The 107,814-nt window shown below is 37.3% G+C and overlaps 15 protein-coding genes, 2 non-coding genes and 3 pseudogenes across 26 annotated transcripts; 7 read left to right on the forward strand and 13 right to left on the reverse strand.

Moving 5' to 3' along the window:
• Nucleotides 1-3,499: 3,499 nt before the first annotated feature.
• Nucleotides 3,500-8,564, forward strand: LOC121744198 (aminotransferase ALD1, chloroplastic-like). The gene is made up of 10 exons (XM_042137672.1): nt 3,500-5,758; nt 5,851-5,876; nt 5,956-6,029; nt 6,256-6,372; nt 6,769-6,831; nt 7,037-7,141; nt 7,245-7,295; nt 7,443-7,763; nt 7,841-8,047; nt 8,114-8,564. Exons 1-10 carry the CDS (start codon nt 5,697-5,699, stop codon nt 8,405-8,407), a joined length of 1,320 nt encoding a protein of 439 aa, XP_041993606.1. The 5' UTR covers nt 3,500-5,696; the 3' UTR covers nt 8,408-8,564.
• LOC121744197 (F-box/kelch-repeat protein At1g22040-like) lies at nt 8,513-11,279 on the reverse strand. Of its 2 annotated transcripts, none has more exons than XM_042137670.1 (2): nt 11,125-11,279; nt 8,513-10,287 (listed from the first exon to the last, which is right to left on the reverse strand). In XM_042137670.1, exon 2 carries the CDS (start codon nt 10,202-10,204, stop codon nt 8,768-8,770), a length of 1,437 nt encoding a protein of 478 aa, XP_041993604.1. In that variant the 5' UTR covers nt 10,205-10,287; nt 11,125-11,279; the 3' UTR covers nt 8,513-8,767. The 2 variants fall into 2 exon arrangements, with proteins under 2 accessions (XP_041993604.1, XP_041993605.1); XM_042137671.1 differs by having other exon boundaries at nt 8,513-10,295; nt 11,125-11,250.
• A 786-nt stretch (nt 11,280-12,065) lies between these two features.
• On the reverse strand, nt 12,066-12,137 carry TRNAE-UUC. Its single transcript has one exon. It is a non-coding gene; the product is annotated as a tRNA-Glu (tRNA).
• A 2,500-nt stretch (nt 12,138-14,637) lies between these two features.
• LOC121743198 (sulfate transporter 1.3-like) lies at nt 14,638-17,614 on the reverse strand. Its single transcript, XM_042136431.1, has 9 exons — nt 17,293-17,614; nt 17,007-17,214; nt 16,746-16,926; nt 16,471-16,536; nt 16,142-16,372; nt 15,468-16,072; nt 15,208-15,281; nt 15,047-15,123; nt 14,638-14,978 (listed from the first exon to the last, which is right to left on the reverse strand). The coding sequence occupies exons 1-9, from the start codon at nt 17,396-17,398 to the stop codon at nt 14,841-14,843; spliced, it is 1,686 nt and encodes a 561-aa protein (XP_041992365.1). The 5' UTR covers nt 17,399-17,614; the 3' UTR covers nt 14,638-14,840.
• Nucleotides 17,615-23,902: 6,288 nt separating this feature from the next.
• On the forward strand, nt 23,903-28,703 carry LOC121743731 (sulfate transporter 1.3-like). Of its 2 annotated transcripts, XM_042137084.1 has the most exons (11): nt 23,903-24,190; nt 24,297-24,366; nt 25,529-25,889; nt 25,968-26,175; nt 26,295-26,475; nt 26,839-26,904; nt 26,986-27,216; nt 27,404-28,008; nt 28,143-28,216; nt 28,304-28,380; nt 28,468-28,703. In XM_042137084.1, exons 3-11 carry the CDS (start codon nt 25,529-25,531, stop codon nt 28,603-28,605), a joined length of 1,941 nt encoding a protein of 646 aa, XP_041993018.1. In that variant the 5' UTR covers nt 23,903-24,190; nt 24,297-24,366; the 3' UTR covers nt 28,606-28,703. The 2 variants fall into 2 exon arrangements, with proteins under 2 accessions (XP_041993018.1, XP_041993017.1); XM_042137083.1 differs by lacking the exon at nt 24,297-24,366.
• A 1,890-nt stretch (nt 28,704-30,593) lies between these two features.
• On the forward strand, nt 30,594-33,515 carry LOC121743201 (annotated as a pseudogene).
• A 1,373-nt stretch (nt 33,516-34,888) lies between these two features.
• Nucleotides 34,889-36,354, reverse strand: LOC121743055 (non-specific lipid transfer protein GPI-anchored 31). Its single transcript, XM_042136234.1, has 3 exons — nt 35,918-36,354; nt 35,605-35,631; nt 34,889-35,273 (listed from the first exon to the last, which is right to left on the reverse strand). The coding sequence occupies exons 1-3, from the start codon at nt 36,249-36,251 to the stop codon at nt 35,098-35,100; spliced, it is 537 nt and encodes a 178-aa protein (XP_041992168.1). The 5' UTR covers nt 36,252-36,354; the 3' UTR covers nt 34,889-35,097.
• Nucleotides 36,355-39,588: 3,234 nt separating this feature from the next.
• LOC121744260 (3-hydroxyacyl-[acyl-carrier-protein] dehydratase FabZ-like) lies at nt 39,589-43,099 on the reverse strand. The gene is made up of 4 exons (XM_042137738.1): nt 42,717-43,099; nt 42,575-42,635; nt 42,321-42,465; nt 39,589-40,050 (listed from the first exon to the last, which is right to left on the reverse strand). Exons 1-4 carry the CDS (start codon nt 42,910-42,912, stop codon nt 39,799-39,801), a joined length of 654 nt encoding a protein of 217 aa, XP_041993672.1. The 5' UTR covers nt 42,913-43,099; the 3' UTR covers nt 39,589-39,798.
• A 2,962-nt stretch (nt 43,100-46,061) lies between these two features.
• On the forward strand, nt 46,062-49,042 carry LOC121743703 (probable leucine-rich repeat receptor-like protein kinase At1g68400). Its single transcript, XM_042137038.1, has 2 exons — nt 46,062-48,164; nt 48,294-49,042. The coding sequence occupies exons 1-2, from the start codon at nt 46,925-46,927 to the stop codon at nt 48,959-48,961; spliced, it is 1,908 nt and encodes a 635-aa protein (XP_041992972.1). The 5' UTR covers nt 46,062-46,924; the 3' UTR covers nt 48,962-49,042.
• Nucleotides 49,043-49,222: 180 nt separating this feature from the next.
• Nucleotides 49,223-49,294, reverse strand: TRNAE-UUC. Its single transcript has one exon. It is a non-coding gene; the product is annotated as a tRNA-Glu (tRNA).
• Nucleotides 49,295-57,702: 8,408 nt separating this feature from the next.
• LOC121745011 (protein LNK1-like) lies at nt 57,703-61,570 on the reverse strand. Of its 4 annotated transcripts, none has more exons than XM_042138750.1 (9): nt 61,424-61,570; nt 60,720-60,815; nt 60,039-60,607; nt 59,646-59,964; nt 59,465-59,539; nt 58,610-59,272; nt 58,350-58,498; nt 58,128-58,266; nt 57,703-58,040 (listed from the first exon to the last, which is right to left on the reverse strand). In XM_042138750.1, the coding sequence occupies exons 2-9, from the start codon at nt 60,741-60,743 to the stop codon at nt 57,957-57,959; spliced, it is 2,022 nt and encodes a 673-aa protein (XP_041994684.1). In that variant the 5' UTR covers nt 60,744-60,815; nt 61,424-61,570; the 3' UTR covers nt 57,703-57,956. The 4 variants fall into 4 exon arrangements, with proteins under 4 accessions (XP_041994684.1, XP_041994685.1, XP_041994683.1 ...); XM_042138751.1 differs by having other exon boundaries at nt 60,720-60,809; nt 61,424-61,556; XM_042138749.1 differs by having other exon boundaries at nt 60,720-61,556.
• A 5,936-nt stretch (nt 61,571-67,506) lies between these two features.
• LOC121746293 lies at nt 67,507-67,616 on the reverse strand (annotated as a pseudogene).
• Nucleotides 67,617-68,658: 1,042 nt separating this feature from the next.
• On the reverse strand, nt 68,659-72,144 carry LOC121743366 (putative pumilio homolog 8, chloroplastic). 2 transcript variants are annotated; one of them, XM_042136660.1, is made up of 6 exons: nt 71,894-72,144; nt 70,431-71,680; nt 70,197-70,359; nt 69,644-69,807; nt 69,186-69,441; nt 68,659-69,109 (listed from the first exon to the last, which is right to left on the reverse strand). In XM_042136660.1, exons 2-6 carry the CDS (start codon nt 71,675-71,677, stop codon nt 69,002-69,004), a joined length of 1,938 nt encoding a protein of 645 aa, XP_041992594.1. In that variant the 5' UTR covers nt 71,678-71,680; nt 71,894-72,144; the 3' UTR covers nt 68,659-69,001. The 2 variants fall into 2 exon arrangements, with proteins under 2 accessions (XP_041992594.1, XP_041992593.1); XM_042136659.1 differs by having other exon boundaries at nt 70,431-72,144.
• Nucleotides 72,145-76,581: 4,437 nt separating this feature from the next.
• On the forward strand, nt 76,582-78,948 carry LOC121743133. 3 transcript variants are annotated; one of them, XM_042136329.1, is made up of 4 exons: nt 76,582-76,776; nt 77,574-77,730; nt 78,303-78,446; nt 78,796-78,948. In XM_042136329.1, the coding sequence occupies exons 1-3, from the start codon at nt 76,597-76,599 to the stop codon at nt 78,434-78,436; spliced, it is 471 nt and encodes a 156-aa protein (XP_041992263.1). In that variant the 5' UTR covers nt 76,582-76,596; the 3' UTR covers nt 78,437-78,446; nt 78,796-78,948. The 3 variants fall into 3 exon arrangements, with proteins under 3 accessions (XP_041992263.1, XP_041992264.1, XP_041992262.1); XM_042136330.1 differs by having other exon boundaries at nt 78,806-78,948; XM_042136328.1 differs by lacking the exon at nt 78,796-78,948 and having other exon boundaries at nt 78,303-78,571.
• A 620-nt stretch (nt 78,949-79,568) lies between these two features.
• Nucleotides 79,569-82,254, reverse strand: LOC121743132 (ubiquinol oxidase, mitochondrial-like). The gene is made up of 4 exons (XM_042136326.1): nt 81,742-82,254; nt 81,022-81,150; nt 79,861-80,349; nt 79,569-79,774 (listed from the first exon to the last, which is right to left on the reverse strand). Exons 1-4 carry the CDS (start codon nt 82,063-82,065, stop codon nt 79,715-79,717), a joined length of 1,002 nt encoding a protein of 333 aa, XP_041992260.1. The 5' UTR covers nt 82,066-82,254; the 3' UTR covers nt 79,569-79,714.
• A 3,443-nt stretch (nt 82,255-85,697) lies between these two features.
• On the forward strand, nt 85,698-93,236 carry LOC121744335 (calmodulin-binding transcription activator 2-like). 2 transcript variants are annotated; one of them, XM_042137850.1, is made up of 13 exons: nt 85,698-85,902; nt 86,575-86,694; nt 87,085-87,200; nt 87,444-87,532; nt 88,438-88,480; nt 88,637-88,778; nt 88,861-88,962; nt 89,121-89,216; nt 89,312-89,820; nt 90,434-91,122; nt 91,580-92,150; nt 92,442-92,765; nt 92,959-93,236. In XM_042137850.1, the coding sequence occupies exons 1-13, from the start codon at nt 85,863-85,865 to the stop codon at nt 93,070-93,072; spliced, it is 2,955 nt and encodes a 984-aa protein (XP_041993784.1). In that variant the 5' UTR covers nt 85,698-85,862; the 3' UTR covers nt 93,073-93,236. The 2 variants fall into 2 exon arrangements, with proteins under 2 accessions (XP_041993784.1, XP_041993785.1); XM_042137851.1 differs by having other exon boundaries at nt 85,700-85,928.
• A 3,171-nt stretch (nt 93,237-96,407) lies between these two features.
• On the forward strand, nt 96,408-99,288 carry LOC121744338 (probable protein phosphatase 2C 9). The gene is made up of 6 exons (XM_042137855.1): nt 96,408-96,588; nt 96,726-96,800; nt 97,276-97,515; nt 98,098-98,374; nt 98,525-98,679; nt 98,777-99,288. The coding sequence occupies exons 2-6, from the start codon at nt 96,774-96,776 to the stop codon at nt 98,909-98,911; spliced, it is 834 nt and encodes a 277-aa protein (XP_041993789.1). The 5' UTR covers nt 96,408-96,588; nt 96,726-96,773; the 3' UTR covers nt 98,912-99,288.
• LOC121744337 (metacaspase-1-like) lies at nt 99,245-101,006 on the reverse strand. The gene is made up of 5 exons (XM_042137854.1): nt 100,663-101,006; nt 100,188-100,512; nt 99,914-100,031; nt 99,523-99,723; nt 99,245-99,460 (listed from the first exon to the last, which is right to left on the reverse strand). Exons 1-5 carry the CDS (start codon nt 101,003-101,005, stop codon nt 99,404-99,406), a joined length of 1,044 nt encoding a protein of 347 aa, XP_041993788.1. The 5' UTR covers nt 101,006; the 3' UTR covers nt 99,245-99,403.
• An 841-nt stretch (nt 101,007-101,847) lies between these two features.
• LOC121744336 (lysine-specific histone demethylase 1 homolog 1-like) lies at nt 101,848-104,587 on the reverse strand. Its single transcript, XM_042137852.1, has one exon. The coding sequence runs from the start codon at nt 104,506-104,508 to the stop codon at nt 102,037-102,039; it is 2,472 nt and encodes an 823-aa protein (XP_041993786.1). The 5' UTR covers nt 104,509-104,587; the 3' UTR covers nt 101,848-102,036.
• A 238-nt stretch (nt 104,588-104,825) lies between these two features.
• LOC121743994 lies at nt 104,826-106,501 on the reverse strand (annotated as a pseudogene).
• Between the last annotated feature and the right edge of the window lie 1,313 nt (nt 106,502-107,814).

Genomic DNA, 107,814 nt, shown 5'->3' on the forward strand with positions numbered 1-107,814 from the left:
ACATATAGTTGGAAAAAGACCCAATAAAACTAGGGATAATATTCCCCAAAGATTATTTGCATGCAGATTAATGCTCTAATATCACACATGCTACTACATAGTTATAGTCCACTTAGGATCAATTATTTTAAAAATAATTATGTAGAAATCATGGTGTATAATATGCCCGGTCACTGGATTTTGACCAAATAATAAAAATGACGAGACATTTAATTTTGTGAAATTAAATGATATAGCGTCGATCTACATTTTACGTAGATAAATGTAATATATTCACTTTCTCAAATCCGATTTCCGGTGAGTGAGAAATAGTGGATTAAAGTTGGGCATAATTAGCTTTTAATTAAAGCTTGAAGTTTGAGCTTAAGGAATAATTAACTAGTGTTAATGATCCCACATAGGAGAAGTGACACATCTTTTAATGTGTTTAAATTAAGTGACTTTATGTTACTTAGGTCATCCACAACGCTGTTCCTATACCGTTCCTAAACCGTTCCTTAAACTACTATTTGCGGGCCCCACTGTACTTTTTTACTCCATTCCTTAACTAAGGAACAGAACCTGCAACCCTCCGTTCCTTAACCGTTCCTTAACCGTTCCTTAAATTACTATTCATTCAATTTCATTTTTTATTTTTATTTCCAACTCAATTCAATTAAAACAAACACACTTTAATAAAATTAAAATAACATTACAACTTAAAATTCAAAAAAATAGAAAAAGACATAATTAAAATCCTAAAAAAATAAAAATTGACATAATTTAAAATACAATTTTATAGAGACAACCAAGAATAAGTTTGTCCCACATCGAAAGTGGAACATAAAACATTCAAGGATGTCTCTATAAAATAGAGACAACCAAGAATGAGTTTGTCCCACATCGAAAGTGGAACATAAAACATTCAAGGTTGTCTCTATAAAATAGAGATAACCAAGAATGAGTTTGTCCCACATCGAAAGTGGAACATGAAACATTCAAGGATGTCTCTATAAAAGAGAGACAACCAAGAAAGAGTTTTTCCCACATCGAAAGTGGAACATAAAACATTCAAGGATGTCTCTATAAAATAGAGATAATCAAGAATGAGTTTGTCCCACATCGAAAGTGGAACATAAAATATTCAAGGATGTCTCTATAAAATAGAGACAACCAAGATGAGTTTGTCCCACATCGAAAGTGAAACAAAAAACATTCAAGGATGTCTCTATAAAATAGAGATAACCAAGAATGAGTTTGTCCCACATCGAAAGTGGAACATGAAACATTCAAGGATGTCTCTATAAAAGAGAGACAACCAAGAATGAGTTTTTCCCACATCGAAAGTGGAACATAAAACATTCAAGAATGTCTCTATAAAATAGAGATAATCAAGAATGAGTTTGTCCCACATCGAAAGTGGAACATATAATATTCAAGGATGTCTCTATAAAATAGAGACAACCAAGATGAGTTTGTCCCACATCGAAAGTGAAACAAAAAACATTCAAGGATGTCTCTATAAAATAGAGATAACCAAGAATGAGTTTGTCCCACATCGAAAGTGGAACATGAAACATTCAAGGATGTCTCTATAAAAGAGAGACAACCAAGAATGAGTTTTTCCCACATTGAAAGTGGAACATAAAACATTCAAAGATGTCTCTATAAAATAGAGATAATCAAGAATGAGTTTTGTCCCACATCGAAAGTGGAACATAAAATATTCAAGGATGTCTCTATAAAATAGAGACAACCAAGATGAGTTTGTCCCACATCGAAAGTGAAACAAAAAACATTCAAGGATGTCTCTATAAAATAGAGATAACCAAGAATGAGTTTGTCCCACATCGAAAGTGGAACATGAAACATTCAAGGATGTCTCTATAAAAGAGAGACAACCAAGAATGAGTTTTTCCCACATTGAAAGTGGAACATAAAACATTCAAAGATGTCTCTATAAAATAGAGATAATCAAGAATGAGTTTTGTCCCACATCGAAAGTGGAACATAAAATATTCAAGGATGTCTCTATAAAATAGAGACAACCAAGATGAGTTTGTCCCACATCGAAAGTGGAACAAAAAACATTCAAGGATGTCTCTATAAAAGAGAGACAACCAAGAATGGGTTTCATAAATTCGCAAGCCCATCAAATATATATGGGCTAATACGAATTTCTAGTATTCATTTATTTGTAAAAATTGTTTTTAAATATAAAAAACAATTTTTATAAATAAAAATATTTTTTTTATTAAATTCGATTTTTTTTTAAAAAAAAATCGAATTATTGCGTCACCGTGACGACGCCCACTCGCGGGGCAGCGAGTGGGCGTCACGCGTCGAATGGGAGGCCGCCACGTCGCCTCGGCGCGTGGCGGAACGTGTCGTGCCGCGTCTCGCGGGAACGGCACCCGGCACGGCACCTGCACGGAATGGCGACGACACGGGCGGCTGCAACGCGTGCCGCCGCGGTTCCGTTCCTCCGGAACGAAATAAGGCACCGCAACGGCACGCGTTGCGGATGCTCTTAATAATTATAGTGGACCAAGTTGGGTGAAAGAGCCCACACGCGCGCTAACGCGCGAGCCGCCGCCGCCGCCAGCCCGAGCCCTTGCTCGCGGCCACGGATCTGGATCTTGGCAATTGGTCTTTGGGTCTGGGTCTGGACCCATAGTAATTTTTTTAGACCACCGCTGAGTCAGCAATCCAAGTGGCTTGACACCTCGTCAAGTGTGGCACAGTCAGAGCTGCCACGTGAGAAATCCACACGCTCCACACGGGAAAGGCACACTCCTGCCACATGCTTGTAACCGCCGACGGTTACGAATCTGCCATGATGAGCCTTCATGGCTTGGTTGACCCTGCATGGTGGCTTGGTCTATAAATAGGCTAGTCATTCCACTGCATTTCACACACTGAAAATCACAAGCATACTTCCTCTCTCTGCATAGTTTTCGAAGCTCTGCCCTCTTCCTCTTCCAGTTCGCCGGAGCTCGTTCCAACTGCGGTGTTGCAACGAACGAGACGTAGTCATTTCATCTTTGGGGACGACACGCCAAAACCGAGAACACTACCGGGGCGTATCTCGTCTTGCGGAAAGAGGCCTTCCTCGACTCAGCTAAGTTCTTCCTTACAGTTTCGAATTCCCATTGTAATTTTCATTTCAGTTTTTTTCTTTTCTCTTCTCTCGGGTTGTATTACGCCCGGTTAGTGTTGTTTTTTATAGCTATATCTCCAACAAATTAAATATATATACTAATATCATCATTTCATTTCATTTCCCAACAAAGATATATTGATCAATGGCTATCTAAAATATGGAGTAGTACTCTTTCACCATTGAAAATCTTTAAAACATTGCTTTTTGCAACATGTTCAGTTTATCCATAATGGAGATACTAAACAAGCTTTATACTATTACTAAATAATTTCAATTTCTGCACATTCAGCCAGCTTCTTTAACATATAAATATTCAAAGCATGGGCTCTTTGCACTTAGAGGAAATGGCACATGAAAGTTAATTATGTACGTAAAAATTACTAATAAAATTATCAACTGAAGTCTGTCACTCTCTCTGTTTACTTCCAAATCAGGGAAAATCTGCAGATTTGCCTAAATTTTCAAAATTTCTTCATTTTTTAATCGCAAGCGTTTCACCAAAATTTACACAACTGAATTAGGGCATTCTCCCGCAGTCAATTTCAAAGGTAAGAGGTTAAATCCTCGTCATTACTAACCATTGCCTTTGAATACATTTTCAACTGTTGTAAATGCAAGCATTTTGTCCTTTTGATGATTTTTTCCGCAGATTGAACGGCAAACTCAGTCTTTTTGTATGAATTTAATTGTTTGGTCAAGACTGAAAGTCCAATTCTGAGAATTTTATATGGGCATGTGTAATTAAGTAGCAATGTGAGCCCATTTGTTCATGAACATCAACGTTAAACCTTTGTTTATTTCGTGTGGGGAATTAGTTGAATAACTAGAACTGGAAAAAGAAAAGTCTATGCTTTGCACACTGCCACTACGTTTTGGTCTACAAAGAATAAACTTCCTATTTTCCAAAATGTCAATTCCACCTTAGAAGGCATAAGTTGCTGTAGTTGTCATGTCATGGGATTGCAGATGTGTAAAATGACTCTTGCTAGCAGCCTTGCTACTACTTTTCTTTGTGGATTTTGCCAAAATGATTCATCTACATTTGATTAGTTGTCACTTTTTAGGGCTTCTTGTATAGGACACTCTCGATTCGACCCGTCTTAGTCAATATTCAAGAAAGTAGATGTATTAGTTCTTAGATTATAAATTTTGAAGAGGTCTCCTTGTCAAGAGTGGAAAATGTTAGGTTTTGTATTGCATTGTGACCTTGTCTAAGCTGTTGGTCATACGGTCTTAGTAAGCGTAGAGCTGGTGGTGAACACGGATGAAACTTATATGAAGTTTGATGTGAAATTCCTGAGCATAAAAATAATTAGTAATGAATGCTAGTATACAGTTTTTGCAGTTGTAGCACATAATAGTTTATTAATGAAAAACTAGGTATGGTTGGTTTCTGTAATTGGATGAAAAAGTCATTCTCGACTATATGCTGATTCAGACCGATCATTAACTGTGCCCAACCTGCTAGTGATGAAACTCTAAGCCGCCGAAAAGGAATCTCAATAATTATTGAAATTGCTGTCTACTTTTCTCTTCAATGCATGGAGAGTAATAAGAGTAGGTCTGGTTGTATTCCCTTGCTGTGTGAATGAAAGACGTGGAAAATTTTCTTGATCTTTCTAAATGAATACAAGTTTTTCCTTTGCTTTTGTGGCAAATGGATTTAGATTAGTGGCAATATTTGGCTTTCCTGCCTAAAAGGATCCCTCTGGAGAGAGACTTTCAGACAGGGGCTCTATTTAGGATATGAGGGCTAGAGATGGGTCAGGGCTAACGGTGTAGGCTTGGACATCTTGTTTATCTCATTACAGTATTACACTGATTAACCTATTATATAATATTGAACTTTGTAACCAGTGTTTTATTTGAATGAGAATTGCTGATTTAATATCTCTTTGACATTGTGAACCCTCAATGTTTCATATATCTATTTGCGAAGGCAAGAAGCGGTCTCATATCCATGTTAAGTTGAGCTTTGCAGTAATCTAAATGTTCTTGAAAATAATAAAAGATCTTCCCTATTGAGTATCTGGTCAGGAAGTTTTTCCTTGTGGAGACAAAGAATAAGGGAAAATGGAGAATTGTTGAAGCATCAAAGGCATGCAACATTAACTGTATCTTCACTTTCCATGCCTGTATCTAGTCTACGAAACAATGAACTTTGGCAAGAATACTAAAGGCTTTTTAAAAGGTTACATCTGTCTTAGTCTACCTTTTGTAAATTACATGGATACAACAATCCAACAACTACTATGAAGAAAAGAGACCATCGACTATGAGGGTTGGGTGAGCCCTTGGATTCACACAAGTGTGCATCTACCGTGGATTTTGACATATGGTGTCAACATTAGTTTTCACACATGTACATACCAAAGAAGCAATAAATAACAGTTGTTTATGGGCAAACCTGCTTTGACATCATGCTGGATGCAAGTTGACAGTGACTCAAGCAAGCTCTTTATTGTTATTTGTATGAGTATAAATATCCCGTGCTCCTCTAGCTCAATGTGCTTACTTTGACATTACATCCCAGAGTGCGGATAAAATCTAAAACATGTATTCGAGTTTTGCTTTTAGTTTCATGCCTTACAAAACCATTTTATCTCCTAGAGCTAGGTAATGTATTTGATTGAGCTTACTTACCATTAATGATTGAGTCTTATGATTGCTTCCATAATAATGAATTATCCCATCTGTTTTTATTGCAGCATCACAACACAAGATAATAAAAATGGTATGTGATTGCATCTTTGTTAGTTAAACACAAAATATTCAAGAGTGTAGTTGCTGAGAATTTAACATTATCTATGCAGCTAAAGATTATCGTACAAAAGTTTCTCGTAATCCGAAATTGGAGAAGCTTCAGTATAACTATCTATTCCCTGAGGTTTGTAGTTTGAATCTTTTGGTGCACACCAGCTTTACTCCTTTCCGTCTTTCTAATGGTGATAATTAGTTTATCCATCTTTAGACGTGACCAAAAGCATGCTATTTCAGTAGAATTAACAGTAAAAAGTCATCCTATAGTTCTTTAATTTTTTCTAGCTGATCATGTTGTATTGCACTATCAACTTTCTGCCATTATCAACCTTAAATCTTTCCGCAACTGCCAGATATCTGAGAGGGAAGCTCAACATGCTAAGAAGTATCCTAATGCAAAAATCATCAGCCTTGGGATTGGTGACACTACCGAGCCATTACCAGATGTTGTAGCTTCGAGCATGGCTAATGTAAGTTAAATAAATTCTTAACCCTCAAAGATCGCCGTGTTTTTGCTGCACTCGTGGAATCTTATGAACCTTTCTAATTTGAAATGCTGAGTTATAATTTGAAATGCTGAGTTAAGAAATTATGTTGCATTTCATTTCCAATAATACAAATATTCTGAAACTGAGAACTCAATTTTCCCTCAGTTTGAAGTTTCTTCAAGTTGGGTGTTGTCTGATTTTTTACATGTTCAATGTTCATCATGCTTGTTCTCCTTAACACTAATCAAGTCAGTCAATCTAAGCAGTTACTTTTGGATCTGTTCACCAAAATTTTCCTTTGTCAACAAATTATAATGAAGTTTCATTTATATCATCTGTAGTTAGTCTATTTATTCCTAAACTTTTTTATGTTTTTAGTATGCATACAGCCTTTCAACACGTACAGGTTACAGAGGTTATGGAGCTGAGCAAGGGAGCAAGGTAATTTTTTTTTCACTCTTGCTAATTAGTACTTGCATCTTCTGATGAAATTTTCCTTTGGTAATATTTATGATACCTCAACCAGATCTATGCATCTTTTTATGCTTATAAACTGCTTATCATTAAGAGCTGTTATCTTCATACTTCAGACAAGTCATATGAAGTTCATTTTCTCCCAGAGAACTCAAAGTCTAGTAAATTGCAGGATCTAAGAAAAGCCATAGCAGAGACATTTTACAAAGACATGGGTATACAAGGTGCTGAAGTATTTGTATCCGATGGTGCACAATGTGATATTTCTCGCCTGCAGGTACCAGCCGAATGCATATGCTATTCTGTTCTTGTGAAAGCGACACTTATTGGTCTCAAGTCTTGGCTAAAATGTCACCCCCATTTCTTGTGTTTGCTCACAGATGCTCTTTGGATCAAACATGTCTATTGCCGTTCAAGATCCAATTTTTCCGGTAATACCCTGATTCATCATTTGTTGATTATTGGTTGAGTTTGTTTTTCCAAATTCTTTATCATTAAGTCAACACGGATGAATTTATGATTTGAATCCAACCTTATTTTGCAACAAATGTGTTTTCTTATAACATGAGTGGATGCAGGCGTATATAGATTCAAGCGTCATAATTGGGCAGACGGGCGAAGTTGAGCAAGGATCAGGAAGGTATCAGAATATTGAGTACATGAGATGTGATCCCCACAACAATTTCTTCCCCGGCCTCTCAAAAACTGCGCGAACAGACATCATCTTCTTCTGCTCCCCAAACAACCCTACAGGCCATGCAGCATCGTGGGAGCAGCTAGAACAGCTCGTTAAATTAGCTCAAGAAAATGGATCGATCATTGTATACGATTCAGCTTATGCTGTTTATATCACAGACGGCAGTCCTCGTTCAATCTACGAAATTCCTGGAGCCAAAAAGGTAAATCAGTTTTGCTCAAAACACCCATTCCCTACATAACTTAAGTCTGATTAAAATCTGAATGCTTATGTGACTAGGTGGCCATAGAAGTTTCATCATTCTCCAAGATAGCCGGATTCACAGGTGTTCGTCTTGGCTGGACCGTCGTGCCTAAGGAGCTGCTATATTCCAACGGTTTCCCTGTCATCAACGACTTCAATCGTATCATCTGCACATGCTTCAACGGAGCTTCGAGGATAGCTCAGGCTGGTGGCCTAGCTAGCTTATCCAGTGAAGGATTCAAGGTGAGTTTCCGACCACCAAGAGTCATTCTGTCGGAACAACTCCTAAACCCTCATATCTCCTTTCAGGCTGTTATGTCGCTGGTGGACTACTACAAGTCAAATGCAGAGATACTGCTGGAGACGTTCGAATCACTCGGACTCAAGGCGTACGGAGGCGTAAATGCGCCGTATCTTTGGGTGCACTTCCCTGGCTCAAATTCATGGGACGTGTTCAACGAAATTCTTGAGAAAACGCACATTATAACAGTTCCTGGGAGTGGATTTGGTCCAGCAGGGAAGGAGTATATCAGGGTCACTGCTTTTGGTCACAGAGAGAACATTCTCGAAGCTGCAGACAGGCTGAGGAGCCTTCTTCTCTAGCGCACACACCCAAAATAGAACATCAATAAAGCACTGCTTTTGTATTTCTTATCTTTTGCATTCACTATGTAACACAATATTGGAATAAGGGACTGGAAATACGGATGCAATGTATAACAGTTGTCTCAATAAAAATAGAATCTTGATGTTCTTGGAATATTACATCTAAGTTCAAGATTGAACTTATCAACATCAATCAATACAAAAGATATAATAATAACGTTGGACACCACTCAAAAGGATATATGCTTTCACTATGCTAAGGAGATTGATATTCAAGTAGTACAAAATAGTATACTTAACTAACTCTTTATAGCAGATTATGAAAACCGATTCACCATTAAACACTAGTAGAGCTAGCTAGACATCAAGGATCTGGCAGCTAACCAGCTCTGTAGTTCCGGCACTCCTCGAAGCGATCACTCGCCAGAGATTCTCCGATGAGGCCGACACCGTCTCAGAAAATGCTCGTAAGGACTCGCCTAAAGAAGCTGATGACAATGGAGGCGCAGGTGCAGAAGGAAATATATTCCTCCTATCGGCTTGCATAACTAAGATGTTATTGCTTGTATCTTTGGTGATCACATGCAGCTTTCCCAGAAAACCAGCAAGCAGATACGGAGATTCAGAATCAGTGAGGTCATGAATCGGTATATCGCCTTCAATTACTTTCCAGGCATCATCTTGTTGATCATACACTTTGATCCTAGCGCTATCTCGGGAGCTCGATGGATCCAACGCGTATAATTCCTCGTCAACAATGACACTCAATTTGGTTCCTGCCTGCCTCGCAGGCCAGCCCTCTCCCATGCCCATGGGCATCTCAGTCCATGAATTTGTCTCTGGGTCGTATACCTCACCTCCGACATCAACAAAGAACGGCCAGCAGTATAAGCTTTGAGGAACATATATTTTCCCTCTGTATGGTGTCATTCCAGTCGCGATGGGCTTGAGCAGATCAGCGAGGAAGGCTGTTGGTAGCACCTGGGCCTTTGAAAACGGCATGCTAGGTATCTCGGACCATGTCCCTGAACAAGGATCAAATACCTCAGCAGATTGAAGGGGAGATAGTGCAACACGACCACGAGTCACACCTCCAACAACGTAAAGCTTGTTGTTCAAAACACCCGTCTTGCAGTAAGCTCTACCAATGGTCATGGGAGTCACTTCGCTCCAAGCATTTACAATTGGATTGTAACGCCAGACATTGTTCATGACCAAAGCTCGGGAGAATCCACCCAAGACGTAGAGACAGTCATCAACAGCTCCTATGGCACATCCACAAAACGGAATCTGGTCCAATGAGCGTTTCCTGCCAAGCAAGCCTCTAATAGAATCTGCAATAACACTCGAACCAACCATGTTCCACAGCCGGAAGCCAGAAAGACCCCATCTCATTCCTTCATCAGCAATGACATTTGGCATCAGGGGCAGCCTTTGCCATATCTGGGACACCGGATCTAGGGCATGCCAGATAAGCTTATTTCCATCAGTCTTGGTCAAAACATAGAGCCACTCCTCCGTTGTGCCGAGTTCTTTTCTCAATTTATAAATTTCCCCACTTGTTACAGTTGCTTTCCAGCTTCTTGAAACAAGCTTTGCATTGAAATGAGAAATTCTAGGGAGTCTAGCAAGAATCTGAATTGATATCTCATCCGGAAGGCTGGGAATTAGTCGGGGATTGTCGTCCCATAAGAAAGAGGAAGTCCTTTGTCTCTTACATGCCTCACTCTGCGATCCTTCAATACTCTCGCTGTGGGCCAGTTTATGACCATTTGAACTCAATCTAGCTCCCATAGAACTCCTTCACCTCTGGCTTAAAAACAAAGGGTTGCTTCAATCTACTTACACTGCTATCTTTTCTGCCGATAATCCATTTTCTTGATAACTCAACACAACCACCAGAAAACAATAGTTAGAAGATAGATGGAGTAAAACGTGAAGAATAACAGCAGAAACAAAACAGTAACACTTGATCAACCCTAAATGTGTTTTGATGAAGTGGGACTCAAAATTCTGGCTAGATTTCCAACATTTTCATCATATCAGATAAAGTCAGATACCAATATAAAGAACACTCACAATATAAACCATGATCATAATTCGCATCTGGCTAATGCCAGTGAGATACTAGAACCAGTAGAAAGATAAGAAAAAATAAATCCATGTTGCTTGTTTCAATTTTTCCCACTGTAAAATAGATTCAGTCAACCAGATATCATAGACTTCAAAATTCAACATCCAACTTTGATGAGAAAAACACTCGAAAGTAAAACTCAAAAAAAGATCAAAATCCAAACAAATCATCACACGCACCAACACACTCACTATTTCATGTTTAGCAGTCAAACTATTTTAAATTGCCAAAGAAATAAACATTCAGATTGCACCTGAATTGTTCGTCTTCAGGAAAGAGATAAATCATAACCCTACTAACAATGATATCTTTATAGTACTATTATTTTAATTAATGTAGCACTGTTCCAAAAATCAAGCATTTGCTTTCTCAGGTAGATTGTACAATTCTTCTGGCCCTAAACTCTGAGAAATCAAGCAGAATCCAGACAGTATTTTTCGATTCAAGACTGCTCACGAACTGAAAACAGGATCACGCAAGCAAGAAAACAATAATTGAATCAAATTGCAACCACAAACAGCAAGAAACTAAATGAAATATAATAGTAAACAAAAGCGATCTAGATAACAGGAACAATTACCGGTGTAAGGATTATGCAATTGAAGAATCTGAACGTGGCTGTGCGATTATCAGAGGAATTGGGAATTTAGCGAAGGATCCTCAATTTCCACTGCTTTTTGAGACTGCTCTTTTTTTAAAATATAAATATAAATGATTATCTATTTATTTATTGCTCTTTTAATATTATAAATGAGAAAATGTTATTCTTCTTTTTAAATAGAGAAAACTATTCATTTTGCCCCAATAAGAGAGGAAGAATCTTTTATAGTAACGTGTCCAATTTCTCAAAAAATATTTTTAAAAATATGACTAGAACAGGTATGAAATAAATCAGGTGGAACTTAAATTATTACTCCCTCCGTCCCAAATATTTCTTTTTAAGATGTCTGAATTAAGTTGAGTCATTTTTTTTAATAAAAAAACATTCAATTACTCTCATCTACTTTATTATTCTCTTTATATTTCCTACTTTATTCACTTTTATTTTTTTAACACAATTTGTGATCCTCATATCCAAAAGTTTTGACTCAACTTAGTTGAGACCTTTATCACGTATGCTATATGAAATCATGAATAACTAATATGAGTAAAATACAAAACTCAGATTCATATAAGTTCTGGGAAGTGAATCTAAATTGAATGAAAATAATATTGTCAAAATGAACCATTGAAATTAAAGTAAACTTTCTACTCTTTTTCTCTCCTTTATTTGAATTATAGGTGTAGTGTTTAATCAAGTTTAGATGTAAAATAACTATTAGATAAACTCATCATAATTAGATTACAAACTGAAATGTAGTGTAAATGACTACAAATATGTTGCCTTCTAGAGTATTTGTCTAAATTATTTTGATAGCAAAGACTTACTAAATCGATATAACTAATTCTTGAGATAATCATTTGTTCCGGGTAAAGTCGCCGCCCACGCTCCAGAATTAAAACAAAAGGTAAAAAAAAAGGTTCCGTTGCCGGGAATCGAACCCGGGTCTCCTGGGTGAAAGCCAGATATCCTAACCGCTGGACGACAACGGATTTGTTGTTCAATTTAACCAATATTTGGTTTTTATATGAATATTTTGGTAACATTCATACAAAATAATAATAAGTTAATTATAATATCATTTTCAAACAAGATGAGATGTTCAAGTGTATGTATGTTAGCCTAGTGGTAGAGTTGTTAATGTCTGAGGTGAAAATTTTTATATTTAATTCTATCGTGATGTGATCTTTAAATTTATGTTTATTCATTAAAAAAAAGCTAAGCATAACTCGTAATTTAAGTAATCCTAAGTCAATTTAGTTATATGGGCTTCATTTTTTAAGATGCAATTGAACTGCCAGTTTCAACACATTTTCACTGAAGTTATTAGTTTGCTATTCCAGTTAACTTAGGATCTGTGTGTTGTGACTTTGATAAGAAATAATGATGAATTGATGCTGTAAGCACTATGTGAGTATGAATATTGGTAATTGAAAATCAATTAGGATGATGTGATGGCTTCTAAGGCCACCCGCAACGCGTTACGTGGTGGCCCGTATTTCGTTCCTCCGTAACGGAACGGTGGGCGGACGCGTTGCAGCATCTCGTATTGTCACCATCCCGCCGGATCGCTCGTCCCTCCGAGACCCGTTGCGAGACGTCTCGCCACGCGCTCCCGCGACGTGGCGAGCTCCCAGGCCATGCGTGACGCCCACTCGCCGCCCGCGAGTGGGATTCGTCACGCTGACGCAATAAATCAATTTTTTAAATTTGAATTAAAATAAAAAAATTAAAAATTGGCAAACGGTAATATTACCGTTTTATAGCCGTTTTCCTTTTTTTATTATTATTTTTAATCTATAAATACTCCTAATTCATCATCATTTCACACACAACTACACATCTATTCTTCCCAAATCATCTCCATTTCATCTCCAATTTTCATCTCAAATCATCTCTCTTTTATTCTTCCCCCAAATTTAATCGATCTCATGGATCCGTATGAGCAAATGAGTCGAATAATGGAAGAATCACTTGAAGAAGATCGACGCCGCTAGGCGGAGGAAGCCGCGTTGCCCCAAAGACGCTCCCGGACTTACATCCATCGTAACCGGGAGGAAGCCGCCGCAAGGTTAGTCCGCGACTACTTCTGCGATAACCCGGTGTGGGGAGATACCTACTTCCGTCGCCGTTTCCGCATGTGGCGACCGCTATTTCTCCACATCGCAAATATATTGGCGGCCCGGGAAGAGTTCTTCCAAGAAAGGTTCGACGCCGTCGGCCGTCCCAGCCACACGACGCTGCAGAAATGTACTGAAGCAATCTGTTAGCTTGCGACTGGACAAACAGCGGATGTGTTCGACGAATACCTCCACATTGGAGACAGCACTGGGAGAATGTGCTTGCTCCAATTCAGCAAAGGCGTCCGGGCAGCCTTCACCGACGAATTTCTCCCGAAGCCAAGCACGGCAGATTGTCTGTTCCTGTTCCGCCTTCACGAAGAAGTGCACGGATTTGCCGGGATGCTTGGCAGCGTCGATTGCATGCACTGGCAATGGAAGAATTGCCCGGTGGCGTGGAGGGGGTCGTACACGAGCGGCCAAAAGGCACCCACCCCACCGTTATACTCAAGGCCGTCGCCGACTACCGGCTATGGATCTGGCATGCGTACTTCGGGGTCCCCGGCTCGAACAACGATATAAACGTGCTCCACCAATCCGACCTATTCTCCGAAGTTTTGGATGGTAAAGCGTTGGCTATCAACTTCACCGCTAACAACCGGCGCTATAAAATGGGGTACTATCTTGCCGACGGCATCTACCCGAAGTGGCCAACCTTCGTGAAGACGTGCACTAGGCCTGTGAACGCAAAGCATGCGTTTTTTTGCGCAGAAGCAGGAGGCTGCTCGGAAGGATGTGGAGCGGGCGTTCGGGGTTCTCCAAGCTCTCTTCAACATTATCAAAGTACCGGCTCGTACGTGATTCATGGAGAGCATGGTTGACATCATGTATACGTGCATAATCTTGCACAACATGATTGTCCAAGACGAAGGACCCGAGGCGGGAAATTGGTTCGATTCTGAAGCCCCCGGAAGCTCAACCGCAAGTAGTCCGTCTCGAAGTGGAGTGCATCCGTCTATACAAGAACGGTTGTCTATTCGGACAAGGACACATGACTCTACCGCCCACGCCCAACTCCAAGATGATCTAATGGAGCACATTTGGGCAAACATTGGCGGAGGAAATTAAATTATGTATTTTTAATTTTTTTAGGATTTTTAATTATGTTTTTTTTTAAATTTTTTTCGAATTTTGTGTTGTAATGTTATTTTATTTTTAATGAAGTGTTTTTTTATTAATTGAATATGTTGGAAAAAAAATAAAAAAATGAAATTGAATGAATAGTAATTTAAGGGACGGATAAGTGATGGAGGGTTGCAGGTTCCGTCCCTTAGTTAAGAGATGGAGTAAAAAAGTATAGTGGAACCCATGAATAATAATTTAAGGGACGGATAAGTGACAGCGTTGTGGATGACCTAACGTGAATTAAGTATAAGTGAGTCCCAAATCTTTCATCTCAATTTTGGCTAACAAATTCGCAATAGTTGACTAAGACTGACTCATATGACTAACAAAACAATCTATGCATTAGTGCCAAAACAAACAACTCAACTACAATTAAAAAAATGGAACAATAATAAAAATCTTCAACAAATTGCATCCGCCTCTTTTACATTCTGACATGATATCTTTCTCTCAAGGCTCCATATTGCGAACCAGAGTTGAGACAGCATCCCCCGTGGTGAGGAAGATCCTCTCGTCTCCGACCACCTCAGCAAAGTCGGAGGCGTGCAGCTTGTCCAGCACGGCCTGCCCCGGATTTGCCAACACAAGCTGCAACAACCAAACATATAGTAGTATTAAATTGGTTACTAATCTTTATTAAAATATGACTAACTCACCTCAATATCTCTCTTTTTCAGAGCCTTGTGAAGATCTTCCATGGAATGAATCCCACTCGTGTCTATATCTGACACAGCTGAAAAGTGAAAACAACAACAAGAATCTCTTAACTAAGATACAGTAATTTAGAGTTATTGTATGATATTTATATGATGCTTACGTGACATATCAATGATCAGGTGATGGATCTTCTGCTTTTCCATTTCTTCCTCATCCTCCAGAATCCTCAATATCCTATAAAATAATCACATCTTCTGTCACCATCTCTACTAACAAAGTATACATGGTATGGTATTGTTTGTGTGTGAGTTGGTCTAGCGGTAAAGTTCACCATAGCGCGACATTTAAATTTATATTCATTTGCTTATCTAAAAAAATGTACTCCATACAGAGTAGCGCTACAACCGAGCTAGTACTTACCTCTCCCGAACGTAATTGGAGTTGGAGAAGTAGATGGCAGAGTCGACACGGACAATAAGAAGACCAGAAATCTTAGTAGCCTCCGGATACTGCTGGATGTTCCGGTAAACAGAAGTTCTTGGCACTCTCCCGAGAAGAGCAATACGCGGGCGGGTGACTTGGAGAAGGATTTTAGCCAAGGAAATGGCGACCGCGATGAGAAGGCCCATCTCGACACCTATGAAAACAACTCCAAAGAAAGCTCCCATGCAGGCAACGAAGTCGAACTTGTCGATCTTCCATATTAGGATCATGGCCTCGTAGTCCAAGAGGCCGACCACGGCCGATATAATGATGGAGGCCAAGATAGCATTTGGTGTGTACTTGAACAGAGGAGTGATCAAGAACAGAGTCAGCAGCACCACACATGACATCACTATGTTCGACATGGCGGTCTTGCATCCGGCCATGTAGTTCACAGCTGACCGCGAGAACGACCCTGTCGCCACATAGCAAGATGTCATCGATCCAACGATGTTCATCGTCCCTAACGCCACCATTTCTTTGTTCCCGTCCAAGTGGTAGTCCTTCATGGCTGCGAATGTCCTCCCGATCGCCACAGCTTCCTGTTTGCATCAACCAAATTCGATTAGCTTGTGGTGATGGTGGTGAGATTGAGATTTATGTGTGCTTACGGTTAGTGCGACAAGGCCGGTGATGGCGCCAATCTTGAAGCCTTTGGCAAGGTAGGCTCCGGAGAAGAATATTCTATTGAGGGAGGGAGGGTTGATGCCCTTCTCGATGTGTCGTACGATTTCGACTCCTTTGTCTTCCGCGTGAGTGATGAACACGAAGAAGGTGGAGAGGACGACGGAGATCAAAGGAGCTATCGCCGGAACCCAAAAAAGATTCTTCTTTTTCTTCCCCTGGACCATACCAACAATTGATCATTAGACTTGAATAAAATGAAACTACGTACTTAAATAGGAGTAGTATATATATATAGATACATGTTGGTTCTTACAATAAACTTGGCAGTGAGTAGAAAGGCCAAGAATGAAACTCCTATCACAATGGTCTGCCAGTTCCACTGGAATCAACCAAACACACATTAATTATATTCATAAGTAATTAGTGTGTGAATCAATTTAAAACTAGCTGGTAGTACATCTTTCCTACAAACTAAAATCTGGAACATTGGATTTAGAGTTGAAGTCAATAGAAAATGCCAAATTTGAAAATCCAATGTTCCGTCCAGATTTGAGTTTGTAGTTTGCGATATGAATATATGATGATTACCCCATGACTAGCGTTAGTCCAAACGGAACGCATGACAGAAACAATATCGGTTTCCTGGGTGAAGCGGGTTGTCTTTATCCCGAGAAAACCCTTGAGCTGTTGTAGGCCGATAGTGACGGCCGCTCCCCCCATGAACCCCACTATCGCGGCATGCGACAGAAAATCGATCAAGAATCCCAACCTACATTCAAACAAACTCTATCAGCGTCACCATAAGGGTCTATCTCACCCAAATGTCACCATTTTTATCATATTTTTTACCTGAAGAAGCCAAGAACAAACTGAGTGACACCAGCGAAGAAGGTGGCGGTGAAGGCAAGGCGCTCGTAGTCAGCCTTATGCAACTTGGGATCAATCTCCGCTCGAAGCAGACTCCCGAGCAGGAGAGACACCACCGCCACCGGCCCAATGGCAATGTCCCTCGAGCTCCCCATCATGGCGTAGATCAATGGGGGAACAAAGCTGCTGTCTGCGTATATGAAAACAAAACCAATCAACACTTGCATATTATATTAACATTTTAAAAAATAAAATGAAATCGACTTACACAAGCCATACTGAGGATCAAGAGTGGCCAGCTTGGCGTATCCAATATCCTGAGGGATGCAGAGGCTGGCAATAGTGAGGCCGGCGATGACATCTCCTTTCAACATAAGAAAGTTGTAGCGGCGTGCCCACTCGAGAATGGGGAAAGCGGCTTGGAAGCCGAGCAAGAGCTTCTTGGACTTGCGCTGGTCCTTGAATGGCCGAAAAGGGTCATCATGGAAGAATGTCTCTTTGAAGGTGTGCCTTATCTCGTCGACCAACCGCTGCTTCGGCGGCCTCCCCACCTTATGCACGTAACGGGAAGAGCCCCCTCTCGCGATTTCTGCCGATTCATCTCCAATGCGACTCATCCTGCACTCACAAATTTCAGAAAAACTAAATAAATATATTCCATATATATATATATACAAACGACCAATCCAAAACCTGAGAGGAGAGGCGGATTAATTTCCGTCCGGATTCAACGAACGGGAAAGCGTTGAAAAAATGAGGGAAAGTTTGAGTTATGAAGGTGGCGTGTGTTCACAATTGTAGAGTCAAGAAATGGTCAACTAAGTCAATGATGGAATCAATGAAGAAAACATGTCAGCGCGCTGTATGTAGACACACTATTGGGATATGAAGCGAAGACAGACAGAAACAGTCAAAGTCAAACAGACTATATATATATAGCGGCATTAATGCAATATGAATTTTGAAAACTTACTACTGTATTGTATTTTTCTCAAGTTTATTTGGTTAAAACTTTAAAGTCATACTATTTTTGTCCATTTAATGGAAAATTTTAAGGGAAGACAGACAGAAACAGAGTATATATAGCTGCATTAATGCAATATGAATTTTTAAAACTTATTCGAATTTTCTCAATTTTATTTTAAAATAGTAATGGTTAAACTTTAAAGTCATATTTTTGTCCGTTTAAGGGAAAATTTTAAAGGGAAGACAGACAGAAACAGAGTATATATATAGGCTATAGCTGCATTAATCCAATATGAATTTTCAATTTTTATTTTATTTTCTCAATTTTTATTTGAAAATAGTAATGGTTTTAAACTTTAAAGTCATAGACTCATACATTTCTCCATTTAAGGGAAACTTTTAATAAATGGAAAAGGTGGTTACATTTGCGTGTTTTACCTCAATTAGGTAAAAAAATATTGAGTGATTAAGATTTTTGAAAGTTGAGAACGCACATTGATGGCAAAATTAGATACGGAGTATTTTGTTTAACAGCAATTAATGGGAGGGTAGTGATTTAGAGACATAATGTCTCCATGCCATAATACCCTTATGGCATTTTGACATAGATATATTTTTTATTATGACTACTTTACCCAATATCATGTTAAATAGATACAAATCTAATTAAGGAATATTAAATCAAATTAAATATCTTTATCTAAATGCATATTTATTGATTTGATTAGAGATAAACTACAATCATGCTCGAAACTTTTTATATGTTTACACGTCATTTTTTTCATATTAATTTTATACTATTTTATTTATTTAAAAATCATGAATTTAGATTATAAATTAGTTATAATTAACAAAATACATACTAAATTATTATTTAATAATAAAATAATTTGATAGCTTCATTTATTATTATTTTTTCAAATAAATTTTTATATAATCAGTTGATAATTTAATTATGAGTTATTTTCTTTTTTATGTTATACTTTCATAGCCGGTTTTATTATTTTTTTTGTTAAATTTCTTATTCAAATTTGAATTGTATGATTAAATAATAGTAGTAGTTATTATGATGAATCATTTATTTGCGTTATCTTTTGTATTTTTGTATTAATTTTCTTAACTTTTATCACATGTAATATTTGTTTTCGACTCTATAAAATTATGCTTAGAAAGTTAACTTTATAACGTTCAAAAATAAAAAATTATTGTATTTTTTAATACGAAAATAATTGGATGAATCAACTTTTCTCATTTTAGATTATTTAATATATCGTACATCAACTAATTATATTAAGAATTAAGAAAATGAAGAATCATAAGCTCCATTAATAATATCTTTTTTTAGTTAGTAATTTTAAACTAAAATTTATAAAACTAATTTGTAAAGAAATCCAATATTTTTTATTTGGTAGTAAAATTGTACTACTCTATATTTTAAAATTTTCTTTAAATAAATGCAATAAAAGGGGAATAGATAAAAAAATATTATCCAGACATATTATAAAATCGTATATATGATTCACGTGTTTATTAAATGCATGCATAATATATGCATAATCTACATTTATATCCTTAAATAGGTTATAGGTGTAATAAATAAACAAATTAATATAGGGGTAGTAAAGTAAACACATAAAATAAAATTTTAATTAAAAATACCACATAATATATAATTACCATTTTAACCTCATTATGTTTTAGACATTATGTCTCCAAAACATTATTCTTAATGGGAATTTCCGCTTTGTAAGATTATTGAACAAGTATCCACCGTTTGAGAATACCCCAAAATTAGTGTAGATGTGTCTCTTTTTCTTGGTCAGTGTTTTTAATGTACAATTAATATACAAATAAAGAATGATAATAGTATATATGAACACTTATTGACATCTAAAGTAATTGCAGTTGTGTTTGTTTTTATGACAAATAAGTTATGCAACGAACCCTAAAGTTTCGTTAATGGTACAATAAAATACTACAAAGATGTTATACAATATAGGTTCGTCAAATTAGCACGCCTCAATGGTGAAAATTGAATATTTAAAATAACGAGAAACTATAAAAATTCAATAATTATTGAGATTAAATTAGTTAGAAATTCAGGAGATTATATAACACTATGTTTTTGAATTATTAAAGTATTTGCTTGATTTAGTTAAATTATTTTATTAGATAATGTAATTAGATATTAAGAAAATAATTAATTTATTCGGTTAAAATATTGGGTCGAAATATAGCTATGCATAGTACTAAGTACTACTTTAAGTTATACAGTGGGCTTTTCAACACATTTGGGCCCAAAATTCGTTGTAACAATTAAAACTTACCAACCCACAAATGAAACTCTTTATCATGCATACAAATGAAGAAGCCCATTAACATTTTAGATTTTGTACTATTATTTTGTTGGAATATAATTATCAATTTACGACAAATATAGTTATCAATTTAGGAATATAAATTTGGAATCAAATACAGCTTCCCAATTTACATCGTTTCAACTTCCCTTTATCACACCAATGTTAGTCAAGATTTACTCGAACCCACTTTGATTCTAAATACATGAATTTAGACATTCATCACTAGATAAGTACATGGAGTCGTTGTCTAGAGCCTTTGTCCTAGCGGCAAGGAGTTTAGACATTATTGTACGAGGTGCCGAGTTCTAGCTCTCTTGACATTAATTGTAATTTCCTTCTTTCTATCGGAGTTTATTTGTAATTTCCTCCTTTCTATAGGAGTTTAAAATATTAATATTAATATTAGTAGACATCACAAAATATGGAGTATTAATTTATGATATATAGTTCTTATATTGAATTAATTACTGATATTTATGGATCAATGAACTGATATTGAGTTACAAACATATATATTTTCTGACCCCAATTGATATTAATATTTTAACGAATTGATAGTTCTATATTCTGACTTTAAGAAAAGATCTGAAATGAACGTCTCCCCAATATATAAAATAATCATTTATGATAATTGCAAAACTTCTTGTACTAGCTTTCATGTTGACTACTCTATAGTCCACGTGATGAAACTATCCTAAGATGCTTATTTTCTTTTGGATTTCTGCCTTTTTTTTTTCCTGCCCAACCCATTCACTTTAATTTAGTCAACTTGATGTGAAATACAATTTATCATAAATTTGTAGTCCATTCTATATATTCTAATCACAAAAAATTTTTCAACAAATACGGTTATGGGCTTAAACACATTTAAATTTGGCTTGATGCTTTAATTTTCAAAAAGTTGGAAAAAGGTTGGAACTTTGCCCTTTCGCGAGCACTTTTTACTTTTGTCAACTACACTATAATAATAGCTTATGTATTTTGATTTGTGTGTGTTTCATAAATTGTCATGATTTATTGAAAAATTGACCACATTTATATGAAGTCGTAGATAAATAAAGTTATGTGGACTTCCCATCACATATGATGTATACATCTGGACCCAATGGAATCACAAACAAAAATTTTCAACATTGAAAATAAAAGGAAATTAAGTAGGGTATTGTGACTTATTTCTGGGGTAGGTTCTGGAAGAATAAAAAAGACTTGGTTAATAATTTGGGCAAACGAGTCAAATCTATTCAAGTTGAAATTTCAAAAAGTGCCTTTTATATAGTTCTGGTCCAATACAGCTGCAAGATTGCTTGGATTATTCGGAAATTTCAAGCATTAAAAATTTGATTGTATGATTCTGATGCCGAATTTTGGAAGTGTTTTCACTCTGTTAATAAATTCGGTATATATTGTATCAGATTCCTATATTTGATGAACTAAGAATTTTTCAATTATAATTCCAATTAACAAGCTTGAGTGTGATGAAATCGATAATCATGTAAATAATAATAATGGCATTATGGAGATGGCCAAAACATATTACTAACAACGGGTCAAAATTTTAAAATAAAAACAATTGAACAAGAGATAAATATATAACTACTAATCATGAACAATAGTAAAACCAATTGAGTCCACATCAATTTTTCATCCCACGGTCCCACCTATATATAGACATAGTGGCCAAAAAATTTTGAACACACATAGTGTACGTAACGTGGCTATAACTTAAAGGGACCTTATTTAATCAAGACACTTTTTCATACAGTTTTTATGCAGGCCATTATGAAAGGAAATCATAAAATAAATGTTGAATTATTATAAATGAGACGAATGTATATGTGTGGCTACTTATAAGAATGTTAGCTCAATCTGAATCCGATTGGCTGGCCCGATTAACATGATAAGTTTATAGAACTATGACTGAAAATTATAACTTGGTTCCAGATTGGGTTAAGCGAGTCCATCCAGCAGGGTGGCCCGTTGGGCTGCAAAAACGTTATGTTTTTACTTGTTTTACATTTTCTTATCGCATGAGTATGGTGTTTTTTTTCTTATATCCTTTTCATTTTTTATTTGTAATTTTTGTTAAATATATATAATGTCAATAATGTGGATGTGTTTTTATGTATTAAGTATATATTATAAAAATTGAATTTATAATATTAAAAAAAAGTCTAAGATCATTTCAATTAATAATTCTTAGCTTCTATTAATTCATTGGGCTAGACAAAAATCAGAACGTTAATTAGGATTAGTGTTGAAAATTTCAACTCGATAAAATTGCAACTTGATTAGCTTCCATTCAAGTAGCGCCAACATAAAATCCGATAGACCAGTTCGATTGACATCCGTAGCTACCTATAAAAAAGACAAACTTGTTGCGTCCATTTAACAATGTCACAATAGGTACATCTAATGTGACATTTTTTAGTGTCTTAATAAGCATGCGGATTGTGACACTTCAAAGTGTTATATTTATTGCGACATTTAAACTCATGTCCTAACAAGTAGTAAGTGTTTTACCTAAAAATTGTCATAAATATGTGCGTCATTTGATACATCCTCTATTTATTAGTACTACTATTCTAATTGTTATTAATCTTCATTGTGTTGATTTGTATGTGGATAAAAATGATGTGATTTGAACCCTTATCACTTCTATTTGTAGCGTTTTGTCTTGTATTGTAGAATAATTATTATTAGTAACAAAATTTTCCAAGGGATGCGGCAAAATTAGGCAGAGACAAAAATATGACTCCAAAACATTGTTTTCAACAATACGAGATGATGGGGTACGGACTAAACAAGCCCAACAGCAGTGACGGCCCATCAGCCCAAAGCCCAAGGAAGAGTATGAGTTCGGCATTACCAAAGAGTTCGGCCTCAGCCTACAGCTCGGTAAAAGCCAACCAATCAAGCTCTGCTCTCAAGTCGGCACCAAGCTCTCAGATCGGCAACCAAAGCAGTTCGGTCTCAGTAAGAGTTCGGCCTCAGCCTCGGCAAAAGCCAACCAATCAAGCTCTGCTCTTAGGTCGGCATCAAGCTCTACTCTCAGATCGGCAACCAAAGCAGTTCGGTCTCAGTTTTCGACCGAACAAGGAGTTAGTGGACCCATGCAGGATTTCCACGACTTCCAACATACCCACTACCACGTGGTGTCAACTCAGGCCACGATCGTAGGCCATAACCTACACGACATCCACGACTTAGTGGTGATGCAAGCCACGATCTTAGTTCATTGTATAAATAGAACTTAGATCAGATAGAAAAAGGTTAGAAGCTCTCTAGAGATAAAAGACCATATAGCAAATAGCAAGTTTGTATTTGTAAGCTGTAGAAAACAGATCAAGCAATACAACTCTGCCCTCTTTTCTTCCCGTGGACGTAGATTTACCTCAGTAAATCGAACCACGTAAATTCTCTGTGTCGTGATCTGTATTTTCCTGCATTTACTAACATCAGAAATTCGCGGAATCATCACTAGAGAATATAAAAAAAATACATATAGCATTAAATGCAGCGAAGAAAATGAAGCTCTTATATATACCCATCTTCTTCATCTCTCTCCACAACTAATATCCCCTTCTCTCTCTGTGAAGTGAGAACATCCCCACACTGTATGTCTACATTCGAAAAGTGACGTGTTTTGTTTTCTTCATCAATCAATTTGGTTCATCTCCACCATCGAGTTGACCTTCTCCACACTCTACAACCGTGAACACAGGCGACGCTCATAACTCTGATTTCCAGATTAAACTATTATTAATATATTATTATATCTGTGATTGTTTTCAACGCTTTCCCGTTCATTGAATCTGGACGGAATTCCGCCTCTCCTCTCAGGTTTTTTTCTCCCTCTCTCTCGTCCGTTATTCAATATGTGTGTGTGTATATATATGTATGTATATTATTCTATAAATTTTTCTCAACTTGTTTTTGATTCTTGAAGACGTGATGAGGATGTGTTGTAATGCAATTTGACAACTGCTGCCTTAAGTCACATCAACTCAAAATTTAAGGTCATATTTATGTTTTGAATTTTTCCTACATGCTTCCATAAAAATTCACCCATACATATTTTTACAGTAAATTAGTAATACTACTAGAATAAGTTTGTTGACCAATGTGTCGTAACGTAATTTTGGTGACTCCACAGTTATTGTTTTATTTTTGAATATGTGATGTCATTTAGTTTATCAATTAGAGTTCAATAATTCCATTTGAGTTTATAGTTACTATTTTCTTGTGGTTAATCTCCATTTAATGTACTATTTCGATTGAATATGAGGAACAGAATTAGTATTAGGTATTGTATATAATTTTCTGAATTATTACTACAGTAATACATAACCTATTGTTATACTCCTATGAAACTAAAAACTCTAATACAACAGTACAATCATTTTTATATATGATCAGCACTTGCTTACCTCAGAACTTTTTTAAAATAAGCAAATAACAGAATTTTAGCTTGTTAACTTTCCTCTTTATTATACATGCAGAGATTTAAAAGTTAGTACTCTTATATGTTGTGTGTAAGAGAGAGTTGGCGTAGCGATAAAATGATTAATGTTCAAAGTCAAAGGTCTTGAATTCGAGCCCACAATAATAAGCCTTTTAAATTTTTGTATATTCATTATTTACATATAAAAATAGGAAGTACTTAGTATATTTTCCTTATTGATGTTATTTTCCTTTTAAAGCTACTCTTACGATCTTATCATAGTATTATAGTATTAAATAATCCTATAAAATAGTTGACTAATTCTGTAAATGAATATTAAGTATATGGATGACGTATAGTCACCACATTAATATATTCATTTCTACTTAAAAGAAATTAATGAAAAAGACTGGCTTGATTATTGAGGATTAAATCCCCGTTGGATAAACTGTGCGCGGAAAAGCGTGTGCAACTATCTTCTAACGCTTTTAATTCAGCTGAATAGAGGCCATTTTTAGAGTAGGATTCACCAAATAGATTAATGAGCAAGCCATTATCATCTTTCAAAGTCAACTGAATTAATTTGATAAAAAAAATTCCTCAGCTTATCTAGTTCTTGAATAACACATCCTCCAACTTGAATCATTGCCGATTAAAAAATTATGTTATAATCCTATTGCTGATTAGTATAAAACCATGTATCCTCGTATCAATTTTCTCACTGTGGATGTTTCAAGATGAGTCGCATCGGAGATGAATCAGCCGACATTGCGAGCGCCGCCTCCTCCCGGCGCCACGAGCGTTACGTGCACAAGGTGGGGAAGCCGCCGAAGCAGCGGTTGGTAGACGAGATAAGCCACACCTTCAAGGAGACATTCTTCCACGACGACCCTCTCCGCCCTTTCAAGGACCAGCCCAAGTCCAAGAAGCTCGTTCTCGGAGCCCAGGCCGTTTTCCCCATTATCGAATGGGGCCGTCGCTACAAGCTCCACATGCTTAAAGGAGATATCATTGCCGGCCTCACGATTGCTAGCCTCTGCATCCCTCAGGATATCGGTTACGCCAAGCTGGCCAATTTGGATCCTCAGTATGGATTGTGTAAGTTAAATTCATTTACTATAAATACTACTATATTGGAATGTGAATAAGCAAGTGTTGATTGGTTTTGTTATGCAGATAGCAGCTTTGTTCCGCCGTTGATTTACGCCATGATGGGGAGCTCGAGGGATATAGCCATTGGGCCGGTGGCGGTGGTGTCTCTGCTGCTGGGGAGTATGATTCAAGCGGAGATCGACCCCAAGCTGCATAAGGCTGACTACGAGCGCCTTGCCTTCACCGCTACCTTTTTCGCTGGAATCACTCAGTTTGTTCTTGGTTTCTTCAGGTACCTGAGTAGTTTGATAAGAAAGATGAGACAATGAAAAATATGATCAAAACATACATTTTAGGTCAGACATACCCATAGTCACGTAGATGATGATGACGGTGTTTGTTTGAATGAAGGTTGGGATTCTTGATCGACTTTCTGTCGCATGCTGCGATAGTGGGGTTTATGGGGGGCGCGGCCATTACCATCAGCCTTCAACAGCTCAAGGGTTTGCTTGGTATAAAGACCCCTCGCTTCACCAAGAAAACCGACATTGTTTCTGTCATGCGCTCCGTCTGGACTAATGCAAATCATGGGGTAATCATATACTCCCTCTGTCCACTATTTAAATAACTATTTTGCCCATTTTGGGTAATCATATAACCATTTACTTTATTCAACTTTTAGTACGCACACCTCACATTCCACCATCTTTTTACATTCACAATTAATCCATTATAAAACTAATACTTTAAATTGGTCTCACTTTCTCTATTTACTTTTCTTCACAAAGTCAAGCAATTTCTTAAAACCCGTGTCGAGTCAAAATGGCTCTTTAAATGCTATATATATGTGTGTGAACTTATTTTTGACAGCACAAAATATATCATTTGTTGTGTGTGTATGCATGTTTATATCTTCCTCTAATTACTAATGAATGTAATTTGTGTTTGATTCCAGTGGAACTGGCAGACCATTGTGATAGGGGTTTCATTCTTGGCCTTTCTACTCACTGCCAAGTTTATTGTAAGAACCAACCACTTCCTTCAATCTCACTGTCTTTGTTGTCATCATCGTCATCGCTGTAATGAATTGTTTGTTTATCAGGGGAAGAAGAAGAGGAAACTCTTCTGGGTTCCGGCGATAGCTCCCTTGATCTCAGTCGTCCTCTCCACCTTCTTCGTATTCATCACTCATGCAGAAGATGACGGAGTAGAAATTGTACGACACATCGAGAAAGGCATCAACCCTCCCTCCCTCCAACGAATCTTCTTCTCCGGAACCTACCTTGCGAAAGGATTCAAGATTGGTGCCGTCGCCGGCCTTGTCGCACTAACCGTAAGCAAACATAAATCTCACACCAATTGAAACTAAAAATAAAAATATTACCACTATAACTATCCCGTATTAGTGTAAAGAGAATCAGAGATAACTGAAACAACTATATAAGTCTCGTGGGCCTCTCCTATCACCAATTGACTTTAGGATGGATTTCTAGCTAATTGGATTCGATTACTGCAAACAGGAAGCTGTGGCGATCGGGAGGACATTCGCAGCCATGAAGGACTACCACTTGGACGGCAACAAGGAAATGGTGGCGTTAGGGACGATGAACATTGTCGGATCAATGACATCTTGCTATGTGGCGACAGGGTCGTTTTCGCGGTCGGCTGTGAACTACATGGCCGGATGCAAGACCGCCATGTCGAACATAGTGATGTCTTGTGTGGTGCTGCTGACTTTGTTCCTGATCACCCCTCTGTTCAAGTACACCCCAAATGCCATCTTGGCCTCCATCATTATATCGGCCGTGGTCGGCCTCTTGGACTACGAGGCCATGATTCTAATATGGAAGATCGACAAGTTTGACTTCGTTGCCTGCATGGGAGCTTTCTTTGGGGTGGTCTTCATTGGTGTTGAGATGGGACTTCTCATCGCGGTCGCCATTTCCTTGGCTAAAATCCTTCTCCAAGTCACCCGCCCGCGTATTGCTCTTCTAGGGAATGTCCCCAGAACTTCAGTTTACCGGAACATCCAGCAGTATCCGGAGGCTACTAAGATTTCTGGTGTTGTTATTGTCCGTGTTGACTCCGCCATCTACTTCTCCAACTCCAATTACGTTAGGGAAAGGTAACTATCTCAGTTGTAGCAATACTCTGTATACTTTATTTTGGCCTCAGAAATTACCACTCACACACAAACAATACCATACCATGTATACTTTGTTAGTAGAGATGATGACAGAAGATGTGATTATTTTATAGGATATTGAGGATTCTGGAGGATGAGGAGGAAATGGAAAAGCAGAAGATCCATCACTTGATCATCGATATGTCGCGTAAGAATCATATAAACATTACTATCACACAATAACACTCCAAATTAATGTACCTTATTTACGAGATATTTTTGTCGTTGTTTTCAGCTGTGACAGATATAGACACAAGTGGGATTCATTCCATGGAAGATCTTCACAAGGCTCTGAAAAAGAGAGATATTGGGGTGAGTTAGTCATATTTTTGTGACATGTCAATTCCTAATAAAGATGAGTAACTAATTTAATTAGAACTCTATGTTCGGTTGTTGCAGCTTGTGTTGACGAATCCGGGGCAAGCCGTGTTGGACAAGCTGCACGCCTCCGACTTTGCTGAGGTGGTCGGAGACGAGAGGATTTTCCTTACAGTGGCGGATGCTATCTCCACTTTGGTTCCCAAAATGCAGCCTTGAGAGATCACATTTGAGGTGTGTGTGTTTGTGTTAATTTGACGAGTGTATGTATACACATCTTTGTTGTGTTTCATGATGATTGTGAGTTTGTAACAAAAGCATTTTTTTCTCTATTTGTTCATATTGTTGGTCCCGTGATATTATACCATTAACCATAACTCAACTATGGTGGAAGATGCACAATAATCCTAATATGTACACACATTTTCACACCCACAAATTCATACCCACATAATTCACACACTGAATACACAGTGCAAACATTATTATAAGTCTATTAAAGGATTAATTATTGTTATTATCGTAATTAGTAAATCTTCACATCACCTTTATTGTTCCTTTCCCCATAAATCTTCTTCTACAAAAAACTCAAGCTTCGCTATACGGAATACAAACAAATTCAATTTCCAATCCCTATAAATTCAGTTATTATACGCAATAAAACCAAAGCACAAATCAATCAAAATCTTGTAATTAATCCAAATAGTTTTCGATAAAATTCTTAATCAATTTTGACTTGAATTCATATCTCATTCAAATACTCCCCATTACACAAGTAATTTCAACTAAGCAATTTAACAAGATATAGCAATTCCCCAAAATTTTAGTCTAGCCAAACAGTAAGCGAAATAAAATAAATTAAAGATTGGAAAAATATCTGTACTTTCCTTTTATTCACATAGGTGAGAGAATTGCTTCGATTGAACCCTTAATTTCGAGTTTATCAGATGCTAGAGACGAAGATACAACTGAATTTCTAAAAAATATAGTTTCAATAATTCACGAATTTTCATAATTTCTCTTTATTTAAAATTTCAAAATTTTGGGGCAATACTGTTGAGTCTTGTGAGAGGATCCCCATTGAGGCATGTGTTAATTTCAGGAGTATCTATCTATTCCTTGTATTTCATGATTCTATTTCTTCATATTGTTATTGTACGTACCATTAACGAAATTTTACTTAATTGGGTTCGTAGCATAACTTAGAAAACACCGACCAAGAAAAATGGAACAAAGAGACACATCTACACTAATTTTTGGTATTGAAAAGATAGGTACTAATACCCCCTACAGATCGGTCAACAATAAATAGTCTCACTCCATTGCCATTAAGAGCCTCCTCAGTTCACAATTTTAATCCATTAAAACTTCTGGTTTACTTTTGTTATACTAAATTGTATGTAGACTCAGCTTTCCACTAATGCATTTCACTCACATTCTATTACAAAATTAATATATAAAAATATGTCTCACATTTCACTATCTTTTCTCACTCACTTTTCACTAATTTCATAAAACCCGTGCCGAACTCAAATGAGACTCCTAATGACGGACGAAGGAAATACTAGTGTCTCATACTATTTGACCGGTGCAAATTTTTAAAAATTATTTGACTTTGTAAAATGAAATTGAAGACTAAAGTTAACAGGATGCGGATCCTATAATAAGTTGGTGAAATATAAAGTTCACTTAATATAGTAAGTAAGAATGAAATGAGACATTTATGGTACCAATTAAAAAAAATATGAGACATTTAATGTGGACCAAACAAAAATATGACTCCAAAATATTATTTTCAATTATACTATTACTTGAGAAAATTTAGAAAAAAAGGTAGTGTAAAAAATCACATTGCATTAAATGCAGCGAAGCTGTTATACATTGTATACTCTCTTTGTTACTGTGCATCTTCTATTGATATTGATATCCCCATACACATACAGTGTGTCTACATTCAGCGCGCTGACATTGACTTAATTAGTTGACCTTTTGTTGACTCTACAACCGTGAAAACAGGCGACCTCCATAACTCAGATTTTCCCTCTACGTTCATTGAATCCGGACGGAAATTAAGCCGCCTCTCCTCTCCCCTCCTCTCAGGTTTTGGATTGGTCGTTTGTATATATATATATATGGAATATATTTATTTAGTTTTTCTGAAATTTGTGAGTGCAGGATGAGTCGCATTGGAGATGAATCGGCAGAAATCGCGAGAGGGGGCTCTTCCCGTTACGTGCATAAGGTGGGGAGGCCGCCGAAGCAGCGGTTGGTCGACGAGATAAGGCACACCTTCAAAGAGACATTCTTCCATGATGACCCTTTTCGGCCATTCAAGGACCAGCGCAAGTCCAAGAAGCTCTTGCTCGGCTTCCAAGCCGCTTTCCCCATTCTCGAGTGGGCCCGCCGCTACAACTTTCAAATGTTGAAAGGAGATGTCATCGCCGGCCTCACTATTGCCAGCCTCTGCATCCCTCAGGATATTGGATACGCCAAGCTGGCCACTCTTGATCCTCAGTATGGCTTGTGTAAGTCGATTTCATTTAGTACTAGTATCATTTTATTTTTTTAATGTGAATATGCATTTATTTTGATGCTTTGATATGCAGACAGCAGCTTTGTTCCCCCATTGATCTACGCCATGATGGGGAGCTCGAGGGACATTGCCATTGGGCCGGTGGCTGTGGTGTCTCTCCTGCTCGGGAGTCTGCTTCGAGCGGAGATTGATCCCAAGTTGCATAAGGCTGACTACGAGCGCCTTGCCTTCACCGCCACCTTCTTCGCTGGTGTCACTCAGTTTGTACTCGGCTTCTTCAGGTAAAAAATATGATAAAAACATGGTAACATTTGGGTCAGATAGACCCTTATGGTGACGCTGATAGAGTTTGTTTGAATGTAGGTTGGGATTCTTGATCGATTTTCTGTCGCATGCCGCGATAGTGGGGTTCATGGGGGGAGCGGCCGTCACTATCGGCCTACAACAGCTCAAGGGTTTTCTCGGTATAAAGACAGCCCGCTTCACCCAAGAAACCGATATTGTTTCTGTCATGCGTTCCGTTTGGACTAACGCTAGTCATGGGGTAATCATCATATATTCATATCGCAAACTACAAACTCAAATCTGGACGGACCATTGGATTTTCAAATTTGGCCTTTTTTACTGACTTCAAGTCTAAATCCAATGTTCCAGATTTTAGTTTGTAGGAAAAATGTACTACTAGCTAGTTTTATATTGATTACATCTCTATCTCTATGTATGCAAGTACTATATATATCTTTGAATCACACACTAATTACTTATGAATATAATTAATGTGTATTTGGTTGATTCCAGTGGAACTGGCAGACCATTGTGATAGGAGTTTCATTCTTGGCCTTTCTACTCACTGCCAAGTTTATTGTAAGAACCAACAACAAGTATATATATACTACTCATATTTAAGTAGTTTCACTTTATTCAAGTCTAATGATCAATTGTTGGTATGGTCCAGGGGAAGAAAAGAAGAATCTTTTTTGGGTTCCGGCGATAGCTCCTTTGATCTCCGTCGTCCTCTCCACCTTCTTCGTGTTCATCACTCACGCTGAAGACAAAGGAGTCGAAATCGTACGACACATCGAGAAGGGCATCAACCCTCCCTCCCTCAATAGAATATTCTTCTCCGGAGCCTACCTTGCCAAAGGCTTCAAGATTGGCGCCATCACCGGCCTTGTCGCACTAACTGTAAGCAAACCTAAATCTCAATCTCACCACCACCACACCACAAGCTAATCGAATTTGGTTGATGCAAACAGGAAGCTGTGGCGATCGGGAGGACATTCGTGGCCATGAAGGACTACCACTTGGATGGGAACAAGGAAATGGTGGCGTTAGGGACGATGAACATCGTTGGATAGATGACATCTTGCTATGTGGCGACAGGGTCGTTCTCGCGGTCAGCTGTGAACTACATGGCCGGATGCAAGACCGCCATGTCGAACATAGTGATGTCATGTGTGGTGCTGCTGACTCTGTTCTTGATCACTCCTCTGTTCAAGTACACACCAAATGCTATCTTGGCCTCCATCATTATATCGGCCGTGGTTGGCCTCTTGGACTACGAGGCCATGCTCCTCATATGGAAGATCGACAAGTTCGACTTCGTTGCCTGCATGGGAGCTTTCTTTGGAGTTGTTTTCATAGGTGTCGAGATGGGCCTTCTCATCGCGGTCGCCATTTCCTTGGCTAAAATCCTTCTCCAAGTCACCCGCCCGCGTATTGCTCTTCTCGGGAGAGTGCCAAGAACTTCTGTTTACCGGAATATCCAACAGTATCCGGAGGCTACTAAGATGTCCGGTCTTGTTATTGTCCGTGTCGACTCTGCCATCTACTTCTCCAACTCCAATTACGTTCGGGAAAGGTAAGTACTAGCTCAATTGTGTAGCTCAGTTGTGTATATTTTATTAGTGGAGATGGTGACAGAAGATGTGATTTTTTTTTACAGGATATTGAGGATTCTGGAGGATGAGGAGGAAATGGAAAAGCAGAAGATACAACACTTGATCATTGATATGTCACGTAAGAATCATATAAACATTACTATCACACAATAACACTCCAAATTAATGTACCTTATTTACGAGATATTTTTGTCGTTGTTTTCAGCTGTGACAGATATAGACACAAGTGGGATTCATTCCATGGAAGATCTTCACAAGGCTCTGAAAAAGAGAGATATTGAGGTGAGTTAGTCATATTTTTGTGACATGCCAATTCCTAATAAAGATGAGTAACTAATTTAATAGTATTATGTGTTTGGTTGTTGTAGCTTGTGTTGGCGAATCCGGGGCAGGCGGTGTTGGACAAGCTGCACGCCTCCGACTTTGCTGAGGTGGTCGGAGACGAGAGGATCTTCCTCACAGTGGCGGATGCTATCGCTACTTTGGTTCCCAAAATGCAGCCTTGAGAGAGATCAGATCACATTTGAGGTGTGTGTGTGTGTGTGTGCTGATTTGACGAGTGTATGTGTACACATCTTTGTTGTATTTCATGATTGTGAGTTTGTTACGAAAGTATTTTTTTTCCATATATTTGTTCTCACATTGTTGGTCCCGTGATATTATACCATTAACCAAAACTCCACTTGTTTTCTCTATTTGTTCACATTGTTCAATTAACTAATACACACACTACATACACACACATGTAAAAATCTAATGGTATTACAGAATCTAAAATGTTGGGGGATATAGCTAAAATGTTGTATCCACAACGTATGTTTTCATTATGTTTGCACTTAAAAATTGAAATCTATTGGTCTATAAATCTAGTCATTCAAAGTTTCTATTTTTAATTTATCACTCCTCGAAATTTTTTATTTAGCCAAGCATTAAGCGAAATAAAATAAATTCAACAATGTTCAAGATGAGAAATATATTAGTACTTCCATTTATTCACCAAGGTGAGGAATTCCTTCAATTTAACCATTAATTTCGACATTATCAGATGCTAGATACAGATACAGTACTAAATTATTACCTTAATGTGTATACCCAACCAACTTTGTTCTGTTTCATGATTGTGAGTTTGTAACAATAGTGTTTATTCTCTCTAGTTGTTCATATTGTTGGTTCCGTTATATTGTACCATTAACAAAAGGTTACTTGGATTCTTTGCATGACTTTAAACTTGTAAACCTTATAAAAAATTATAATGATTTGATCTTTTTTTTTGTCATAAAAAAAAACACATTTGCAACGTCACTTTAGATTTGTTTTGCCTCAACTAAGTAGTCTTTTCAACGAGCAACAAGCGTTTGTTTAGATAATATTTTTGTAAATCAATTGTACATTAAAAAAACGCATACAATGAAAACATTAAAAAACACAGACAATGAAAAAAGGGACAATGAGGCAGTCTACACTAATTTTGGGCTATTGAAATAGATGGATACTGAATACCCTATTGTAATTTGTAAGAAAGGGGAAACATTTCTGCTGCCTGATGCCTGTAATGCTACAAAAGGGGAAATTTTTCATTTAATGTTGCTAAATAAAATATTTAAATTTAACATCAATTTGCAATGCTCAATTTTCAAAATCTTAATCAGTTGTTGGTAGTTAATATTAACCAATTTAGGTATAGAAGATGCACCGTACGTCTGAATTCTGAAATATGATACGCTACAGAATCATTTAATAGTGTTTGAATGTGACACGCTTTTAATATCTGAATGTGAGCCCACAATATTGGTTTTGGGCTATTTGAAAAAAGGATAGTAAAATTTTTACTAAGCATGTATTCTAATTTTTTGTTGGCACATCAAATATGTTTATTTAATTTCACCATCAATGATGTTCTCAATTTTCATCATTTTGGATGATTCCACAACCCACGGCAAATTCACGGGCTCATCATATTTTGCAAAGACAACCCAGTCAACCACGCAGCAATTATTAAAATTATGTGATGATAAAAAGAAATATTAAAACATGAAGCTATGTAGTAGTAAAATAAATAATCATCAGATTGAAGAAGCAAATGGATAAATAAATCATCATAGCATAATGCTAAATGGAAGTAGAAATTTGATACAAAGTCGCAAGAATTCGATCTCAATGTCATGGATACTAGTAAGAAATTCGGTAGAGATGAAATAAATAAACCTATATACCGAAATCTAAAGAACTAACACCATCCTTCTCAGCACAAAAAGTTAACCCCATCCGGCCTTGCTCTTAGAAGAGAGCAAACGACACGGCGGCTAAGACGAGCAGGGAGACAGAGGCCGCGAGTGGGGAAGCGGCCGAGTGAGTAGAGGCCGGTGCCGGGGCAGGAGAACCTTCACTAGCTCCAATGCTGCTGCGAGGGGTCTCGGCTACATTGCTCGGGGGAGCGGCCGATGGAGCCAGAACTGCACCACAACATTAGGCATTACATATGTTAGATTAAATGACAATATAACATCAAACTCAGAAACTGGTGAATCGAAAACCCCCACAATAAAATTTATGATGAGCAATAAACAATGGCCTAATTTAGGGAGTGGCATGATAAAAGACAAAAACACTGCACGAAATCACCTAAAATTAAGGAGCATGCTTCATTAAAATATTTGTAAAGCTTTATTTTACCAAGAATTGATAATTAATTAGATTTTGTTGGTGGGGGTTCAGCATTAAATTATGTGAGATTTAATATGATCTAATTTACAAGGGAAATAAATTAGTGAAGAGCGAAGTTACCTGGGGCAGAACCGGAGCCGATGCTTACTGTAAAAGAAGAGAGGGCAAGAGAAGATGATTAGCATTAAAGAAGTAAGAATCTGCAAAATAATTGAACAAAAAAAATAGTGCAATACAGAATAAAGAGTAAAGTATATTTTATGATTTTTTTTAGTTGAAAGTAAAATTTTAGCAGGATATGGACCGATTTCATCGGATTTCAAAGGATCTAAACATATCAAATAAACCTAGAACCGATTCGATTTTACGATCGAATCAAATCTGGCGGATTCGAAAAAAATCAACGGAAAATAGGAAGTGATCGGAATCTTACGGCCGCAGTTAGAGACGGAGGGGGCGGAGACGTGGCAGGCGGCGGGGAGGGTCAAGGCTTTGGAGATGTTGAGCGTAACCCCCAACTGCGCGCTGTTGCGGAAGGCCTCGCAGAGGCACTCGGCGTCGGTTTTCAATACCGTTTTCAGCCCCGAGCAGCACGTTCCCTCCGGCTTCTTCGCGGTGCTCCCCGCCGTCACGAACGTCAGGCAGTCCGCCATGTTCAGCACCAGGCTCGAGCAGTCCACCGCCGGCGCCGGCGCAGATTTCGCCGCGGAGCATGCCGCCGCTAGGAGGACGAAGACGGTTAAGGTTGCTGCCAATGTCGACCTCATCGCTGCCGTTTTGTATGCGTGATTTCGCTGATTTGCTGCTCTGTTGATTGTGGTTAGAGAGAGAGAGAGAGTTGGGGGAGACTGTGAGAAAGAGAGAGAGTGTGAATGTGAAATAATTCTGCGGGAGAGGGGTTTATATAGCAAGGGGGGGTGGGTGGGGGAGATGGAGGGGTGGGACACGTGGTGGCTTGTTACAGAGATGATATCTGTGTTTTATAAAGAGACGTTGGTTTTTAAATTTTGAAATGGGATTGAGAGATTAGGACTAATCATTACTATTATTCGATTTCGGGTTGTTTCATGTTATATATTTTCTTTATATGATAAAATAACAAAATACATCATTTTTCTTAATATTTTCTCTTGTATTTTACCTCTTTTAGACTCATGCTATTTGCACCATCTATTTGAATGCGATTAGAGGGAAAATAAAATATAAAAAGGAATAATTTTTTTGTCGGAAAAGAAAATGATACATGTAATTTAGGACAACTCAAAATAAAATTGGGTGCAAATAGAATTTAAGAAATAAAAAGTTTTCTTAAATTTCATGTAGGAAGGAAACGACTAAATTAATATGAGTCGTGCTATTTTTTCTCTGATCCGAAGTCAATTGATTTGTATTATTGTATAGTTCTTACTCCTAAATTAAATGAGTTTTTCTTCTTTTAGCAAAAATAATTTCTTAATTTCTTTAATTATATATTTTATTTTATTTTCTATTTTATTCATTCTCGATTGATATACTAGATTCACTTTTTATAATTATGGAGTAGAAAATAAATGGAGTGACTCAATTAATTTAGGATGGATCAAGGATGGAATAATTAATACAGATATTAGTGCTAGTAATGATTTTTTTTCCCACTAAAAAATCAATATTCTGCCCCCTTTTTTAAAAAATAAAATCTCCTTTTGAGTTGGATGATTATTCAACGATTTCCACCAATAGGTATTGATTTATATTCCAAATGTAGATGACACTAACATCAAGTCAAGATGTCTTTAGATTTTCAATCATGATTATTTCAACAATTTATATCCAATATATATTGATTAAAATTGCAAATATAAGATACACTAATCGCAAGTTATATCAAAATTTCTTTAGATTTTCTAAATCTTTTATACATATCGAACTACGCCATCCATATTGTTTTAAGCTACTTATATTTAAAAATAGTTACTATGATACAAAAATATCAAAAGAGGATAATTATATAGGAGAGCACTAGTTTCCTTTCATCCTTAGAGTCACAACATCATTCCAACCATATATTGTCGATAATTATATAGGAGAGCACTAGTTTCCTTTCATCCTTAGAGTCACAACATCATTCCAACCATATACTGTCATGTGGCAAGTAGATGCAACATAATAACATAATTAAGTAAGAAAGGATGACACAAAAAAATTACCTCAGATTGCATAAAAGACAGTTTATGTTGCATTAAATGCACTTTATTTTGCATTTTAGACTAAAATGCAAAATAAAGTGCATTTAATGCAACATAAATTGTCTTTTATACAATCTGATCATCTAAGTCATCCACTAAGTTTTTTGCTTAATAATGTTGTTTTATTGCTTATAAGTGTCACATGGCAGCATGTGGTTGGAAGGATATTGTGAACTTAAAATGCGATATTTTTGAAGTGTATCCCTAATTATATATCTATTGCTATTGTTAAAGGAGTTTTTGTCCCATAAATACCGGTTATGTTTATTACCCGCTTTAAAATGATATTAAATGCGGAGTATAGAAAGGGCTAGAAATAGAAAATAATTGTCAAAATAAAAAATAAAAATGATGTCTGCCCTACTATAACAAAAATCTACTTTAATAAATAATAGAGTGGAGTACTATTTTTTTGTGTAGATTCCTACAAATCGGTTATTTTTAATTTTTAAATATCAAAGCATATGAGTGTGCTGATTTTCATTCTCTTATAGAAGTAAATAAACCAATCATTCAAATTAATGCAATTCTTTTTCTTTCAAATTAATGCAATTCAAGAAGGTAATTAATACACCAATAAAAGAATCACAAGAAAACCATGTTCTTATTAATATTGCAATCATTTTCTTATCTTTTTTTTTTATAGGAGAACTATTTTAGATATAATATGATTTAAGAAATGGAACCGTATCTATCAACACAATAATCATTTTCTTATCTTTTTTTATAGGAGCATTTTGAAAATAAGTTCGTGTTCGATTATCCGAGTATTTAAAGAGTTAACTACATATTTTTGTCCGAATACGAAACGAATTTTAGTTTATAATATAAACTTTAATTTATTTTTATATTACTAGAATTTTGATAAATTATCTAATTGCCCCAAAATCATTCAAAACGTAGAAAGTATAGTGAAAACTAGTGCAAGAATGCCATCTTTCAAATGTGAATCACACCAATTGTTCGATGATGATAGGTCACACTTATCGTTAGAAATTTCCTTTTTTGCTTATGCTTTGGATTTGGGCAGATTTATTATCGTTTAAAATCTAATTTTTGTATATAAAAAAACTAACACTATTACCTCATTACAATCACACAATTTGTCAAAAATCGACCTATAAAATATTACAGTAATTGAAATCAAGTTTATAGTAATATAAAACTTGTTAAAATTTCTATCAATAAATTATAACCGACGCCGATAATCACACTCACTCCATACCTCTGGATTCAAAGCGGAAAATATTTGATAATTACGCTTATACTCAAGTTGACTCGATATCTTGACAATTATACAATCAAGTATTCAGAAAATCGGGGATGGTTATTCAATAAATTCAATTAATCAAACCGAATTGATCAATTAATTGAACCAAAGTGTTGTTCGGTTAACCAAGTAACCATAGATTGAGTAGATAATTCTTTTTTTTTAAAAAAAGAATATGATTACAACATGCATATATATAAGTAGCCTAGCAAAGCCCCTTTTAAGTAAAGCTAATGTATAATGTGTGTAAAGATTCGACAAAGGGTGGTGTTAATGATTTGAGAAAGTGGGATTTAATCAACTCAGCTTAAAAGCGTATAAAAGGAATTCCAAAAACACAGAAAAAAAAAAAAAAAAACTCAGCTTAAAAGCGTGAGTTTGGTCAAGGGCCCTCCAAACCACGCTTTGCTACTCAACTTTCGGTGGCAACACACTTTTTTCACATTTGGTCAACTTATTAAAGAAATACACTACTACTTGAAACTTTAAATACAATTGGAATAAATTCATTATGTGGTTGGACACAAGGGTTCTATTCCCATTATATTTCCATATATAATTCTTTGTATATACTACTCAAATTCATGATATGTATTTTACATCTCAAAATATTAAATTTAAAAAGTATGCACCTATCTAGTTTTATTCAATCACCAGTGTAAGTAAACATTGAAACTCAGATTAACATGAACATTAATGTTATCCCATCTAAACCTCATAAAAATGGAGAAGAAGTTCCATGATTGGCCAGAAAAGTAAGAAATACTAATAAAGTTGCAAAGAGATGAGAACACAGCATTTGCTGTTGTGGGAGATTGATTAGTCACTCCCCATAGCCATCAAGAACTCGCCCTCACAGACCACTTCGCCACCTACGTATGCTTTCCCTTCCATCTTTGCTATCCCAAATCGCTTCTGCAGCTTCACGAGGTTCATTCTCATGACTAGCGTGTCTCCTGCAATCACCGGCTTCCTGAATCTTACTTTGTCGACTCCAGCAAAGAAGAATTTGTCGCGTGACCCTCCCACTTCTGGTTGTAGCATCACTAGCCCACCTACCTGAGCCATTGCCTGAATCCACCAGTTAACATATACCCGTCACGTCTTGTACACAAAATAAGCATTGAATGGAAACTGAATCTACTTGCTAAAGCCAACATTTTAGTTAATCTCAAGAAACAAACCATTTTCTATAGTAAACAGACAGGAACTGCAGAAATTATCATTTGCCATTATACTGGCAGAAAAAAGTTGTGTTTGGAAACCACTTTAAGGTACATTTCTGCCAACACTCACCAAAGAAAATGGAACTTTTTTGTAATTTAGTTGCATTGTGTTCATCAATCTTTCATAACTTCAGTTCTAAATTTAATAGGTATTTGAAGGAAAGGAAAATGTTAATCACAATCTTAACTTCATTTCAAATTTAATACTTAGTACAGTACTAAACTTTCTATAGTTTGACTGGTTTGATTTCATTTGTAAAAGATCAAGCTTTTTTCAATGTCAATCACAATTTTTGACAAAAATTTGTTCATAAAACTCATTATGTTCAAGCAAATACATTATAATTAGAATACAATACGACAAAAACCCAATTTCGGAATAGTTCAACTCATAGCACCGAACACAAACATGTGTAGTAGTCTTTCCTCCATTCTAGTTCTTACAAGATAACATAACATTACCAACTACACCCTACGCATAAACTGGGAAGCTCATGTAACTTGGAGGGTAATTATGTGCAGTTGACGGTGCAAGTAGCAGTTTTGGTTGTTGATAACCAGGGAGATACAGAGACCATTGGTGTAATTAGTCTTGGATGAACTAAACTCATTTATTAAAAACATATAGTAAAACGTGAGCGGGAAGATGTATCTTTTAAACTTTTGGGAAAAGTGGATAAGGATGGGGTGCCCCTATTGACAAGATGATAACCAATAAGTCTACAAAGAAACTACTCAAGACGATCAGGCGTTGAAACTCATTCCTAGAGGCAAATTTGATAAAAAAAACTGTTGATTGTCAGCAATAAGAATGGTCATAGGGAAGTGATACCGAAAATAAGAGAAGATTGGTCAACAGAGAAACTAAGAGGAGAGGATAGTCAATAAAAATATGTTCCGTTCTTTTGTGGTTACTTGCTTCCTATATCTTCACCATTAGTCATGACCATTGCCAAGGAAGAAAGAACAAGGCAAGACATGCCACACCCTCATGTAAAACTTGAGGTTTGTAACATTATTACAGCATGTTGAAGAGATAAATTACTTGATACCCACACTTCAGGTTTTACTATCCCAATAAGAGGTATGTGCTCCACCTCCGTGATACTATGAGACCTCACAACACCAAGCATATATTTGTGAAATAGCTGCAGCACAAGTCTAAAGATGCCACAGAGGCTAACAGGACATGCATTTCTCAGTAATATATGAACATAAGGAAATGGATCATAGAACTTAAAGACCTTATTTACAACTCAGAGAATCTTTGATGAACTCGCAAGAAGTCTAATGTCATCTACCTAAATCATAAACTGAAGCAAGTCAATAACAATTATACAGAATTGCTACTGGACACATAGTGATTGACCAATTAATTGCCTAATCAGAAGTCACTTATCTAGTAGTAACTACAGATTGCAGAGAGAGAGGGAGAGACCTAACCTACATTTCTTCTTAGCGGTTAGACTAGTCAGATCACCCTTGCAGGGGCAAGTATCATGCTGACCATTTTAGAGTCACTACAACTGAACTCCGACCATTCTTCTCAAACCACTAAAAAGTAAAAACTTTTAAACTTGTAGCTTTTAGTTTTCCATCTGGTAACTTTCAAGATTCCTAAATAGATTGTACAGTAGCAATGATCTATTACTACATTTTTTTTCATGTAACATGACAAATATATATCAACTGTGACAGATGTATCAGTACTAGCAGATTCGATTGCATAAGGATATTCCTTTAACTGGTATTGGTGGAAAAAAAACTATTGTTATGCACATCAGCACATCTCAAAAGTTGAAATCAAGTCATTCAATTTATCATTTAATTCTCTAAACTCTTCAGCATTAACAGCAAATCAATAATCCAGTCAACAACCAACCACCTACTACTATATCATTTAAAACACTCTTTAAATAGTATGACTCCTATGTCACGAAAAATTGATGTTAGCATCATCAAATCATAATCTTGCAGGTATTCAAAACATTCTATAAAATCGCAATTTTCCCAACCAATACCAATAAAATGGAGCAGAATTCCAAGCAAGACAATAACGCTTCGATCAAACGACAACAAATTAGCAGGGAATGCAATAACAAACCAATGACACACCTCAACCATGAGCACACCAGGCATAATTGGCCTCTCAGGAAAATGGCCAGGAAAGAAATTATCATTTATCGTCACATTCTTGATGCCCACAGCCGACACCCCAGGATTGTATTCAATCACTCTATCCACAAGCAAAAATGGGAACCTATAAAAAAAACAGATTAACGAGTGAAATGCCTTAAAACAAGTAACAAGCATTGCAAAACAGATCGACTGAGTAAAATGTCTTAGAAATCGAAGACAATTTCACAAACCGGTGAGGCAGAATTTCGCGAATCTGATTGATATCCATCACCGTCGGAAACGCGGGGTACTCTGTAGAGTGAGGGAGAGAGGCGAGTGAGATGCAAATAAGCAATTAATTAAATGGGTATCCAAGCAATAGAGATTCCGTACTGAGCTCGATAGGGGTATCCGATGAATCGGGGGTGGAAGTGCAGCTGACGACAGAACTCCGGCGGATCTTCGTAATGTCGGATTTAAGTTGAACAAAAGGGTGCTTGAATGGAAGCGTGGCCCCGCAAATGGTGTTGCTGGAAATTGAAGAGGTCTGAACGGAGAACAGAGATTGAGAGAAAACGGTGGACGCCATTGCTGAAGGATTGAGGTTGTGAGATGTGAAATAAAAGGGTGTTTGGGGGCGAGAAAACTGAGGTGGAAGGGAGGGGAGAGTGGGTAGTTGAATTGCTCTGTTTGCGTTTTTTGTTTTCTGGCGATTTGCAGGTAGGATTTTGGGGGAATACTATTACTATTATCAGAGAGAGTGATGAAAACAATGTGAGATTTTAGACTCATGTATATAGTATAGTACTACTACTCCACTATACATCTACCTGAGTAAAATACATGTGTTGTTATTTGAAGATAATAAATTAATAATTACTCCCACCATTCCAAGAAAAGCCAGTTGCTTTTTTTACGCTCTAGTTTTAGAAAAATAATATTATAAAATAGTTAAAATGGAAAAAAAATTATGCTCCACATTATTTTTTTCAAATTGAATGTGAAATAAAATGTCTTCCTTATCTGGAGACGAAGGGAAGGGAGTATATGGAAAATTTCAAATAAAAAATGGCAAACTTTAAAATTTTCCTTTTTAGAATACTACTACTAGTAAATAAAAGAGAAAAAAAGAAGTTATGAAAAATACTTATACTCCATAAAATAGTTTTGATAGTGAACAATATTATAGATACTAGTATAGATGAGACTAGTTATAATACATGTAATTTGTAAATACAAGAGATAAAGAGAAAATATATGAAAATAATAGAATAAAATGGTGGGATGTATTGTACTTATAAGTTGTTAATAAATAGATGTATAAATGGAATAAATGGAGATAATTTTTTCATGAATAGATGGAAACTAGATTTTTTTGAGAGGTTGAAATAGAAATATTTTTTTCTAAAAGGATGAAGCAAATTAAAATAAACAAATAGCTGAATATATATTAATATAAAAAATTTTATACAAGTATCACCAAATTAAATAATTGTTTAACTGAGGTTGTTCAATGTCACAAGAAATTCAAAGTATGATATTAGATGAATAAAAAAAAGTTTAGAAAATAGTAGAAATTTGCTTTTGAGGTATTACTATTCCTAAGAACATTTCATCACGTCATCTCTTTGCACATCAATTATGCATTTTATGAATCATTTTAATTTTTAATACTCGTCCTATCTTTTTTCATCTATTACGCATCTTAGAGCATCTCCAATGGTAATAGGTCAGCCATAGGTTAGCCACAAACTCCTCCTGCCACATCATCATGACTAAAACTCCTTCTGCCACATCATCAGGACAAGCAACTGGATAATCAATAGGCTAGCCATAATAAAAAAAATTATAAAAAACAAATAATTAACAATCACACAAAATACGGAATTAAATTTACGACACAGATACAGGAAAATTCAATAATAATATTTAAATTAAAAAAAGTACATTAATTAAAAAAAATCTAACGACGTGCAGTCCTCCGCGCCCACAACTCTTCAATTAAATCCTTTTGGAGTCGAATATGATCATTCACTTGGCGCATGTCGGCATGTGCCTTGAGGTGGCCGACTTCATCGTGAGGTACCCCCTTCGTACGTTGGGGGCGGCCACGACGTGGCTTGGGCCGGCCTCATTAGCATCGTCATTGGCCCAACTAGTCAGTTGTACACCTTCATCTTCGACAATCATGTTGTCCATGATAATACAAGCGTACATTATATTAGCAATACAGTCGACATGCCACAAACGCGTTGGACCCCTAATTGCCGCCCATCGAGACTGGAGCACACCAAATGCGCGCTCCACGTCCTTGCACGCCGACTCCTGCCGTTCCGCAAGTAGGATTTCCTCTCATCTGATGCGCATCTGATCGTCTTCACAAAGACGGGCCACCTAGGGTATATCCCATCCGCCAAGTAGTAGTCCATATCATGTTGGTTCCCGTTGGCGATAAAAACGGATGGCCGAACCGACGCCCTAGCACTGCTCGTTGAAAAGGGGCGACGAGTTGAGGACGTTGAGGTCGTTGTTCGACCCGGCTACCCCAAAATATGCATGCCAAATCTACAGCCGGTAATCAGCTACGGCCTCGAAAATCATCGTGAGATTCTTTCCCTTGTAGCCGGTCGTGTAGAACCCTTTTCAGGCAGCGAGACAATTCTTCCACTCCCAATGCATACAATCTATGCTCCCCAACATCCCGGGGAACCCATGCTTCTCCCCGTGCATCTGCATCAAATCCTAGCACTCTTCAGGGGTAGGGCTTCGAAGATACTGATCACGGAATATTTCAATGACGCCCTGACAGAAATACTTTAGACAATCCAGGGCAGTCGTCTCACCGATGTGGAGGTACTCGTCCCACATGTCTGCCGCGCCTCCGTAGGCCAACTGGCTGATTGTCGCAGTGCACTTTTGTATAGGTGTGTGGCCGGGTCTGCCAGCTTCATCGTACCTGAACCGGAAATACAAATATCGACGCTCCAAAGCATCAACGATACGCATAAACACTGCCCTACGCATCCTAAAACGCCGCCTGAAAAGAGGCGCCCCAAACCGCGGCTCCTCCGCAAAGTACAGCTACGTGATCCCGATCAATCACTGCTCGTCGGTGGACAACGTGTGGAGGTCGAGGTACCGCCGGCTGCAAGGCCCTTTGTATCAACCGGTTTATCTCGCGGGATGTATAGGCCTCCAACTCTTCGTTCATTTACCGTTCGTACTCCTCAGCATCCCCACCACTACCACCACTACTACCACCCGTGTTACTCATTTCACGTTGTTGCTCTTGTACAGAAATTAAGATGGAGAGAAAACTCGTTAAAACAAGTGGTGCGAATGAAAATGACGTGCAAATCGCGTATATATAGTGTTTAAAAAAAATTGAGCTGACCGATCGCTCGCCGATCAGGAGTCTTCAATGGCTGTCAGCCGACCGGCGAGCGGATTGGCCAGCGCCCAAGAATCGGCGTCCGCTCGCCGATTTTTTCACCGATTTGGCGCTAGCCGACTCTAATGGTTCGGCGAGCGGACCGGCTAGCGCCGGAAATCGACTAGTCGGTCCGCTAGCCGCCATTGGAGATGCTCTTAACACTCAGAAACAGGGCTATTGAAACGGGTAGAAAAAATGTCACCCCACTCAACCACCTGTACGGGTACAGTTGATGCCCAATGTGGGACTAATATATACTCCCTAAAGTGTAATGTATAATTCAAAGATTAAGGACTAATATTTTCTGATAAAATTTGAAATATCAACTTTATATCTTCAAGCCCACAATGCCGATGCTCTGAATACGGTTAAATTGTGAGACAAATATTTGTACGGGTGATTAAAAGTTCACTTATTTGGAACCCTCTAATGGTCTAAGACTCTTAAGTCTAAGACCATCATCCATCCCATTAAAAGTATTACAAGTAGTACTATAAATCAATTATTTCTTGATTCTATTGAAAAGAAGATAATGGAATTAGGTTAGGGTAGTTGATAAGAAGAGAGTCTAGTGTAGGATGGCTTATTTGATTAAACATGCTATCACTGTATGACATATTGTTAATAGAAATCCACAATTAAGCCTAATGTATGTCACCACTCACTCTATTAAGCATTTTGTCCCTAAACTAACCTAATTAATCTATTGTATATGAGATCAGACAATAGCTTCAAAGGAAAATTTTAATTTCCTACCTTTATGGGCCAACGGTGAAATCAATCTACGTAATTGATTGAAACTAATGTAATGAGCAAAACCCCCCAATTGATGTATTTTAATCATCCTAAGTCACCACACTATTTGCAATACTATAGGCAACTAAACTGACCAAATTAATCTGTTGTCTGTCTCCATAATTTTATTACAACCATTTTATAGGATATGCTTTCCAACAGCTGCCTTCCAGCACAAAACAACTGGGTGACATTAGCTAAACTGCTCACAACAAATGGACACACTTCATTGTGTTCTCAGCTCACTACCAAAATTTTCTTGTTTCCTCCTACAAATTACAAGCCCAACTGATAGCTGTCCCATACAACACAACTTATATCACTTCCAATACTTTCAAAAACCTCAATAGTTCATTCCTATTCAAACTACACAATGCCCTCCTCTAATTTCACCAACTTGTTCATACTCACTGCAGCTCTTCTTATCCTACACAATCCAGCCGCTGCTGTGGATGATGGGAGCGGCTTCCTCGGATACGAGAGGGATGCCCTCTTGCACCTCAAGTCGGGGCTCAACAGCCCGTTTCTCGACAGAAATTGGACAGGCATCATGTGCTACATGGACAATACCCCCTACTGGTATGGCATCCAATGCCATAAAGGTCGAGTCACCGGCCTAATCTTGGACAGCATTGGCCTAACTGGAGATGTCAAGGTAGATGCACTTTCCAATCTCACCGAGCTACAAACGCTTAGCTTCAAGAACAACTCCTTCACTGGAAGAATGATGGAGTTCACACTAAATCAGAAGCTAAGGAATATAGACCTATCAAGAAACGGATTCTATGGTGAGATCCCACCATCTCTCTTAAACCTCGATTCCCTCGAATCCCTACAGATTCAAGACAACAGATTGACTGGTCTCATCCCAGGATTCAACCAGTCGGGATTAACAAGATTCAACGTCTCTAACAATAGGCTTTCCGGTGAAATCCCACAAACCAAAACTCTGCAAGCAGTTGGGCTTTCTTCCTATCAAGGCAATGCAAACTTGTGTGGCCCTCCAACTCCAACACTCTGCAGAGTTAAATGGCAGAGTGTATCTGAGGCAAGTAGTGATCAAAGTTCGGGGGGACAAAGCCATGGCCATGGCCTTTTCGTGGCTGTTTTGGTGGTGGTTGATGTGCTGTTGGTGGTGATCATCCTCTTGCTCTTGTTCACGTACTACAAGAAATACAATAAGCTGAGGAAGGAGATGAAGGCGAAGGCTATCCCGGTTAAAGACGAAGAGCGCAACAGCACGATTATGGAGAGAGCAACAGAGAGGAGGATATCGGTGGGGGAAGGGGGGGATCTGGTGTTTGTGGAGAGTGATCATGGAACGACGACGTTTGATCTGGATGGTCTGTTTAGAGCATCGGCAGAAGGGTTGGGGAAGGGCAATTTCGGAAACTGCTACAAGGCTATGATGGAGGTCGGGCCGGCTGTGGTGGTGAAGCGTTTGAGGGATCTGAAACCGTTAAACAAAGATGAGTTTACGAGACAGATCACAGCCATAGCTGATCAGAAACACCCTAATTTGTTGCCTCTTTTGGCCTACTTCTACTCCAAGGAGGAGAAGCTCTTCGTTTACAAATTTGCAGCTAATGGAAATCTGTTCAATCGAATCCACGGTAATACTACTAAATTATCAATCAATCAGTTAATATCTCTCTTAATTAGACCTAGAAAGATAGAACAACACAGATCTGCGAATTGAAAATTGATTGTGAAAATTTACCCTAATTGGAGCGATTTCACAGGAGGAAGAGGAACAAGGGAGCGAATCCCCTTCCGGTGGAGCTCGCGGCTGGCTGCGGCGCGCGGCGTGGCGCGAGCCCTAAATTACCTACACGGAAACACCAGATCTCACACCGCCGTCCCCCACGGCAACCTGAAATCGACGAACGTCCTGATCGACGAGAGCGACGAGATCCTGGTGGCGGACTACGGCCTCACGTCGCTGATCGCGCTCCGGATCGCGGCGCAGCGGATGGTGGCGTACAAATGCCCCGAATACCTATCGCAGAAGAGCGTGTCGAAGAAGTCGGACGTGTGGAGCTACGGGTGCCTGGTGCTGGAGCTCCTGACGGGGAGAGTGCCAGCGCACTCGGCGGCTGAGGGGGTGGTCGGGGTGGACCTGTGCGGCTGGGTGCACCGTGCGGTGAGGGAGGAGTGGACGGGGGAGGTATTCGACGAGGAGATGGCGGTGCAGAGGGGGGCTAACAGGGGGATGCTGAAGCTGATGCAGATCGCGCTGAAATGCTGCGATCGGTCGCCGGAGAAGAGGCCGGAGATGGGGGAGGTGGCGGCGGAGGTGGAGGAGATCAAGGCCGGCGGCGAATCGGAGGAGGATGATTTCTCGTATTCGTCGTACGATCGATCGGTGACGGTGACGGATGATTCATTGTCTGCAACTACGTCGGTGTGATTGGAGATTGCATGCATTTCTTCATCCCAATTCACGTCTATTAACGAAATACAAAGACAGTTTTAGTTGAGAAAAAATTAAAATTCAAAATTTTCCAACTGTCAGAGGCAGAGCCACATGACACTCTCATTACCGTTTTTTTTAAAACTTTGTCCAACTATTATTCGGTATTTAATTGTTGGAGTTGATAATTGATTTAAGATATTTTTATGACAATTAAAGAAATTTATTTTATTTGGGAAAACAAAAAGTAAAAAAATATTCCGTTGCCGGGAATCGAACCCGGGTCTCCTGGGTGAAAGCCAGATATCCTAACCGCTGGACGACAACGGATTATGTGTTAGATTCTGACAAATTATTTAATAGTAATATATTTGATGAACTACTACTACTAAAAACTGAATTTTGAAAGTCGGCTTCTTATGAGTTGTGAAACCCTAGCTTCATCCTTCAAACATGGCGCCGGATCTTCTGCCTCCATAGCCGGAAAAATCTTATCCCAGAAAACGGAGACCGAAGTTGCATCTCACTATCACCGGCACTCAATCGTCACGGCATTTAGCAAGTCATACAATCGTCGACAATTACAGACCGATTACAGGTAAAATCGAAAATAAGCTTCTCAATTTTGACTAAATAAACACAATTTCAGATTCCTATACGATTCTCACAAGTTTTACATCTTTTTTTTTAAAGGATCGGCGGTGTAATGGTCGGTTTTCCACCATTCCATATGGTGGAAAACCGACTACCACAAAAACGCTATCGGAAGAGGCGAAATCAGAAAATTTTGAGGATATTTTGCTCTGACAGTTCTCCCATATATTGACATTCTGCTGTGCCAATTCTTCCCGTGACATTCCGTTATGACATTATGTGGTGACAATCCTTTGTTTTGTTGTACAGCGGCAGTCCTCCCAGACCCGAGAAGCCTTACATTGGTTAGGAGTTTGAAATATTAGACGAAGGAATTTCCTTTTACGAAGCGTATGCCAGCGACTGCCGTTTTGATACTCGTAGATTTGGACACAAATTCTCAGATGGTGTCAAAACTTGAAAGACTATTGTATGCAACAGGCAAGGTGAAAAGTGGGCTGTTGACGAAGAGGGTAGTGCAACCAAACGTAGACGCCATTCTAGCAGATGTGATTGCAGTGCCAAACTTACGTTGAAGTATTCAACCGATTCCGACAGTCCTTGATATGTTGTCAGCAGCTTTTTAGAACAACACAATCACGAGATGGTCGATAAAAAGCATGTCCGATGCATGAAATCCAACCGTAACCTTGGGGATATTCATTATAAATTCATGCAGGACTGCGCAAATGCCAACATTGGACCTACAATGACTTTCAATTTGTTGAAGGAGTTCATGGGTGGCTATGATTATGTAGGTTGCACCGTTACTGACATACGAAATGGCACTCACGACATATTGCAAGAAATGAAAGGCGTTGATGTCCAAATGATTTTAAATTAAATGGAGGAGAAGAAGAGTACATGTGATGGTTTCCATTACAAGTTTCAGCAAGGTATTGATGGAAAGTTACTTAGTCTTTTTTGGTGTGATGTTGTGTCGCGAAAGAACTGCAAGATGTTATGTGACATTGTATCCTTTGATACTACGTACTTAACAAACAGGTAATCACACGTGTATCTTGTGTCTGACATGTTCTATATTTTTATATTATGCTGACATTTCAGATTCTGTGTAGAATTCTTGGTGACATTTTGCTCACACTCGTTTCTTGCTATACTCGTTGAATAGGTATTGCATGGTGTTTGGGTCATTCACTGGAAAAGACAACCACGAATGTCCTGTTACGTTTGGTGCCGGCTTCGTGTCAAATGAGGGCGCTAACTCATTCTCTTGGTTGCTCAGTGAGTTTGTCGAATGTATGGATCTCGCGCCAAAGTTGATAATAACTGACCAGGATAGGGGGATGAAACTTGCTATAGAACGTCAGCTAACTAGTACTAGGCATCGTTGATAAATGTGGCACATTATATAATTGTCATATTATTTCAAAAAAAATACCATATGGCACAATACAAATTAAACACCAGTGAAGTACGTAATTAACAAAATCGGAAATGAAGTAAAAATTAAGTGCTTAAGTATCATCCATTCAATATAGTACTAACAAATCAAAGCTCAAGGAGTTTAGAAAACTCAAATCAAACAGATCACAAACAACAATACTAGTTTCATCAACCCTGCAACAAATGAACCAGTTTAAGTTTTCGACATATCTCCAATCAAATACTATATAGTACTAACAAATCAAAACGTAAAGAGTTTAGAAAACTCGAATCAAACAGATCACAAACAACAGTACTAGTTTCATCAACCCAGCAACAAACGAACCAGTTTAGGGTTTCGACATATCTCCAATCAAATACTCCCTCCGTCCCGGTCTAAGTTTCTATTTTGGCACAAGAATTTAGGTAGTGGGGTTTAGTGAATTAAACTATTAATAATAAAGTAAGAGAGAGAGTAAAGTAAGAAAGAGAAAGAGAGAAGATAAAGTAAGAAAGAGAAAGAGAGAATAAAGTAAGAGAGATGATAAAGTAGGAGAAGTAAGAGAATAAAGTAGGAGAGAGGAGTGAGGTGATTGTTGCCAAAAAAGGAAACGTCTCACTTAGGTTGGGACGTACCAAAAAGTAATACGTCTCACTTAGGCTGGGACGGAGGGAGTACTATCTAGTACTGACAAATCAAAGCGTAAGGAGTTTGGAAAACTCAAATCAAACAGATCACAAACAGCAGTACTAGTTTCATCAACCCAGCAACAAACGAACCGTTTAGGGTTTCGACATATCTCCAATTAAATATCGTGCTTCTTACCGATGTTATGGTTTTTGCTGGGTGACCTTTTCACCATTGGTTTGTTCTTATCCTTTGCCATATGATGTGCGTAACGAGAATAGTCATCCTCAGACCTTTTGTGAAAACCGAAGGAAGCAGCGGCATCGGCGGAGAACTGAAAAAACGAAATAGAAAATGAGCATCCAATGCTTGTTAAACTCGATACAAATACACTTACACCTACCGTCAGATCGTCTCCGTCGTCATCGTCATCGGACATGACTGGTGGCTCGTCCTCTTTGATTTCATAAGCTACAATGAGAGAGAGAACGAGACAATTTGATGTTAAAAAAAAGTTAAAATATAAGAATCGTCATGCGATAAAAGCATAAAACGACGTCGTTTTGTGCCCAGTCAGAAATTTTGCCAAGTCACGCCTCCGGCATGCCACGTGGGATAAGTTCTTAACGGAAATATGTCATCGGATCGGGTAGTTTGGGAAATTTGCATGATCCGATAAAGCTCGTGACTTTAGGCACAACTTTTATAGTTTGTAGAAAAAACCAAACTTTCCCCAAAGTTTGTAACTTTTTAAGCAATTTACTCATTTTTAAATAAAAAGTATATATTGGAAAGTTATTGAAAAAAGTTCATTGAATGTAATGTATCTAGTATTTTTAGTCATGTAGTTCACTACTAGTACGTTATTTACATAATAATACTTCTTCCCTCTCTCACTAAGTGAGACATTTCTTTTCGGCATTAAATTTATAAAAAGGGGATTTTCTTAGGCATTGCAGGCAGGTTAATTGCTGAAGAAATTGCATGTGTATTAGTGACAATTCCAGGATTAGACAACGATTAATCTTTATCACAGAAAATTGAAGTTGCACAATAAACACAATTGATTTCCTTGCTGGAAGCTACCCCATCCGATCTCTTTTGAGCCCTAACAAGAAAATGATTCTGTTTAAGATAAGAACTATGAATATAAATGATCCATAAATTTCTAACGTCGAGAAAGGGAAGTATCTGGAGGAACCTTTGAGTGTGTGCTAATAGAGCACGAGACTCTAGACTCAAAAAACACTGTATAAATCCCGTGTCGGAATAGAAATGCTCCACTTAAAATGGGACGAAGAGAGTAATTGGCTACTGGTATATTAGCAAATGGATCCCATACATACATATATCCATTAAGAAGAGATTTTTAGATAAAGTTTGACATGCTCAACTGCAGCGCGCCTCCCACGTTATTGGAACGAGAAATGATTTAGAGACATAATGACAATGCCATAATGATGTTAAAATAGTAATTATGCATTATATTATTATTTGTATTTAAAATAGTAATAATGTTACAACTCAGATCATAGAACCATATGTTGTTAAAATTTTAAAGCTATTTTAATATTTTCTTCCTAACTCTTTAAATATAGATAATATTAGTAAAAATGGGTTTATGATTATTTATATTCTTAAATTTAAATCTCAATTAGTTGATAGTATATGATACAATAAAATATTTTAAAATGTGAGTAGTAGTCTCATCCAATTATTTTCATAGTATTAAACAATTCCTAAAATTATGGAATATGATCTTATTTTTCGGAAACAAAGTAATACGTATATATCTTGATATATTGATGATGGGAACAAAATAGTGCATATTTCATGGTATTATTAATGTTAGGTAAAATAGTCTCAATCAAAAGAATAGTTATTGCAAAAAACATAAGGATACTATGACATGGAGACATTATGTCTCTAAATCAATACCCTACTGGAAAATACTCTTTTGTCTTTGAACAACTCCCCTGCCTTTTACGCTAATTGCATAAATGTTGTACCTTCAATTGTGCATAATGTACAAATGTCTTCAATGACTAATTGGGCCCACTATCCATTTCTCATCCATAACTTTTTAGTACTCCTGCATTTTATAACTATTTGGTGGTATTTTTTAACCTTATGCATTGTATAGTGAAATTATTCACATATGGTATCCGGTACTTCAAGTTTGTCCCATTTTTCTATTTCCATTCGTCCCATAAAATTTGTCTCATTTCACTTTTTACTAGTGGACCTTATATTCCATTAACTAATTCATAGTCTCATTTTATTATAAAACTAATACAGTATATAAAATAAGAATCTACATTTCACTAACTTTTTCAACTCAATTTTCATTACATTGTTAAAACTCGTGTCAGGTCAAAGTGGGACAATATTTGGGGAACAGAAGGAGTATGTTTTTAATAAGGAGAGTTGGAAACACTTCAAAACACTAAGTAATACTCCCCCATTAGGAGTCTCATTTATGGGCGGCACGTGTTTTAAGAAATGCTAAGAAAAGTAGATGGAAAAAAGTTAGTGAAATAAAGGTCTCACTTGTATATATTAGTTTTAAATGAAATGTGAGTTGAATGAGTTAGTGGAAGGTGGAACCTTATTACCATTTATGGTAAAAGTGAACCGGGACTCCTATTCCCTGACGGACTAAAATAGAAAAACAGGACTCCTATTTGCGAATGGAGGGAGTATGGTATTGGTTCGTTCATTCATATATTTACTAAACTATACACGTAATATTTAATTTATTGTGGAATTTTACGTTGATTTCTCCATAAGGGCATCCACAATGGGACGCCCGTTGGCACGCCCGATGCGTGCCATCGTCCGCCCCATTGTGGGTGCCCGCCATCGTCCGCGCTCTACGCGCCGATGCATCGTCCACGGTTAAAGCGCGGACGATGGCCTATCGTCCGCGCCATCGTCCGCGCCATTGTGGGCTCGGCAGACGATGGGCGCGGACGATAGGCCATCGGGCGCCCCATTGCGGGATCGGGGGACGATGGGCGCGGACGATACCAGCCTTTTTTTTTTTTTTTATTTAAACCTCATTTCTCATTCATTTGTTCATACGAACATATCGCCTCTCTCGTTTCGCTCCTCTCTCTCGTTTCGCTCCTCTCTCACATTTCTACCTATCTCACATACCAAAATGAACCACGACGATGACACCACTAGTTCTAGCTCACCAAAGTTGGACGTCGGACGTCCGCAGGCATATTCGACGTCGGACGTCTGTCCGACGCGACCACGCGGCAGCTCGCCAACGTTGTGAGAGGGCCGGCTCGTCTTTGGTTCAAGGAAATCATTGCTGACGTCATGTATGCGTGCATTATCATGCACAACATGATAGTCGAGCATGAAGGTGGGAGCATCACCGAGTGGAATGATGATGACGGCGCATCTAGCTTGTCCAGCACGGCGACCGAGCCCCCCGCTAGAGGATTGTCGTCGGGCTTCGACGAGGATCTAGCTAGACAGGCCTCAATGGGCAACCAACAAGACCATGCACAACTCATGAACGACATGATTGAAGAAGTGTGGGCCCGTAACCGCCATTGTTGAGTTTGCGTATTTTTTTTAATTCGTATTGTAATGTATTAATTTTTATATATGAAATGAAAATTTTTCCCAATTTTTTGTTATTTTAATATTCAAATAAAATAAAATGCATAGGACGCGCCTTAGAGCACCCCATTGCAGGTGGAGGGGTAGGAGGATAAAATTGCTGACGTGGCGCACCTTAGGGCGCCCCATTGTGGATGCCCTAATTGAGTTGCTCTTGGCTTCACAACCTGTTCTATGGAATATATTCTTAAAATTTGATATTTTCATCTCAAATTATACTTCTAGGCATTATCTTTTTTAGTAATTATCAAGAGTATCCACCGGCAGACCCAATGACTATTCCCCGCGCTGATTTGTAGGTACCTCAATGGGTGGGATAGCTGGCCCAAGGATTTAAAGCTGTTTTATACCTAAAGGATACTTATAGGCATTATTTGTTGGTTACGAAGTATGATTTATAGGATTATAATGTTTGGGATAATAATTGGAGTTTAAGATTCATAGGAATCTGCTTGTTAAGAATTCGCTAAAATTTTTATTTAATTAAAACAATCTATTAAATTAATACTAGTATTATTATTAACCTAACGAGCAAATAAAATCTGATTGAAACTTAAGCAAATAACAAAAAAAAAGAACAATGCTGTGAAATTAAAATCCTACGAAAATCTGTGTTCAACAATGTTAAGAGAAACGGTTCTTTTACAATCATAAATTAGGGAAAAAGAATTCCTAAGTTTAGAAAAAGAAATATTTTATACTACTATTCTCTCCGTAACATAAAAATAGTTTTTTTTTGTTCATCCAACCAAATTAGTTTCATTATATTTTTAGTAAAAAAAATATTTTACAAGGTGGACGTCTATCTCCATTAAAAATATCTCAATCACTTTTTCTTTCTACATATCTCATACTTTACCAATTTTACATTAAAATTCGTATCGTCCTCAAATTTTCTATTTTTTGAGATGGAGTGAGTATTGCAGAATCATACTACTCTTTCCGTTCTACACAATTAGAGACATTTCTTTTCGGCACGGTGATTAAGAAAAAAAATGTGTATGTATTAATTAAAAAAATAATAAAGTAGGAGAAAAGAAAATGTACAGATAATAAAGTAAGAGAGGGGAAGAAGTAAGAGTGAGAAAATGTGTTATAGTACTTTTTACTAAAAAAAAAAAGAAAAAAGAAATGACTCTACCAGGAATGCCCAAATAGAAAAATAACTCTACTATGGAACGAATAAATATTATTTTTCTATTTCCTCCTAATAGAAATTTAAAAATTTGATCTGATTACTTCCAAGAGTCGAAGACCACCATTTAGTAAACTAGTTTTAACACCCGTGCTATGCACGGTCCATGCAATTTTTAAATAATGAATACAATTTTTAAATAATTAAAAAGAACAAAAATTTATCATTATACGAACTTTATAAATAAAGAAAGGTTTCCAAATCGAAACAAAATAGACTAATACTCCCTCCGTCTCATGTTACTTGCACTGTTGTTTTTCGCCTCATCACAAAATACTTACACTATTTCTAGTTGAAGTTAGAATTAATGTATTCAATTAATATGTTAGATTAAGTAAAAGAGGTCCTTTATTAAGTGATGTCTAGTTACACTTCAAATTCTACTTTAATTATACTAAAAAATCAATCCCAAATTTAATGAAAAGTGCAAGTAACATGAGACCGATGGAGTACATTTATAATTTGTGAAAAGCAATAAACATTACTCAAACAACTTCCAAATAATAAATACTAGTTCATAAAGTTTCGAAGACCAGTACATTTTAATAAGTCTATAGAGAAAACATGGAAGCAAACTATGAACAAAATATTCATAAGTTCTAAAACACTTATTTGTAAACATCATTAACAGTGAAATCATCATTGCTATCTATTTCATTTTTACAAACTAAATATTCAAACCTTTCACAATTTATGACTTGATACAAGATATATAGTTGTCCATAACTAAAGACATAGTTTTCTAAAACAAAACATTTCAACATGAGAAACTGATTGAATTATGTTCATCAAACATAACTTAACATATTCACACTAATTAGCTGCACAAAAAGAAATTATAATTAGTGGGATCGAAGCAAACAAAATAAATTAATTTGTGTTTTTTTTTCAAAGCATAAACAATTTGGATAATTTAATAAAATATTATTAACAGTTAATATTTAATAACAATTAACAAATTAATTAACCTAAGGATGAACTAAAATAACATTCAATATATAAAAAAAAACTCAAAAAGTTTGGGCCCAAAACAACTTAATAGACCTTCCCCCAAAAAAACATAATTATAAAGCAGATAATAAACTAAAACGTATGGCCCAAACAACTTTACAATTATTAAAGCCCAAACATATTAGCCCAATTATACTTCAATTTAATTACGTAAACTTAAATTAGTGATGATAATAATGACTCGACGTTTCACAGCTACAGAAATTTCACAATCGACATAAGAAATACTAGTACAATGGACAAAAATAAGAACAAACACGTGGTGAGGTCTCTCTATCAGTAACAGTTAGCACAACAAATTATTTTTCAAAGAAAGAAAATAAAACACAGATACACGCACACAATCTGGTAGGGGTATTTTATACTAGACTAGACTAAAAGCAAAAAAAAAAAAAAGGATTACAACAAAACATGAGGAAATTTGTTGCGATCAAAGGCACTTTCTATACATGGTGTGTGCTAACAACTTAAGGCAAGATAATTTACATCCGTTTGATCTCTCAGCCGTCATATGCTCCTTCTACACCTCCGACACCTTTTCTTTGCTCGGACGATACAGGCAGACTTGCAGTAGACCCATTAACCTGCTCACGTCACACAGCATACCCGTATACAACCACACTTAGCTGGTGTTAAGTATCATACAACGTTCACATGCAGAGGAGGCTTACCACACTGGGCGACTTGAAACTAAATGAGCCGTCGGCAGGAGTAGTGGTTGATGAATCTGCAGGCCTGTGAAAGAGTAAGTGTGCTACGGAGCGATCTATAGGGTTCGTATCTGTTTCTACATCCATGTAACTGGTGCACCTACAAGAAAGCAGGGTATATAAGTCAGTACAAACTGAACAGGAGCAGTTGTAACAACAGAAACTGGGAAACGAGTCATCTACCTATTTGTTCCTTCAGCCTCAGATGCTCCACCAGCATCTCGTTCATCTCCAAAGCTATCACTGAGGTTTGGATTCCTTCGTCTTTGTTCAGCACTCTGAGCCAAACGGTACAAACTGTCCTTTATGCATAACTTTGTCCTCAAGTCCATCTAAAGTAGAGAGATAGGAGTTTAGTTTTAATAGATATGCTTGTTTCATATTCATCACCTTCGAAACATTTGTTTCTCACAATAAGAGATAAGGAGGAACTAAGTAAGTACCTGTTTTATAACAAGTTGGAGCTGGCGAAAACTAGCTGCTTCCAGTGAAATATCATCCAAATCTGGAACAATTGTTGAGCTTTCTTGCATATGCGAGGAACCCATTTCTGTTGCAGTAACCGAGCTATCTCCTTGGAGATCACAGTTATTCTCATATTTCCCTACTAAGCCAGGATCAGAGATGGCCACACTTCCATTTCTGAGGCTGGCAAGTTCCACAGGCAGATTACCTTGACAACTTTCTAGTTTCTCTCTTAGTCCACATTCTACTAAAGCAGGCTCCTTAAAAGGAGGGCCAGGAAAACCACCCATATATTGCAATTGGCCCGATGCTAGGTGGGATTCCCTTGAAGAAATGGATGCCAAGTCACTGATCTCAGATTTGACCATCGATTGCTCCAGATTTACAGAAGATGGATCAGACACATGACTGTCCTTTATATGGATGCTAGAGATTGGATTCTCTAAACAGCTACCAGGATCAGAAGCCAGAGTTTGCGACTGTTGATGCATGTGAATCAAAGCCTCGTCTGAAGTCAAGCCAGAATAGGGCTTCATGATTTCTTTTTGCAGATCACTGATCTGAGGAAGACCATTTTCAAGGTAATGCACTTTACTCTCAGATTGACTCTGGAGCTTGATCTGTTTTTTGTGCTCACTGGTCTGAAAAGAAAACCACAAAATTATAAGGTCATACTGGTGTACAATAGGACATGCATAAACAGAGTTAATGACTCAAAAAAATGCATAATCCCATACTCTTCCAGACCGCAGCCAAAGTATTTGGATTATCATGTTATACCAATATCACTATCATGTGCAAAATTTGAGTGAAAATTGCCAATGGCAACTTACCACTGCATGATTGCCTGCTCTGGAATGGATACTGGTTGAAATTCTGGGCTGTGTATTAGCATTGGATCCTTTTCCCTGCAAGATATCACATCAGTGGCGTGTTTAAGGTCACTACATAACTGTTGAGCAAATCAGAAGGGACCTGAAGCATGGTTCAGATAACATATATGCATATAGATACCTGCTCCAGAGGGACAAACCCATCTTTGCTATCCTCAGTATCAGGCCCAGTCAAAAAAGACGTATAAGAATCAGAATTTTCTGTGTTCCAAGAACAGTCCTTGTATCTAATGGATGTATCTGTCTTGGGAAAATTATTTGGGGAGTTCCCGTTTGAGAAGTCACGATTCTCTGAAATAGTTTTCACCTTGCTTGGATCAGAAAATGGGAACTCAGCATCTGACTTTAGAGCATCCCCAGGCCCGCCTATATAAACGGCTGATGATAACCAACTCAACTCATCTTCTTTACACACCCCAAGGCCCAACGTTGAATCGCATCTGAAATGTCATGTGAATAAGTGAAAAGAATATGAAAACAATGAAATATGTCCGAAGAAACGGATCATGGTTACCTAAATATCCTGTCGATATCATCAAAGTTCTCTATTTCTGACCAACCACCATACAGGAGATCACTAGAATCTTTGTTCTGAGCATGTTCAAAGAAACTATGATCATTGCCGGTATGATTTACATCACCAATCGGAAAACTGAATGGGCTGTCGTCAACTAGACTGATGCTTTCATTGAGAATCACATCGTGCTTAAGCAGTTCACTACTATTTAAGTCACTATTGTTGCTCTTCAAGCCATGAGTCAACGGCGTGGTACTATCACAAGCTAAACTTGATGCTTCTTTGTGCAGTTCATTGTCTGATCCAGAAATGAATGGACCACTGGGAGACCATGAATTTTTCTCCAACATAGTACCATTCAGAGGTGAAACTTCACATTTCTCCATTCTATGATCAACATAATTAGTGGCAGATCCTCCAGTTTTATTCGAAACATTAGCTACTTCACAGCGGCATCTCTTGTTGTTTTCTCCTAGAGTGATATGATCAGTAGGCCTCTTGGAACGATGATGGGGCACTGTACGATCATCGTCAAGGAAGAAATCATCCCAAGCGATGTCTAAACACTGTACCAGCAGTTACAGAATTTTAGCTGTAATAACTGCAGAAAATACTTCCATTTGATGAGTGGAAGGTACAATAACTGATTATGGCAGAAGATAGAGAACAAACACTTACATCGTGCGTGAACAAGTCTGACATTCCTTGAATCCTCAGCCTGCAGTCAGACCGTACGTTGTTTTCTTCATATTTAGTTCCGAATCTTCCCTTTCCCTCCATCAAAGAACCCGCAAAAACAATGAAACTAAAATATTAGAATTCACTTCTTGAAACTTCAAATTACAGATAAAAGGATATACCACAAGAACAAGAAAGGAACGAATATCAACAATTTAAACCAAGAAAAATGAATTCCAACAGAACAAGTTCATCCGTTTCCTAGCATCGGGAATCACATAAAAGAGAATGAAAAACAGATTGCATACAAGAACAAGATGAAGTCAATTGTGAAGTCACTACGATTGAAACTTTCTAAATATGTAAATCAAAAATTAAAAAAAATCAGCTGAAACAAACAAATACTCATCACCAAGTTTCAATCTCCTCATTTTCGATTTCAATTTCTTAGCAGCTCTATTTACAGAGTGGATCCACCAATCCAAATCAACAACAACAAAATTAAAACATGCTATTCAGCTAATAACAAATCAGCTGAAACAACAAACACTCATCACCAAGCTCCGATCAGCTCCTTTTCGATTTCAACTTCTTAGCAGCTCTATATACAAAGTGGATCCACCAATCCAAATCAACAATAACAAAAAATAAACAAATTAAAGCATGCTCTGCAGCTAACTAGTGCTCAGTCTGCATAAACTCACCGCAAAATTAAGCTGTAAAACCCAAGGCTGAAGAAATCCTGGCGTCCAGCAACCCTAACTGTGGTTGTTAATCGCGGAGAGAGAGCAAAAGAGGGGTTTGCAGAAAATTTTGTCGCATTGAAAATTGGGTGAAAAAATGTTAGTTATTTGGCAAGTTGGGTTAAATTAAAGAAAATGGAGAGCCAGTAAAGCACCACGTGGCGGTTGGAAATCGGAGTATCGGAACTCGTGGTTGAGAGAGGTGTTAGAGATACGATCAGTTCTGCCTTCTGATTGGTCCAATGGCTGCGAGGGGAATTGTGCGGAGGGCACGTGTCAGTGGAGCCCAGTCTGCGGGTGGGCCACCTGCTATTGACTCTTGACATGTGGATTGGACCATCATAGCTTGCTTGTTTTATTTTATTGTCACACTTGGTCCACTTTTTTATTTTTCTTTCCAATAAAATACGATTATCATGTTAACCATTGCTGTGAAGTTAATTTTATTAGGAGCAAGTAAAAACAGAGTATCACATGTTGTCCCTATTCCACTTATTTACTCCTCATTTTTCTATTTTAGTCCATCCATAAACAGAAGTCTCAGTTCGTAATCCTTATATATGGTAAAGAGGCTCCACATTTCTAATTCATTTCACTCACACATCATTTAAAACTAATATATACAAGTGAGACTCTTATCCTACAAATTTTCTTCCACTCACTTTTCTTAACATTTCTTAAAACCCGTGAAGGAAATAAATGAGACTCCTATTCGCGGATGGAGGGAGTAGATAATAAATTTTACCAATTAGACTTGATTTTTAGATTTGAAAATGTCTATCCGTTAAGATTTCAGTGCTCACATAACTTATACTAGTATTTTCACGTAGTACTATCAAATATAAATTAAAACCCCGTTACATTGTAGGCCGCAATTTGACACATAATTTCATTTGTTATACTTTTGCACATCTCGTTTCTCATTTTCTTCCTTCTATCTCATTGTTTCTTAATATAAATTGTAGTCCAATAAAACAAAATTATTCGACAGTATCACTTAGATAGATCATCAAATTATGTCAACGTTTTTCATAAGTTCTAAAATCTAACAAATTAGAGCGTGCAAAATGTTGATTCAATAAAAAATAAAACCAACAAAGTTGATATCAAATTTTGCTCACCCCTACTCCAAGCAATAGGGGTTGAAGGTAGTCCACTCATAACGATTCCAAACGCATATGCCAAAAGTTTCCTAAGCATATATTTGCTGCCATGGCAAAACTAGGATCCCACAAAAGTATTTTCATCTCTTGCATAAACAGTACAAGTCGTTATTCCCATTCTTTCATTGAGATAAAGATTGATGCGATTTTACAACTTCATATTTTGTTAGAAAAATATTTGATTCTTAGTATTACAGAATCTCTGCGATACGACATTACTTTGGAATTCGAAGGCACAAGATCTTGACAGCTGGCACGAATATTCGGACTTATTGAGATCTGCATATTGTCCATCCATTTAATTATCCACTATGCAACGCCCCAAACCACCCACCAATATGAATAAATAATTAAATGAATTAACTGAAAAGGACTAGCACATTTTTCAAAGCTGCAAAATTTCTTATTTACTCGTGGAAGTGTTTTTTATTTCACGCAATTTAAGAAAAATTATACTCCGTATTAATTAAGTTAAGTAAAGAAAAATTAAAGTAGGAAATAGGAAAAAAAAGGAGAGAGATGAAGAGATAACAAAGTAACCGAAAAATGTAATGCTGACTTTTCTCTACAAATTTTAGAAATGTAAAAGAATACGAGTGGAATACTAATCATATTTTTAGAAATTAAGCTTAATTATACTCCAAAATAGTAAAAATGAAATATGGCAACAATGGACGAGAGGCAAGGAGGAGGCATCAACGGTGGATCCAATGGGAGAGGAGGAACAGTGGTGAAGAGGATGCGTGGATCGACCTAAGTTTTTGTCTTTAAATAAAATATCAACCAAAATATATGTGATTATTAATTCGATTTCTTTTTTGCTATTTGTTGGAATTAGATCGAATTCGTTCGCACGATACATCCGTTTGGGTGCAATACTATTGATCTGCAAACAGAATTTCATAAAATATAAACAAAAAGATATAGATAAGAAAGAAAAAAAGGTAGGCATTGTGACGATGAATTTGAATATTTAATTAATTTGATATTGTCGACCACTTTTATAATGACGCAACAATTAAAGGATAAAGATCCAAAAATTCGGCTTCATCGAATCTGGATATATCTTTTATGACTAGTAAATGTCATTTTCTGTTGTGGGTTAACTGGTTAATGATTCTTTAATGTCAAAAGTTCTGTTTAAGTTTGGTTTGATATAGTGCGACAATTAGAATCATCATGTGTTATTAGTTAGTAATATAAAAAAATGATGTATCATCATTTGAGAAGTCTATAGACTTATAGCCTAATTACTAAAATACTTCTATTGCTTTACTAATTGAGCAATAAATCTTCAAAGCTTGTTATTTTTAAGAGATCGATATACATAAAACATGTTCGATTTTCGCAAGCTCGCAGTTCACAAGAATTAGAATAGTTAAGCAAATAATAATTAGGCTCGCCAAACTTTATTGCGTGGATCCAATTAACCACGAGAAAAACATGGTTAATTAATCAGCTTCTCAAAGCATGTTATCTTCTCAAAACCAAATTCTAGTTAGTTTGACTAACAAAATCACCAGCATATGTAAAGAGAGAAAATATGAAACTTACCCATTAATCACGGTACAAAGTTTAGGTTTGACATGAACATATAAATCCCCTATAATATTAGTTGTGCTCGGTTTGACCCGGACCGACGGGTCACCGCCGGTTATGGTTTGGAACTGGCCGGCAACGGTTAATCATAACTGCAACTTAACCCCCACTTCATTCGGCCTGGTACGGTTCAAACAAAATTGGAATCATAAAAATCAATTTTCTTAAATAAATTAACTAAAATTTCATGATGGCCCATATTTATTAGTTGGGCCTACGAATTATGAAATAAATGTAGTATATTTGGTGGTTCTATACTTTTATTTGTTTTACCTATATATACAAGGGTTAATAGCTTTAAAAATCATTAATTAGATTTGAAAAATTATGCTCAGTCCCATAAGGTCAAAAATGAAATATTAAATAATAAAAAGTTTATATCTTTTTTCAATTGTCTCATAATTAAGTTTACTAAACAAAAGAAAGAAAGAAAATGAATATTTATTTTGATAAAACACACCCTCCTGTATTTAAATGAAATAATTGCAAAAAGACAATTTTGTGATTTAATATTTCGTTTCTAAAGTTGTAACTCTTGTAAGATTGAATAGAGAATACCAAAAGGAAATGTAACTGGCTGAATTGTGTATTGCATTGCTCAAGAGAATTACATTCGATCCTTATAGAGCTACTCTACACCTCTATAAGGAAAGATTTATTATTTGCCATGTTTACAAAAGTAGTATACTATTCAAGCAACTTCTAGATAGATTGCTTTCAACAACCAAATCCTTCACAAAAAAAAATCGAGGTATTTGAAGGAAGAAATGGGATCATTAAAATCGAGATATGTTTACACATATCAGATTAACTTAATTACATTGAGGAAAGTGGAAGGACTACAAGGAAGCATGATTCCACCATTGCTTTGGAAGCCATAGACTTGGGCAGCTTCGTCAAGAAGGCGTTGGAACTGAAGGTTTTTCAAGCAAGAAATCGGGACCACAAATCTGCACATTTCTTCTCCCACATACACCACGATGTGCCCTTTGGGGGCTCGTTTCTTCTGCCCTAGCTCGGTTCTCGTCTGCATCTTGAAAATTCCCATCTTCTTATATATGTTGTTGTTGTTGTTGTTGTTGTTGTATGTGATAATTTGAATATGATGATGAAGCATGTATGTATTTATAGGTGTTTGGAATTTGGAGTGATTGATGCAAGTTTGTAATAGGGGAAGCACACAGCTGTAGTAAGGCATGCTGCAGTAGAAAATATAATGCTGACAACGTGGGAAAATTCATCTTTCTTGCAAAACATAGTAGTATCCAGGGGCGGACGCAGAAAAAAATATGATTGTGGGCTGTGATTTCTAAATTTTGTTCTAAAGTTATATTTTTGGTGTTTTAGATCATTTATAAGGGCTTTTATATAATAATTTACATTAAATTTGAATAAATTTTAAAAATTTATAAAAGAAAATAGTTTAAAAAATATTTTTATTAAGGGCTTTAGCCCTACCCTATTTCTACATGGGTCCGCCCATGGTAGTATCTTATTTTTTCAACATATATTATACGTGTGTCGTGTGTGTCAGTGTGTGTACTTATACGCACATATGTGTTTGTGTATCATCTTGATTTGATATGTAACGGTCTTGATCGACTATTTGTTGCCTCCATGCATACTCGGAATATCTAGTTTTTTGTTGTTGTTGTTATAAAAATACATTTCGAATTATATTGACATTTTGAGTGATGATGATGCCTAATTATAATTAAACCTCAATTTATACAGGGGTTTGTGAAGTTTGGCATTGTTTAGGAGATCAAATCATCTGTGTAAGTTGTTGATTACTAACTACCTAGCTATAGTGTGAGTAGTGTGACTCTATCATAGGATAAACACACATGTATGCACAGGAGTAGTGATGGTCGTAAAAAAAATATTGACAGTCTATTGAATCTGTTTTCTTAAGGATACTATTTTTTTTACATTCCATGTTTATCTTTTGCAGCCGAGTTTCTTTACGATATCTTTATTTATGATAGTAATTTGACGTCAGTAACGTCACCTTAGTAAGGACTAGAAATGATTTTTAACAATTCCGTTATATGAAAAGGTTTCTAATGGCAATCAGCCTTAACTAAATATTGTGAAAGTGGAAAACCTTTGCATTCCAAAAAAATGTTACAGTTACACTCCATAGTTATGATTGAGCTTAGCATTGAAAGTTATGTTACTATAAATCTATAATTAAGAGTTTGATTAGAATGCCAATTAAACACGGTAAGAGTTGTGAAAATCAATCGGTGCCGACTATGAAATGACTAATCAGTATTAATTAGGTGCAAGAAATAGTAAAAATTGATTTGTCAATACTCAATTAAAAGAATTGTTTAGAACCCCCATGTTATAGTTTCATGTTGGGACACAAAATATTCATTGGTCTCCCACGCCCTATAAATCACATGCAAATTAAACTTCAATTGTCAACATTATAATACTGTTTTCCCTGCATGCATGTCATCGATATATCATATCAAAAATATATTGTGATTTTTTACATGAGACTAATTAAATGCTTTTTCTTTCTATTCAATTTGATTTCCCATTCTATCTCATGATAGAATTAAGCGTGTATATTTTTTAACACTACAATGTAGAAGTAAACCACTTTATAAAATTTAATTAATTTATCTCCCAAATAATCATATCTAAAATAATTAGGAGTAAGACATTTTTTATGATATGGAGGGAGTATAATAATTACTTTCGAATATCCATGGCCTATAATAAAAGTAGTAATTTCAGTCAATCTTATAGTATCAAATAAACTATTTATTAAAGGCAGAAGAATATATAATACATATTTTTTACTACACTAGAAGAAATTTATTTTGCTAGGATTTAACTTAGATTGGACAAGTCAATTGTATGGCTCTGGTTTGTGCTTGAACGCGTTCACACATACACCACGGTAGATTCAATCATTCAATGTTATTTTTGGACAGAGCTAGTGTTTAATTTTATTTTTAAATTGTTTACAATATACATAAGTGTTTTTTTCAGCATGTGAGCAAAATTTGCCAACTGGCCTTTAGCTTATTGAGTTTATTGTTAATTATTGTATTTTTATAGAAACAAAGTTGGAAATTTTATACTAATATTAAATGACTAGTGGATATTACATGAGATAATCGTAATGTCAAAAAAAAGTGAAAATTTTGGAATAATTTGCTACTTTTGAAAGTTATGCGATTGACGAAAAGTAAATAAAAAATCAATCAAAATTATGATTTTTTTAATATACTAGTGTATCACAAAATATTTGCTATAAATTTTAATAATTTGATACTACTTTCATTTGTCGATTTATGCGTGTCATCCTTGTGCATTAGTCATTCTAATCTTCTCTATATCTTTTCAATATTATCGGATGTCCTCAAAGGGACAACAATTTAATACTACCTTCATCCAACTCCAACATGTAACATCTCATTTTGCGATTTTACATTGTCTATCATTAAATGTCTCATTTCATTTTTACCATATTTAATAAGTCTTACATTCTATTAACTTAATGCACTCATATTTAATTATATAATTATTAATATAAAAATAAGACTAACAAATTTAAGTTAATTCAATAACTTTTTTCATTTACATTTCTTGATATTTTAAAAATGGTATATCGATCTCAAATGAGATGCTTTCAGCATGTCACCATCTTCTAGACTTATCCATATAAACCAATTGGCTATTGCTAACGTGCTTCATATTTTAATAATGAGCATAAAATGCCCTCCAAATATTTATGTTGTCAGATAAACACATTTCCCCTTATTTTGGGTGTTATATAGATTTTAGTTTGGCACTGTTACTAATATTGGAAATGTCATAATGGGGTTGAGATTCATGAATGCGAATTGATGAATCTCTCTGTGTATATGGTCTTGGAGGCCAGTTTCTGCCTAACTCTTGCTGAAATTTTAATAAAAAAAAATTATTCAGGATGGAGGTATAAATATGGCCAGTTTTACATTACATTTCAAATTATTATTATTATTATTATTATTATTATGCACATGTTGACTTAACAAGATACACAAATAATCAATAACCAACCACAAAAGAGGAATGATGAATAAGTACTTATTATTATTAATTTATTACAATTATTAAACTTAAAGAAGCCCAGTAATAAGTCTCAATCATAGCCAAGCAAGTTTAGTGGGCTTAATAAGTGGATATCTTTACGTTCAAACAAAACCTATTTAATTCCATGCTTTAAATTTATCCCCCTCGATATTACACAAGAACATCATTTATCGATAACCTTTATATACCAATTCTATCACACATAATATCTCATCTACTAGGTTTATGTGTTAATCAAATTCCACATTAGCACTTTTCTTATCCCACAGCAATCTAAAATCTAAATGCTCTACCAAATACTACTGCAAGGAACAATGATTTCACAAGGCATCAAAATTTGAGGAAAATAAGGTACATATAAAAAAAAGAATATTCATCTTCCCTGCAAGAGTGAAGAATCTAATAATTTAAATCCCAAAATAATAGTAGTTATTGTGAAGGAAGCTACATGCACAACAAAATAGTACAATGCAGCCAGAGCTAGGAGATAGAAATTTATATGAGCCACTAGAGATATGGTTCTCCATCTCTAAACTCTTCTTACGCAAACGAGCAATGGTGTGGCCGAGGAAAGTGAGGAAAACTTTCCATTTTATAGAGCCATGTGGAAATGGCTAGCCAAGAACAACAACAGATACGTGCTTACCAGAAATTATGATTATACATCGTCGCACTCGCATCACCTCTTCAAAAGCTTTTGCGAGAAAATCCTCTTCGAGTAGGGGCTGTTACGTGAGATTGACTTGTGAGTTTCAATGGCGTCGACCAAGGAATTGTGGAGGTTTCCCTGATAACAAAGTAGTGATGAGGTGAGATGGTCCATTTCTTAGAAACTATTGTGTGAATTGAAAGTGTTGGAGTACCTCAGAAACACGGAGAGCTGTTTGGATAACGTAGTTTGCGTGTGGGTCCTGAAGCAAGCGATCGAAGCAGGAAGAAGAGAGCAGTTCATGGATGACGTTTGTCCGAACCTCCTCACATACCAAAAGACACTTTTCAACGACGTGGCTGCTGAACTTTTGTGAAGAAAGGTGCACATAGTTTCCCTCAAACTGAGATGTCAATTTGGATGTGGCAGATGGGATCTTTAGCTCCAAGATGAACTGAACCACATAATTTCTGCATCCAAATTTCAAATTAAGTTTTTTAGGAAATGTAATAGAACAAGAATCAAGAAACACACAGGTAAAAGGGAATGTAAAGAATTTGATAGTCTGATGTTTAAGTTAAGTCTCATGGAAAGAAGTTCGATTTTCGTTGATTTTACGAGCACCTAAACATCTGAGTAAAGCATAAACAATGTTAAATACGAATTTAGTACCCAAATGCATCTTCTGAGAGCAGAAGTCCATTCTCTGAAATCTCGGCAACTAAATTTTCACGATGCTCCCCAGTCGAATGGCTGATGCAGCGTTGTAGAACACAGCATCCATGCTGATGTGTTGCAATGTCAACACAGTACTTTGCAGCCGCAACAAAAATGAACTGAAAACAGAGTGGTAATCAGAAAAAGGATAGCTTCATTTTTGCCAACACTAAAAACTTGTGATTGTTGAGAAGTCCTATAATATTATCAGAAGGTGATCCAGAACTGTATGGAAACCGCAAAATTCATCGCTTTAGCACTATCTCTCCTTTCACTGAAAATATCTAATTTGTTTAACTTTAAACTTCTTCCTATTCAACTATAAATTTGGACCAGATTAGATTTTCAAGTTCATATAGTCTAATCTTGCCCAACAATTTGAGCGATGCTGCAAACTGCGAACCACAAAAATTTATTCCCCGTTCAAAGGAAAACACAAAGTGACAGCTGAAGCAAATCTACATGAACAAAGATCTTATAGGAAATGTTCAACAAAGATAGTAATTACCTTACTATCTTCAGCCGGGAAGGATTGCAAGCACCTCTGAATAACGTGATTCCCATTTAAATCTTTGATCAGAGCTAGAAATCCCGATTCGAGGGCTGAGATAACTAGGGAAATTTGCTGCTTTGTCTTGAGAGTTTCAACCAGCTTCTGCACCACACGAGTGCTGACATACAAAAACAACAGGTTAGCTAATTCAGAAAAAAGAGAGTGAAACGAGATTCAAATGCCATATACCCGTGTGTATTTAAAGAGATCCTAACGAGCTTCCCTGGCTCCTCAGTCACCCTAAACAGTATGTGCATCCTCTGCTCCTCATTGCACACTTCCAACAGCTTTTGCATAAGATAGTTTCCGAAAGGGTTCATCATCAGCTCAACTGCATGATCGATTATCTCGTTGAATATGATCTGCACATCCAGAGAATTTCCATCATCAAACATCCTCTGCAAGAACCGACAACCTTGCTGGTCCTTGGCTATGTGATAGATGTATCCTTGTGCTTCAGCAAGGGAGCTGAACTTCATCGGCCGGTTGAAAGGGCAGTGCATCTTCGGACTCTCAGCAGTGCGGAGATGGTCTTCCAGCTGCGACCTCCTCTCGTGAGCCTTCCACACGCCATTCTCATGATGGAAACCCTTCATGCCTTGCCTTGCAATCGCGTGATTGAGACCTTCCCCCTGGATGATCAAGCTATCCTCCCTGCCAAAGGGCTCAACGCTCCCTCTAGGCACCCTCACACGCAGAGGCACCACCTTGTTTCTTTCGTTAAAACGAATCAAGCTATCCTCACTATAACGAGGCGACAGAGAGTAAAAAGAATCACTAGATTCAATCAGGCTCTTCCTGCTCTGCGGAGGATAGAAGGGAGAACTGTTTCCATTTCCAACTAACGGACTATCTAAAGAAGGCGGTGCGTTTGGCAACACGAATCCCATTGGGAAACCGTTGTTAGCCAAACCATTTTGCCTTCCAAAATCAGACCAACCAAGCCTCATATCAGAGTGACTAAGGGAAGAATACCGCGACGCCAACAAGTTCGCCATTCCCTGATCGTGCGCCATTTCCCCCACACCCGAAGCAGCAGAGACGTTAAAACTATTCCTAAATAAATCAGAACCCCCCAAACTCCGGCTGCTCCCGTTACGCGACTGAGCACCGTACTCATCCCTAATGCACATACCACTAAAGCTCTTGTGCAAATCAGCTAAGCTGCCCTCATTCCCCCTCTTCAAATCCAAACACAATCCGCCCCCAGAAACGTTGAATTCGTCGAATTGGGGCGGGGAAAGTGATCCCATATCCGAAGGAGACCTCCCATCGCCGGAGAACAAGCCGGGTTGCAGGGAGAAGCCGCTCATGGGGGAGTTCGATGATGCAAACGCAGTCTTGCGCTTCGAGGCTTCAGCAGCACTCATTTTCTGAGTCACACACGATGCATGAGCAAAACCGTGATGATACTGAGTGGTGGCATTGATGACCATTTCCTGAAGATTAAGTGATGATGTTGCGTGAGGGATCTCGCCTAATAACATATCTATCTCGTCATCATTCTTCATGTTTTTTTTCTCTCTCTTCACTCTCTTTCTCCCCACAAACACAACAAACACAACAACAATAGCCACAATACAAAACAGAGCAACGAAAAACAACAACAACAGAAACGAAATTTCACAACAGAAATTTAAGAATCGAAATACCCGATCATTGAGAGAATCAACGCGTTTTAGATCTAGGGCCTAGTGAAATGGAAAAAAGGGGAATTAAATTAAAGATTTTTTTATGGCTTTCCGCCATTTTTGTAATGGGTTTTTGGTTTTCTTTTTTCCTGTGGAGACGACAGTAGGTGAAGCATGCAAAGATGGAGTTTTTACATAGTTGTACACACACTGCTAATATACTAACACGCCATTAAAGAAGAAGAAAAGGAGCTCCATCTCTCTCTCTCTAATTCTTCCTCTGCCTACAGTTATACTTACTTATATAACTATATACACCATTTCCATATATATATAATCATTTGTGAGAAATTTTCTCGATTCAAATCGTATAAAAATTTGAGCTGGCTGGACACGTATACCGCTTTTTCATCAAACGGTTTTACGAGAAAAATCAGCAAAAGGAAAAAACTTACAGTGAAATTTGTATTTTTACACTGAAAAAGTTGTAAAAAAAACAGAGGAAACTAACTAACCTATTTTTACTGTTGAACAGATCGTGAACTGCATCTCCTATTTCTCTCCTTTTTAATTGATTTTGCTTTTTTCAGGATATAAATTATATCGTCGATTTAATCTCTAGTGAGCTTCGATTGTATGCAGAATGAATTGACGGAAAAAAATTGATTTTGTTTTTTTAATTATATCGTCGATTCAATCTCTAGTGAGCTTCGATTGTACGCAACCGATGGATCTTTACACGGGCGCGTGTACAGACAAATTTTTGAACTAACCTAGAAATTTTAAAGTAAAGTAGTGGGCAGTTGATTTAGTAAAAAAGGTGTACAAATGATCTCAATTATACCCAATTTATTGCATAATAATTGTGCAATTGTAACCGAACGTGATTATTGAATGTACTTAAGTTAGTTGATTATCAAAATCAAAAGAATTTAATCTCTTTCAAAATTTTGAGCTGGTTTGTATTCATTGATTCCAATTCCATGAGTTATTTAGAAAGTTAGATATGTTAAATAATAGAGATTGTGGACCATATTATGTCACAATCCATTTTCATTTTGCCAGAATCCAAAAATGGCTTCATGTTAGGGAGCTTTGCTTCAAGATACAAATTACAATTAAATATGGCTATTTTGTAATTTCCCATTTTATTTATGAATTGTGTTGATATATGTCTATTTAAATTTCTATTTTAATATGGAAGTGTGGCTCAATTGTAAATTATGAGGTTGTGGATGGTAAAAAAGAATGTAGGAACTGATAGTGATAGTGTGAAAAGAATCGGATATGAGAATGGAATAAAATGTTATCTTGAATGATAAATTTCTCTTTTAATAAACTAATTGCATGGACTAATAATTGTAAGATTTCTATGGAATGTTTCTATGTTTTTTCTAAATATCCGAATGCAATATTTGATTAGTAAAAAGCAATATTTGATTAGTAAAAAGCAATATTAATCTAGGTGGAAAGTTTTTAATTGTGTAACATGTTATTTTTATTATCGTGTATATAATATAATGTTTATATGTGCGTTAGAGTACCCAAATCCAATAATTGATCGTTTATGAGAGGGCCACATTATAAAAAATTAAAAATGGCAAATTTACTTTTGGTTATTTCTCATTTCTAGAAATGTGGTTTCTTGTGGAAATGGTTTTTTCTTGTGGTTTCTAAAAAATGTGTCAAATTTTATATGCGTGTGTGTAATTTTTAGAAAATGTATCTTAAATTTATTAAAACCAATATACTTCCCGGCCAACTTAGGGTTGAAGTCACTAATTGATTAAATGTGGTTTCTATCTCCAAGTTTGATCGAGAAATGTGCTAATTAAATTTGAATTTGACATAGTGAAATTAGTTAAATTAAAAAATATATATATTTTATGATTCATAAAGGAAATGCTCTAAAGAAATCTATTAAAAAATAAGAGACTAGATGAACGTATGGGTGTAAATTAAGTGAGAAAGAAAGTCATGAGTTTGAATTCATCTTAGCGCAACCTTAAATTTACTCTCTCCGTCTCAGAAAGTTTGTCGCATTTTTTTTATTTACGTCTGTTCCATAAAATTTGTCACATTTCACTTTTTATAATTTTTTGGTAGTGAACTTATATTTCACTAATCATTCTCTCTCACATTTTATTATAAAACTAATACGGAGATATAATAAATAAAATTAAATGAATTGAAACACAAAACAAGATTGGTTATCATCACTAAAGAAGATGAGAAACTACAAAATGTGGTGATCTTCACAAGATAATTTTTTTTCGAAAAACTACGATTTTGTCCGACATGCACTTGTCTGATATGTGCAACTTTTGAGTGCTTTTACACCATGTTATTTGTGACTATCTCGTGTTTCTTCTCTTATAACATGGCGCATACATAATGTACACACTTACGTTCCTAGATCGAGAGTGCGCAGACATATATCATTACAATATACTCCTAAGTACAAATTATAATGAAAATATGAAACTTTATAAGAGTAGTATACAGATTTCGAGTGAATTCGAATATCTTTAGCCTCTCATACCATTATGAAACTTAATACTACTATTCCAATATTTTTAATTACAAGTTCAAGAACCAAGACTTTAGAACTTCGTCGGCGGAATGCAGACCCATCTGTTTCTTCATCCGATTGATAGTTTTCCAGATGTCTGTCTTCACACGATCATCCGATTCTTCTCGATACAGCCTATAGAACTAATGCAGCTGAGCGTATCCGGCAATTCTCACATCACCTTCTGCGTCCCCCCGGTCGACTGGGAGGCGCTACCCTGAGACTTCCCCTTCCCCTTCCCCTTCACCGTTGCCTTCGCCGCTTTCACTCCCATTGGGCGTCGAGGAGTGGGTTGAACTACCTCAACCGACTCGGTTAAGTAGGTTGACGTCCGCTGCAGCTCAAACTCCCGGATCCAACGAGCTTCGTCCTCCTCGAGCCTGTCGCCGCTGCCGCCTCAATTCCAGCCCAAAATTTTTCTTGATCCTTCAGTTTCATGTAGGCTTCCCAATGTTGGAACCCGGCGCTGCTGATGGTACTCGTGAATTGGGCTAGTGACAAATCCCGCACGTCGGCGTAGCTCATACCGCTCGTCATCATTCGGCAATTGTTCTCGTATATGCCATGAAACTTACCAGTGTGGAACATGACACGCTCGAAATGCTTGCGAAGCTCCGGCGCCTTGTGAGATGGTGCCCCTTTAGGCTTCACTCCCTCCTCATTGTATCGTTGCGCGATGCGGGTCCAGAAACCAATCTTCTGTTGGTTGTTCGATACAACCGGATCCTCGCCGATATCAATCCAACACCTTGCCAGAGCAAGCGTCTCAGCTAGCGTATAATGTGTTCGCGGTCTCCTACCCTTCGCAGCAGGCGCCAAGGCGCCTCTGGCTCCGCGGCCTTCCCCTTCGCTTGCGCCTTCCCCTTCCACTTCCCCTTCTCTTTTGGAGGTGATGGGTGCATCTCCTCCACTTCATACTCTTCTGTGCTGAAGCTCGGATCTGTGACTGGAATAGTTGTCGATCCGTGAATGTCGGGTGTAGAACTCATCATCTCAGGCCGGTACACCACGTCCCCGTAATTCGGGTCGATTCCTCTTCCGATGCTCCAGTGGAACGCCTGTGGGGTAATTGGCCTACCAGCACCGACAAAGTAAGGAGTGAATCCTCTGCCGAATATGTTGCCTCCGGGAACTTGGTTGAAGTAGGGATTTTGCTGAGATGGTGGAGGTTGGTTGAAGTAGGGATTTTGCAGAGTGGATGGAGTTTAGGTATCGGGCGGAATTTGGGTTCCGCCTGAGTATGGGCTTCCATCGCCGGATAATTGGGGAGAGTTGCCATAATCTATTTTGTAGAGAGACGAAGTGTAGAGTGAAAAGATGAGTGGGGGAAAGTGGTCAAAGTGTTGGAAAGTGGAGGAATGAGAGTGCAAGTGATGGGAAATGGAGATATATATACAGAAAATAAGAAAATTTTCGAAAAAAAAACAAAAAAAGAAAAAATTAAAATGAGAGGGCCGATCGTCGGCCTTTCCTCCATAGTGGAGGGCTGATCGAAGGGCCCTTCTCATCGGCATAGGCTGATATATCAGCCATTTGGGAGAGAGAGAGGAGGGGGGGTCGGCGGCTCCTTTTCTGCTATGGTGGGGCGTTGAGGGCTGATGGGGAAGGCCCTCCCATCGGCCCTCTATTGCTAATATTCTTACCTACTTGTATTTGTTTGAAATAAATCATAGCATCATAATTCTCAAGTTTTTTTTACCAAATATATTAACCTATAACTCTACACACACAAATTTGTACACACCTATTTTTGTATACCTATCCGTACTTTTTTCGGCAGTGTTGTATTCCTATTACATTCGTATAGTGTTTCGTTAACAGTACAAAAATAAAGACATCTTCACAAAATTTGATATTATTATTATAATGTTATTAATACTATCTCCACAGCCATAAAATTCGTGTTATGATTGAATGTTAATATTTACTGTATTAATTTTGTTTTATTAGCATAAAAGTATTTTTTTTATATTTACTTTAACAAATGTGATTTTGATAGTATTTGTGAATTGTGAGAATAAAAAAATGGATAATTTGTTGTGATATTTTTACCACTAATTAACTTTAGCCCCTTGAAAATTTGAATATGCGATTCTGACCCCAAAATATAAACTAGACGAAGGAATGGAGTGAGAAAACGAGATTAAAAAAAATGGAAGAGAGAGAGGAAGTGAAAGGGGCGGAGCGATGGACGACGGCCATCGGCAATCTGACGGAGATGGCGTCGAATTTAGATTCTCTGCAGAAATTACTCATCAAGAAAGCTGTTTACGTCGACGATGAAACATTTGCCAAGGCCTCACTCAGCTCCGAGCAAGCTCGCTCGATCAAGGTCTAAATTCTGCTAACTCAGCTTTCCATTCGTCGATGCGGTCTGAGAACTGCTTTCAGTTTTTTGAAGAATTGATTTGAAGCTTAATACAGTATCTGTTATTTTAAATCTGGATTTGGAGTTTTCTAAGTGGTGTTTGATTATAATGTTTTTCTGCTTTTAAATGCTTGCCGAATTAGAACGATCATAGTTAGAGGTTCTGTACTGTTTTCTTTAGCTGCTCACGGTTTGTTATATTTGATTGGTTTTGCTGTAAATTGTTATCAGATTTTAGGGATCGAGGGTTCTAGCTGCTCGCCATTTATGCTACTTGTTGACTTTTATTGTTTTCCGTCACTTTCAGAATTGCTATTTTGGTTTATGGATATTTACTCTGAAATTTTGGGGAATGTTTATTGGGAAAGAGTTGAAGCGTGGTATTATTGAATTTGAATCATAATCTGCCAATTTACTGTAGAAATGCCATTTTGCTTCTTTATGTTTGATTCGTTTTTTGAGTTAGTCTTCTTAGTGCCACTTCAAATTTACTGGGAGGAATTTAAAGCGGTTGGCTTGTTTTGCTGAATCAATTTTTATTGTTTATTAGACTTGTTTGGCTTGTGGTAGAATCGTAGAATGTTAATCCAATGATAGAGACTAGTCTGAGACACTTTTACAGTTTACTAGATGACATGCCACCTTAATTTTGGTTTTACAATGTATATCAGTACATGATTTTAACCTTCTTCTTGATTGCTTGAAGCAATGAGTTACTCGTTTGTTGACAGGTTTGCAATTTTACAAACTGTTGACTACAGGTTCTTGAGCAAAGAGTTGAGACTTTAGAGAAAGAACTTGATGCTGCCATTTCAGCAGCAGCACGTGCACGAAATGAAAAACGGCAGGCTGAGTCAGCACAGAAAGCTGCTGAATTGCGTACTATAGAAATCACAAAAGAACTCGAGAACACCTCTAGTATGTTTCTTTGGTTCCTTTCTTATAAGATACTCAGGGAAAATCAGTTTTAAAGTATTGCTACATTTCCTACTATCAAACATCATTATGTGACGAACCCTCAATTTTTATAGGCTAACATCATGTACTGCACCAATTCTTACTTGCTCTAAGAATTCATTCGCTGATTAGTTTTGAACGAGATTACATACTTGCATCATGCATGTGTACACAAAATGGCATTGTCATTTAAGATTCTAACAAGCAAAAAAAGCTTTGCGTCAGGAAGGTTTGTTGAAGATGGTTAATCGTATTTCACTTAAGATTGAGCTTCAGCACTTAGCTTTGAATGTACTCAAGTGCAAAATTCACAAGTTTCACTGTCTTTAGATACTCAACATCAATATATTGTCACCAGAAGTGTTACAGATTCAAAAGTTTGTGCAGCTTTGAAAAGAAGCTTCTTTTCTACCGAGTTGCCTAGATGTCCTACAACTATAGGCCATATTGATTTTTGCTTCCCTATTGTGTTCCCACATGCTTCACAAACAGTTGTGTAGATCTTATTTAAGGTTGTTTCCTATCTATTTCAGAAGTATTTGAACTGCATATGGAAGAACTGTGTGCAAAACAGCAAGAGATTTCAAAGCGGGATAAAGAGATAAAACTTCTAGAGGCTATAATAAAGACTCTTGGTGGTAGAGAATCACTTAATACTGACCGCTAAATTCCATCATGTAAGTTTGCTCTTGTCATACTGAAGTAAGATGGCAAATTATGTACATGTGGATCCAAATGTATTATCCCTGTAAAGTCTTACATTGAATAACTGCAGTGAATTATCATGATTTTCAACCTTTTAGTTGCTGTTCATTTGCATGAGCTCAATGCCTGGTTTACTCTTGTAGTAGGTGGGATTACAGTCTCTAGTGAAGTTGAGTATTAAGTTCTACGTTCATAATTCATTCATGATGATACCAGATAGAGAATTGTGTTCCTGCTTTTAACTTTGCAAATATTTCTACTGCTGTGCAATTTATCGTCTTCATTCTTTGCTTCGGCATTAATAGAGGTGAAATCTGTTAGGTTATTCCAGGTACGCGTAAATTTAAGTTGGCACAGACCAAATGAAGTGATCCTTTTACATTCGGGTGTTCTATTTTATGACATTTCTGTATCTTGGACAGACCACATGTATATCAGTATATGGATTGAGGCAATGAGATGATCTTTCATATTTGCTGAAATTTGGAAGAAAAAACAAAACACAAACACACACACTCTCTCTTATATGCAAGTTCATTTTTGGCTCTCTATACATGACTTGTACAAATATGATTTGGATTATTTTTCAGTCTTTTTTGGCGGAAGCATTAAAACTTAAATTGACCTTCAAGTTTTAAATGACAGATGAAACATGACTCAGTTAGCAAAATGCTTATATCTATTTCATCCAATAAGTTGAGGATTCTGAGTCATTATGAAGTAAATGAAAAACTATCATTGATACTCTCTTTATTTGAAAGAAAACAAAGCTTCCAGATTAAAAAGATTGTATGTTGAGGATTTAAACACAACCTTTTTATATTGAAAATAACCTAATTCAAAACCCAAAAGTTAATCTTCATAGTTTAAGAAATACTCCTATAGATAAGTGTAAGAAAATTTTAGTTTATTTTCCCAGAGTTTGCAATGACGGCGACGTCGCCTCAAATAGGACCAGGTCATGCTCACTCATACCAATAATAGATAGCTACATGGAGTAAATTTTTAAAGAATAACGTAGAAATTATATACTCCATATACATATAGCAAACTATACTGAAACATGCCATCATACTTATATGCGATGAACAAAATTAATACTCATCCAATGATTTCGATTTGCTCCTTATGAAAAGCCAGTGCCAAACACAAGTAAAATGACAAAGACACTGTATTAACCAATAACAGTAAGTCATCCAACATTATTTTTGAACTCATCAGCATAAGAGAAGAAGAACATCTAGTGATATCCCACAGGAGCTGGTGCTTCCCTCAACTCCTTTCCCTGATAATGAATATCCTGCGCGATAAAAACAGAGTTACATTACCTCACCCCATGGTTTCATGTACGTAATGTCAAAGATAGATATAATTGTGTAAACTCACGGAAGCAAAATGGTTGACATCACGGTGGTGAGCTTCATCAGCGCGGATGACAGTGATAACATCCTTGAGAGTTGCAGTTTTCGGAAGCCTCCAGTAATCGATTGCAATGGCAGGAGCTGCAATGTTTTCTATTGCACCACTGTCAATGTCCTTCAAGTACTCGGTGTAAGAATGCACAGCCTCTTCCTCTAGATAACCCACAACCCTGTGAGCCATTTTCGGGGACAGCAAGTAGATCACGAAGAATCCATTGAAGAAGACGACCTGAACAGTGAGGACCAGCAGCCGCTCGTACCACTTGGGCTTCACAAGCTCCACCATCGTCATCAGGTGCATCCTTTCATTCTCAGCTTCTTCAAGCAATGCTTTGATCCATCCCCCACTTTGCTGGAACTTGCGAAGAGACCTCAGATGCAGCAGCATTCCTCCCACCATGCCAGGAACAGCAGCCACTGTTTCAAGCATCATTGCACGACACCCATACTGCCTCTGCAAATGGCATGCCATGTATTAGCTAAAATAAATATGAGCCTGATTCCGGCTTCCCACATCTCCAAATTATTCCATAGACTATATTAACTTAAGTTGAAAAAAGAGCGACCATTCAAACTTCATGTATCCAGTAACAGCAGAGAAATGAACATGTAAATTTGAGATTCATATTAAATTCTAGAACCTTAAACCAAACTGACTGTGATTTCTTCAAATCTTAATTAAATTTTCTTGACCACAAGTTTAGAAGGTTGATATAAGCATAAAAGTAAGCATATACTTGGAGTAAGTGCACAGGCTTCCTACAATATAAAAAGCATAAAGTGTACATAACAATTGCACTTCAAGGACTAATCGAATTGGCATATCACTCTACTGAAACAACATTAAGAACTCTGCCAAGTCAAATCAATAAACATAACATTTCCTATAGTTCATAGTAAACATTATGATTCGTGAACTTTGATGCAAATAAGAGGGGAAATTGTAGCAACTGGATATGTACAATTATTTTCTAGACTGTCTAAACTCTTCTTCCTGCCTTCATTTCCTAAGGCAAACACAAGCACAAATATTATAACTCATACACATTTCAGAAAACAGAGCTTTCGGATGAGAACATCGACATGTGTGGGTAGAGCAAGAGGATGAATAAAAAAGACAACAAACCTTGAAAAAGAAATCCGTAGGGATTCTGAGAAGTTTCACTGTCCGAAATGCTAATTTGTCGATGAAGGTCTTTGGAACGTGGTGCTTGTGGAGATCAATTGATACATCTGCCGCATAAGTTTCCCATGGCTGCAAAATTGGAACGATTTCAGAAACCTAAACAACACTGTGCAATCCTCAATAAGATCAAAAACACTACAATAATACTGAATTATTGAACCACTAAGCTATTGTGATTGCTTGAAGTTCTGAGATTACAGATATATTTTATCTATCATCAAAAAGTTCAGATGATGCACCATCATAGCGATTCAATGTGAGATGACAGGGAGTATATTTTATCAGCAAATTGAGATCATAGGTGACATTTTACCAGCAATTTGAATCATAGGAGATATTTTCCTATTCCCCCAAACAAAAGACTTCGAACATTGCAATTCTCGGAAAACGTGTAAACAGATGCATCGATTACGATTATGTTAATAAATTCATGGATAATCATTACCCTGTAGGCTGTAGCTTCTAGCTCATCGATAAACCCTCAGGGTCTAGCTCCAAACAACGATCACTAGAATTTCACCAAAATCCAGACGGTAAAACTAGTAAAGAGGTGCATCAATTACGACCATCCAAATTCCTCCGACGAATAAATCACAGTTCACAACAATAAAAAAAAAACACAATTCAACCGAAATACTAAAATGCGATCGTATTATTTACCATGAAGCAGTTCCACGGCCACTCCGTGCCATCCTCCCTCGTGATTTTAGGTCTCGAAATTCCCCAGTAGCTCGAAACCAGCGCACCACCTTTCTCCGGCGGCAACTCGCTGCTCTTCGCAGCCTTCGCCGCTGATGGCGGTGGCGACGACGTAGGCTCCGCCGCGGAACTCATCATCCGTTGCAACGCCGCGCTCAAACCTTCACCCTGAACGCCGGGCGCCGGCGACAACATAGGCGTCCTCAACGCCGCCGCCGCATAGCAGAGGGGGCTAGCGCCGGCGACAGCGCGCCGCATCACTGATCTGGCGATCAAGTGGTTCATTTATTCGCCGGTGATACACGAAAACAGTGTCTCTGAAATAAAATGATTAGTTTTGCAGATTAATTAATGTTTGCCTAAGCAATAATGCAAGGGTGGGGGATAGTGGCAGGTTTGTATATTATAGGGAAAAACAGAATAACGTGATTCGGTGAAGTAGGTGATCGCCGCCACCATTGTGATTATGTGGCATGACCTGAGTGGGTGGTGTAGGTTTCTGAGATGCATGGGATTATTCAAAGATGGGTATTGCAGTGATCCGAGATTTTGGGAAGCTAGTAGTATTTCTTCTTCTCCAAGAATAGTGAAAGAAGTAAATGGTGTGAGCGGTTGCAGGGGACGCAGCATGAAACCTATTCTGTGTAGTCAAAGTGGCAGCCAGTAATGCTTTCTTTACCATTATTTTTATTATTAAGCCTTCATAATTTCATCAAATTTATTATTGATATTCCCAGTTAAATATTTACACGAACACACCAAACTAGTCCTATTTTTAATTTTTTGTGGAATTTTTCATGAACATTTGATTTTTTTAGGATATTAGTCTCTAAAATCATGAACTTTACCTAAAATTTGGTATTCCCCATCAGCTTTGAAATTGGTAATTAATATCACAAATTTTGCATTTTGTTTGGTATTTCTCAAACTCACTCAAATAAGATATTTTCATCAAAATCTTATTTTACGTAGGCAACCGTGATTCGTTTTATAATATTTTAAACCACTTTTTAAGTTCATAACATGTAAGATAAAATGTCATGTTGAAAACCACGTTGATTTTATTGTGTCAAGTATGATAAAAAAAGTCTCGTAAGTTAGTCAAATATAGTAATAGACATGCCGTGGGAAATACCAAACAAAGTGCAAAGTTTGCGATATTATATACCAATTTTAAAGTTCGTGAGAAATACCAAATTTAAGACAGTTTATGGTTTTAGGGACCAATTTCCCTTTGTTTTTCCCTTTTTGTCGGTTCTTTAACGTTAGAATTGCTCCTGTGCACAATTATTGTTTCCTCCGTCCTCATTAGTTGACATCGTTTGACTCAGTGGCGGACCTAGTAACAACCCATGAGGGGCTTAAGCCCCTCCCAACTTGTTTTTTTTAAATATTTCTATTTCAAAATTTTAAAAAATTTTCCGAATGTGTCTTTAGCCCTCTCCAGTTTAAGGCCTTTGAAGTCTAAATTGTTGAGAGATTAATGAGAAGGAGGGGCTGAGATTTAAAATTGCAGAGAGAAACTTAAACAATGGCAGCCGACGGAGAAAGTGTATCTAGGAAGAAGACTGAGAAACAATCTAATCATGAGCTCCGTATTATTTAAAAATGACCTTTTGCATTTAGTCTACGTTCTGCATTCAAACTTGTATAAAAGTACTTTTATATCTGCTTCATTCTCTTTCTTCACTAAATACATAAAACAACACTTTATAAAATTCCATTACGCTAAAATGGAGGTCATCTTTATTAGGATGAAGGGAATATATCGATAAAAAAATTTACTATGAAGCCCCTCCCATAATTTATTCCTGCGTCCGCCACTGGTTTGACTTGACATAAGTTTTAAGGTTTAAAAGAAGTTAGTAGAATGTGAATCTCATTTTTATATATTAATTTTATAATAAAATGTGACTGAAATGAATTAGTGAAATGTAAAATTTATTATAAAAAATAATAAAAACTAATATTGTCAATTAAATGGGGACGGAAGAAACTAAATATTGAGGTAAGTTAATGCGTTAATGAGGGACAAAGAGATCATGATCATTGCTGATTAGTTGAATGTGTATATGAAGAAGTCATTTTTGTATCATTTTGGATCGATGTATTAAGGTAAAACATATCTTTAAAATACTGTACTTTTACTTTTTATTTTAATGATATATATCATTGCACAATATTCTTGTTTTAATAATTTAAAACTCCTAGTACTATTTAAAGAAATTAATAGTTTTGTTAATTTTATTATTTGAATAGTATATAATCTCTTTTTACATAATTAAATTCCATATCATAACCTGATTGCAAAGATAATAGTGAGACTTAAGGCTCTGTTTGTTTGGTCAAATGAAATGATTTATGATATTATAATTTTTCAGATTATGATTCTTGAGATTTTTATAATTTATGAGAATATGATTACTATGTTTCAATATTTATCAAGATTTTAAGTTCGACTAAGGTAGGACCTTTTGATTTTATTAATTTTTCGCGTCGCAGACTAAAATAATTTAGCAAACATCATTCACAGCAATATATTCTCAAAATCACCTACTAATAAATGGAGCCTAAATATATTTCATCAAGCACAGTATCATATGATAAGACTTAGTCTTCATCGATTGGTTTGACACAGTCAAACTGTATGCAAAATTGAAATTATTTTCTATAGGCTCTTTAATTTGTCCACACATATTGATAATGTTCTCTTCTTACAACTCAATGAGTATTTGACTCACATATAACATTACAGTATCTTGTTATTTATAATCACGCACTATCATGTCTAAGAAATAATCTAATACTAGTACCTTCATTTTTTAAGTTTGACATTTTTTTTTCATATTTCCTTGTCTCTTAAAAATAGAAACTTTTGAAATGACACGAGTTTTAATGCAAAATTAGTAAAATAAGAGAGAGATCTTATGAAAAGTATGTTACTGGAAAATGGATCTCACTGGAAAAAAATTCTTAAATATAAAGTTTTTATTTTTAGAGGACGGACTAAAAATAAAAGAGTTTCATTTTTAGGGAACGGATAGAGTACAATATTTTAAGAATGATGTTTAATTAGTTAAGCGAAGAAAAATAAATTGAGAGAAAATATACAATAGGAGATAAAAGCCTTGATTTTTGTAAAAAAAATTATAATATTTTTTCTAATTAATGTCTATGGAATGCTTTGAGTGAAAGAGAGATTCCAATTAAAACCTATACTCAAACAATTGCTTTGGATCCTTTCATGTTTCTGATTTTATATTCCTCTCACCTAAGAATATGCCAATTGCCTCCACTGGAATGATCTTGATTAAACTTTTAATAATCGCAATTAAGCACTAAAGAGCCATTTCTCTATAATCTTTTATCATCAAAAGATGGATGGAGGTGGAGTCATGTGTGATCGGCTGACCTAACAGTCATTCCATGACTACGAACGAGTACTTGAAAATTATAGTATTAAATTAAATTTTATTATTGAATGTTGGTCAATCCCATGAGTTCAAATTTTGGAATTTAATTGATATATACATATACAGTAGTACGAAATGAATACTTTTCACAATTAGTACAACATATTATTAATGAAACAATTGTAGGATAGCCACAACATTTGTAGGATAGCCACAACATTGTTACAAATTAAAACAATTTGATACTGTAATTAGTTTGTCGAAAACTTAGCTTTCAATATTGACCGAAAATAAGTCAGGTTAAATATTAGAAATAAAAATTCTATCTTGTTTGTGTTTTGATATAATCAAGACAGGTTTAAATAATCAAATTTTTGGGCCTTCCATTGAGAAATTTTAATGAGATTTTGACAGTCTTATTTCACAAGCAAAAATAATTAAGACAACAAATATCTGTATTTAGCCACGCGTCGGAACGCCATAGGCTACCACAAGTGTAGTTGACTTTGCTCTAGCCTCCTTCGTAGAGAGAACGATTCCATTGTAATCTGATTCATTCATTCTCTCTCAATAATACAGCAGAGATATTGTGGAGATTTTATATTAGATTATCCATCCATAGATTATGAGCTGACTCGAGAGTTGTTGTCCTCTGCGATCTAGTGATTCATGGCTGAGAGCGGATCGTATAATCTAGGGTTCCGTTTGGGTACACTCTAATTTTGCTGAATTAATGTTAGTTAGTGACACCATAGTCAGAATTTAGTTTGAAGCTTGAATTTACGATGTTCCGATAGATTACTCATGGGGGGGGGGGGGGGGGGGGGGGGGGAGGTACCGATTAGGCTGCGATGGGCATTTCTTCTGTTTTATGTCAATTATGTGTTAATCTAGCGGATTTAATTTTGTTTGATCCATCTCCACTGCAAATATTTATTGATTTTGATTGGTTCTGTGTAGCTCTTCCGCAGCTAGTGCATCGTTTTTCACCATTTTTGGTTGGGTCTTTGATTTGTATCGCCCAACCTATGATGTACTATGATGGAGCAATCGATCAGTGTTTTAGGATCTACAACTTGCTATTAATGTTTAATTTCTGAAAAGTTGAATTTGCTTGTTACTAGCTGGTTATACCATATGTAGAACTAGATTCTCTTGACTTTAGTTTATTTATGATAATTTCAATATTTAGGTAGTGTAATCAATCCTTTAGTTTAATCCAGTTTCATTGGTATGCACAGTTTTGAATGTTTAAGTACGAATCAGCTTTCTCTGTTTCCAAATATGTATGTTACTGCAACATGGCTGTATAAGGAATTTTTTGTCTGTAATATGTTTGATTGTTTAGTAGAAGACCTAATTTATTATGTTTAAATTGCAGATATTAAGCAGATACTATCAGAAGCTCAAAATCGGTGGCTGAGACCTGCTGAAATTTGTGAAATTCTTAGAAACCATGAAAAGTTTCATATTTCTCCTGAGGCTCCGAACAAACCAGTTAGTATGTCTTCTTCATCTACTCAGTATTATGTTTACTTCATATATAATTTTTGTTTATGGTTAATTTAGTACGTTAATTATGAAGGAGTTGATTTATCTAGTTTTATTCTATATTTCTCTTTGATCAGGCATTCTTATTGACTTATGGAATCATGTTATAAGATGTAACTCATCGATATTAACTACCAAGCAAACTTATCACGACTAGAACTGATAATGTGGTTAGTGGATTATAAGTTAGGATCTACTCTAAGCAAGTTATAAAACTTTATTTTCTTGCTAATAATTTTGTTCTGTCTTAAAAATTTGTTTCAGTGACAGTCTTTTATTCTTGTATCATGTAGTACATTAGCTAGAAAGCAATTTTCTAAAGATGGAACGTTATTTTCAGGTGGTTCTGTTTTTCTTTTCAATCGTAAGATCTTAAGGTACTTCCGTAAGGATGCTCATAACTGGAGGAAGAAAAAGGACGGGAAAACTGTCAAGGAAGCACACGAGAAACTGAAGGTAAGCCATAAGATAGGACTGCAGTCTGACCGATAAATGTAGGACGGTCGTTTTTGTAAGAATTATTTTCATTGATACTGGCTCATCCCTGTATGGCGGATAGGGTGCTCAAGTACTAGCCACATATATGGCTTAATCTTTCTTAACCATTTTGTCTTGCAAATTGGTTATGCTGACATGCTTCTAGGTATTTTTTGTGCATCTATGTTCACAGCTTAATTGCTGATTTTCATTTAAGTTTAGGTCGGAAGTGTTGATATGTTGAATTGTTATTATGCACATGGAGAGGATGATGAAAACCTTCAAAGGCGCAGCTACTGGTTGCTTGAGACGTAAGTGTATGCTGTTTATTTCAAGGCAACATATTGCATTAGAATCTCGGAACTTATGATATACTCCCTCTGTTCCGCGGTAGTAGAGTCATTTCTTTTAGCACGGAGATTAAGAAAGAGATGTATAGTATATTAAATAAATAGATAATAAAGTAGGAGAGAGGGAAAAGTAGAGAGAATAAAGTAAGAGTGAGAATATGTGTTACTTTTTGCTAAAAGTGGAAATGACTCAACTATCATGGAATGGAGCGAGTAACATTCTTCTGATTAGCTACTTCAAGAGTTGGCTGCCTTAAAAATCTCATATTGAACTTGATCTCAGTTCACTCGCTATAAGGTTACAGTATGTATAAGCACTAGCCCCATGTGAATGTTTTAACCAGCAACCACTAACTATTGGTGTTAATTATCATGTTTTTACCTGATCCATGATTATCTTGGTATGTGTATAACTGTATAAGAATGGAATCAAACCTGATTTCTAGAGCTATGGTCTTAAGGTGTACTGGAGCTTAGATTAACTAATAATGTATGTATACCACAGATGATGAATTGGCTTTCTAGCTCACTTTGTTCGAGACTACTTCATACTGATACTTGCTGAAATCTTGAACTAGTATCCTGCCACTTGAACTGTTGTCTGTTGCCTCAGCTCTGTTTGGACTTGTATGTTTTTATTTGGCTTAATGCATATTCTTAAGTCTTTCTAAGTCACAGTTATCATATGTACACCATTTTATTTATCATATTTTGATGTATCTTTTAAAAATCTTGCAAAACTTCTGACTTCGGAGTGCTTTACTTGGGAGGTGTTGTTATTTGATCCACTTATCAACTCCACTCTTCCATATCTTAAACCAATTGTAGCAATCAATCATTTCTTATCAAAATTTCTAATCGTGCAGGGATCTCATGCACATAGTGTTTGTCCACTATTTGGAAGTCAAGGTCAGATGTTTTATTTAAGAATAAATATTCAATATGGTTTTGATGTGTGGCTTCTTATTGATATTAAACTTGATGTAATGGAATTCAGATATTAGGAAAGCAAAAGGTGTAGCTTTTAAGTTTTTTGCTAAAAATTTCTTTTTTACATCCGTGCAGGGTAATAAGACAAACAACAGCTATGCTAGAAACAGTGACAGAGTAGTACCGAATTCTGAAAATGAGAGCTCATTAACTTCCAGTTTCCGTGGAACAAGCCCAACCAGCACCTTGTCTTCAGCATATGAAGATGCTGAATCTGGTACCTCTCCCTCTCTCTTTGAATGTTGGTTTTGGTATTAAGATGATTTAATTAATATCTTGTTTTCTCTGTGGAACTTCAGAGAGCAATCACCAAGCAAGTAACACACTTCATTCATATTCGGAGTCTCCATCGATTGATGATACTGCCCAATCAAGCTCCTATAATCAACTTTTTAATTCAGGTATCTATTTCATGTTTCTCCTTATTTTCTGTTTTATTTCCATCCCTGTTTATGCTAAAGCGGTGAAGTAGAAAGTGCTTTCATTTCTATTTATTGATTATTTTTGTTAAGGAAATCAAAATGTTTCTGAATCTGATCTGAATTACTCTTCACTTTAGGGGTTAATAAAAGTGGCGGAGGCAGTCTCATAAGTGGGGCTCAAATCACAGATGGTTTGCCATCATGGCAGGAAATTCTGCCAGACCATGCTGCTGGTATTGTTGTATATAACACGATTCATACCCAATTACCCATTCAAACAATTGCATGTTTCTTCACTGGACTTGCCTAACATGCTGCTTTTGAACAGGAGAGACTGCTTATGGACAGGAATCACAGTGTTTTCTTCCTGCCCAGGACAATTGGCAGGTGCTTAATGCATTGCATGAACAGAAATTTCTTCCTTCAGATCAAGGAGAGCAAACTGGGCAAAGAAACATTCAAATGTTCCTCTCAGATACAGATACTGGAAATGCAACAAATTCAAATATGGAGGATGGAATGACACTAACAGGAAGCGAAAGCTACTCTTTCCACTTGAGAAAACCTCTAATTAATGGGTTGCAAACAGAGGACGGCTTGAAGAAAGTTGACAGCTTCTCCCGGTGGATTGCAAAAGAAATTGGAGAAGGTGGTGATCTAGATATGCAGTCAAGTAATGGACTTTCTTGGGGTAGTATGGGAAGCGAGTATGACCCTATTATGTCAGCTCAGCTGCAAGTGGATACACATACACTGAATCCTTCAGTTTCGCAGGACCAGCTTTTTACTATTATTGACTTTTCACCTAGCTGGGCTTACTCAACTTTGGATACAAAGGTACTTCTTTCTGTTCTTTAATAACGTATCAAGTTTCCACAGAAGTATGGTCATGTTATTAATGGCACAAGTTGGACCTATGCATGGACTTTAAAGGAAAATAAATATGAAATACGAAATAAATAGAAGGAAACAAAGCATACCTAGGATGAAAAGAAACAAAATTGCTCTTGCCTTTCATATCTATGAGTGTAGTCAACATATCAATATCGTTTCTCTATTAATATGGCTTGCAGCGAGTTGCATGAATTTGAATATGAAATACGAAATAAATAGAAGGAAATACACAATGCAGCCTCTCATTGTGTATTTCTGTGCTAGGTCAATATGGTAGTTTAAAGGTGAAACCATAGTAGGGTGTGGTTGGTTAAAATGGGAAAATAGAAAATGGAGATAGTTACAATGGTTGAGGGGCATTAATTTTATTCTTCCCCAACATTGAAGTGTGAGACCAGTTCCTGAGGAATAGGTTATCCAATCACCATGCACATACCCAATCCTTGTTACGAACATAACACCATTTTAAATTTCGTTCTGTTCCCTCATCTCTATAATCATCATCCAAGTACCCCCTCAAGCTTTGCTAACAATATCTTTTCGTGACATCAACCAGGTCCTCATTACTGGAAAATTTCTTACGAGCAGTGAAGAGTTTTCTAGATACAGATGGTCCATTATGTTTGGAGAAATGGAGGTTCAGGCAGACGTTTTAGCAGATGGTATTCTTTGTTGCTGTGCTCCGTTACAGAATCCGGGACTTGTCCCTTTCTATGTAACTTGTTCAAACAGGTTGGCTTGCAGTGAGTTGCGTGAATTTGAATATAGGTCTGGACCAGACCAAATTATTGGTTCTATCAATTCAAATGGAGATAATGCCATTGTGATGCATCTCTATCAGAGATTTGAGATGATATTGCACCGTGAACCTGTTGGAAGTCCTATACATTCTGGTGGAAATGAATTTGAAAAACTGAGTGTAACCAATAAAATAATTTCAATGATGGAGGAGAATGACCTGGAGGCAGAAATTTCAGAATATGATGGGTCACATCTGAAGGTGATTGGGGAGATGCTCCTTAAAAAGCATCTAAAAGAGAAATTTTACTTTTGGCTTCTAAGCCGGGCCGCTGATGACGGTAAGGGGCTTACAATGATTGACGAGAGAGGTCAAAATGTGTTGCACCTGGCTGCTGCTCTTGGTTTTGATTGGGCCATCCAGCCAATAATAGTCTCAGGAGTTAGCATAGATTTCCGTGATGTTAATGGTTTTACAGCACTTCATTGGGCCGCAGCTTATGGCAGGTAAAACTCAACTTTTTTTATGGAAACCTAACTTCTCATAAAATTCACCTGAATGGCCAGCTCCAATTTAATTCCTTTTTCTCCTGGAGAAGAGGTTATGTTTTTCGAGCAGAATATTCTCTTTTGCTTTACCGATGATAATTGTCCTGTTGTTTATTAATATCTTGCTGCTCCTCTCGACTCTTCATTCGTTTTCAATGATTGGTTATTTTTTATTGGTAAAACACATGTATGGAAGTTTGACTTAAATTAATGTTTCACTTGATTTTGATATAAGAATTCTGAAATATGTCGTGGATGATCTTCAGAGCCATAGCTTGGTGTAAAAAAACTAGCATCCATCCTGTGCTTATGGATTACGTTGGGTGTCGTAGAAGAAAAAAGAAATGAGAAACATTTGGCGAACGGAGAGGCTAAAGTTTTGACTACTTTTCTCACTTTCTCTTCTTGCTCACAGGGAGGATGTAGTTGCTGTCCTTGTTTCTCTTGGTGCATCTCCTGGACCACTGACGGATCCATCAGCTGAATACCCACTGGGTAGAACTCCTGCAGACCTGGCTTCTTCTAGTGGACACAAGGGAATATCTGGCTTCCTTGCCGAGACGTCCTTGACGTCACACCTCTCAACTCTTAGAGTAAATGATGGTGGAACTGCAGAAGTTTCTTCATTAGAACCAATACAGACAGTTTCAGAACGCTTAGCAGTTCCCAGAACTGGAGCAGATGTTCCAGATACACTTTCACTAAAGGATTCACTTGCTGCAGTATGTAATGCCACACAAGCAGCAGCTCGCATACACCAAATTTTCCGAATTCAGTCTTTTCAGAGGAAAAAGCTTATTGATCAGGAGGAGTCTGATGAGTTGCTGACTCCAGATGCAATTTCTCTTGTTGCTGCTAAACCATCCAGGCTTGGTCATTCTGATGGTATGGCCAATACTGCTGCTCTACAGATTCAGAAAAAGTACCGTGGTTGGAAGAAAAGAAAAGAATTTTTACTAATTCGTCAAAAAATTGTCAAAATTCAGGTGCTTTTCTTCTCTTATATCAAGCTGTGCTTAGTTTTCTCTCTTTTATAGTCTTAGAATATATTCATGTCTTTCCATTGGCTAACTATATGTTACTTCAAATAATATTACACTATGCTACTTTAATCTTCCAAAATAGTAATGCTGAAGTAGTGGTCTCTCACCAACTCACCGTTGCTGGATCTATTATAGGTCTAAGCACAAACGTTACTCATCGTAATCTAAAAGTATTTAAATCTAAAGTACCAACAATCCTCATTAGAACTGACGCTTCTTTGGTTTCGGCTGAAGGCTCATGTAAGGGGCCATCAGGTGAGGAAGAAATATAAACCCATTATCTGGTCAGTTGGAATATTGGAGAAGGTGATTTTGCGGTGGAGACGCAAAAGAAGTGGATTGCGTGGGTTTCGATCAGATGCAGTCCAGAAAGAACCGGATGCCCAGCCTTTGCCAGTGCCAGAAGATGATTATGATGTTCTAAAGGAAGGAAGAAAACAAACTGAAGAAAGGATGCAAAAAGCACTAGCAAGGGTCCAATCCATGGCTCAAAATCCAGAAGGGCGAGCTCAGTATCGTAGGCTTCTAACTGCTGCTGAAGGGTTCCGTGAAAATCAGGTAGTAATAACTTGAACTTGATTGATGAGTGAGAAAAGCATGTAAGTACAATGTGAAATGCTTATTGACTCAACTATTTAGGTAGAAAAACTTGTTGATTGTTATCAGCTGTGATTTGGTCGAAATTAAGGAAACCTCATTTTCTAAGGCTGCTAATGATCTTGCTGAAATACTGAGTGTTTGTGTTGAGCAGGAAGGTTCGGATATGTCATCGATGTTCCCAGAAATGATGAGCGCGGACGAGGAGCTGCTCGACATTTCCAGTCTATTGGACGACGACACTTTCATGTCTCTTGCCTTCGAGTAAGTGCATACATTGTAATTGTAGTCCCTCTAACTACAGAAAGACATCAGTGTATCAGTATGTGTAGTTCTTGAGTTTGTATATATAATATACACACATCTATGTTATAGAATGTTGTTGTAGAATGTCTATAATCATTTTCGATAAAGCTCTTTGGTCATGTATTATTATGGCTGGTCACACGGTGAGTTAGTGTTCTAAACCAATTTTACATATATAACCTTTTGATATACTTTATGTTCTTTTAATAAATATAATTGAACTATTCTTATCTCTTCCAATTAATATATTGAATTGGGATGTATATTGGTAGACATCATTTTCCTTTTTGTTATCCCTCCATTCTTATTGTTCTTTATAATAAAACTATAAAAGGTTTTATTTCATCCATTTTATTCCAGTATTCTAAAATCACCAAGCAACAATTATAGCCTAAAATTAAATTATCAAGTACCAACAAGATTTACATTTTGGAACCTAATACCAAAATTCGTCAATAAGGAATATACTAACCTACCTTATTCTATCAAATTATTAAACCATGGTACCTAAATTAGTTTAAATACAACTTCAACTTTAGGTAATTAAATCAAGAAATAAAACAATGCTTCCAAATTCTCAGCAGTGGCATAGGATTTGATATTTTTTTTCTTTTTCTTGGTTCAAAGTTCAAACATAATATCCTAACTCGCAATTTATAAATAAACAAGTTCAACTTGGGCATATAAAATAAAATTAGACAAAATTCCCCAACTTGTACAAATTTAAACTTCCGATCCCTACAGTATCCATTCAAGCTCCAACTTTAATTCCATCAAAGTTATGTTTAATATTACTCAAATTATAAATTAGGATCAAAACAATATTTAAACTAGACTACCATTTCACAACACAATACAGCTAAAATTCAGCTAATTCATGCTCAATAAGGCTAAATCATGGGAGTCAGTTCCATGAGCAAATTAAAACAAAAGAATAAACAAAATCATCCGGTTTCCAAAGAAGGATTCAGAACACCCCTCGTCCCCTCCCTCATCGGCCCACGCGGCGGCCTTCCCAGCAACGCGCACCGCCTTCGACCCATTGCCGATGATCTTAATATAGTATACTATTACTACTTTCTTTCTTTTATTACTTCAAACAATTTATCACATACAAACTAACTACTCACATGGTCAACGGGATATTCCATAAAGACGAGAGTGGTGTTTCTATTATAAAATGTGTTACTTTGAAGGGAATATCACAGAATGGAAAACATATCACTTTTGACTTTTGAAGTGAGACGAAGGAATATTGTTTTCTTTACTTGCAGGCCAACTATAATCCGGGTCTTAAATTAATTCTAAATATTTAATTTAACTAAAATTAATAGGTACATTTACAATTCCTAAACAAAATACCAAATTTTGTGTATTTTCCAAAAAACAAATCTAAGCATCTTTAATTTCGAGAATCTCGTAGATTTTGTTTCTTTTTTACATTCTCAAGCTCAAATACAATTTCTACAATTTTTTTAACAAATGTAAAAAAGTTTTATTAATAATCAACGAAGTTTTTTTTTCTTAGGAATCAACCGAGTTTTTTTTTTCACAAATTCGATCTTATGAATAAATTGAATTTGAAAACTTTTTTACAAATTCTCCTTTCTAACTTTTTGTTAGATTAGTTCTATAACAATATTTCAATTTAAAACTTACTACTTTCGTGTATGGAAAATAGTCCTAATAGTAGAAGAAATTTTAATGCAAAATTGGTAAGCAAGAATGATATTGAGAGAAATATAGTTGAAGTATTGGTATTAGAAATGACACTCATCTCATTAGAGAGAAAAACTTATTATAAAAGATAGAGATTAATTTTGATGGATGATTTAAATGAAAAGATGGGGATGGAGGTAATATAAATCTAATAAAAAAGTCAACAAAAAATGTGAATTAAATGCCAATTATCATTATTACTAATAACTAAATCTATTAAACTCTCATAATTGGTTTGCAATGAATGCCCCATTTATGTGTACTACTAATGTTTAGACAAGTCAACTAGGTCTCATAATTTATTAAATTTTGATATGCACTACATTCATATCAAATAACCGTCGATAATGATATGCGCCAAATATTTTTTTTTTGCAAAGTATAAAATGCATATGCAATATTAATTAAATCATTACATTATTATAAATATAGAACCATAATATTACTAAGAGAAAAAATATACATTATCCGTCCCACATACACTATCCCATATAAATAGAACTCTTTCAATTTAGTACATTCCATAAAAATAATTCATTTCTATTTTAGTAACTTTTTCTTAGTATAAAAATGAGATTAAACCTGAAAGCTTTCAAATACCGTATTTCATTTCTTCGCATCCTATCAGTTTAAATTATTAAAATGAAACTTTCATGATTGAAAACAAAAGTGGAATAATGATTACCAAGAAATGTTTTTTTCCTAGTTATGAAAATTAATTAATTAATGATGGTAATAAGAGCATCTGTAACCCTTGGGGCCGGGCCGCAAATTGCGAGTCCCGGCCCGTCCCATGCATTACACGGAAGGGCGGCACGGCTCAGGCCCGTCCCGGTGACGCGTGACCGGCCTGGGGAGCGTCCCGAGTCCCGGCCCGGGACGGGCCGCAAGTCCCGCGTCCCGGCCCAGCGTTGCACGGTGACGGGCCGGGCCGCAACCAAATTTTTTTTTTTATATATTTTAAATTCGAAATTTTTTTCTATAAATACTACACCATTTTCATACACATTCAACTTCACATTCAACTTCAAATCTCTTCCTAGAATTCGAAAAAATGCCTCCTCGTCAAAGAATATTCGAAGATCAATTGAAGAAATTTGGACTCGCAACAACGTTTTCCAGCATTGACGTTATGTTTTCATGTATTTTATTTTCAGTTTGAAAATTTATATGTTGTAATTTTGCAGTATTCGATGAAATTAAATTTTCCGTGTTATAAATTTACAGCGTTTTTTATTTTACTTTCAAAATAGGTTGGAGTTGTGAATAGTGTCATTTATTAGTTGCGGCCCGGGCCGCAACCTGCAGGGTTACAGCAGTTGGGGCCTGGGCCGCAACTGTAGAGGAATGATGACGTGGAGGGGACTTGGGGCCGGAAATGGGGACGGGGTTACTGATGCCCTAAATACTCATGTTTAAGTAGTAAAGTAGAGTCAAAACAAAAACGAATTAGTGAATTTGAAGGAGACGTTGACCAAGTTTAAATAATTACAGAAGCCTGATTTTAGTAACCGTGGAAAATCCAATAACCTTTTTTCACTCTGTTGTTACTATAAAAATGGAATCGAAAAGGGAAAAAAAGAAAATCAATACTACATCAAAGTCAACAAAGGGGGAAGAGGGTTAAGCGTGTTGGCAGCCATTCTTGCCTGCACTCCAGCGAATCCCTGACCCCCCCTTTTTCCTCAAGAAATCAGAAGCCCAAGTTTCCATTTCATTGTCTGTGTATCGACTTCTTGATTTCGGGAGCTGTAGATCGGTAAGTTGAAAACTTGATGATGCCCATTTTGTGATGTGGTGGGATGAAGAGAAAAGTTTGAATCTTGATGGATTTTGTTGTTTGATTGTTTCCGATCATGATTTTACTTCATTTTTATCTGTTTTGCAATGATGCAGGCTGTGGATTGTCACTATTGATTTGAAAGGTGCATGTTAGTTTGAGAAATGGATAGTTTGTGCTGTTTTAAACAGGTGAGTTTTTTACAGTTGTTGCTATTATTGCCTTGTTTGAGATTTAATGTGTTGTAGGGTTTTGAATTTTTGATGTTAAATTAGCAATTCATGTGTTTATGATTTATATTTGTGTGGGAAGCTTATTTGTTTAACATGCCTCATGGTTTTGCTTGTGCATTTGCTTTTAATAGGAGCTTTAGGAGCTATGGCTTGTGGTGTTTATATGTTAAAGCACACAAAAATCGATCTTGGATGTGTTATCCGACATGAATGTGTATCAAATATGCTGTTTTATGTTTTAATCTCTGCAATCCGTAGCATTTTCAGAGTCGTACGCCCTTTCTGATGATTCACATAATTAATATGGTCGTGTCTTGTATGGTTGTTCTTGACTGCCCTTTTTAATCACGGGGCGTGATCAATGATTCAATGTAGGTTGATTAATTTAAAAACCATTGGTGTTTTCTGTAGCTGACTTCTTCTTTTTCTATAGCACTCAGGAGGGAGTTCAACAGGTGGCTCCGGCAAGGGAAGTGGCAGCCGAAGCCATGTCAAGTTCGGATTCAGTTTGGAAAAGGGTAAAGCAAATCATCCCATGGAAGATTTCCATGTTGCTAAATTTGAACAGTCCCAAGGTCATGAACTCGGACTGTTTGGTATCTTTGACGGACATATGGGAGATAGCGTGCCCGCTTACTTACAAAAGCATTTATTTTCAAATATAATAAAGGAGGTTAGTCGCGTCGCTGCATGACATAAATGTTCTCGTTTTTTACATTTGCTACTCTCGATCTATATAGGTATTGGATATTCGCTCTAGGACTTTTGTGATTCGGCGTTAAGGTAGAGTTATGGAATCTTTCGATGAGATATTATTAGTGCATCACATGATTCATATCTTATTCTGTTAATCAAATTTACTGAATCTTAATCCATCAAACACTTGGCAAGAGTGCAAAACTTTTCTTCTTTGAAGTCACACAACCAAAAAATTTGAGAAGTCCAGCCAGTTGATTGGTTGTGCTCTCCAGTTAAAATCGACGATTCATCTATGAACTACAATTTGCTCGTATGCTAAACCAATTCCTTTTATTTTGCGTAGAGTGCAACGTAAAACTACTCCAAATACAAAAGTTGACATTTATAGTAATCTAGCTAGATGGTTGTGGGAAAAATTCCCTTAAACTTGCAGTATCAAAACGCAAGGTATACTTATCTATGGCAATATAGGATTTCTTTTTTTGTCCCCATAACTTTCTCCTTTAGCTCTTTTCGTTCGTTATCAGAATTTAATCAATTCGACGAATGTTATCAGGAGGACTTTTGGAGGGATCCTCTGAGGTCTATTGCTAAAGCTTATGAGAGAACAGATGAAGCCATTCTGTCTCACAACCCTGACCTTGGTAGGGGTGGGTCCACTGCCGTAACTGCAATTTTGATCGATGGTAGACACTTGTGGGTGGCTAATGTTGGTGATTCACGAGGCGTGCTTTCCAGGAGGGGCCAGGCTATACAAATGACCATTGATCACGAGCCCAACACCGAGCGAGGAAGCATTGAAAACAGAGGCGGATTTGTATCGAATATGCCAGGTGAGAATCCATACACGTGTCTCAAATTGGCAAATATCACTTGTTTTGTGTTTGTTTCGCCAAATTCATTTTCTGATGCTGCTTTTATATCCAATCACGTGTTAAAAACTAAATATTGAAATGATGACGTTATTACGCTTGCGTAAACAGGAGACGTTGCCCGAGTAGATGGTCAGCTGGCCGTATCTCGTGCTTTTGGAGACAAGAACTTGAAGACACACTTGCGATCCGACCCTGACGTCACGAATGCTGAGATAGACGCTGAAACTGATTTTCTCATTCTTGCTAGTGACGGTATATGGAAGGTTCGATTTCTTCTCTGCCTCACCTCTATGTCATCATCTTCTTACCTCCACCCCTCACCGACGGGCTCACTAATGCCCACAAATTTCCGCCTTGCAGGTGATCTCTAATCAAGAGGCAGTCGACATCGTGAAGAAGATCAAAGACCCCCAGAAGGCAGCGAAGCAGCTAGTGAACGAGGCACTGCACAGAGAGAGCAAAGACGACATCTCCTGCATCGTTGTACGCTTCTAGCCTCGTGGTTTTTGTACATTGTGCGATACCATCCATAATCCAACAGAAAGATTCATATTCAGACGATTCTGCTGCCTTATTTGTCGCGCCCCTACCGTGTGATATCAACGTATTTGCTTGATTTCTTCCTTTTGTGTAGATTTGTTCCATTTTTTCGATTCTGTCGCGTAATTTGCAAGAGAGACTACAGTATATTGGTGTAATAATTGAAGTAGGTTTATACAGATGCTGCCATATCTGCTGTGGTTTGATCTCTATTGATGAAGATGAAGACATTTGTTTTAAGGTTTCAAATTGATTGTATTTTTTGTTTGTCAGTTGTAAACTAGTGACTGAATTTGATGATATTAAGATTTTTCAATTCTTTATTATGAGTAGAAATACTTGCATTTTCAAACATACTTCTTTTACAGTAGTTTTAAAAAGCACCCATGTCATCATAAAGGTACGAAAATGACGACGATGATGGTGACAACGACGACAACGAACTGATCAGAGCTTGAACTCTGTGTTGGCATCGAATTCTTCAGAAGACGACAGCAGAGGATCCTGTTAAACATATCTCTATCAGAATTCCGCTAACTATTTGCAGAATAACTTTGCTTCTATACCTGCAAGATTTTGCGAGTAAAGACACGCCGGAGGCGGGCCCGGGCGCATCCTCCGCCGTGATCCTCTTTCTTGAGGGATTCGTGCATTTGAAGAAGTATCTCTCTGTAGCTGATCTTCCTCTTGTTCGTCACTGCTGCTTTTACTGCCTTTATGAAGGTGTATGTCATCGCCCCCGTCCTGTTCTTGTCCGTTGAGAAAGCCTGTCAAGCCGGGGCAGGGGTCGAGCCAGGAAATTTTTGAGAATTTGAGAAAAGACATTTAGTGAAAAAATTAAAATAAATAAATTTGTACGGGCATTTGCCCAACTCTGCCCCGGCTGCTGGACAGGCCGACATTTTCATGTTACATCTCGCATTTTCGATTTACAATCATCAGAAAGAGAATACAAACTGCTGTATCTGCAGCTTGTTGATAATCTTCACATGCACTAAAGCATATGGCCTTTCCACCACTTGTGCCTTTAAATGCATTCCTTCCTTCCTCGGGACTATTGTCATCCCATTTATTCCTAACATACAAAAAAAAAAAAGAGTTAAATTGTTACGAACGAAATAGAAGAACTTATCTCAAAAGACTAGCTTATCAAGAGACAAAACTCATTTAATCCATAAATCTTAAGTATCAATCGAAGGGTTCATCCCAAAAGACAAGGTGAAGTTGTTACGCGTTTAGGTTGTAGACGAGTGGCAAGTCAAGAACCGTTCCACTGTGGCAAGAATCAACGACGGCGTGAAGAGTGACGCCCTTGATCAACGGATTAACCAACGTCTCGTTAATATAGTTATCGAAAATCATGCCATTGGTCTCGAAATCCAATGGACATATAGTCTCATCGAAGCCATCGATCTCGTCGCCGTGGATGCCGCGCTGCCGGAGTCCGTGACCGGAGAAGTAGAACACCAACGAGTCTCCCTCTTCAATCCCTCTCATCAGCCACCGAAAACTATCCTCTATGTTCTTCCTCGTCGGCTCCAGGTACGCCTCTTTCTCTACAAATTTTTAATCTCTCTTTAAATACGACATTAGTATGTTGACGTGCTTTCCTTTTATAGAAAAAAAAATGTTCTCAACGTAACAATAGATAATTTAAATTGAAAACGAGAATTTTGACGGCGAAAAGTAAAATAAGAAAATTTGACCTGCAAGAATGAGAATGGATTGAGGAGGGAAATGGAATTGGTGGATTAGAAGATCTCTCATGTTCTTCATGTCATGTATAGTCCCCTTGAGTTCGAACTTCTTCTTCTTGTAGCTGATGCAGCAAAGAAGCGCCCGCTTCCCTCTCGCCGCCTGTCTAAGAGTGATCGGGGCAGGCGACAAGGTGTGGCCTCCACTGCCGGAGTTTTTCTGGCGGCGAGTGAAGCAGAACCCCTTTGATTCGACCATGATGTTTGTCTGAACGTTGTTATGCTCAATACAAGAATATATCATGTTAAGCAGAAGATTGCTTTTGTATTGTTTAATGTGTGATAAGAGGGACATGATTCTTTGTCGTTGGATGAGATTATGGCTTTAAAAACAAGAATCAGATTCCCAGTTTTGATTTCCTGATAATAGGAGTGCTTCTTAAGGAAAATGTTTGTATGCTAAATTGTATTCCATCCGTCCGTCCACGATTAAGAGCATCCACAATGGTGCAAAAATCGTGTCACTCGTCCTCATCCGCCCATTGCAGAGGGACAGATGATCGGGCGGACGAGTTGGGTGCCCGACCCGACCCCTCGTCCGCCCGATAGTCCTCCCATTGTAGAACCACAGACGAGTAACGCGTTTTCATTTTTTTTTAATTTCAATCTATAAATACACCTCATTTTCACTCATTTCTCACACAACTCATGACCGACATGGTTGAAAAAGTTTGGGCACGTAGTGCTCGTTAAAATTGTACATCTTTTAATTATTTCCGTTGTAACTTCTTTTTTTAAATTAAGTAATGTATGTTTGTTTGTTCTTTAATTTAATATTTAATTTTGTTATTTATAATGTGTGAAAGTATAAATTATAAAATACTAACATTAAAAATTAAATGCAAAATGGGTTTTAATTGATAGGGCGAAACCACTACAGAAGAAAAGACCTGACTAAGAAATACTGATGTGCAATCACTAGGACCATTGTGGATGCTCTAAGTATATCTCAACTTTCATTTTCCGTCTATCCACGATTAAATGTTTCATTTACTTTTTAATATTTTTGGCCATAGAATATTCCACTATTCTAATAACTTATCCCAATCACACTCATACTCAATTAACTTTTTCTACCCACTTTTTATTAAATTTCTTATAATCCAAGTTAAGTAACTTAATGTCACATAATTTTTCTTGATACACAGAACAAATCATTTCATTCCACAATTTGTAGATGTTATACAGTAGATTTTTTTTTAAACTTGAGCTCCCTAGGAGCAATCTCTTCAACACTACAGTTGCTTCTAAAACTAGAAAAAGTATACGCCCAAAGAGTTGAAGAATGGTACAACTTCCTAAAACATCAAGAATCAATTATACAGTCTAATTAGGAGTAGATTTCACTGCCTTTATTCTCCTGATAAGAGACTCAGCAGCGTTGCACAAGCTGCTTATTCCGACCAACCTCGTCCTGAATCCGTGAGCCAACATCTCCATCCTCTTTACATCGTCTTCCAAGCCATTCAGCTCGACAGCCTGCTTCCTCTGGAGCAGCCCATATAGATGGATATAATCCGAATCTGAATTACCACTCCTCACTGCAACTCGTAACAAAGCATCAGATTCCATATCTGTTGACTGTGGATCGATCACAACAGCAAAGCAGCCAAATGCAAGGTCAGGGGTCTCAAACAGTGGATCAACACTGTTGCTTTCGTGATTCGTGGTATTCACTCTAGCTCCTGGAGCTGGAGGGACTAATCTTCTCCTCGTCACCCTCATTATATGTGCTGCCTCCCTCATCCCGCTGAGAAAAGCTCCGTGCATTGTGGCTGGATACTGCTTGTTAGTCGCTTCTCCAGCAAAGAAAACTCTATCTGCAACGCTTTCTGCAAGGATATCGTAGTCATCCCCTGAAGCACCAACTGCAACATAGGAATAAGATCCGTACGAAAACTGGTCCTGGCCCCAACGAGTACAAACTGCCTGAATTGGATCCGGAACTGCAATCCCTTTAGGGCTGAAAATGCTCTTCAATATATCCAACACTTTGTTCACAGATTCAACCGCGGAACTCTTTTCAAACTTAACAGCAGCTTCTCCGGCCACAAGAGCAATAAGGAGTGGCCCACCGGCCACAGCACAATAACTATAAAAAAGAAAGTATTCGCCTCTCATACTAGGATCCTCGGTCAAATGCCCAAAGGTATCAATCTCTCCACCCCAAAAATCATACGGGAACAAAATGGCAACTTTGTTCAACAACCCAAAACCTAATCTATCAATTGCATCCATTTTTCGTTGAGGAAGCTCCGGCTCAAAATCAATTGTCCCTCTCTTAAGCACTCCTAGCGGGACTGTGCAAAGCACCATGTCACCTTGATACTCTTGCCCTCCGGCATATACCATAACCCCATCACTGCCGTATCTCACAGAAGTAACTGGCCGTTCATAAAAGATCGGAAGGTCCTCAGCCAAAGCTCTAACAAGCCTCCCATTCCCCCCAGGTATGAAACAATGATCCCCACCCATTTCATAGGGATCATCCTGATCCCAGAAAGCCATTGACAAATTCGACAACAGAGTGGCATTGGCATACTCAAGATTCGCCAAATGCCAATCCAATAACATCCTCTCCAATGGCTCCTCAGCTACATTATACACATGCCTAAACGCCTCCAATGCCGTCCCCAACGAAATATCCACGCTCCTAATTTCCTCCATGATCCCCTGCCTAAGCTTGCAAACCCTATCCAGCAACTTATTAAATGAGCTCTCCACTTTCGAATCAACATCAGAATTAACCATCCTTCCATTAGGTAAGTACAAGGGGCATATATCCCTCACCTTATGAAGTGGCAATCCAAGCTGGCGCGCCAAAACACCCAATGGATTCCCATTGATTCCGGTTAACACGCTCCCACCTAAATCCGCAGCGCCAACAACACTTTCGTCACTTCCGCTCATTCTCTTCGTCCGAACTCTACCCCCGGGCCGGGCCCTGCCCTCAAGAACGACAACCTTGAAGCCTAGGAAAATCAGCTGCCTAGCGGCGACCAAACCGGATAGGCCCGCGCCAATCACGATCACGCTTCCCAGCTGCAATTCGTCCGAAGACTTGTTCTTTACATCCCTGATCGCAGAGGCGATGCCGAAATTGATGTATCCGTAGTGGAGGAGGAAGTTGTAGGCGGAATTCACGAGGTTTTTGTGCTCGGCGCGTATGGACTCCAGCACCTGGTCCCTGGTGAGCCAAACGGCGACGTTCGAGCGCCAGCGGGCGAGAATGTGGTTGCGCACGATGATGTAGTTGGCCTGCTCCGAGCCGCCGATTTGAGGAACGACGTTTGCCTCAATTTCTTCCTCCGTCAGCGTATCGACGGGAAACCCTACGGAGATCGCAATTAGGGCTTCGATGTCGACCTCCTTAGAGAGATCGGAAGGACCCCTCCGCTTGCGGAGGTAGCCGGTCAAAGCATCGGCATCGTCGTCTTCGTCGGCAGCGGAGGCGGAGGCGGCGGAAGGCTTCGTATGGGGGCGGAGAACGCGCAGGCGTGAAGCCGTCGAGGAAATCATGTCAGTGAAGATCTTCTTGCGACGACGGCGTCGCTTGCGGGGCTGGGGTTCGGGCTGGGCCGGGGGTTCGGGGCCCGGATTGTTTCCGGAATCGTTGGTTTCCAATGGTTCGGCGCCGGTGGTGGAATCGTTGGTTTCCATCGGTTCGGAACTGGATTTGGGATCGGCGTGAGAAGCGACTGGGTCAGGAGGTGCATCACCTTCTGTGGGTATAGGGATGGTGGAGGTGGACTCTGGGATAGTGGTGGTAGACTCCGGCAGCGGCGCCGTGGTTTCCATCGGTGGAGGACGACGACGGGGACGGAAATTAGGGTTTTAAGCTCTTGAAAACGTGCCTATTGTTTTACCGTTTTAGTGTTTTAGGCGTAGAATTTGGGGAAAACACGTGTCACAATTTTGAAATATTAGTGGTCAATCGAGTAAACAAATTCTAAGAAAATACGTGCCAAAGTCTGGACTGCAATAAATATGCAGCTACTTAGTCACTTCCTCGAATTTCATTTCATCCCAACCACAACCCACTAACTTTCAAAATTAATCTAACTAAAACAATTGTTTTAATAATTTAATTCCAATTCCAAATGAAATTATGAAACCAAATTTTGATTCGATAACGGATAATCCCAAATAAAACAAACCAAGGAAAAGACACTAAACCAAGAGCTCCTCAATCAATCTCTTAGAATCCAGAAACGAAGAGCCATCAGCCGCAATAGACTCCTCCGCATTCCTCTTCCACTCCACAACATTCTTCCTCATCTCCATTCCCTTGTCCCCATCCATCATCTCCCTCACCAACAACTCCACCTCATCTCTCTTCACATCATTTTCTATCTCCATCCCAAAAAACGGCCAGAATATCATAGGCACCCCGCCCGCAACGCTCTCCAGAGTTGAGTTCCACCCACCATGCGTTACAAACCCCCCGATCGCAGGGTGCTTCAGCACCTCCTCTTGCGGGCACCAGCTCACCATCATGCACTACAAAAAAAAACACCAAACAGTTGTTAGTAGCAGATTTTATCCGGTAGTAATATCAGCAAAGTAAAAATCCACCAAAAATTTTGGTGCTAAATTAAAATCCGGGGAGTAATATACATTGTCCTTTGTCTCCGCCACGAACTCAGGAGGCAGCATGGCGGCCTCACCGGATACAATATCCGGGCGAATGATCCACAGAAAGGGCTTCTTGCTATTGGCCAGCCCCCACGCGAACTCGGTCATTTGATTTGCAGTCATGACTGTGATGCTGCCGAAGTTCACGTAGACTACGGAGGCGGGTGCCATGGTGTCGAGCCAGTCGATGCATCCGGTCTCCTCTTTCCAAAGGTTGGAGGCCAGGGGTTCGAGCCTGGTGTCGTCGACGTGGCTGTTCGACATGAGCTGCAGAGGGCCGACGTGTAGACTTTAGGAAACTTGGAGGAGAGGGCGTCGCGCTCAAAGGAGTCGAAGGTGTTAATGATTAAGGCTTTGGCTCTTGGGATGGCGGCGGTTAGTTGGATCATGAATTGGAGCATCGTGTCTTGGCCGTTTGTGGTTCTGATGAAACTTGGAATATCTCCAAGTCTAATGTTGTTCATACCGGGAATCCAATTGATTCTTGTTTCTAGATACCCGTTTGTCACTTGGTTAATATCTGCATGTCTGTATTGGAGTAATAAAAAGTTCAAAACTATGAAATTTAAAACTAAAGGTACTGCTAGTATTATTGAATAAGGATTTCATTTGAATAAGAAGATACTACTACTACTAAATTGTTGAAAAAACCATGAAATTACCTTGAAGAGGAATATATCCTCTCTCAACGAAATCTTTATAGTGCGTATACGCCAAGAGACCGCACGCGCTAGCTGTCCAAAGCAGCACCTCGGGCAGCCCGAAGCGCTCCGCCGCCTTGAGCGTGAAGCTCATCCCGCAGTCGGAGACGATGCAGCTCACCGGCGGCGTCCCGTGGTTCTGGATGAGGTCGCAGAGGGGCTCCAAGCAAGTGGTGGTGGTGGAGAGGCAGAGCGAGGGAATGTCCTGAGTGGAGTCGGCGTCGGAGGGAGGCATCCCGTCGGGGATGGTCTCGAAGCGGAAGTCCGGCGGGGCCGCGGGAGTTGATGAGGCGGCGGTGGTTGTAGTCGGTGTTGACGAAGGTGATGAAGAAGCCGTTGTGGTGGAGGAGCATTTCTAACTTGAGCATGGGGCTGACGTGGTCCTGCGCCGGGTACGGCACGCACACGGCGTGGGCTTTGGAAATGAAATCCATGGCTTTCTTCTCTCTACACACTTTGAGCTTCAGGTGAGGAGATGTGAAAATATTGGACTACCATTTTTAGTTTTTTACTATACTCTATATTCATCTCATTTTTGCCCAAACACACGTGCAAACAACAATAATAATGCCTTGCTAAAATTCTTTATTTTTTGGTAAATGCCCAACTTCTTTACACCCAACCTCTTAAATTTTGTCAAATATTAAACGGACACAGATTTTAAGAAATATTCCTTTTGTTCCATACTTTCATTAAAATGTACTCCCTCCGTCCCCTAATAGGAGTCGCTCTTTGATCGGGCACGAGTTTTAAGAAATGTAGAGAAACGTTGGTTGAAAAAGTTAGTGTAATGTGGGACCCATATTTTTATATTAGTTTTATAATAAAATGTGAGTGGAGTGAGTTAGTGGAATGTGGGGCCTACTGCCATTTATGGTAAAAATGAAGAGTGACTCTTAATGGGGGACGACCCAAAATGGAAATTAGCGACTCTTATTCGGGGACGGAGGGAGTAACATTTTTCTTTTTAGATTGTTTCATTTTTACTGAAATATTTTCTAAAATGAAAATAACATTATCGACTCTCATTTTTCTCTCTCTCCAATAACTCAAAAAATAACACTACATAAAATCTTGTACTGAAAACTAAATGTTTCATATTTGTTGGGACAGAGGAAATATAACGAAAAGTGGATTGAAAAAATTAGTGGAATATGAATCATACTTTTAAATATTAGTTTTATAATAAAATATAAGTGAAAATGAGTTAATGGAATATGAAATTCATTCCAAAAAATAATAAAAAGTGAAATGTGACAAATTTATGGGAAAGACGAAAATGAAAATGTGTGACAAATATTCAGGAAGTAATTACCAACTTATGTCACATAGTACTACTAGTATTTAGATTTTATTGTCTTAGACATTATAATTATTTAAGGCCATGTCAAATTTTATCTCTTCATGTTTAATTTTTTTTAAAGCTCAGTCTATAATAATGTATCTTAGCCCGTCTCAATAATGTTAAAATATATTATATCTCCTGAATTATGATTATTCATCTCACTTCTACTATATAACTAAGTTATCCTAAATAAATATTATATTTTAAAATTTTATTTTATTATACAATGTATTTAACTATTATTTTATTTAACAATTAAATGGTCGAAAGTGCCTAATCACGTGTTGAAATGGTCCAAAGTGCCTAATCACTTGTTGAAATAATGCGAACAATTGATAACCAAATTTTCGGTCATGTAACTAAGGAGTAGTACCACATGTCACACCACAAAAGACAAATTTGGGAATTAAAAGAGAAACAAAA

Source organism: Salvia splendens, chromosome 8 (genome assembly GCF_004379255.2).
Source record: "Salvia splendens isolate huo1 chromosome 8, SspV2, whole genome shotgun sequence".
NCBI classification, from domain to species: domain Eukaryota; kingdom Viridiplantae; phylum Streptophyta; class Magnoliopsida; order Lamiales; family Lamiaceae; genus Salvia; species Salvia splendens.

Excerpts from the sequence above, each read along its gene's own strand:
- LOC121744198 (XM_042137672.1), top strand. The coding sequence starts at position 5,697 with ATGTATTCGAGTTTTGCTTTTAGTTTCATGCCTTACAAAACCATTTTA. Across the intron at positions 5,759-5,850 it reads ATTTTATCTCCTAGAGCTAG|CATCACAACACAAGATAATA; the intron begins GTAATGTATTTG and ends TTTTTATTGCAG. Across the intron at positions 7,764-7,840 it reads AAATTCCTGGAGCCAAAAAG|GTGGCCATAGAAGTTTCATC; the intron begins GTAAATCAGTTT and ends TTATGTGACTAG.
- LOC121744197 (XM_042137670.1), bottom strand. The coding sequence starts at position 10,204 with ATGGGAGCTAGATTGAGTTCAAATGGTCATAAACTGGCCCACAGCGAG.
- LOC121743198 (XM_042136431.1), bottom strand. The coding sequence starts at position 17,398 with ATGTTGAAAGGAGATGTCATCGCCGGCCTCACTATTGCCAGCCTCTGC. Across the intron at positions 16,537-16,745 it reads GGACTAACGCTAGTCATGGG|TGGAACTGGCAGACCATTGT; the intron begins GTAATCATCATA and ends GGTTGATTCCAG. Across the intron at positions 15,282-15,467 it reads TCCAATTACGTTCGGGAGAG|GATATTGAGGATTCTGGAGG; the intron begins GTAAGTACTAGC and ends ATTATTTTATAG.
- LOC121743731 (XM_042137084.1), top strand. The coding sequence starts at position 25,529 with ATGAGTCGCATCGGAGATGAATCAGCCGACATTGCGAGCGCCGCCTCC. Across the intron at positions 26,476-26,838 it reads GGACTAATGCAAATCATGGG|TGGAACTGGCAGACCATTGT; the intron begins GTAATCATATAC and ends GTTTGATTCCAG. Across the intron at positions 28,381-28,467 it reads TGAAAAAGAGAGATATTGGG|CTTGTGTTGACGAATCCGGG; the intron begins GTGAGTTAGTCA and ends CGGTTGTTGCAG.
- LOC121743055 (XM_042136234.1), bottom strand. The coding sequence starts at position 36,251 with ATGAGGTCGACATTGGCAGCAACCTTAACCGTCTTCGTCCTCCTAGCG. Across the intron at positions 35,632-35,917 it reads CTCCGTCTCTAACTGCGGCC|TAAGCATCGGCTCCGGTTCT; the intron begins GTAAGATTCCGA and ends CTTCTTTTACAG. Across the intron at positions 35,274-35,604 it reads CGGCTCCGGTTCTGCCCCAG|TTCTGGCTCCATCGGCCGCT; the intron begins GTAACTTCGCTC and ends GTTGTGGTGCAG.
- LOC121744260 (XM_042137738.1), bottom strand. The coding sequence starts at position 42,912 with ATGGCGTCCACCGTTTTCTCTCAATCTCTGTTCTCCGTTCAGACCTCT. Across the intron at positions 42,636-42,716 it reads GGATACCCCTATCGAGCTCA|AGTACCCCGCGTTTCCGACG; the intron begins GTACGGAATCTC and ends CTCACTCTACAG. Across the intron at positions 42,466-42,574 it reads CGCGAAATTCTGCCTCACCG|GTTCCCATTTTTGCTTGTGG; the intron begins GTTTGTGAAATT and ends TTTTTTTTATAG.
- LOC121743703 (XM_042137038.1), top strand. The coding sequence starts at position 46,925 with ATGCCCTCCTCTAATTTCACCAACTTGTTCATACTCACTGCAGCTCTT. Across the intron at positions 48,165-48,293 it reads TCTGTTCAATCGAATCCACG|GAGGAAGAGGAACAAGGGAG; the intron begins GTAATACTACTA and ends GCGATTTCACAG.
- LOC121745011 (XM_042138749.1), bottom strand. The coding sequence starts at position 60,821 with ATGGAGGGAAAGGGAAGATTCGGAACTAAATATGAAGAAAACAACGTA. Across the intron at positions 60,608-60,719 it reads CAGACTTGTTCACGCACGAT|TGTTTAGACATCGCTTGGGA; the intron begins GTAAGTGTTTGT and ends CTGCTGGTACAG. Across the intron at positions 59,965-60,038 it reads GATATCGACAGGATATTTAG|ATGCGATTCAACGTTGGGCC; the intron begins GTAACCATGATC and ends ATGACATTTCAG.
- LOC121743366 (XM_042136659.1), bottom strand. The coding sequence starts at position 71,752 with ATGAAGAATGATGACGAGATAGATATGTTATTAGGCGAGATCCCTCAC. Across the intron at positions 69,808-70,196 it reads TCCCGGCTGAAGATAGTAAG|TTCATTTTTGTTGCGGCTGC; the intron begins GTAATTACTATC and ends CTCTGTTTTCAG. Across the intron at positions 69,110-69,185 it reads CAGCTCTCCGTGTTTCTGAG|GGAAACCTCCACAATTCCTT; the intron begins GTACTCCAACAC and ends CTTTGTTATCAG.
- LOC121743133 (XM_042136329.1), top strand. The coding sequence starts at position 76,597 with ATGGAAGAGAGAGAGGAAGTGAAAGGGGCGGAGCGATGGACGACGGCC. Across the intron at positions 76,777-77,573 it reads AGCAAGCTCGCTCGATCAAG|GTTCTTGAGCAAAGAGTTGA; the intron begins GTCTAAATTCTG and ends TGTTGACTACAG. Across the intron at positions 77,731-78,302 it reads AGAACTCGAGAACACCTCTA|AAGTATTTGAACTGCATATG; the intron begins GTATGTTTCTTT and ends TATCTATTTCAG.
- LOC121743132 (XM_042136326.1), bottom strand. The coding sequence starts at position 82,065 with ATGAACCACTTGATCGCCAGATCAGTGATGCGGCGCGCTGTCGCCGGC. Across the intron at positions 81,151-81,741 it reads GGCCGTGGAACTGCTTCATG|CCATGGGAAACTTATGCGGC; the intron begins GTAAATAATACG and ends CCAATTTTGCAG. Across the intron at positions 79,775-79,860 it reads ATGTCAACCATTTTGCTTCC|GATATTCATTATCAGGGAAA; the intron begins GTGAGTTTACAC and ends TTTATCGCGCAG.
- LOC121744335 (XM_042137850.1), top strand. The coding sequence starts at position 85,863 with ATGGCTGAGAGCGGATCGTATAATCTAGGGTTCCGTTTGG. Across the intron at positions 86,695-87,084 it reads GGCTCCGAACAAACCAGTTA|GTGGTTCTGTTTTTCTTTTC; the intron begins GTATGTCTTCTT and ends CGTTATTTTCAG. Across the intron at positions 89,821-90,433 it reads ACTCAACTTTGGATACAAAG|GTCCTCATTACTGGAAAATT; the intron begins GTACTTCTTTCT and ends GACATCAACCAG.
- LOC121744338 (XM_042137855.1), top strand. The coding sequence starts at position 96,774 with ATGGATAGTTTGTGCTGTTTTAAACAG. Across the intron at positions 96,801-97,275 it reads GTTTGTGCTGTTTTAAACAG|CACTCAGGAGGGAGTTCAAC; the intron begins GTGAGTTTTTTA and ends CTTTTTCTATAG. Across the intron at positions 98,375-98,524 it reads ATTTGTATCGAATATGCCAG|GAGACGTTGCCCGAGTAGAT; the intron begins GTGAGAATCCAT and ends TTGCGTAAACAG.
- LOC121744337 (XM_042137854.1), bottom strand. The coding sequence starts at position 101,005 with ATGTCCCTCTTATCACACATTAAACAATACAAAAGCAATCTTCTGCTT. Across the intron at positions 100,032-100,187 it reads CTCGTCTACAACCTAAACGC|GAATAAATGGGATGACAATA; the intron begins GTAACAACTTCA and ends TTTGTATGTTAG. Across the intron at positions 99,724-99,913 it reads AACAAGCTGCAGATACAGCA|GCTTTCTCAACGGACAAGAA; the intron begins GTTTGTATTCTC and ends CCGGCTTGACAG.
- LOC121744336 (XM_042137852.1), bottom strand. The coding sequence starts at position 104,508 with ATGGAAACCACGGCGCCGCTGCCGGAGTCTACCACCACTATCCCAGAG.